The sequence below is a fragment of the Sphaeramia orbicularis genome, chromosome 14 (assembly GCF_902148855.1).
Source record: "Sphaeramia orbicularis chromosome 14, fSphaOr1.1, whole genome shotgun sequence".
Lineage (NCBI taxonomy): Eukaryota > Metazoa > Chordata > Actinopteri > Kurtiformes > Apogonidae > Sphaeramia > Sphaeramia orbicularis.
The window spans coordinates 28,268,319-28,377,782 of NC_043970.1; the positions used below are offsets into that span (position 1 = coordinate 28,268,319).

General features: G+C 37.7%; 4 protein-coding genes across 8 annotated transcripts; 2 read left to right on the plus strand and 2 right to left on the minus strand.

Moving 5' to 3' along the window:
* The first annotated feature begins 69,864 nt into the window (after positions 1-69,864).
* On the plus strand, positions 69,865-78,762 carry cdc23 (CDC23 (cell division cycle 23, yeast, homolog)). The gene is made up of 16 exons (XM_030155074.1): positions 69,865-69,981; positions 70,315-70,387; positions 71,052-71,189; positions 71,281-71,323; positions 71,415-71,520; positions 72,585-72,717; positions 72,896-73,073; positions 73,169-73,266; positions 73,814-73,895; positions 75,263-75,416; positions 75,562-75,681; positions 75,762-75,837; positions 75,941-76,002; positions 76,174-76,252; positions 77,574-77,693; positions 77,795-78,762. The coding sequence occupies exons 1-16, from the start codon at positions 69,869-69,871 to the stop codon at positions 77,942-77,944; spliced, it is 1,725 nt and encodes a 574-aa protein (XP_030010934.1). The 5' UTR covers positions 69,865-69,868; the 3' UTR covers positions 77,945-78,762.
* kif20a (kinesin family member 20A) lies at positions 78,759-89,234 on the minus strand. Of its 3 annotated transcripts, XM_030155071.1 has the most exons (20): positions 88,846-89,234; positions 87,779-87,949; positions 87,507-87,632; positions 86,922-87,041; positions 86,515-86,653; positions 86,246-86,421; positions 85,724-85,823; positions 85,306-85,518; positions 84,900-85,011; positions 84,720-84,794; positions 84,456-84,599; positions 83,510-83,678; positions 83,270-83,422; positions 82,449-82,588; positions 82,156-82,258; positions 81,362-81,554; positions 81,184-81,275; positions 80,952-81,089; positions 79,582-79,623; positions 79,371-79,500 (listed from the first exon to the last, which is right to left on the minus strand). In XM_030155071.1, the coding sequence occupies exons 2-19, from the start codon at positions 87,941-87,943 to the stop codon at positions 79,612-79,614; spliced, it is 2,370 nt and encodes a 789-aa protein (XP_030010931.1). In that variant the 5' UTR covers positions 87,944-87,949; positions 88,846-89,234; the 3' UTR covers positions 79,371-79,500; positions 79,582-79,611. The 3 variants fall into 3 exon arrangements, with proteins under 3 accessions (XP_030010929.1, XP_030010930.1, XP_030010931.1); XM_030155069.1 differs by lacking the exon at positions 79,582-79,623 and having other exon boundaries at positions 78,759-79,500; XM_030155070.1 differs by lacking the exons at positions 79,582-79,623; positions 88,846-89,234 and adding an exon at positions 88,317-88,323 and having other exon boundaries at positions 78,759-79,500.
* Positions 89,235-89,766: 532 nt separating this feature from the next.
* LOC115433591 (cationic amino acid transporter 2) lies at positions 89,767-97,139 on the minus strand. 3 transcript variants are annotated; one of them, XM_030155073.1, is made up of 12 exons: positions 96,172-97,139; positions 95,425-95,795; positions 95,151-95,306; positions 94,889-95,042; positions 94,180-94,313; positions 93,135-93,357; positions 92,794-92,930; positions 92,461-92,563; positions 90,570-90,703; positions 90,310-90,476; positions 90,022-90,130; positions 89,767-89,910 (listed from the first exon to the last, which is right to left on the minus strand). In XM_030155073.1, exons 2-12 carry the CDS (start codon positions 95,792-95,794, stop codon positions 89,768-89,770), a joined length of 1,830 nt encoding a protein of 609 aa, XP_030010933.1. In that variant the 5' UTR covers position 95,795; positions 96,172-97,139; the 3' UTR covers position 89,767. The 3 variants fall into 3 exon arrangements, 2 of the variants coding, with proteins under 2 accessions (XP_030010933.1, XP_030010932.1); XM_030155072.1 differs by having other exon boundaries at positions 95,425-97,139; XR_003937387.1 differs by lacking the exon at positions 89,767-89,910 and having other exon boundaries at positions 90,310-90,454; positions 95,425-97,139.
* A 4,027-nt stretch (positions 97,140-101,166) lies between these two features.
* On the plus strand, positions 101,167-105,597 carry casr (calcium-sensing receptor). Its single transcript, XM_030155068.1, has 6 exons — positions 101,167-101,351; positions 101,450-101,756; positions 102,308-103,147; positions 103,255-103,485; positions 104,034-104,157; positions 104,462-105,597. Exons 1-6 carry the CDS (start codon positions 101,167-101,169, stop codon positions 105,595-105,597), a joined length of 2,823 nt encoding a protein of 940 aa, XP_030010928.1.
* Positions 105,598-109,464: the final 3,867 nt, after the last annotated feature.

Consider the following 109,464-nt stretch of genomic DNA (forward strand, 5'->3'; position numbering starts at 1 on the left):
CATACCCCACCTTTACCAGTGGATATACTACTACTGCAGCTGTTTGTACAAATAATAGAAACCTCTACTATATAGCAGTGGTGATTTCTCATAGACTGCAAGGGAAGCCCGGCTTCCCTTAAAATTACGAAAATTAAATGGTCAAATATGTACAGTTGTGTTTACATTTCATTGACTACAAATGTGTTAGAACATGTTCATCTCACAGACGAGTTCGTTCAGAATTAGCTTTATCACGAATCAACAGACTCGATGTCGTTCACTTCTCATATATTCCCATTGCGCTGTTTTCTCATACGATCTCTGCTCAGTGCATTTGCCCGTAGACACCCGGCGTCCATGCACTTCAATGGGACTGAGTGGAACAGTTTTTTTTCATCAAAACTGGACGGTAATTGGATAAATGCCATGATGTTGTCCCACCCCCGGACGCCGGGTGTCTCCAGGGGGTAAATGGAGCTGTGGGCGGAGCTCGGCTGGGCGCCAGGATTCCACATGCTGATTGGAGGATCAGTCGAAAGGCTGAATCCCATTTGATTGACAGCTATTTTGAGATCTACTCCTTCACTTGACAGAGTTCAGTTTAATACCGTCACGCATTCTGCTGTGAAATCGAGAGAGAAAGCACTACGAAATTACTTGTTCATTTCTTGCACTGTAAATAAAACACACTCATTGTACTTCGTTGTTTCAATTTAACATAATTTCAATGTTTTCTTGTTTACTTGGTACAATAAGGTCACTGACCATTTTCTTGAAAAGGAACGGAGGGCCAAAGTTATGTTTAAATAACTTTACATTTTTTTGATGTAAGCCAACAATGAGCTTCCCCTCTCTGAAAGACGAGCAGCCACCACTGCTATATAAGTATGTAACTATATAATAAACACTATCACAACTATAAACTACATGTGTACAATTAATCCTGTGTGACCAGGCATTGTAAAATTACAAAATCTATTTGAAACCATCTACTCAATGGAAAGGAAAACTACAAATCCCAACAGCCCAGAGCCCAAACTATCTCAGGGCAATGTAACTGACCAGAAAATTTGTAAGATACAAGTTCTATGTTTTGCACTAATTTCAGCAATGTATTTGTATGTGTTTGACCTAGTTATTTAGTTTTAAAGATCTTCAGACATAGAAAACCAATTAAATGGAAAAGAATAGTTCCCATGATAGAACAGATTTGTTTGAGTGGTGCAAAGTGGTTTTCAATGCGCATCATTTACGCAGAAGCCCCTAGACTAGAGATAGCTTATTATTTAGCGGGAGAAGGTTGATGAAGATGCACAACAAAACCTCCATTTCATTTAAACAGTACGCCATGATGTGCATCTGTTTCGTTAATGTGTGCTCAACGAGGCCATGTCATTTTTATTGATTGATAACACACAATTAAAGTTTATTTTTGGGAGGGTGACACGGACACATTCAACACATTCAGTAAATTCTACACCTAATGAAACATGAATAATCTGTCTAAAGGGAAATTAACTTGGGCTAATGATGATTATACTGGGATCTGTTTAAATGTGTCCACTGTGCCCATTATGTTTAATACACAGAATATCATGAATGGTTTGCCAGAATGTCACATAAGTTGGCACAAACATTCACTATAACTCAAGAATGAACTGAAAACATTTTGGTGGCCAAAGGTCAGAGGTCAAGCCCACTGTGACCTCATGCATTTTCCATTCATATATTATGAAATCTCTGGGATGCTTTGGGCTATTTTTTTCTAATTTTGCATAAACTTCTGGTGGCCAAAAGCCAAAGATTATGGTTGTTGTCACTACATTTTGGCCATAATTGCTAAATAACTGTAACTGACAGAACAGTGTAGAAATATTATGATACAATGACAATTGGCAAACTGGAATAAAGTTTTGGTTCTTGCTTTAACCCATAAAGACCCAAACATCCACCATCGACCAAAAGTATCTACTGATCTAAAATGTTTAATACCTGTTGATCCACTAATCCTATCAATACATGTAAATAACTGATGTAAAATGCATTTGTCATCTTTTCATGGTCATCAGATATGACCCATTTGGACGTTGAGAGGCTTCATAGTGAACGTGGGAACACTGTCATCTTCTACAACATTGATTCACCAGTAAAACCTATGGATTTTGATCAATGATAGTGGATGAAGATACTTAGATTATGTTCAGTTAATGGTATCTTTGCCAAAAATGTCACTTTTTCTTCAGTTTTCTCAGTTTTGATATGATAACCTTTAAATTTACTCTGAGTTATCATGAACATCTAAATTAAATATCGGAAATTAAATATAGGAAAATATAGGATTTACAGTGAAAAATACAAAATACAGTGAATAATATGATAATGAATGGTCAAAAATTGCATAAAAAAGGGTAAATAGAGAGAATAATTCATTTGGGAACCAACAAAAAAGTAGCACTGGGTCTTTATGGGTTAAGGACAACATTCAGATGGCAGAAGAACTCTAATGTGTATCATTTTTCTTTAATTCACCTGAAACACCTTGTATCATTTATTTTCTGCTTCGATGACAGACTACTTCTCAAATCCAGAACGGTGGCTAATGATTTATTTATTTTTTTTCATTATTGCTTTATCTGTTGATATTTTCTCGATGAATTTCTTGGTCTGCAAAATGTCAGAAAATGGTGCAGAAGTGTTTCCCAAAGCCCCTCTTGACATTCTTAAATGTTACAACTGGTTTACAGGTGAAAGTTGTGTGGTTTACTGTCAGAGAGAAGAAAATAAGCCAGAAAATATTCACATTTAAGAAGCTTTACTTTTGTCTTTTTTTTTTTTCCTTGAAAAGTAATCAAAATTAATTAACAAAAGAGTTATTGACTGATTTAATGAATGAATGAGTTGTTGAAGTTATATGGAGGTGTGATGTAAACGTACAAATACTTCATAACTCTTAATGCAGTAGAGTTTTCAGGTATCTGTACTTTTTCCTTTTACTTCCTACAAAATGCATCGCTTTACTTGTTACATTCATGAAACAGACATATTATTTAGTGTGAATGCATTTGAAGTGAATGATTAATTATATTTTACTGAGCATCACTACACACCTTCCCAACATCAAGACTGATTTCAATCTTAAAGGACAGAACAAAAACACTATTCTGTGCCGTATCCATCACTGCATATCACACAGGATGACTGTGTCATGGTGAAAATGGCACTGAAGCGATGGAAACAAAGGACCAGTAGGCTGTGATTTTGTGATTTCATGCTTATTTTGTTCATTTTTGATGCAATGCTATTGCAGCATGAGGCTCTAACTTTTCTTTTTCAATGAAGGAAAGTTTTTTTTTTTATAATAAGTGATAAATGTACAAAGTAATTTTATGGTAATAAGTAGGAAAAAGAGAAGCTGTGAATAAAAGTCCTAAAAACCACAATAGCATATGACAGACAAAAAAAAGAAGAATTAAGTCACCGACAAAGTCATTACGACAAAGTAAGATAAGTCTAATGGCCTAAAGGTAACAGGCTGTAACAAAATGTTGATGTGTATTAAACAAAAGGGCAATTCAACATGGTAATAATGACATAAAAGCTGTTTCAAGAAAAAACTATGTACAAGATGTGAAAAAAATCTACTTTTTACTTTCATCCTTTAAACGTCAGCCTGTACATTCTCATTTTTACTTGGCTTAATGTGTTGAATCTGTACTTCTGCTTTTACTGCATCTCTTTTTACACAAGTGCCTAGAGTAACCACCTGTTCAAACAGACACAGACAGACATTTTTCTCATAGATATGAAAATAGAATACATGAGCAAATATGATACATAACAAATTAGAAGTATGAAAAAGATCTGGGTAAAAATGACTGGATCATTAACCGTAATGTGCAAAAATAACTGTAAGGTGCCAAGAAAATTGTATTATTTAGTGTGATGAAGCTGCAAAATGACATTTAAGTGCAAACAGGTTCATGACCAGAGTTTAAACATCAGACAGAGGTGAGTTATTATAAAGTGAAATGGCATGACATACAGCAGTCTATACCTATTTGGACGTACTCAGAGCCCTAAAAAGAGTCATAACACGCTTTGATCTCGCCGCTCCAGTGATCACATGGTTCACATAAGCCTGAATAGGTCAAACTAAGTGCTCCCATGTTATTTAATGGGAGAAACAGCAGCGAGCATGGTAAATCTCATAATAAATCACATACAACCATCGTGTCACTGCTTCATGTACTGTTGTTTGTTACACTTTTGAGTAGTGGGGTTGACCACTGAAGGACTGCATTTATTATTTTGAAAACGTAAATTTTTGGGGGAAAGGTTGGTGTTAGCTTGGATAGGCTACTTACGTGAGTGGTGCTAACTTTACAAATTCATTCATTCTGCAATTGTACGTACTCATAAGGAGATAGACAATTTACCATTTTTAAATTTTACTATTATAAGACTGGTACAAGCAGAAAACAGTGGTTAGCTGTGAACACTGTGTGTGCCAAGCTCTGCTCTGATGACACACACAATAAGGCATTAACCAGCGCAGAGCATAGCAGCTAACTTAGCACATTAGCATTAGCACAGATGCTACACTCATTAAAAACTCAACATTAGCAAACTCAAACTCAATAGTATCCTTATAGGATGAGTCGGATCTCACAAACACCAAGTGACAGAGGTTTCGCTTCCTTTAACTCATGAATAATTACTATAATGAACTTTTATTGGCAGAGCTCAGCTCTACAGCAACTCTCCTCCTAATGATCACATGACCTCAGCTGACAAAATGAACCAAACACCACCAGGTTCAGCCAAACAACTAAAATAAAACCCACTGACAACAACATTTGTACTAATGTTACCTTATCATCAAAACTCCATAATTTGTGCTTATAGTGGATAAATCTCAACAGCTGTCCAAGTCAGCTAGCAAACTATAGGGCTACAGCTGACAATCGAATGTAACAGGTGTTTAACATAAATTTGTTCAAACCCTAACCAAAGAAAACTGAATATACAACATTAATGTCTGCTAATACCTGAAATACACTCAATAATTTGAAAGATGACGATATCTTGTCAACCTACCACTGGAGTTGCTGGATCAGCTGCAATAGAGGGAATGCACATACGTCACTTCCCCCCTGGGCCACGCCCCTCTAAGTCAGATTGAGTGGCAAAAACAAACCGGCTCAACATGTCGGAGCATAGCAGTAACTACAGCGAGACCAGGAAAAATGTGGAATATAATATGAAATTAAAGACAATTGGACTGGACATGGATCCATACAAGCTACCAAACAACAAATGGTCTACGAACATTGATATGTGGATGGAAATCACGTATCCTGACATTTATATGAACCTGATTTCAACGCCGGGAAAATACCCAATGCAAAGGCTGAAAGCATACAAAAGCCAAAGAGGTGTTGACGTCCTCGTCATCGTTAATTAGAGGATTACAGCTGGTGAGTGCTTTCAGTTCAACATACTATTGTTTTTGAGGTTTTCTGTCAGTGCAGACGTATTTTCTTGGCGGTGATTGCCAAGGTAAAGGCCCAACAGTAGTGCTCACAGTTCACCACTGATTTACTGTGGTTTAACCCTTAGTATTGACCCAAGTGAGTGGATGATCTACTGGTACTGTGGAGATTTAAGTTGAGTTTACATCAAATACTTGATACAACACAGCTACAACAGCTTTGTGCTAGAGTACCCCCTTATTTGGAAAACTAGGTTAGCCTCAGTTTAAGCTAGTTTACAAATTATGTAGAGCACAAGGTTCAGAATCACACAACTGAAGACAAAAACGTTTCAGTTATGAAATATATGACAAAGAAATAAATGACAGATGCTAACATTAAGAGCTTTACTAAGAAATACCGTTAGCCAAAACGATATGTAATTTAAGGTATGATTTTACGCAAGAATACAGCATAAATTAACGTTACCTGACACGAATCCAGGTTTCGTTTCCTGGATTCCAGTTATTTCTACGAATTGCAGCGATCCATCTGCTTCTTCTGTCTTTGGCTTTAGGTTGCCGCTAAAACGATAGCTCCGAGTGCTTTTTAAACCTACTTGTGCAATCACTGGCACAACAGCTCTTCCCCATTTTTTTAGATTGTTCTAAAGTTTTCACAGTATTCAAGCCAAAGCCGCTACTCATCTCCCTCTTTCTGCCACTCAGTGGACATAACTGCGGTGACTTCCGCTAGCGGTGACGTCACGTGCGTACCCTCTATAGAAATGAATGCGTTCTGACAGCGTTACACTCAGTGTTTGGAACTATTGGCCCGTCCATGACCCAGAAGAAGGTGCATATTTCTTTGACAACGGGAGTCTATGTAAGTGTCATTACTCTGATAAATCGAGGTAAACTGATAAACCTTCTTCTCATTAGGTCTAATCACACTCCTGTCCTCTGTTGTCCTGATTGTTTTCATCTCCAGTCCACGAAACTGTGTATCTTCAGTTGGGAATGGCTTTGGACTTATATTTCTTCCAATCCTCAATGATGTAAGAGTGACTTTTTACAAAAATACAGACTTAAAGCGGATGGATATTCACATATACAATGAGTCAGTGTTAATGACTGCAAGAAACAACAACTAAAATAAGGTAAGTCTCGTTTTTCTGTCTTGTTTAGTACATTTGGTTCATAGAGATTCTGTTATGATCATAGCAACAGCCTGTGTTGATCAGCTTTTTTTTTTTTTTTTTTTTTTAAAGTCCAACAGCCATGGAAAATACAATTCGCTAACAAAATGATAATGACAGATTTCACATACTGGCAGAAATAAGTCCATAGACTGGTGGAATATGTCAAGTATAACTTTTATTTATCACCACAGGGGCAATTGATTATACAGCAGAAGTACTAACAAACACCACAAACACAGTTTATTAAATAGATACTAAAGCAACACGTGAAGTGGTCATTGATAGGCTGTGCACGGTGCAACAAAGCTTCAAGAACTGCTGTGTTAGTGCAGTGTTGGCAGTTTTTAGGTGTCAATAATTCTAGTGATTTGAGATGAAACAACAATTTTGACTCACTCCTTTGGTTTGTGTTCAGGCTGTAGAAAATCAAAACTATGATGCAGATTTTAGGAAATCAGAGGGGTTTTCAGCTAAGTGGAATAAACAGTGGTAAATACTGGATGTGATCTGCCAGGTGACAAAGACTTAATTGTGCCAAATACAGTTACGCAGATGAAAAAACAACATGTGAGATAGTGGTTTTGGCTCATATTGAAAATGTCTACAGTGGTGTGCAGAGTTAAACACACAGGATGCCCAAAAAACTCTCAAGGGTTAATTGTTCAATTAAGGAAAAGAGCAGATAGATGGATGAAACAAATCAAATGTTGAGTGCTGTCAATTTTGTAAAAAAAAAAAAAAAAATAGGCTTGCTTATTTGATGCATTCTCCGTACATATCCAAACATCCATCTATCCATTTTCTGAACTGCTTATTCCTTGTGGCGGTCACGGGGGGTCTGGAGTCTATCCCCTCTACCAAAAGATGAAGGTGGGGTACATCCTGGATGTGTCACCAGTTCATCACAAGGCTAGCATATACAGTTGAGTCCAAAATTTTTAGCCCCCCCCCCCTTATGAAATTAGACAAAACTCTTGACTTCTCCATGGAAAAGACCATTAACAGTAAGTGTTTATAGTGTATTTATTTCCAAAATAACAAAGACAAAATGTCCGCTAAGTCTGATGATGATATTTTATTTATTTTTAGAAAGGGCAAAAATGATGTCTGGGCTCTGTGCGGGCCACTCCAGGACCTTGGTTTTGGTGTCCTTGAGGAACTGTTGGACCAATTTTGATGTATGCTTTGGGTCATGGTCTTGTGGGAAGACCCAGCGATGACCTAAGGCTAGACTATGAGCAGATTTCTGCATATTATCCCTCAAAATTTCATTATAATTTTCTTTTTTCATGATGCCACACACCCAAACAAAGCTCCCTGTGCCTGAGGCTGCAAAACAGCCCCACAGCATGATACTCCCATTACCATGTTCGACTGTGGGAACTGTGTTCTTAGGGTTGACGACCTCTCCTTTTCTTCGCCAAACATAAGCAACATCCATGTGCCCAAGCAGTTCTAGTTTAGTCTCACCAGACCAAAGCACAGTCTTCCAAAACTCATCTTTACCTTTCAAATGTTCACAGGTACCTTTGAAAGGTAAAGATTAGTTTAATTATTAAATTATTTAAAGTTTTGGATGTCTCATTTTTGCCCTTTCTTGTTTCATCTCATTGTATCAATAAAGTATCGTAATCAAACTTAGTGGACATTTTGTCTTTATTTTGGAAACAAATACACTATAAACACTTGTTGATAATAGTCATTTCCATAGAGAAATTAAGAGTTTTGTCTAATTTCATAAGAGGGGCTAATAATTTTGGCTTCAACTGTAGGAGTCAGCCCTATGTTCCCCAGTCCTACATACATGATGGGAATGTATTTCCATAGGCCTACAAACCATAATTACAGGCAGTGGTGTTTAACTAGTTTCACTAAGGGTTAGGGGTTAGGGTAGGTACTGGGGAATATAGGTACGCTCCTGACATATACAGGTGAACAATCATTCACTCTCACATTCACACCATTGGGGCATTTCAGTTGAACCAATTCACCTATTAAGAGCTTGCAGTTAGAACGTTTCTTTCTACATTTCAGCAGGGGAGTTTCTTCATGTTCTTCTTTGGAGCAAAAGGGCTTTGGAGAAAAAGGGGCAGAGTTAGGTAATCTTGAACATGACTAAAGTCATATCTACATGTAGTTGGGCATTGATAGAAACAGATTTCTCCACCTCCGTTTTCAGTAATAACATCGTACCCACCAGACTGTTTTCAGAAAAGTTTACATCTACCTAAACAATATAAATACGCTGTAGTGTGCTATCATGGCAATAAACAAAGATCGATCACATGATGTTGATGCATTTCTTTGTTGTATAGTGTGACACTCGGAGTCTAAAACTCTGCTTTGCCCTGTACACACACAAGCATGGAAACTGTGCTTCCTAAAATCTCCACTTTGGCTGGAGTTTTCAGAAATAGCTGTTTTCAGTGACCTAAACTATAGTTTTCATGTGGATGAAAGGCCAAAACATATGAGAAAATATCTGTTTTCCCAGATAAATGTCTACTTGTCCACATGGCATAAGCAGAGGCAGAGGTGCGGCTAACAGGGTTGTAAACAGTGAGGGTACAGTATAATGACGTGTTCTGGATAGTTAGGTGTTTACTGATTACTGTAAAATACACTCTAATGATTTACATGCCTTCAACCAGAAAGGTGAACCCAATCAGTGAGAGCTAATTCTGTACTGAGTGCTAATTTTTTGTCAGTGATAACGAACTCATCTGAAACCTCCCTTTCACACAAACAATCACAGACATGGATAACGTCTGTGTATTGAGTGAGTTTTACCCATTTTGTGCGAGTGACCTGCTTTGGCCACTCTCAACAATGACATCCAACAAACAGACTATCAATTTTTAGACATTTCTACTAAAGAGGTACTGCACTGCTTTTACCCTGAGTTGAACTTTGGGATGTGTAGCCTGAGCGCAACAGCTGACCATTTTGTTTTTGAGAGCACCTTCTGGGTTCTTGGAAATGAACATTGACTACTCCTCAACCATGCATCAGCAGCAGCATTTTTTATGTTACTGGACAAGATTTTCCCCATGATTTGGATTAATTTTCTTAACTGGGAAGTCTTGCCAAGTTTTCAGCTCCCACTAACTCAGAGCTGCTTCACCTGCTGTTTCCTGGCTGCCTCATGCAGAGACTAATACAGCTGCTTATTCACATTTGCAAAGCTCTCAGGGGAGTCAGAGTTCTTTATGTGCTCCCTCAGGAAGCTGGGGAATGAGAGAAAATTACAGACATCATAGTGGCTTTGCATTAAATTCTTTAAAATATACACAGCCTGGTTCAGTGGTAGGGTGAAATATGCAATGTAAGAATTTATATAGGTATAGATTGATGTTGGATCATTGTTGGATTGACTTACAGTATGTGAAAAATAAAATAACATGAGAAAAAAGGGAGTGTGATCTGTTCGGCAGCCCCAAAACAAAGGGTCCACACCTGTACATACCTGGGGAGCAAATTTGTCAGACAAATAAAGAATGATGACATGCAATTATTTTCATCCATGTGCAAAAGCCTTTGATTGTAATGTGCTCTGACATTTTGCAGTGAAATTAAGCCTACTACAGCTCACTCTGATTGTAAGTGAGGCGAAGTTGATGTGAATCTTTAATGGGAGGTGATAAGAGTCTGTATGAGCTGAAAAATAACCATCCATTACCACCTCAAGATGCAGGGTGAAAATGTAAAGTAAGGACACCCCTAATGCTTTTAACAGTCTTATTCAGGATTCATACACATGTGAATATACCATGGTTACAGTGTGCTGCCCTTTGTAAAGATAGCAACCAAAGAAAGTATCACTTTAAAGGACTTGTATGTAGAATATTTTAACAGGTGGTCAAAAAAACACTGTTATACTCTTTATGTAAAGTACTGCGTCAGCCGATAGTTTACATTATAGCTCTGTTAGCTCAGCCACAGTAAAACCACAAATCACCTCTGTTCTGCATGTGGTTTGTGTTGTCAGTAGCTGAACTAAAGATCTGTTTGGAATCGTCCAAACAAGGTCAAAACTGTCACAGTTTAGTCTGAACTGCGAATCAACAAACACTGAAATTAGCAAAGATAATGTTACATAATAACTTATTAATAGGGATGTAAAAGTGCACTTGTTTGTACCAAAATGTTTTGGTTCGGGGCCTTCAATACAATACAGTCTGTTGCCCCTACTATCACAGCACCAATCACACATGTGATTAATGCTTCACTGACATCAGGAACATTTCCTACAGTATTTAAACAAGCGCAGGTAACACCACTACTCAAAAAACCTTCCCTCACCCCCACTCAAGTGGAGAATTATCGACCAGTCTCACTCCTCCCATACCTTTCTAAGACCATCGAAAGGGCGGTTTTCAAACAGGTCACAGAATTCCTCTCCCAAAATAACCTCCTTGACATCAACCAATCTGGCTTCAAAATCGGCCACTCCACTGAAACGGCTCTGTTGTCTGTGACAGAAGCCTTGAAAGAGGCTAGAGCAGCAGCCAAGTCTTCAGTACTCATTCTACTGGACTTATCAGCAGCATTTGACACTGTCAGTCATGATATCCTGTTATCCATACTCTGGAACATGGGCATCACAGGCCACGCACACTCCTGGTTTCAATCTTACCTTACTAGTCGGTCCTTCAGTGTGTCCTGGCTAGGGCACACATCAGCAGTTCACCGCGTCACCACGGGGGTCCCCCAAGGCTCTGTGTTGGGCCCCCTCCTTTTTGCCATATACACCACCTCACTCGGTCAGATCATCCACTCACACGGCTTCTCATATCATTGCTATGCTGATGATACCCAGCTCTATCTGTCATTCCCACCTGATGACTCCACAGTCTCAGTGCGGATCTCAGATTGTCTCTCTGACATATCTGCATGGATGAAAGCCCATCACCTTCAGCTGAACCTGTCCAAAACTGAACTGCTGGTCTTCCCAGCTAAGCCAACCATACAGCAGGACATCTCCATCACTACTGACTCCATACCTCTGGCTCCTACCAGTGTAGTACGTAACTTGGGAGTCATGATTGATAATCAGTTGACCTTCACGGATCACGTTGCCTCTGTCACCCGATCATGCCGTTTCACTCTGTTCAACCTAAGAAAGATCAGGCCATACCTAACCGAACAGGCCACCCAGCTCCTGGTGCAGACTATGGTTATCTCCCGTCTTGACTACTGCAATGCTCTTCTAACGGGCCTCCCAGCTTGTGTTGTCAAACCACAACAGATGGTCCAGAATGCAGCAGCGCATCTGGTCTTCAATCAGCCTAAAAGGGCACATGTCACCCCCTTACTCATTGAGTTACACTGGCTACCCATAGCTGCCCGCATCAAATTCAAATCTTTAATCCTAGCCTACAAAATTCTCCGTGGGTCTGCTCCTGTCTACTTAGGTGCACTAATAAAAGCTTATGTCGCCCCACGACCACTCCGCTCGTCTGGGGAACGTAGTCTGGTGGTCCCCAGACCTTGTACAAGACAATCCAAGCTCTTTTCATGGGTCGTTCCACGTTGGTGGAACGCTCTACCAAGTGCTACAAGAACAGAGTCATCCCTGCCTATCTTCAAGAAGCTCCTGAAGACCCAGCTCTTCCGAGAGCACCTCCTATCCTAGCACTTTCAAACATTCCATTTTAAATATTCTAATAAGGTTTTTCCCAGGATAACCACAGATTCTTTCACGATTATCTCTGGACCTGCTGCGGTGGTCCGGCCTCTTCCCTGCCCTCATCATCACCACTCACTTATCCTCAACCGCCTCCATGTGTCTCCCCCTACTCCCCCTCTCCCCCAGTCTCTATCTCTATCGCTCTCTCTTTTTCCCCTTCTCTACTCTCTCTCTGTAACCCCAACTGGTCAAGGCAGACGGCCATCCTCCAGGAGTCTGGGTCTGCTCGAGGTTTCTGCCTGTTAAAGGGAAGTTTTTCCTCGCCACTGTCACCAGTCACAAGTGTTTGCTCCTGGAGGATTCTGTTGGGTTTCTGTAAATTGACTTAGAGTCTGGTTTTGACCAACTCTATATATAAAATGTCAAGAGGTAACTTTTTTTGTGATCTGGCGCTATATAAATAAAATTTGATTGATTGAGTGATTTAATTGGTTTTCCCCTGTAAGTCGCTTTGGAAAAAAGCGTCTGCCAAATGCGTAAACATAAACATAAACATAAACAATACAGATGTGTATCGAACGAATACAAGTAGCCAATGTGAAGAACGCAAACACTCTGAAGGCAGGGTGGCTGCAAGCAGAACCCATGTGCAGGGTTTCCCTTCACAGAATTCTCAGCGCCACTGCAAAAAACAAACATTTCATTCTAGGACTGGGGTGCCAATAAGAGGGGGGGTAAACATCACAACGGAGTATAACAGAGGCACAGAAGCCAGGTCAGATGTTCGAAGCATGTTTCAATTTCAGTTTGCAATATTTGCAGAGTGCCCCCCCCCCCCCCCACTGGTGTCCTTCACTATACCAACAACATATTATAACATTCAGGTAAAAAGTTCAGACGTTCAAGAAATTTTACTGTTACTCAACTCAATAACCATTACAAAGCCTCATGAAACAAAGGAGGAACTTAGCTCACGGTGCAAGAAAATGAAATCAATAGAATTAATCTTTCCACAAGAAAACAACTAACAAAAAGGGTAAAACACACCATAACTCTGTTATCAAACAAGAACAACACTTCTTTTAAACTTAGAACACTGTAAATACATAAAACTATCCCAAATTACTTTGTCCCAATGCATGCTGGGAAACTTCCCCAGCTGCTCCTCCAACATGCCACAGTATCGAAAATGTATTGAACCGAAGACCCCAGTGCCGAAACTGAAATTTTTCTGTATCGTTACACCCCGTCTTCACAAGCCTCATAATCAGACTCACCCATGTAGAAGAAACACTATAATTTCAGCATCAAACTCTACTTTTTTTCATTTAGAGCGGTGTCCAATGGTGAAAACAACAACAGTGCTTCTAGCTTTTATCACTTTGTTCCTTTCTTTGACTCTAAAATTTGATTCGTATCGGTTCTCATCAGTTCACTTTCTCATACGTTTTCATCACCATGGTAGAGCAGCAGAGTGACTCACTACTCCCTCTAGTGGTCACCGAAATCTATTGGATCATTATTATGAATATTTATGAATATATTCAGTTCATATCTGGGCAATTCAATACATTGGTGTTTTTGCTGTAACTTATAGCTCTTTATTCTTAAGTCTTATGACAATTTGAGGTATTTTTTAAATATTTTAAAGTCGAAATAATAAACATAGCTCCTTTAATGTCTATGCTTAGGTTTGTTGCCCTTGTATTTGCAAATTAGATATGATTGGACTGCAAAAGTGACTAAAATCTGTCTGTTTTTTTTTCCCACTCTTACATTCTCATTTTCTCATGTTAATGTGAACACCATAAATCCCATTAAATCAAATTTGATCTTTATGATTCTGATAAGAGCCACTATAATATGTGGTCATTTTTCACAACATAACCTGAGACTTAAAAGGAATTTGTGGGACTCATTGTTTGACAACCACAATTTTTCTTTGATAGTGTGAAGAACTATGCCTCACTTTCTCTTCATCCTTATTGTCGTTATCATTTATGCACAAATTCTATGGCTTCCACTGCACATCAGCTAATAAATTAACCTGTCAACACTGACTTCACAGACTTCCATCTGTACTTCCATGCTGCATGTGATAACTATATTGTTTTTTTGTTTTTTTTTTGCAAATGTGGCAGAGTTCACACTGATATTCATCACATAGAAAAAGTAATTTGGGAGACCTTACCAAAAAAAAAAAAAAAGCTTTTAGACTGACATTGTGAATATGGTCCAACAAGTTCTCACCCTGTTTTTCTCTTTTTACTACACAGACTTCTCCCATATCTTCAGTTAACATTGGTGTTACTTTGTTGAAATCTTTTTACTTTTTGATAGTGTTTTTTTTTTCCATTGATTTGTATATACTAGATTTTTGCTCATCAGTATTTTTGTCCATATTTTGGTTTTGCACTTTTTTTATGAACATTTTTTGCATGTTTTTTAGAAGGTGGAAGAAATAAAACTCCAAGTCAGGCACCATTGTTGAGCCTTCAGGTACAAAGTGCTGGTCTGTTGGTCTGGACCTGGTCCCACAGCACCAGGAACTTGTGAGCTGCAGGTTAAACCCTGCTACCAGTGTTTTTGATGTTCCTTTGTTTTATTTTAGACCATAGCAGAAAGCTTCACTCGGCTTTCAGGTTCAGAAATGCTCAAGACAATGTATCTTAGGGGGAGGCTACAACACTACTTCACTGCTGAAAAGCTATTAAGCAGAAAGCAATTACAAACTACTATATGCCAAACTGTGCAACTACTAAAACCACTGCTAGTACAGGTAATTCTGATATAAAAAAAAAGTGGTCATAGGTTAAATTGCAATCTGAGGAAAATCTGCAATGTGTGACGTTATTCAGTGTTGCAATGTATAATGTTTCAGTAAGACTTTTGTGGTGCATTTATAACACATGTTCATGCCGTGATAACAAATCAGTTCCTTAGTTTTGTTTTAGTGTGTTGGTACATAGTAATAAATCCTATAATTTGAGAGTTTTGAGACATCTCACTATTAAATAATGAAGGTGAACAGTTGCCCTGCACCTCTTTTATCACTTCTCAACACATTTCATTATGTTGCTCCTGACCGTTTCTACCTAAACCAGTAACTATTTCTAAACTTTGTTAGAGCAAAACATTCTAAAATGTATCTTTCATTTTAGATAATTTGCTATTAATACCCTATCTGCAAATGTTGACTTGCTCATCCTGTCATGAATGTCAGACTTTGGGACTTGGCACTGATTTGTAATTTCTAAACATCACCTCTCAATTTGGCAATGTTTGCAAAAATGAACAATGTTTCTCTCTGCAAACACAAACATCTGTGAATGCTCATAAACCATAAACACAGTGTCTCATTGGATGCACCTCAGAATGCTGATTGGATAAATGTCAGCTTTTTCTACATGGACAATTATAACCGTCAGTGTTGTGGTAATGCATGTAAAAATTGCCCTTCAGTGTTGAATACCCGGTATGACAATGATGCAACTGCAGACCTGCCAGGCTGTAATACACTGCTGCTAAACTGCTAATGCATTTGGTGAAATTACATTTTCTGAGAACTCGGAATGCAGATTTTGTTTTGTGGGCATATATTTATGTGAGCAATGTGTTCACCTACCATGAAAGGATAATGTATAATGTCATAAATTGGACTTTGTGATAATAGTACATTTATAGGCTAAGGGCCAATCTGATTTTATTGACCATATAGACTTCTGCTGCAGCGGTACAGGTCATTGAGTCTGTGGCGTGCTGGATGGCTTTCAGTGATGTCAGCATGAAATTGGCTGCAATATGTGGGAGAATTGGCCAACGTTTCTCAACTTCTTCATTTAAAAAAGCGGACTTTTAGGCTCTATGTTCACCTTGCCAGCCTTAGTGCTCAATTTAGGTTTACTCCTCAGATCTGATTTTTAGGCAGTTCACATTTCTTAATGTGAGGCCAGTATCAGACTCCGGCGTGAACTGGTCATGGTCCTGAATTGGCCCACATGCACAAAAGCAGTGTTTTCAGATTATTTCCATCCATCCATGGGGTCGTGCGGGTGCCAGAGCCTATACTGGCTATCCTGGGCAGATTCCATAATTAACAATCAGCGGTGGGCTCTCCTAGGTCTTCAGAGGTGATCTACACCTTAATCCACCTTTTAATATTAAGACTACCATCAGTGCTGTATGAAAAAAATCAGTACAACAGGGCGTTGCATCACTGACAGGTATCTCATGTAGCATGAATGAATGTCATTACTAAAGCAAGAAACCCAATAAAAACCCAATAAAACTCAGCAGGTCTCCTTTCACTACAGCCACAGCCGCACTACATAGATCATCTCCAGAATCATCAATATTTATAAAACAAGTGGTGCCAGGTACAACAAACCCCGCCCCTCGCACGTATTGTAGCTTATTTTGGCATCAGTCCAGCTGATGTCGTCATGTCTATGCATGTGCTGATGTCAGCATATCATTTGCTTCTATATACTATATGTGCTAAGTCTGAAGTAAATTTAAACAAAATTTATGTCTTTATAGACATGTGAAATTTTCAGTCATTATAAGTAAATGGGAGAAGAAAAGAACTTTGACCTACTGTTCCCAAAATGTAGTCAGATCTATTCTGGGTCACTGGCAATCTATAAACTCAGTCTGGTATGAATTCAACCAATAGTTTAGCTGCTAGAGTGTCAACAAACACACAAACCAAGCCAAGAACAATACCCCTTGCCTCCCTTTTGTGTGTGTGTGTGTGTGTGTGTGTGTGTGTGTGTGTGTGTGTGTGTGAGAGGGGGTGTGTGGCAATAACAAAAACATAAAAATGTAAATAAATTACATTATACTCGCCAAAACTATGGCTTGTTTTTTAAGTAGGTCTGTGACCAAATCCATTTCTTCTTTCAGTCATTGTGGAAAAACAGCTAATAAATATAAACCAATGTATATTTCAGCTTATGCAGGTCCTTACAGATGTGATTACTCTTTGACCATCCAATCAGATGATGTGAAAATGCAAATGTTATTGTTCTCCTGCTAGATCACCTCCATGTGACCAACCTTATTTATTAAAGCAACAGGTTCATTGTCACTTATTTAAAGCTCCAGAGGCTGAACTGTTGATTGTGAAAGCTTCGGGGCAGATTCCTTTTACCCGGTAACACATGATGCCTGAACTATGATTGGACAAATGCTCTAACACACATACACTATTGGAAGCAGTAAAACCAAAAGAAAAAGCTATGAAATAAAGAGAGTAGACTATTGGGAATAATTTAATATGTCTTCGGGAACAAATATAAAAATGTAGGGTGTAAATGTATGTCAGCAGAGAAGGCCTCTGGTTCACCACTTTTAAAAAAAAACTAAGAGACACTGGAAAAAACAACAACATTGCACTATAAGTAATGATGTGCATTCCAAATCTTACTTTAACTATAAGTAAATATTATCATGTATTATCATGCATCAATGTGCAGTAAAATGGTACCTTTCAGTGTTTTATTGTTGTACCTTGTATTTTTGGATTCACATTCCCTCTGTATTTATGTGTATATTGTATTTTACTCCTGTGCATGCTTAAGGGTGAGCTCATTTGTGTAACTTTACAGTATCTGAATACTCTCACATAGCCAGACCCATCTTCACAGGTATGGCACCCTCCACTATCATTCTGGAATTGGAGTGAAAGTTGTATGGTTTGTTCAGCTGTCTCTCTGGTGGCACTGAGTTAAGGATGCTGTGAGGCTGCATCTGCAAAATCATGTCAGGAGTGAAGTTGTTTAGGGAACATGTGGGCATGAGGGAGCACTCCATGGTCTTAAAATGACGAAATCCTTAAATAAAATGGCACATAAAGACATACTTCTCTGTCAAAACTTTCCAGTTTCAGGATGTAGTTCCAAGTTGATGGTTGTTGCTCTTTCACAAACTGAGGGGACTTTCAAGGTGGTAACACACAGATAGCAGAGGGAAGGAAAAGGATAATCCTGCCATTGCTGCCTCTGAGTAACAGAAATATTCACCTTTACCAAAGTAGAATTTGACTCCTTCCAGCGCACAGTTGAGATGAATCTCGTAGTGATCTAAAAATCACAGAATTCTAATCTTCAAAGTGAAGTCACACTGATTTAGGACCTCATATGGAAGTGGCCTTTTGACTCTGGGGAGGTCTCTATGTGAAGGTAGTTCAAGCTGTGTCACAATAACAAGTAAAGCTGATAAAGAGATTGATTAAGTTGTCAAAGGTACAGGAGCCATAGTTGAGGTAGTCCCCTCACACAGCGGAATTTGAAAGTGCACACCTTACTTCTGTGGCTGTCTTCATCGGTCTAAAATCAGAAGACTAAATATGAGTTCAGATGGTTTGATGTTGTTTCAGACAACAGTGCAAAAGAGAAGATACTTTTCCAAGTTTAGCAGCAGGACAGTTGACCCACATCTGATCAATGATGGTATTAAAGTATCACATACTTGACCCCAGTGTCTGAAAATACCCGTGATCAACCAAAGTCTGCATCATGGTTAATGGACAGCACTTATATATATATATATATATATATATATATATATATATATATATATATATATATATATATATATATGTGTGTGTGTGTGTGTGTGTGTGTGTGTGTGTGAATAAAAAATAAATTAAAAAAAAAAAAAAAAAAAAAAAAAAAAAAATATATATATATATATATATATATATATATATATATATATATATATATATATATACACACACACACACACATATGTATTTTATACACCTTCATGGTGCCCAAAGCACTTTACAAAGCCTCACATTCACCCGTTGATGCACACACAGGTACTGCCAGGCGCAATTTCAGTGTCTTGCCCAAAGACACTTCGACACATGGAGAGTCGGAGCCAGGATACAACACGCTCTACCAACTGAGCCACAGCCGTCCCCATCATGAAGTACATTTTCTCCAGCATGCAAACACAGAGGTGGGTCCAGTTCTTATCATCTTAGACTACTTGAATTAATACTCCTCTTGGTAATTATGGATTTTTTTCCCCCAATGATGCCAAAAAGCCTTCTGTAGATTTTTGTCTCAGATTCAGCCAGGTGTTTCAGCCTCTGGAGCTGCATCCAGCTGAATTTCTTCATGTCTTTACAGTTCAGGCTGTGACCCTGCTTTACTTAAGAGCTGGCTTTAACAAGCCTGACTGCCTCCTCCTGTGTTTGTTTCATAACCATTTGTTTTCCCTGATGGCCCTGTGGCCCATGTTGCACCTGCCCTACATGATCCCATCAGTATGTCGAAGCGCTGACTGAGCCTTTTGGCTGCTGGCTGTGTCTCTTTGGTTCCATTTACATCCGACTGAAACAACCCTGTAGCTCTGACTATTTAATCTTTAAACTCTGATATGGCCGCCTTACACTCTGCCTCAGCACATGTAAACTTTTCAATTATACTGGATAATCTAATCTTATTTATCTCCCAAAAGCCACATTTAGAAGGTTTAAATTTATTAATCTGCCCTTCAAGGTTGCATTTTACCTCCACTAAAAATCTTGCCGACCTCCTGTAATTAAGAAATTAAGCCACTTTAAGGAATGAAAGTGAAAATCCAAGTCTGCTAAGACCTTCCCAATTACTTTAGGATTCAAGTATGTAGTCTATTCATCATAGTATTTCATTTTGATTAACAGTTAATTACTGTGAACTAGAACATGTCTTTAAAAATGTAAGAGATGGATCCGTCATGAACATGATATTTACCTTTATTAGTGTTTTCTTTTGAGGTCTTATCTGGGTTGATGTAGATGGGCTCTGATTCTTGCACCAATTAAATGTCAATAACATTTGAGTCATATTTTTATTATTATAATTTATTTTCAGATGTCTATAAAAATCTGTTCATGTACAGTCCTGGTGAAGCCAAAGTATCTTAAGAAAGGCCCATTACAATCATCACTTGTCTAATAATAGTATAGCAAATCCATAAGAAGAAATACATTATTTTTGGGAAGTACATTTGAATTACATCGCTATAATCATTACCCTCTTGTGACACTGTTAATATCACATATATGTTCTTCTTTTTTTTTTTTTTTTTATCACTGCACTGTGGATTGGATTTCTTATCAATACAGGTACATTTGACAGGCCTAAACTTTAACTTCTATTAGTAACTAGAAGGTGAACTTAAGGTTAAAAAACTGGAGTATGCCATTAATAAGATCCTGATTATATGTTGACCAAATAAGTCTTCAGCACATCTATCAAAAGTGATATCTTAGGTGACATCAGGGACACCAGTGCTTCGATTCTGATGAGGGGTGATTTGTCATTATATTGTATTCTGTCCTTGTCAGGCCGCTACAGATAAGGGAAGTGGCCGCTAAGCCCACGACAGACATGCAGTCATGCATACACAAACCAGCAACCTGTTCATTCACACAAGCCCCCTGTTGTGTACCGAAGTGTGTCTGTGCACTTAACAGTTTTCCACTTGATCAGCAATTGAACTGCTTTGACACAATGGTGTTAAAACCAAATAATTGGCATTGGAAACATGTGAGCCCATTGTACTTACCAAATTAGCATACATGTGTCTGTATTCATGCAGTAGCAATTAGTGATAACGCAAACTGAACAACAAATATTCAAATGACTCAAATGACAAAAGTCAAAGCCTATGAAAATAGAAGTTAGAATATGAATTAAAAACTGCATATTTTAGAGTCTCTGTGCTCGTTTTTGCTCGTGGTGTTGAACAGATAATATTCATCATATAATGTGTATCAGTATAATGTTTTGAAACATAAAGCATCTCCAACACTTACAATCACTCTAACCACTTACTCTCACTATCTGGTGTCCTTAAGAATAGTTCTGAAAAATAATTTAACATTTAAACAGGGTCCTGCTGTATTAATCATATAAATGCAAAACAGAGCTGAAATTATACAAAATCCCTGGTTATAACTAATACCCTAAGAGGGGAGGCATATGGGCTTTGCCCAAAACACAGCTGCTGGTTGAATAAGGAAAACAACTTAGAGGAGGAACAGAATGAAGAGATGAATGAAGGGAGAGAAGTCATTCCCACAGACTCCATCCAACAAAGACTGGACACAGGCATATTTTGTAATGAACAGTAAGGAACTGTGTGTAAAGAGAACAATACCATCAAAGTTCTTGTACTCAGTTTTGAGACAAACACTGGTAATATTGGAGAAAGATGTGGATCAGAGTGGCAGCTTTTGTAGGAGGTTTGTTGGTCGATGCTGTGGTGGTGGAGGATGAAGGAAATGTTTTTGTGAGAGCTCATAGTGAGAGACACGATGCAACAGATGGAGAGAAGAAACCCAGAGAGGCAGACAGCAGGGATACTTCAGAGAGAGAGGGAGGTGGGGGGTGAAGCCCTGTGTCCACTGAATAACTATCTGAACCTTACAAGAAGAAGCAACATTATGCGTTAGCCCTGAGATTACGCATCGATATGCATGAGGTTTATATTGGTAAATGTTAATGTGTGCCTGATGGTATAAAAAGTACAGTGTTGCTTTAATAACTTAACAGTACTGGTTGACTCTCAACAATGTGCAAGTTTAATATCTGCACTAAAAAAGAAAGAAGATAGAGTGAGGGAGGAAGACGGAAATGAAGATGAAGTGTTTGATGTATGTCTTCAGAACAAGAGTGGCCTTAATGATAAAACACTGGCGGTGAATAAGTCTGCCAGTGGACAGGGCAGGCCTGTCAGCGTAAGCATAAAAGGTGATGAGTGAGAGGTTTGCACTGTTAAACCTTCATGCTCCAGGATGCACAGCGTCGAAGGCGCCAAGAGGAGGCCCGTGAATATAAAACAGTACTATAATTAAGTGCTGTCATAAAAGTGGCAGCACCCACTCTGTTTAGCCACAAATGAAAAAAAAATATGATTTGTTTCTGAATGGGAAATATCAGTTGTTTTCAGAATACAGATTGTGTGGCCAGAGACACATAGATTTTCAGCCCAAAAAATCAGCATATTTAATTGATGTTAGATATTTTTTATGAAATTTATGAAATCAGAGTTATTTGGTGGAAGAGCAACTATAGCAGACTTAGTTTAAGTCATTAAGAAGTTGGATAAAATAGATGTTTTGTTTGGCCATACGTGAAATTGTTACCTTCCTTAAATAATAAAAACTCATTTTTTGACAAGAATTTTTGCCTAAATCATCAAATACTAAATTTCTGGCTAAGTTTTTTGTGTTTCCTGAAATCTGGAAAAAAAAAAAAAAAAAAAAAAGACATGGGCAATTATTTTAGGAAGGTGATTAAATGCAAACTTCATATTTTAATTTGTGATTATTAACATCTATTAGCAAAAATGTATCTTAAAATGGGTCTAGGAGGTGGATGATTAATGAAATAGTGGTATAAAAGTCAGTAAACACCAAAAAAAGGTTTAACTTATTCTTATACTAGGCTTCTTAACTGGAAGAACTGACATAATAGCTCAAAATTCAGTTAGTTTGGTATTCAGAACCACATGAATTTATTTATTTAGACATTCTGATTTTGTTGAATTGGATGTTTGTTTAAACATTCACCAGACTTTTATAATGAAGCTGAACAGCTACAGCTATTCACTGTCCATTAGCACAAGAAAAGGATGGAAACCAAAATAAAAATAAAGCAATCAATCTATGAATTATTTACAGAACACTCGTCAATGTTCAGTTTTGTCTCCAGTCTACCTTCTGTTGTCTAAGTTGTCGTACAGTCAGATGCAGGGGAGATGAAAGATCTTAAGTGGCGTCATGTAATGTGATCCAGGTTGTCCTTGATGTCCTTCATACATAGTCCACCACAGTCCTCAGAGAGTTCCACTTCTTCCAAAACAGAGAATAAGAAAAATTAAAATAAAAAGGTAGAATTATGGTTAAGTTTGACAGTGTTTAGTATTTTTCTAGAAAGGGGGTGGGGGTGGGGGGGTAGATAACAGCTGATTAATTGAATATGAGCTTTTCTTCACCAAACTTTCTTCACTCTACTGGCCATTAAAAATCCACTGTCATCCTCCATGTATTCACACACATAATCACATTTTGGAGACATGGTGTCCATTTGATGTCACTTACATTCATTTTCCGAATCAGGCTCATTTAAGAGTTACATTGTTCTCACAGTTATGGTTGATGTCGGTACACTGACATTTTAATTATTTGTCCTTTACCACGATGGTCTAGGCTGTATAGTCTGCATGTTTTCTGAAGCTGCAGTATTATTAACGGAGCTGGTCTGGTGTTGAATTGAGTATTTCATGCTTAAATTATACTTTATATTGTAGTGATGTTACACATTGGTAAAATAAGTTTTTATTTCAATCATTCTCATTAGAGACTCAAAAACCTGCCTTGAATAGCTGACCAGTGCTCAAACGTATGCATCTTTTTTTGCTTTTGAGTCATTGTATTAATTTACTTAACATCCCAGTATCATGTTTGAACTGTACAGTTGTCTACATGAAAAGCAGCATATAAGATTTTTTTTTTTCTTTTTTTTATGCAAATGCATCATTCCTTATGGCTGTATCATAGCATATGGATGCATTCCTTCATAGTCCTTGCTTTGTTTACAGAACATACTGTGCATTATGGTCATATTTAACAACACAATATACACTTTAATCTAATTAACCCAAAAATTTAGATGTAAACGTCACTGCCTGAAAAGTACCAAGACAATTAGATAGCAAAAAGGTCTGCCTTCAGCCAATGGAGATTTACCTCAACAGGTAGTGTTTTGGACTGCACTGCAGAGGGTTGGGGTTTGATTCCTGGTCAGAGCAGTAATTATTATTATTATTATTATTATTATGAGGTTTTTTGTGTTTTTTTTCAGCAGATTTTCAAATGGGGGTACACAGTGCAGAGGGCGCCAAAACTCTTCGGTAGCTTCACTTTTCTTTAACCTGGCCTTTACGGCTCCACCTGCCCTCCATCACCACTGACTGATGCTTCGTGCTATTCTGCTGCTATATTTAATTTTTCCACTCCAGAAAAGACGATGGGTAGGCCCAACCAACTTAAACATTTGGGAGGGAAGAATTCCCTCAGATGGTAGAACTCATCTAATCTACTGGAACGTAGGGGCTGCACTGTCAGATGAATGGAGAATGAATGCAAGAAGAAGATTAGAAAAGGGACAGATAAATGTCAAAATTATTTTTCCCATCCAACCGTTCCAAACTTGAAATTTGACATGACCCGACCCATCGGGAATCCTCCTGAATCTCCCGATTAGCCACTCCACCCTTGGATGCATTTGATATACACTTGTTTGAACTTTGTTTTATATCAGTCCACTTTCCAGCTGGTTGTATATCACCTTGAGTTTTAAAGTGCTTTCATAAAACACATGACACATGACAAACTGAATGCTACTCTTACTCTTGAATACACACAAAACACAAGTGTTATTATGACATTATAAATGTCAGCCAGACTGTGTCTCTGCTGATGTCACTGCACTTAATACTAGACCGACATGACAGCCTTTTGTTCTCTTAAATGGTACATTTACCCAGAGTTCCACAAACAGACACAATACAACAAACATCACATCTATCTACTGATTTAAATTCCAACAAGGTCAAATTTTGAGTCATAAAATCCATTTTTATGTTTAGCAGGTTGTGATTTTCTTCACTTTGAGTTCCAGTAAGCGTGAGCCCAGGGTCGATGTTGACTGGTTCAAAGCTGCCTTTTGACTCCTGCAGTAAACAGGGTCCAGTGGTCAGACATTAAAAGCCTACAGTCTGACGGGGTGAAGTTTACACAAAAGCACTTCCTCTCCATTGAAACATGCACAATGGTGGAGGCCCTATTTCAGACTTTTGCTTTGCGGGTAAATTATGCAACTTAATGGATTCATCTCTGCTCCTCTCTGCTGAGACAGATAGCAAGGAGAGAAAGCGGTGAAACGTCTGGGAATGTGGAGAATTATAGGGGATGAAGGGATAAGAATGGGAGTGAAAGTGAGGAAGGAGAAGAGGAGATGGGATATCTCAGAGGTAAAGATACAGCCAAGGGCTTTAAAGCTGTAAATCCTGCTTTCTTGAGGAGATGTTGGTTTTTCCCTCTTTCTTCTCTCTCCTCTCTTTGCGCCCTTCCTCGCTCATACGCACACAAACACACACACAGGCACAAACACACTCTGACAGCACTGCTCTACTCCATAAAATCCAACCATTCATATGGAATAGCCTGAAGTATTAGTACAGAAGAAATTATGCTCTCAACTTGACGACAGGCGAACAGTGTACTGTAGGAAGAAATCAGCTTTAATAACAGGAAATGTGTACCTGTGAACTAGCGCCTCTCAGCTTCTGCTTCATAATGCACGATTTCCACTTTATCGAACGCTTTACGCTGTAACGTGTGCTGCTGTGTAAGCTAATTTGAATTTTACTGGCCCTGCACAAAAGATTTCCTCAGCTGTAACTTCAATAAATAATGTAACCAGTGCACACATCTAATTTACTCCTGATGTTCTTAATTTACTCCTACAAATTAGCCTGAGAAATTTCTGTTTTACTTTCAGTTGCAATCGGCACCTCTCAGCTTGGACAAATAATATCGATCAATGCAACCTAAAATTCAGACTTGCACTATTTGCCCTCTTATAAAGCACATATCTGGTGGTTGTTTGTGTGTGAGAGGAGGCGAGTCATCTTTATGAGGAAGATTGCAATCATGGGAGTCCAACTGGGTTAAAATATTGTGATTGCATGCAGTATCGTGTTTTAATAATATGATGCTTGGTGGAGAAAGGCATAGAAGATCTGAAATAATTAAAATATTTACAAACTGTATTTCCAGAATAAAATGCCATCATTAAACTATCATCAACCATTTTTTAATATATAAAATCATTTGTAAACCACCTGAAAGGATGAGATCACATGACAGTTGTTAACGTTAACCAAAAAATGTAAAATCTCGCAATTGTTACTATGCCTGTGCAAAATTATGAATATCTCAAACCGACTCAAAGCATCCCGTTACCATGGTAATTAACTGTCACTCCTGTCCAGTGCTCTGTATCTCTCATGGATCCATTATGCGGTATCCATTTTTACCTCCGCCAAGGAGGTTATGTTTTTGCCAGGGTTTGTTTGTTTGTCTGTTTGTTTGTTTGTTTGTTTGTTTGTCTGTCCGTTAGTGTACAACATAACTCAAAAAGTTATGGACAGATTTGGATGAAATTTTCAGGGTTTGTTGGAAATGGGATGAGGAAGAAATGATTAAATTTTGGTGGTGATCGGGGGTGGGGGGGCCCACGGGGGGGGGGGGGGGGGGGGGGGCACTGATCAGCCTTGGCGGAGGTCTGCGCTCTCCGAGTGCTTCTAGTTTCCTTTATAAAGTAGTCAGTTATATATCTACAAAGCTGCAAACAGGGATAATTTTCATACAGAAACAGGAAATATTTCAAGTTATACAGTTGTGCTCATAAGTTTACATACGCTGGCAAAATTTGTTAAACGTGTACCATTCTTTAATGAAAATATGAGTGATCAGGCAAAACAAATTTCTTTTATGTTAAATGGGATTCAAACTAAACTACACGGCATCTAAAAAAGCACAATTATTAATTAAAAAAAAAAAATTAACAATAGAGAAGAATGGGGAATATTTCACACATTTTGCTGAGGTATTTAAATTCATGAGCACAACTGTATGTCATTTACAAAGTAATGAAAAAAAGAAAGAAAGAATGCACTTACATACAGTACAGTGTCAAATATTTAAGTGTTAGTTAAAGACTACATTAAAGAAATACACAACTGTTTTACTGAGCTACAGTATTTTAGTGTTCACATTTGGTTGTTAATGAGCAGCAACTTCTGCTGGCAACTGAAAGAACAGCAGGTTTTTGTTTCTTTGATGTGGACAGGTTTTTAAAAAAATCCATTCTCTGGATGTTGTTATTGAGTCTGTTGACTGGCTAAAACCTCCTCTTCTTAAGAATTGTGCGGTACGGTTCTTCTCTTAAAGCTCCTCTGGTTATTTGAGAACTGGATCTGTGTGGAGCAGCATTATGTACAATTTCATGAAAAATGTTTGTTTATCATATGTGAGGTATGAAAGTTATTTGGCTTCCAAGTCACTGTAACATCACCAGCATGTCCTAAATACATTCCAAAATTAAAATTCAACTGGCTAAGAGTGAGACTATGGTGCATAGAAATATATGATCACAGGCCACTGGTGTGAACTGTTACATTGTCTTGTAAATGGAAAGAATGGCCACTTGTAAAAGATAATTTTAGCATCTTCAGTTTGTGTATGATTGAAAAATGTTATTAAAAAAAGTTCATGCAACATACTGGTGAACATGCCTCTGTGACAACATTTTCTCAATATGTTGTAGGCCTGTGAAAGCACTGAAGTATTTGTCTTTGTGTGTTGTCATTTAAAGGTCCAAACAGATTATTTTTAATATATTTTAGAAAATGTCCCACCTTTTTTGAAAATGTGGTTTGTTCTTCTGATTGCAAAGTAAATTTTATCATAGAAGGGTCTTCCCACTGAGCCAAATGCAACATGCATACAAGAGTTAATATAACACTCAACATAACTTTCAGATTTAATGAAACTCTGTATTTGCTACACTTTTGTCTCTCTCTCACTTGATGGATTTAGTTGGTTTAGGATTCAGTTCCATCCTTGCCTTAAATGTTTGATTTGTGTGAAAATAAATATGATGATATAATTCATATGCAAATTTGCAAACAGTGTCATCTGGTGTCTGAGGAGCCACAGGCTTTGTATGTGTATTCTCAGATGACAGAGGCAACGTCGTGAAAAACGATGTCTTGACAGTCCAGATGTCCAAACAAATATTGGTAAATAAATGTAAAATTGTTCCAAGACAGACATAAGATGATTCATCTAAGTCTGAGTGTAGCAGTGACAAAAAAATGATGAAATAAAAGAAAAACTGATATGCTTGTAAGTCAACTGGCATTACTCAGTATGCAGTTTTGTTCCATGATGTTTTTTTTTTTTTTTTTTGTTCATAAAAGTATAATAAAGTATCGATGGCAGTGTGGAGATGAAATAAGTGCAGATCCTGCACTGGATAGGATAACTTCCTCAAAACACACAAGCAGGAAAGAAAAGTTGAAGTTAAGTAGTAGGTTAATAAGACTGGAGTGGAAGCAAAGAAAGAAAAATCTGATAAAGTCTTTAAAGGAACTGAAAGATGTTTAATGACTAGTTTTATCTAACTTGACACATATGGCGGTGAAAATATAAGACATACTTAGTCAAGCACCAATTAAATAAATCGAGGTAGGGTGAAGAACGTGAAGGACTGTGAGAAAAGCTGAAGAAATGAAACAGATAGAGCGGTCGGTCAACCCCTCTTCTGTTTATTAAATGAAACCAACGTTGAATCAAGACCCAGAGAAGGTGAGTGAGAGTATGTAGAGGGAGTTGGAGAGTAGAGAGTGTGCACAGATTAAGAGTGGTATTAATTCTGACCCGTAATCTTCCTGCCTCTGTAATTGAGGTCGCACACCAGGGGAGGCCGAGTTTGCAGAGAGACTGGCATCCTGTTTTACTAAGCTCTAAGGGGGGGGACGCAAACAGACGCTGACATTAACTGAAGGGATACAGTCCTCCCTAGACACCCGCTTTATGTTTAGAGACAAATTGAGGGGACACAGTGCAGGATGACTTCAGTAAAGACCAACAGACATAAAGTCAAACTAAACAAGAGTTAAAGTCTTTTGTGTCTTAGTTAAATCTTTCTTAAAGCATAAAGACCCGGTACTACTTCAGTGGCAGTTCCCAAAAGATTTTTCCTCCATATTTAACTTTTCTTAAATAATTTATCACCATTTATTGTAATATTCTCTTTATTTTGACTTTTATCAGTTTGAATCATGTATTTTTCTGTATTTACTTCACTTATCATGTAGACGTTCATTAAATCTCAGAGTAAATACAAAGGTTATTATATCAAAACTGAAGAAAAAGTGACGTTTTCAGTAAAATATATCATTAACTCAACATAAAACATGTCTGTCCATCCACTGTCATTGATCCAGCTCCATGGGTTTTTTTCTGGTGAATCAATGTTGTTGAAGACGACAGCGTTTCCATGTTCACTGTGGAGCCTCTGAGCATCCAAATGGGTCGTATCTGAGGACCATGAAAAGATGACAAACTGTATTTTACACCAATTATTTACATGTATTGACAGGATTAGCGGATCACCAGGTATTAAATATTTTAAATCAGTAGATGTTTTGGTCAATATTGGGTGTTTGGGTCTTTATGGGTTAAACTTGACTATTGTGTAAATGTTATAATAAAACTTGCTGCATATGTTGACAGCTGAATTCATGAAATTCATCCAGAATTACTCTTATTTGATGAACACTACATGATGCAGAAATCTCAACTTCTAGATGTCAACAGCCTTATCCCCTTACTGCCAACATTTCTTTACAGTTATATAAAAATAATGACGAATGATTAAGTTGAGATTGTTAGTGTGAATACAGCACATACAATATATGATGCAAATAAGTGACATTATGCATATGTAGCATAATATTAATTAAACACATTTTCCAGTCTCAGATATATAGATTATTTTATTGAAGCTGCTATTCATCAGTTCCTCTTGTCACCGATCCAAAATTAGAATGTCATGACATTAATTACAGAAACAGGCCGTTGATCAATGAACTGATCCATGAACCTCAGGGTTCATAAGTAACCAGGTAACATATGTACCTTCAGAAAAAGTGTTCAACAGCACCTCATTAGTCAGAACCAGACACAGAGAAGCTGCATTCAGCCTCTATGCTCCACATGTGTGGAACAAACTCCCAGAAAACCTCAGATCAGCTGAAACACTCAGTTTATTTAAATCCAGGTTAAAGACCCACCTGTTCTCAGCTGCATTTGAATAGAGTTTTTATTCATCAGTTCAGATCTGCACTATTCCTTTTAAGCTAAAAGTTTTTTATCTGTTTTATCTGCTTGTCTGTTTTATCTATTTATCTGATTTTTGTTTGCTTGTTTGTTTGTTTTTCTCGTGCCTTCTGCTGTAATACTTTTAATGTTTTATGTAAAGCACTTTGAATTGTCTTGTACATGAAGTGTGCTACAGAAATAAACCTGCCTTGCCTTGCCTCATTACAAAAACCGAATATGGAGGTGAATTCATGACAGTCGTCTACAAGGGGTTAATCAAGACCTCACATTCATAAAGGCATCCCAGGATCCTGTAATGGTCCACCTCCTTTACAGTAATCCTTAACTGGACCTGATAGTGAACTTGTTTGTGGTCCCATCCCACCCCATTATTTTGACTCTGCTTCTGCTTCTCAGCCTCCAAAACTTCACGCCTCTATTCTTTCTGTTCTTCTACATCTGTCTGAGATCGATATTGTAATAACTGGAGAGGAGTGAGCCTCATCATAATCAATAAGAGCAACGGCCAGGCAGAGGTAGACAGAGAGAAATCATTCTGGCCAACAGTGGAGCTGAATGATTCTGACACCTCATTCATTACGCTATTGAATAATCTATTGGCTCTGTCACCGCCACAGAGGAACGGAGTAAGTTCCGGTGGAAGCACATCTACAGCACTTAGAGCATGAGGAGAACCAACAGAGAGCTTCATATTCCCACTGATTAAATGAAAAACAAAGAAGAGTCGACAGTGTTTAAGAGCTGGTGATCTGACCCAAAATGACAGCTGTTTTTAACCCATAAAGACCCAAACATCCACCTGCACCCAAAATCATTCACTGATCTAAACTCTTTAATACCTGTTGATCCCATTAATCCTATCAATACAAGAAAATAATTGGTGTAAAGTGATGTTAGTCGTCTTTTCATGGTCATCAGATATGACCCATGTGGACATTCAGAGGTTCGGTAGTAAACATGGAAACACTGTCATCTTCTATAACATTGATTCACCAGTAAAACCCATGGAGTTGGATCAATGACAGTGGATGGACACACTTGGTTTATCTTCAGTTAATGATTTTACTGCAAACATCACTTTTTCTTCAATTTTCCCTATTTTTGACAGTAACCCTCAACTTTAATCTGAGCTTCTATGAAATCTACATGATTAGTAAATTAAAAATCGGAAAATACCTGTTTTTTATTTTAAAATGCAAATTACCAAGCATAATATCAGTATGAATGGTGAAAAAATCACTTAAGAAAGGTTAAAAATAGAGAAACATTTATTTGGAAACTTTATGGGTTTAGGAGCCCATGGTATTTTTTCTAACATGTCTACCTTAAAGCCCCTCAGTGTTAGATCTAATCACAGAAGTGGAACAAAATGTTCATGACAATGTTTTCATTTGTGTGTTATCACCTGAAAATAGGAATCATTGTGTTTTTGTGACCTCAGAATAAGATGAGTAGGTTCATACTACCATGTTAGTCCGTCATGTTTCTATCATAGCTTAGAATCAATTTACGGATTTACTCTTATTTGAATATTTTTTTTTTCAGAAGAAGTAGAATTATTCCTTCTGCCGTGAAGGTTATGTGATCGATGCTATTTTCATGGAACTTGGTGGAAGGGTCGGATACAAACCCATTTTATTTTGGTGTAGATCCATAAAAGAGGCAGAGGCTAGATTTAGTTTTCACTTTCCTAAACATTGGAGAGCCCTGGGCAAGTGTAGAACTTAAAATGGTAGCAATAGCCTATTAGTTTGCACTACAGGAGTTATATGTACTACTGATACAGGAGAAGTCCCATAACACAATGCACCCACAGCTACAAAAACCACCAACGAGTTGGCTCCACATATACACAGACTGTATCACTCACTGAATGAAGTATAAAGCTCATGGTTTACACATCTCTGCATTTTGGTTTCATCAAGTTTTCTTCATCATATAAAAACTCATAGGTGGTTACTTTGAAAGCAGGTAAAAATAACACGTTGTCGTACTTTACTGCATTAACCAGTAGTTTATAGTATAGCTCTGATTTCAGACAGAAAACACAAATCATCTCCATTTTTTTACATGTTTTGTGTTGTCAGTTGCTGCACTTAAGATCTGTTTGGAATTATCCAAACTGACACAATTTGGTTTGAACCATGGATCGACAAACAATGCACTTACCAAAGATAATACACTGAACAAAAATATAAACATAACACTTTTGTTTTCACTCCCATTTTTCATGAGCTGAGCTCAAAGATCTAAGACTTTTTCTATGTACACACTAGGCCTATTTCTCTCAGATACTGTTCACAAATCTGTCTAAATCTGTGTTAGTGAGCACTTCTCCTTTGCCCAGATAATCCATCCACCTCACAGGTGTGGCATATCAAGATGCTGATGAGACAGTTATTGCACAGGTGTGCCTTAGGCTGGCCGCAGTAAAAGAACACTCTAAAATGTGCAGTTTTACTATACTGGGGGGGTCTGGGGGGGTCAGAAAACCAGTCAGTATCTGATGTGACCACCATTTGCCTCATGCAGTGCAACACATCTCCTTGGCATGGAGTTGATCAGGTTGTTAAATGTGGCCTGTGGAATGTTGGTCCACTCCTCTTCAGTGGCTGTGTGAAGTTGCTGAATATTGGCAGGAACTGGAACAGGCTGTGGTATATGCTGATCCAGAACATCCTAAACATGTTCAATGGGTGACATGTTCAGTGAGTATGCTGGTCATGCAAGAACCGGGATGTTTTCAGCATCCAGGAATAATTGTGTCCAGATCCTTATGTCACATCTCTGTCTGTTCTGTGCTCTCTCTCTCTCTCTCTCTCTCTCTCTCTCTCTCTCTCTCTCTCTCTCTCTCTCTCTCTCTCTCTCTCTCTCTCTCTCTCTCTCTCTCTCTATCTCTCTCTCTCTCTCCTCTCTCTCTCTCTCTCTCTCTCTCTCTCTCTCTCTCTCTCTCTCCCCCAGCCACACCTCTTCATCAGCCAAACTCCACTCAAATGTGAGCCCAGCTGTGGCTCATCAGGCTGGGTGTATATATTCACCCCTCTGCTCTCTGTTCTCTGCTACATTGTTCTCTACCTTGTGTGTGACTATCCAGCGGTTTTCCTGCCTGAACCTTGATCCTGACCGTCTCTGATCTGCCCCACCTGCCGCCTGGTTATCTGCCTGCCGGTCTGTCTGACCATGTCTCTGACCACGTCTGCCTGTCTGCTCCCCGGTAACCCACCTGCCTTTGTCTGACCACGTCTCTCTGCCTGTTCCCCCGTTGACCTACCTGCCTTCTGTCCCTGACCACGTCTCCTGTCTTTGCCTCTTCGGCTTCGTCTGGCTTTCCCGGTTACCAACCCTTCGCCTGTCCCCGACTCCCCTGCTTCTTGCCCCTTGTCTGTTGCTTGTTTGCTGGATAATAATGACTGTTCATATTGAGCTCCTGGTTCTGCTCTTGGGTCCTCTGTTGTACTTGTTACACCTTATCATTATCATGGTGCAACATAAAGTGACGGTCCTGGATGAACGACACAACAATGGGTCTCAGGACCTGGTCACTGTATCTCTGTGTGTTCAAAATGCCGTCAATAAAACGCACCTGTGTTTGCTGTCCATAACATACGCCTGCCCATACCATAACCCTACCACCACCACGGGCCTTTCCATTTACAACGTTGGCGTCAGCAAACTGCTCACCCACATCACGCCATACACACTGTCTGCCATCTGCCATGGACAGAGAAACCCGGGATTCATCCACGAAGAGAACATGTCTCCAAAGTGTCAGATGCCATCGAATGTGAGCATTTGCCCACTCAAGTTGGTTACGACGAACTGCAGTCAGGTCGAGACCCCAATGAGGACGACAAGCATGCAGATGAGCTTCGATGAGATGGTTTCTGACAGTTTGTGCAGAAATTCTTCGGTTATGCAAACCAATTGTTGCAGCAGCTGTCCGGGTGACTGGTCTCGGTATGTGGTTGTGATGTACTGCCAAATTCTCTGAAACGCCTTTGGAGATGGCTTATGGTAGAGAAATGAACATTCAATTCACAGGCAACAGCTCTGGTGGACATTCCTGCAGTCAGCATGCCAATTGCACGCTCCCTCAAAACTTACGACATCTGTGGCATTGTACTGTGTGATAAAACTGCACATTTTAGAGGGTCCTTTTATTGTGGCCAGCCTAAGGCACACCTGTGCAATAATCATTCTGTCTAATCAGCATCTGGATATGCCTCACCTGTAAGGTGGATGGATTACCTTGGCAAAGAAGTGCTCACTAACACAGATTTGTGAACAATATTTGAGAGAAATAGGCCTTTTGTATTCATAGGAAAAGTCTTAGATCTTTGAGTTCAGCCCATGAAAAACGTGATCAAAAACAAAAGTGTTGCATTTATAATTTTGTTCAGTATAACATCACATAATAATGTTATACCCTCATAAGCCTTGTAAATTAAACTAATCCATGTACGAGAAATGCTGTGATTTCATCTGTGTCCAGAAGGGAAAACAACTACAGTGCTTGCAGCTTTTATCACGTTGTCCCTTTCTTTGACTCTAATAGTTGTTTCTTAGCAGTTTTTACCATGGGAGACTGACATAGTGACTGACTACTCCCTCTAGTGGTCACATAAATCATCAATATAAATATATTCATCACATATCTTTATAGTCCAGCACATTGTATCTAATTTGACAAGTCTTTATTGTCAACACTGAAATGATAATTTGAGGGTTTTTTTTAATACTTCAAAGTAGAAATTGTACGTGTCATCCCTTTAAACCATATAAAGGGAGGAAAAATAAGGTGGAACAAAATCTACAATTCTCTCTTCTTCTTTTCAGCTGTAACAATGTTTTGAGGTTTGTTAAACCTAGAGGGAAATGTGAATGACAGAGAAGGAATGATTGCAGTGACTATCCATCAATATTCTTATTTCATGTGAGTGGTCCAAATAAGGTATTTCTAAGCACAGTATAAATGGGTACAGATCTGTGAATGGAGATCATTAAACCACACTTGAACCTCGTCTATTCAGTGCACAGACATTATATTATTCATCTTGAAATATCTAAGGAGCGTGGATAGTTAGGGCTGTATTTTTACCATGTTTAAAGATTAAATGCTTTCTTTGAGGTTGCGACAAAGTTAGGTTTAATTTTTGTGATTCAGATGTCTAAAATCTAAGGATCTGAATAGTAGATAATCATACAGGGTGGGGAAGCAAAATTTACAATATTTTGAGGCAGGGATTGAAAGACAGTGTATGACCAATTAGTTTATTGAAAGTCATGAGAATTTATTTGCCACAGGAAAATTTACATAATAGAAAATGTTTTTATTCTATGTGTCCTCCTTCTTTCTCAATAACTGCCTTCACACGCTTCCTGAAACTTGCGCAAGTGTTCCTCAAATATTCGGGTGACAACTTCTCCCATTCTTCTTTAATAGTATCTTCCAGACTTGCTCGTAATAGTTTTGCTCATAGTCATTCTCTTCTTTACGTTATAAACAGTCTTTATGGACACTCCAAGTGTTTTTGAAATCTCCTTTGGTATGACGAGTGCATTCAGCAAATCACACACTCTTTGACGTTTGCTTTCCTGATTACTCATATGGGCAAAAGTTTGTGAAAAGGTATGGATAATAGTGTTAGGTATGATTATGACATCAATATATGTTTGGTTTCAAAACAATTGACGTAGTGCCTGCTGAGAAAAAACAACTAAATGTTCATTGTAAATTTTGCTTCCCCACCCTGTAGATAAAAGCAATATATTTGCATAGCTGATAATATAAGTACGCACTAGTAATATTCATATATAGATATTGAAATGGTTGTGAGTTTGTTAGGTCATAAATGTCGAGGATGTGTATACCAGTATGAACTCTTTAAGCCCTGTAATATCAACATCAACAGTATAAACCCATTAATATCTCATTAGTATTTTCTCCCATTAGTGCACTTTTTAGCTGACGCATCTTTCAGGGTTTCAGTGGTTGATCCAAACAAACAAAGTTTCTTTTAGTAACAGCTCTGCCACATCATTAGGGACACAACATGGAGAAAGTTTTGGATTTCAGCTTTAAAACGTATTATTTTTTCTGTACAACTTTGGCCATAACCCTAACGGACAGATAAAAATCAATGCACCTTATACTCTTATCACTGACTTTATGATTCTAGTTTCCTGGGGCTTTTGCTCAAGATGTGATATCTTGAAGACTCCTGGGAACATTTTTACTTGATATTTACCATCAGATTGAATTTTGCTGCACTTGATTCAGAATTATTACAGCTGTCATATCCACAGCTGATACCCACCAGTGAAGTCATTACACACTGAGTGCAGACGCTGAGGAGGGAGGAGGAACACTCAGACATAAGGTGCAAAGTCATCAGCTCAGATCCACATGTGTCTGGCAGACAGAGTGAAACACTTCTTAAGAATTGCTCTTGGAAGGCCTGCAGGGCCTGTCAGTTGACTTTGGTGCGCTTTAAACTCGAGGCTAATAAGGATGTGCTGTTGGGAATTTGTGTGCGTGACAGCTAAGCAGAAAGGGAGGCTTTGATTAGCCACGGGGCCCGTGCAAAGGGAATCACAGAGCAGAGACCAGTCGAAAACCTGAGCTGAAAAGGCAAAAAGGTTTAAATTCAGCAAAGGTTCAGCATGGTTTAAGAAAACTGAAGCATACATGTCTCAATCTCTGTGACTAGACAGTGCATTTAAAGGTCAACTGAGCAGAAAACAAACCACTTTTGGGAAAAACAGGCATATTTTGAATCTACCTTAGATTCTGCAAACATTACTAATGCATTGCTGATATGTCCGTGACATCTCTAGCAAGCATCGGTGATACAGCCTTATCAAGCCACACACAGACCTTTGTGGCATTTCAGCCAATCGCCTCATGTGAAATCGATTTAGGGAGGTCAAAGTGGTTCATGAGGCAGAACAAAGAACAAGCGATTATTGTCAGGATAACAGAGGATCAGCCTGTATTTGTACCTGTAAACTAATTTAAAGAGGAGAGTGTCTTCGCCTGGCCTATGAGAGGACATTAATACGTGAAATGTGACAGAAAATGATTTGGAAGCATCAGGGCAGCCTCTATAGGTGCTGTTTTCAGTCTATTTCACACTAAGAGGATCTCATTAAGATGTTGTGATTCATTTTGATTGAGAGCTTTAAAAAATTACACTGTGTGACCACTTTGGGAAATATGAAGAAATGGATGTCAAAATAAGAGATAACAGCAGTTCAGTGTTTGATTTAATCTATAACCGAATTGTGACCTGTACAAGATTACATTTTGGTAGTTATGATAGTCGCCTCACACATGTGACTCTGATGTTGTTATATGTGATGAAGTGAATGGTCGAAATATGGACATATACTATTAATGTGTTTATTGCTCACACAGCAATTAATATTTTATGAAGCCTTGTGGTGTTGTCTAAGTCCTTTATATTTCAGACTAGAATAAGCAATGAATAAAATAATGTGAAGGACACATTAAATACAATAATAACGAGTTTACTTTTCTTCCAGGGGAATAGTGCCCTTAGGTATTGTGTCATTTATTTTGGTGTTATACATCTATTATTTAGATATGCCCGTTTGTCCAGATTAAAAGTAAGATTTTCATATTAGTACCAAAATGCACAGTTTGGTGCATACGTATTTGAACAGTGACATGAATTTTGTAATTTTTCCTGGTTCTAATTCCAATATTTTTGTTAAACTGAAAGCCCACACTTCAGTCACATCTTGATTATTTCATATCAATTGTACTGAGTAGTTGAACAAATACTTGTGGATCTAATAATACGTTTTGTCAGTTTAAGTTATTATTATTATCGTTATCATTATTATTAGTAGTAGTAGTAGAAGTAGTAGTAGTAGTAGTCGTAGTCGTAGTAGTAGTAGTAGACTACTAAAAAGGTTAAATATATAGTCATATTTTGCTATACTATATAAAAACTAGAAGGAGGTACTTATAGTTAAATTAAATACACATTATTGTCATCTGTCCCACCATGAACACAAGTATAAAACACACATTCCAAAAAAGAAATAAATAAAATTAAAACCTTTAACTTAATTTCTGTATTAGGACAGGTGTGGTAGACATGTTTTTTTAAGATAATTTTTATTTGCAGTGTGGATGGAAATGCATGTATTATAGTTCTTGCAGATTTGGAGCCAATGTTTATGGAGCTGTTTCTACCCGTGTACTGCATATGTTATGTCTGCAAAAAGCATTTCAAGTATTTTAAAAAATGAAACAGTGCACATGTTGGTCAGTTTTTTAATTTTTTTTTTTTTTTTTTCATAGTTTTTCATTTGGAAAGAGAGCACATATTAGCAATGATGTCTCTACTTTCTCAATCATTCAACTTTTTAAAGTGACTAAAATGCTCATCTCCATTCTCTACTGTTACTGACATGAGTTCAGTGTACAGTAGAGATTGCACATCATGTCTCTAATTACTTTCAGATTTCAGACCTGATATAATATATCAATAAATATTACTAAAATGCAAGGCGAGTCCAGACGGTCTCCTCTGATTGCAGCAGAGAGCAGAAGCATGGTCTTCATCATGTCACACTCATCGGTGTGGAGCTCAGGGAATCTGGAGGATGTGATGACAAACTCACTGCAGCTGTTTTGACCAAAGTATGACATTGAAGGTCAGTGAGCAACCAATGTCACAGTGAAACCACAGTTTAGTATGAATGATTTTAAAAGAATATCTCTGAGGTTTCAGTTTAGTTTGACCAGCTTCTAATTCATATTGTGAAATTCTTGTTTGTTGTTTTAGATCTTAAAATGTTAAAAACATATGTACAGTACAAGAAGTTAACCCTTTCATGCATGGTGGTCACTACAGTGGACAGTTATTCTCCAGCTGTTCTCTTATACAGGGTGGGGAAGCAAAATTTACAATGAACATTTAGTTGTTTTTTCTCAGCAGGCACTACGTCAATTGTTTTGAAACCAAACATATACTGATGTCATAATCATACCCAATACTATTATCCATACCTTTTCAGAAACTTTTGCCCATATGAGTAATCAGGAAAGCAAACGTCAAAGAGTGTGTAATTTGCTGAATGCACTCGTCACACCAAAGGAGATTTCAAAAACAGTTGGAGTGTCCATAAAGACTGTTTATAATGGAAAGAACAGAATGACTATGAGCAAAACTATTACGAGCAAGTCTGGAAGATACTATTAAAGAAGAATGGGAGAAGTTGTCACCTGAATATTTGAGGAACACTTGCGCAAGTTTCAGGAAGCGTGTGAAGGCAGTTATTGAGAAAGAAGGAGGACACATAGAATAAAAACATTTTCTATTATGTAAATTTTCCTGTGGCAAATAAATTCTCATGACTTTCAATAAACTAATTGGTCATACACTGCCTTTCAATCCCTGCCTCAAAATATTGTAAATTTTGCTTCCCCACCCTGTATATTCATGGATTTTGTTGTTTTAGTTTCATATCAGCCAACACAGTGGACGCTTCTGCATCATCCCATACACTGCAATTCATACCATTACTGTAACTTTACTGTTCTTGATAAACCTGATCTAGAGTAACGCGTTCAAGTGTAAATCAGTTGTTGTTATTAGTCTGTAATTAACAGTTTTTGTAAAAATTTGTGGTTTTTTTTTTCATATTATCTCCATGAAGTGAGTAATGACTGGTATTAGAGTGTTAAAATGTGAGAAAACATCAGAGTAGCAGCATTAAAAATAAATGTCTGGTAAAGGTTCATACTGTCTTCCACATATAATTATTGTAGGTAATTCATTTATCAGACAAACTAGTAAAGAGAGTAAACAAACAAATACCCCTGTCTGATCAATGAATTACCTAAAATAAGCATTAAAAATGTTTTTATTTCATAGTTTTCACACAATATATCAGTAAATACATGTTTCCTTGCTTCAAAAATTAAACGTGCGGTGTCCAGCTCTGCGTACATTTTTTTCAACTCCATGAAAAATAGGTTCATAAGAAAATTTTCTTTAGGCATGTTTTTTTTTTCATGCCTAAAGAGGAATAAAAACACTGAGGAAAAAAAATCTTGATTAAGGGTCTCATAATTCATGCATGAAATGGTTAAAAGAAATAATATTTGCTTACAATACCTGATTTAGTGACATCTTTTGGTGAAGTTTTAGTTTGAAACAAAGACAGCAAAAAAAATAAAACAAGTGCCAAGCGCAACAAAACCCACCCCTCGCGCATATTGTAGTTTATTTTGGCATCGATCCAGCTGATGTCATCATGTCTATGTGTGTGCTGATGTCACCATATCAGTTGCCTCTACATATGTGCCAAGTATGAAGTAAATTGAAACAAAATTGATGTTTTTATAAACATTTGAAATTTCGCCCATTATGAGTAAATCGGAAAAAAAAAAAGATTTTAAAAATTCATAAAAAATGTGAACGTTGACCAACTATTCCCAAAATTTAACCAGATCTATTCTGGGTCACTGGCAATATATAAACCCAATTTGGTATGAATTCAACCAATAGTTTTGCCGCTAGAGTGTTAATAACAAAGAAACAAAAAAACCAAAACAAACCCAAAACAATACCCCTTGCCTCCTCTTCAGGGGCGGGATAATAAAATAAAAAAATGGAGGTCCTTGACTAGAGCAAGGAGTTTTTTGTTCATTCTGGACTTTTTTTTGTTGTAGGAATATTAATTCTGGTCTTAATTCAAATAGTAGGTGATGGTAATATATCTTATAATGGATAAAAATGGGGAGGAGGAAGAAGTTGATTTGGAGCTACTGTTGCAATATGACACAATATGATAACAAAAAGCACAACAGTTCTTATTTTCACATATGTGGTGATACAGTTCTGTAGAGATTAGTATGATACAATATTCCATTTCCTTTTAAAACTCTTTAACACAGCCTGAGAACTGTTTGTTTGTAGATGTTACTGGACTCCATGTCTTTCACACTTCCAGATGAGCAGAGGCATTGAAATGCTAATGACTGTAAAATATGTAACATTTATTGTTTAGAAACAGATGCTCAGACTTTGTCCCTCCTCAGTTCAACAAAAGCGGGAGAGAGCAAGCTAGACAGTGAATGAGGAAGAGGAGAGGTGTTAGTGAAAAAAACTATTGAAACAGAAATATTTCCAATCCTCTGAAGCACAAATAAACAAGCCCACACCTTTGCACAGCCCTGCTCCTGTGTTGTGAGTGAATGCAGCTGAAGTACAGGCTCCCCCCTGTCTGACTGAGAGTTCTTGCAGCTCACACTGTTTATTTCATCCCTGGGCGTTGTCTTGCAGACAGACACACCTGCTGAGTCTGGAGCAGAGATAGGACACAGCCATGGAACTGCAGCTACTTTGTTCTGCCTTGTACACCCTGTTCTGGACTGTTCTCAGATGGGGATACAAACTCACTGCCCAAAGGTCTACAACAAGATAGTTCACATACACAGAAAAATATAAAAGTTAGAAAGTACAGTGGGCGGCATCTCTGGAAGTCAATAACACCACCACACACATCCAGTGGGGTCGAAGTGATTGAGATGGATTATCACCTCTGACAGGAGGTATTGTGATGGCTTTGCTGTGTGTGTTTGCGTGCGTGTTTGTTTGTTTGCGTGTTTGTTTGTTTGTTTGTTAGCAAGATAACTCAAAAAGTTATGGATGGATTTTCATGAAATTTTCAGGAAACGTTGATACTGGCACAAGGAAGAAATGATTAAATTTTGTTGGTGATCAGGGGTGGGTGGGCAGGGGGTTGGGGCACGGGGGCCCACTGATCTGGCTTGGCGGAGGTCTGCGCTCTCCGAGTGCTTTTCTTGTTATTATATGAGATCACACATCTTCTTTCTCATTACCTCCGCCAGGAGGTATTGTGATTGCTTTGCTTTGTGTGTGTGCGTGTTTGTTTGTTTGTTTGTTAGCAAGATAACTGAAAAAGTTATGGATGGATTTTCATTAAATTTTCAGGAAATGTTGATACTGGCACAAGGAAGAAATGATTAAATTTTGGTGGTGGGGCTTGCCCCCCCCCCCCCGCCCCCTAGGTCTGATCACCACCAAAATTTAATCATTTCTTCCTTGTGCCAGTATCAACATTTCCTGAAAAATTCATGAAAATCCATCCATAACTTTTTCAGTTATCTTGCTAACAAACAAACAAACAAACAAACAAACAAACAAACACGCACGGGAGGCAGATCTGTCTTGGCGGAGGTCTGCGCTCTCCAAGTGCTTTCTCATTTTGTCTATGTTTTGTTTGTTTACCTTCAATTAAAAATTAACAGTTTCACTAATTTACAAAAACAGTAAGCTACCACTTAGCATTAGTTCATCTCTGACCCCTCAGGTTCAGTAGTTCCACCCCTTTGTTCAAATATAGTCACTTCTGGCTCCAAAAAGCCAGTATGGCAATGGCCAAATCGCAAACTACAAGCTTCAAAACATCAGTTCAGAAAACAGACTGACAGCACAGTACCCCCATCCACTGATGATACAGACAGAGTGTATGATGTGTACCTTTAACATTTACTGTGAGCCATGGGCTGTTTGATTAGAGGCAGGTACGACTGGTTGTTTCCACCACATGATCTATTTAAAGTAAAACTTTACCCCCATTTGGAGTCTAACTTCACCCGCTGCATGTTTCTGAAAATGACTAAAGCCAAAAAGAGGCTGAGAGTTTAGTGATCAGTAGCTGGGTTCCCATTACAGTTTTCCACAAAATAAAAGCGATATTTCTACAATTTCAACAAAGTATAATTGCTACTTGTAGGTGTTCCCATTGAAGAGCATTTGGCTTCTGATGTGTGATTCTAGTAAAGTCCTGTCTACTCGTCTCACGATATGTCGTAGTTCTCGCATCGGACTTGTCATGCCTAGTGAAAATGCGCAAAATGTGTTTCCATTACACTTTTGCACTATACTTCTATATCAAAACATCTCAAAAACTGCCTCATGAGAGTGTAAAACCTTTTTTGCAATCTTTGATGGGTTTTGCGACATTTCTGTGTTTCCATTACCAGTTTCCTATTGTGCAATTTACATTTTGCGCATTTCTGAGGGTAATGGAAACCCAGCTAGTGTCTGGATGTCCAGATGTGGATGTGAGACAGGAGTAGTTAAGGAACATCCATATGACAATCACAAGACACTTAAGAAGCTTTTGTATTGGTTTTACCACCTGAGAAAAGCTAATCCAAAAATTTAGATTTGTGCACTATTTAGAGTAATTTTTTCCCACTTTTTCTGAAGCTTCTTAACCCTACCAAATTTTTCTGACAGAAAAAGTAGTTCTACTCCTTGTGTTGTTGTGTCACTTTGGTACTTTAATTAATCGGTATTAAATTATTCCACCAAGCCAGTAAAATCACTGCTGGCGTATGTGTTCAGTGGTTCTGAAAAGAGTGATTTGAGCTTTCCTTTCAACCTGTCTGAAAATGAATGAGGTTTATGAGGCTCTGATTGAAGTACAGGTTGGAAAGGGCACCACTGATTAAAGACTTTTTTTTAACACTGACATTTTTTTTGTCTTATAAAAATTTCATAACGGTGTCATACTGAAGTACAACTCTGCGTCATCATCATGGTGGAAAGATGAGCAAACAAGTGATGAGTTGAGAGGATTTTACCGATAAAATTCACTTTTTTTAAATGCATTTATTGATTTTTATGTGCATTACCACCAGCATTGATGCTTTATATGATACTGGTTACACCTCAAAAACATGTTTTAGTGTTTAGTGTGACTTTAATGGTTGTCAAATAACCAACATGGCCCAGTCCAACCTTAACCTTTAGGCTGAATTCTGCATCTTGTAACTCCTCATTCCTGTCAGTTGTAACCTCAAGAAATATATGTTAATTTTAATATTTTATATAATCAACAAATTAAAATGTATATATTGTGTTACTTTTCAACTAATCATTTTGAATGCAACAGTAAAATTAGCTTCATCTCATGTTTACGTTGTGACAAGTGGGGGAAGGTGCAATAAAAGTCCTTTTTCTAATGGGAGTATCTGGGTGATCTCAACATTTTTTTTTCTCTTTTTATGCCTGTGTCAATTAGTGTTAGAAATGGAAAGGTAATTTTTTTTAAGTTATTCATGCTAGCATGACTTCAGAGCGCCTGACAGACCAAATGACAAGATGACAGTCTGTAGAAAGATTGGAAAGGGAGTGAGAGATTCGCCAGGACAGCTTCATATTACTTGTTATTCCTCTAATGCATAATGATTCCGCAAATGTTTACTCCCTGAACTTTAATTGGCACAGCTCATGTAAATGTGCAATGATTTACAATAAGGATCAAAAATGCAAATAAAGTATAACGGGGACATGTTTCAAAAGCCTCTGTGGTCCTCAGACTCCGCAACTAATGCTGAAATTTCATTACTGGTAAAAGCAGAGCATGCATTTTTGACCGGTTATAACACAGCTATCCTTACATAGCAGTCTCTCCTGACTCTGAAAATATTACATTTTCAAGCAGAAGTCAATCATAACATTTTAAGAAGTAAAGAGTCGAACGTGCGGTGCCTTAAAGACAGCTAAAAAACGTTAACACTTCACAGCACGGAATAAGGATGGAGAAAATTACTGACAGAGAGCAACTTTGATTTGGCCTTTGTAAAAATGTGGAAAAAGATGTACAAATAATGCAAGAGTAGCCAGGGCAGTGAGTGCAGACAGATGGCAACATCTCAAGGCGAAGTAAAATGAGAAGAAGAAATATGAGTGCAAGTAGACCAAAGAAAGATGATGCAATAAGACTCTGACACTACAGAGAAAGATGGGAGTCTGAGAAGGAGATGGATGGATGTAGGGTGAAATAAACTAGAAATCACTGGAAAAAATGTTTTGAAAAAAAAAAAAAAAGAACTGGATGGCAAGTACTTCTTCCTAACCATGCATTTACACAAGATAGAGGCGACATGAAATGACACGAGGCAATAGAAGAGAGGTGGCGGTACAGAAGTGGGTGGGTAGCCATCAGTGCACAAGCCCCAAGCAATGAAACATTACGGCGGGATAATGAAGATGGTTCTGCTCGGTCACACTCCGCATTAGCCCAGAGTCAGGCCGACCCCAAAGTGTCAACAAGTTAATAGACTGGGTATCACTGACTCTTTCACACTGCTGCTCTCCACCACAAACTCCAATTATTTACAGGAATTTTGTGGATAAATAAACATAAATAGGTCTACATGGAAATTAATAACACATCCAGAGCTCGCGGCACGGCCAAGAGTGTGTAGAATTGTTGATTGCTGGGCGGCGAGTGCGGCCACTGGTGTGATGAGTGACATTACACACCACTAATGTTTAATGACATTTTTCTGTAAGTGAAACAGAAAAGGTGAAGGCAGGATTCCTGCTGTGGATCTCAGTCTCAGTGGGAGATGAAGAAATAGGTAATGATTATTTGTTTAAAAATTGCACTTTGATTGGATTTTTTTTTTTTTTCATATGTGATGGATTTTATTGTTAGGACAAGACATAATATTATGGAGTGTTGGATCATAAACACATATGAGGGGGCAGAGCACTAAGGAAAGGCAGGCTGTTTTGATCTGAGGAAGCACTGCAGTGAAAATTTTGATGATTGAGAAGTTAAGGTGCCGGTCACGAACATCCCCGGCTGTGCAGTCATTCCTCAATTTTCTCCATTTATTCCCCTGAATCTCTGTACTGTTTGCTTTGTAGATATATATAAGACATTATAAATGATGGGCATCAAACTTTGTTTGTGCTTTGTGTTTGTGCCTACACCTTTTAATAAATGAGGAGGACATTACAGGATTTGTATATTAAAATTAGGACTTTGGTGCGAAACACACCCAAAGTCTCTGGCCATCATTAGTTTTCTTTCTTTACCAAGATTATAATAAACATACGTGTTTCTTTTGGTAGTGTTTATTGCATTACCCCTAAATTTGTGATTACTGCTGGTACTTGTGAATTTCCATCTAATCTAATCTAATCTAATCTCTCTCAGTCTCTGTATTATTATTTTTCAACAAGAGGCAGCTGCTCAAAAAATTAAAAGAAAAGCTATTTAAACATAAAATTAAACATACTAAATTAAGCAAAAATGTTCCTGATTAAAAAAAACAAAAAAAACTTGCCCTGTTTCTTGTAATTCATATGATTCTTGTTAGTATTTTTTTCTCTGCTTTTTTAACTGTCTTTACTTATGTCTGTGTGAAAATGTTCACTTCCTGTGTGAGGTTACTGGATAAATGAGGCCCTGTCCATATGAAAATGGTTTGGGTTGTATCCACAAAAGTTCTGTATGGGATAGGCATTTCGTCCACACGAAACCAACATTTTCAGTCACTGAAACCGCAACTTTTTGAAACTGGGTCCCAAAGTGGATAAATTTGAAAACGCCAGTCTCACATCTTCGTCTGTACGACCAAACCACAACTTTTCTAAAAGAATGATGTCATAGCCCCGCCTCTCTAACCTTTCACCCCAAAAGCAAGACGCCACTTCACAATTACAACAGTGGCAGATTACAGAATGGTGCTCGTGCTACAACAGCTATTGAGCTTATTGGAAATATTGAATCAAAATCTTCGGCTGCTCTTTCATTACAATGAGCAACAAACAACCATGGCTAACAATATTCACTACATGCTCCTGGATCTACTGCAGAGAGGGGCAACCAGGACAAAATACTGGATCAGACCCGGTAGAACCATGTAAGCTTTATGCGCATGTTCCACGTCTTCTTTTCCGTTTTTTTTTTCGATAGCATTGTAACGCCACATGCAGGCCTGGCATTTGTACTACATTGTTTTCAGTTTTGTGTGGAAGCAGATATTTCCTGAAAGGGCTCTGTGTTTATGGAACACTTTTTTGAAAACTACAATGAAAAAGACTGGAGAGGAAAAGATGTGATTTGGTGTGGACATGGCCTGAGTGTCCAGGTTGTGGCTCTGAACACTTTTAGTGAACAGTTGACATGAGTCTGTGCTCTCATTGCAGGACTTAAAGGTGCGGGAGACTTTTGTGACCAATTTTTCATCACATCTGTAAAACCTCAGTCACAGCCTAAGAATCACGAATCTGTAAGTCTTTCTGTGATTACTCACCTGGACCTCTTGCATTAGGGTGAACAATTTTGAAGTGCCATCCACCATAAACAAAATGTGTGTTAACATTCAGAGCCGGGAAGTCACTCGGGCATCTTCAGAATTTTGTCATGATGTGCATTGTGGGAAATGGAGGCTCGCGCAGCCACCTGACAGCAGCAGCTGCTAAAGACACGACATGGAAACGGCAGGAGCTCCCTTCCCTCTATGCATATACCTCCAGCTGTTTCCGTGTTTCGCGTGTTTGTTTCATCCATATAATATCATATGGTTGCGCTGCCACTGCAGGTGGCTGTGAGAACCTCCCTTTCCCACAATGCACGCTGTGACAAAATTCCGAAGCTGCCTGAGTTACCTCCCGGCTCTGAATATAAACACACGTTCTGTTTATGGTGGATGGCACATCGAAATTCTTCACTGTAATGCAAGAGATTCAGGTGAGTAATCACAGAAAGACTTACAGATTTGTGATACTTGGGCTATGACTGAGTTTTTACAGATTTGATGAAAAATTGGTCACGAAAGTTTCCCGCACCTTTAAGCATCACCTCAGAAGTGTTTTTATTTTCTTGTCCTCTTGAAATTGGATGATTTTCACTGGGTTGCTAAGACATTCTGAGTGAGATACAGATGTTTTAAGGACTAGAGTGAATGTGAAGAACATGATTAACCTGTTCTGAAATGTCACAAGTAACAAAGTTTTATCCTGTTCTGCCCCGTTTAGCCTCATCCACCTCTATACTGATGTACAATGGAGCAGTGATAAAATACTCCTATTAAAGTAGGTAAGTGTTGCTGCTAAAGAGTTAAATTTCTTTACAATTTCTTTGTTTCTTGCAAAAAACACAAAGTTGACTAAAACACTGAACTCATAGACTTATGGTATATCACCACAGTGTAATATACAGGATATAAACACCATTATAAACAAAAATACATATCAGAAAAAAAATAGTAATATTCTATAACCTACTGTATATGGGATCATATGGACAGAGAGAAAATAAAAAGGAAACTTGAGGGAAACTTGTTATGATATACAAGAATATTTTAGAAAACATCTAACCCCTTAGTTCTGATTTTTGTGTCTGTTTTAATATAGTGCACATGTTTCCTGCATTTCCTTGTCCTATCTTATCAAAGAAACAGAGAATTAACCCTTTCATGCATGGTGGTCACTACAGTGGACAGTTATTTTACAGCTGTTCCATTGTATATTCATGGGTTTTGTTGTTTTAGTTCCATATTAGCCAACACAGTGGACGCTTATGCATCATCCCATACACTGACATTCAGACCATTACTGAAACTTTGCTGTTTTTGATCAACCTGATCTGCAGAAACATGTTTGAGTGTAAATCAATTGTTATGTGTTAGACAAAATCAAATTTTTTTTGCATATTATCTCCATGAAGTGAGTAATAACTAGCATTAGAATATGTTAAAATGAGAGAAAACATCAGATTAGCAGCATTAAAAATGTTATTATTTCATTGTTTTTATATCACTTTCTGATATTGGGTTTTAAACATGTTTCTTTACTTCAAAAATTAAATGAATTAACATTTTTGTAACTCCATTAAAAAAAAAAAAAAAACTTGATCGCATTGTTTTTTCATGCCTAAGGAGGAATAAAAACACTCAAGAAAAAAAATCTTGACTAAGGTTCTCATAATTCATGCATGAAAGGGTTAAATATATCTGCTATTACAGGGCTTTAAAAATAACAAAGCCAAATTCAGTTTAAGACTTTTGTACAGTACTGAACAAAATAAAACTAATAAAGACAAAATGTTTTATTTCATTTATTTAAAATCAATACACATAGCCTACCTTGGATTCTTGCAGTTGGGAATGACAATAGATAAAATAACATTCCAAATCAGCAGTGTTGACAGGAGCCATGGAAGTTTCACTGTTGCAGAATTTATAAAAACACTGTGTGGAACCTGTTAGTGTGGTGTTATGAGCCTTACACCATCCACCCTTCATTCATAATGTAAGACGTAGGCATTAGGTTCTCTATACATTATCTAATATTAAATGTACTGTAAGTCCAGCCAGTATCATCTATGAAAACATCAGTCAACAACAAAATATGAAATTACATAGTTTTCAGCCTTGGCATTTTGGGATTAAATGGATTAAATGTGAAGTTGTGCATTTGAAATGTTGCAATTGGGCAAATTCCAACATAAGATTATTTTTTACCTAATTTAGATTCCAAATATATGATGCAGTCATTGATTTTCACAATTTAAAGTCATAAATCTCTGTCGTATTGTCACATTTAGCATTTCGAGGTGTTGGTAGACTCTCCTGAGAAGAGCTCAGAAGTAAATGAGTCTTTTTGTTTTGAGTCAAGACCAGAGTGAATAATACACAATTCTCCCAAGATTCATTGCTTGAATCTGTACACAATGAAAGCACTTCATTGGGATGCATTCCAATGACATTACGATAAAGACTGGCTGGTTGAATCTCGGTCGTTTTAGGCCCTTTTAACCCAAAGCCTTGAAGCCATGAATTTTAATTCACTGATGAAACAAATCATTCTTTTGGCTTGAATAAGTTTGGCTCTAACACATGAACAATGTAATATTTTTTATAGAGTTAAAAGCAATGGAACTGCTGTGTGACATCCGGAATTTGTGAGTGCTGAAGTTTCCTCTGAAGTAGTTTTTTTTTTTTTTTTTTTAATTTGTTATTGACCCAGTGTAACTAACAGTGTGCACTACAAGGCTAAGTTGCAGCACCCCAGCCTTTTTGTGTAACATGTGAGCCAAATTATATTACATTAGATCTTTTATTATTTTATTTTATTGTTTTATTATTGTTATAAGACAAATTTAGTGCCATTGATTTGCTTTTAAAAAAAAGCTATTAGAACTGTTCATAAAGCTCATGATAATGACCACACCAGCCCACTTTTTCTCCAATCAGTAGACTTAAAATTACTAGATTTGGTGGATTACAAAACAGCACAACTCATGTTTAAGGCATCAACAAAATGTCTTCCAGGTAATATTCAAAAATTACTTAAAGACAGAGATTCTCAACATAAATTCAATCTCCGAGGTATTAATAAATTGTACCAATTAAAGGTAAGAACTACTTTAAAATCAATGTGCATCTCAGTAAGGGGAGTAGTACTATGGAATGGTTTAGCAGATGAATTAAAAGAGTGTGCAAATATTTTTCAGTTTAAAAGAATGTTTAAAAAACAAATAATGAAGAAGTACTTGGAGGTGAGACAGCGACATTAATGCTCTAAACAGTGTGGGTGCCATTAGGGGGAGTGGGTATGGGGTCAGAGTGTGTCCGGACCTGTTTATGTTCCTGTCCTGTGAGGAGGTGTTATTGTAACGTTCTGTATTGTTCTATAATGTTCTGTTTTTTTCCGTAATGTTCTTTATTGTTCTGTTTGTTCTGTAATGTTCTGTATTGTTTTGTATTGGTGCAGTAAAATGTTGTGATGGGTTGTGTGGTGTGAGGGGTTGGAATTTTAAAAGCAACGCTTCTTCCGTCCCTTTTTCAAACCACGTGTGTATCGGCTGTCCAGTTGTTGTCTGTTAAGTGTTTAACTGTGGTAGCAGGTTTGAAATAAACATGTGAATGAATGAATGAATGATTTATTTATTTAACCTTTATTTACCCAGGCAAGCAATTAAGAACAGATTCTTATTTACAAATGCAGCCTTTTTATTGTTTGTTTGTCATCTGTCTTAGTTTTTTCCATTTTTGGTACATAGATATGGTAATTATGGTAGGTACAATTGTCTAATTATATATTTTCTGTTGAAAAATGTAACCCCCCCCCCCACATGTGTATCTATGTTGTCTACAAACTTGGGATGTAACCGTCAAAAATATGTAAGATAAATAAGACGATGCTTTTCTGCTCTAAATCTCATAACTCCAAACTGCAACTATAGCACCTAAGCCCTCCTGAAACCTGGAAAAAACATTGAATTTCTTTTCTTTTCTTTTTTTTTCTTTTTTTTTTTTTTTGGGGGGGGGGGGGGGGGGGGGGGGGCATTGTTTGTTTTTTCCAACTTTCATTCTGTTAAAGCTGCCGGAGCCAAAATAAAGAGGAAAAAAACACTAGAAAGTGAAAATACACACCTTCCTTTTGCAGCACTGTCCTCCAAATCAAGACTAAGTGTAAATACACATGACCCTGACATTATTTCACATCGTTGTGGAAAAATGAAGCCATTTTCACTAAGACAGTTCACTTCTACAGAGTAAAGTAGGAAGTCCTGGCCTTTCTGGAGTGCCTCATGGGACATAGTGACGGTCAATGATAAAAAAACAAATAATTTTTTTATCCAATTTGAATTGAACCATTATTTACACATGTGATGTTTATTGAGACATGGTGGTGCAGTGGATAGCACTGGTGCCTCACAACAAGGAGGTCCAAGGTTTGATTCCAACACCAGTCGATGGGGGTAGGACCTTCCTGTGTGCATGTTCTCCCTTTGTCTGTGTAGGTTCTCTCTGGGTACTCCAGCTTCCTCCCACCACTGATAGGTTAATCTAAATTGCCCATAGGTGTGAGAGTGATTGTTTGTTTGTCTCTGTATGTCAGCCCTGCGATGAACTGGTGACATGTCCAGGGTGTGCCCCACCTTCGCCCATAAATAATTGGGAGAGGCTCTAGCGACCCCCCCGCGACCCTAGTGAGGATAAAGCAGGTTCAGATAATGAATGAATGAATGTTTATTGATCTGTACATCCATTTTCTGAACTGCTTAATTGTTGTGAGGGTCACAGGGGTGTCAGAGCCTGTTACAGCTACAATTGGGTGAATACACATCACCAATGCCAAAACGTCTGCTGCCTAGACACATTTTACCTCAATCTTCTAGAGGAAGGTGAAAAAGAGTTAGAAGTGGAGAAAATCACTACAATCTAGTTGAAGCTGCAGAGACGTCTTCGGTGATTTGGGGCAGATGGTGGAGAGATACAGTTGCAATGACATCACCTCTGCAACTTTTATATTGTGTTTTCATAGTCTGATATTTCACTAGTTTTACCAAAAACTGTGATTGTTTTGACTTGTAAAATTACTTTTTAAAGTGGCAAACATAATTTCATTAGTGTCATAGCAGAATTGCCTAAGTCTTTTTTTTTTTTTTTCCCAAGTCACAGCCAATGATGCAAAATGAATCAGCAGAGTTAGGAGAGTAAAGTTATGCAGATTTCACAATTTGGCCACAAATATAACTTAGGTAATTATACTATGCACTGTAAAAAATGACTGTAGAATTAACACCAAAAAGTTGTAAAATTGCAACATAAAAAAACTGTAAGTGACAATACAATGCAAAGTTGTTTATTTGAAAAGATGTTTGTGTTAATGATTAAATCAAATATAGCTGTAGTTTTTACAGGAAGAGTATGTGAACAAAACCAGATTTGTATGTAGAAATGATGTATTTCTATTGTTTTTAGAAAATAAAACTGTAAATTGAAATACAGTGTGGTGCTGTTTAAATCGCAAAGACCTTAATGTTGAAATAACAGCATATTTGTTTTTTTTTTTAATATATATATATATATATATATATATATATATATATATATATATATATATATATATATATATATATATAAAGTTATAAAAAAGTAAACATTTAACAATGTAACATTTTAAATTTGTAAATTAATGGGTTGGTAGAATTGGTAGAGCGGCTCATCCAATAACCAAAGGGTTGGTGGTTCGAATGCTGGCTCTGACTGTCCATATATCAAAGTATCCATGGAAGACAACCCTAAATTGCTCCCAGTTGGACCTGGTGGTTTTGGAAAGTGCTTTGGACACCATGAAGGTGGAGAAAATATGCTAAATAAGTGCAGTCCATTTACCATTTAAATCCAGTGTTAAAGCTACATGTTTAAAATGTTAAATCTATATGTTGCTCTGTAAATATGTTTACAGTTGGATGTGTTTTTTACAGTATTGTTCTGGAAACCACAGCTGCCAGTTTTTTCCCGTAAAAACAGGATTTTTTATATAGTGTGAGGCTAACAATATGTGTAATAAATTCAAACCGTATCGAAATGTAACTTGTCTCTCTTCATTGGCTGCAATTTGATTTTCTTTTCTATAGAGGTAAGGTCCTGTTGAGCACGACAGGAAGGGGCGGGACTTTGGCTCAACCTAAATGTATCTGATTATTGATTTGTAATTACACCTGTCAATCAAATATTTAACCCTCATACCTGTTTAAAAACACTTGAGATTAGATGAAACAGGATGAACAGAATGGCATGGAGTATATACAGAAGTCTCACATCCTCTCAGACCACTTGAATTACTATTTGGTGAATGTATTTATGGATTTTTTCCTCCAGTGATGCTTAGAAACACTAACTTTACACCTTTGTATGTATGAGAACAGTCTCTAAATCAAAATGAACTCATGACATAGAAAACATGTTAGTGACACTAAATCTCACAGTTGATTGTTTTTATTTTTACTTCAGTAAACATTTAAAGGAGACGCTGACAGTCGTGAGCAACTGAAGCATTTCAAGTTTTTATTTGAGCCAAATTAAAATGAGATGGGGCTCTTTAAAAAGCGACTTGTAACCCTCTATCTCTGTAATTAGCAGAGGATGAGACTGACAGCAGATGCTCACATGTGACAGGCAGCCAGACTCTCCTGTGAGCTACACCCAGTGCTCTTAATGCTCCGGCTTGTAGATAACTTTACAGATCAGCTATGATTATGTCGCTTATTAATTCAGTCAGTCAGCTCCGGATGGCTGCTCTTTTATTAGTGCAGTCTTTTACTAATTCAGCCGACAAAGGCAGATGTGAGTAACACTAGCAAAGGGAAAAGCAAAAGAGGGAGAGCAGAGGAAGAGGAGACCTTTGGCAAACTCCTCAGTAATTGCAGCGAGTCATTTAAAAAAGGGTTTTGAGGATGAAAAATTGATCCATAGATCTATTTAATCAAGAGCTGACTCGAGAGTTGTCCTTTAGACTACCTCTGCTGCAGACAAGACTGAAATATAAAATGTGATGCTACGTTTTGCATTTTTGACATTAAAAGCTGTGCCACATTAATTGACCATTTCAGAGGTCTGTGCTTCTCTCAGCAGGTTTCTGAGGATTCGGTATCGGTGTCATGGGCAGAGCAAACATGTCCTCTGAAAGCCATTACGCCCCAAGCTGAGGAATTCCCTTTTCTGCCTGCCCTTTGATTTTTATAAGAGATTATATTGACATTCAATATGAACAAAGTGCAGGATCATACTCTAAGCCAACCTAAATCTTAAAAAAAAACTAAATTATATTCTAATTGCATCACGTAGTAAATTCTTTATGAGGCTGTTATGATGAATACGGCTCACAGCTTTCAAGAAGATGAATGTGTTTTTATCTCTGGTGGTTGTATAGTTCTTTCTTCTGACACATCAGAAAGACATCATAATCATATCTGAGTTGCATCAGACAGATGACTTAATACACAGTGTTCGTAGTCTCTTACTTTGAGTGTGTTTGTGTATTACTCCATAGAAATCCAGATGTTTCTGTCTCTTTGATCGTAAAATTAAAACATGAATTTCAGGAACAGTTCTTAAAATACACTGCATGCATGAAAAACGGCTTTCTTCCCCTTTAAATCCTTGTTCTGTTACTTATTGTGTGTGTGTGTGTGTGTGTGTGTGTGTGTGTGTGTGTGTGTGTGTGTGTGTGTGTGTGTGTGTGTGTATACTTTGGATATCTGAAGACCACCGGCACTGTGGAGTGCTTTACAAATCATTAAAAATAAATTATTAATATTATTGAAGTCAAGATAACATAAGACATTCTGTTTAGGGTTGTCAAACTAATTCTATAATAAATAAAGCATCACAAACACAGATTAATGATGCTTTGTGATGCCTCTGGGCATGTCACGTCCACAGTAGATTTAATGGAGGCAGATGATGAAAGGTTATTTGGTGCAGTGAAGGTAAGCTCTACACTAACTACTAACATCCCAATTTGCATGTACTAATTTTGCAATTTAGAGTTTTATGTGTAGGGTTGAACTGTGGTTTGTGGGTGATTTACTAAGAGTGATTGTGTAAATGATAAAAGGTGCAAGCGTGTTGGAGACACACCTTTTTAAATGAGAGTTTTGCGTGTTTTATGTTGGTTTGCAGCATGGCGAGTTTGGAGAGACGAAAGCGCAAAGCTAAATTTGACCCTATAGAATAGAATTAGAGGTGTTGGTAGATGAAGCAAATAAACACTTACATGAGCTACAGCAAAGAAATCTGACAACCGCACGAAGGAACGCTATATGGGAGAAAATCTGTGAAAAAGTAAATGTTGGTAAAACGATGCAAACAGTGGATGAAGTGAAAAGAAGATATCAAGACATCAGAAGACAAACAAAAGAAAAACTGGCATGTAATAGAACATCAGCAAATAAAACAGGTGGCTGAGAAGCCTTTGAACAGCACTGAGGAGCAGGTGCAGTTGACTGGTTCCAAACCTGCTCTGACTTCCTCCAACAGCTCCAAAATGACAAGGCTGGGTAGGCCATATGTTTTAATGAGTGCTTCATCATTCAACCCAAAAATGTTCACATGAGGGTGACAAATATGTTCTCTCAGTCTTATTTCATCGTTTTGATGTCTCCTTCTTGCTACAATAACTGCAGTTATGTGTGCGCAATTACGCGTACAAACCGTTTGCTCCTCCCTTTGAGACGTGTTAAATATGGACACAGTTTCTAAGAGCAAAATTGCTTTCAGGTTTGATGAATCCCTTTGTGTGTACTAAATTAATATATTTACATTTTCTCCTCCCACCACACGTACAATTGTGTGTAAATGCTCCATATTGCATATTCAATGCAGCAAACGTACTAACTGGATGCAGACGCACTATTTTGCACCTTTGAAAGACGCAACCCTTAGTGCGCACTATTAGTAAATCAGTTTGTACATTTTTTTGCATGTGCAATGAGTTTTCACACATTTTTATACACGCAAACCTTTAGTCGATCCGGCCCTGAATGTTTGGCAAGAGAGTCAGAGTAACCCTGGACTGACAGCTAGACTGATGTTTCACAAATAACAGAGAAACAAATGAGACGTTGTTAAATTCTAAAATCTGGAATGCAATATGTTCAGAGTACCTGCAGTATGATCAAATGCACTTGAACATATTTACAAAACAATAGTTACTTACAATGACATAATTGATTCCAATATGAAATACTAAGTGCTGCTCATGGTAAAGATGGATATTGATGTATACTGTTAGTTTAGATTAAAGGAGACATACTGTAAATATGTGTATTATGTTTTGATATAATAACCTTTGAATTTACTTTGTATTTTCATGAGCATCTACATTAAATATTGGAAATGCAATAAAAGAAAATACATGATTTACTGTGAAAAGTGAAAAATTCAGAGGATAATATTAAAATAAATGTTGATAAATCACTAAAGAATGGTTAGATAGAGAGAAAAAATCATCTTGGACCTGACACAAAATTAGCACTGGGTCGTTATGGGTTAAAACACCTTTGGCCAATTTGTCATTGTTTCAGTACTTTGAGAAGATCGTGGATGTACGTAGTGTTGGTTTATTTTTACATCTACAGTTTCAACAACACTGAAGTTAGCAGGCAGCTGACATCCCTTCCCCCCCGTAGATCCACCTCTGATTTGTTGGTTGCTTTGCCTTCACTATGCAGTCAAACACATCCCAAAACCATCTCAGTTCGGTTTTGCTTAAAGCTTCAAAAGTCAAAATCAGGGGAAAAATTGTAAAGCTTCAAAATACAGACCTTTCCTTTGCAGCTCTCTCCTCTGGGCCCAAACACTAAATATAAATACAGATAACCTGATGCTACTTAATACTACTGTAGCAGTGAAGCCACTTTTTCCAGCTTCTGTTTGGAAACACAGAGTAGAGAAGAATTCTGTTCTGGTCAAATCTGAGAAAATCTGATCAGCATTCAGTAATTACAGCTGTCCATCACATCTTCAACCTCCCTGCCTGTCTGAGAATTATCCAGAAACCTGAATAGTAGATTTTCTACTGCCCAAAAACTCCGGTAAGGAGTAGATGCAGAATTCATGTGTCTTGAATTCAATTTGCTGAAAGGAAATTATGGATTTTTTTTTTTTGCCCAGAGACACTAAAACTATCAAACACTGCAGCTGTGAATACTGTAGCGGTAAAAACAATTCATTTGGAAGTGAAAACTAGAAGTAAACAGACATGGTTCAATGAATAATCTGTGCACTATTTTGAGCTGAGACTTAAAATACACATTCTGATGACATGTGAGACTTCAATTAACTTATTATAAGTGGATTCAATTAATTATAACATCAGACATGATGCACAGTTGAATATAAGCAGTAGATGATGCTGGATTTCTCAAACTTGTATGGTTCTGGCACATTCTGTTTTTTTTTTTTTTTTTTAAATCAAATTCTGAAAAAATAAAATAAAATCTTTGAAGCTTTTGTTTTTATTCCTGAGAGTCTGTTTTTAATAATTTGTTTTTTCTGAATACTGAAATAATCATGTGTGCATTTTAAGTAATGATGTAAAAGAAAATCATTACAGAATCGGTTTGTTGTTGCATTTGCTTTTCTTTTGTTGATTCATCCTCTCTAATGAGCCTCTGGGTCACTGTGTTGACTGACAGGTGCTCTATAAATAAATTCAGATATTAAATTCAACACTTCTCTGGTAGTTCACCGCCAGAGGCTCTCTGTCATTAATGCAAAATAATTAAAACAGAATTTGAAACAAAAGCCCAGTTGCATGCTCTCAGTTGAGCTTCATTAAATGCAACACATCACACAAAAAATATTCACATCGCAGAAGAAAAGATGTTAGTCTTATTAAATGAAGGCTACCTGTTAGTTCGTGGTAAATATGTAGTTTAGAAACACATGTCACACACTGGTCGTTAAATTGAAAAGGAATCTTCTCTTAATAAAGACAAAGTGCCGTCTTTTTCAGATAAGCTGTCTAGTTATCTTAATGATTCTTTTGTCCTTGTTCAACATCAGGTTTTAATTATTGCTCTCAGTTTTAATTAATTTTGTTTCAAGGCCTATGTGTGTTTTTTAAAACTGAGAATGAAGGCATGAGAGAGAAGAGGAAAGAACAATTTTGTTTTCAACTGAATGTGGTTTCCTCAACGTCTGAGAGCTCAAAGTGGTACAAGCATGAAAAACGCCAAAAACAGTCTGAATCTGAGGGATAAAACAGTGGCATAATGGGGACTCAGTGATGTTTCTCCTCTTTTTGTGGTTTGATGAAGTCTCCATCATGCCGCTTCTTTTGGGCCTTGATCTACAAGGGACCGTTCACTGTCGGGGTTTATGTTGATGTACTTTGTTCACACACAGCCATGTACTGTATGATGTCTGCATGTCACGTCATTAAGTGTCCTGAGCTGCAGTGAACACAACCCAGTTTGTACACATGAAACACTCCATAAGAGGCCCAGCTTGACAGGGTCACACTGTCCCTGCAGAGCCTTTAGTAGCAGGCGGTAAGCATCACTGTTTGACACGAATCTGAGCACAAGTGTTGTGTTTTGTCCACAGGGACTTGTCATCTGTTGCATGTCGTTAGGGAGCTCAAAAGGCAGTTTCGTGCGGTTAACGTTACCCAACACTATAACATAGCTTAGCGTGGGAATCTGTACTGAGCAGACGAGGTGAGTAGATTCACAAAAGAAGGCAAGGACTTCTAGCAGGATGTAAACATCGGTCACAACAATAGTAATCTCCACAAAGGAAGAATGGACTGTGTTTGATTTAAAAGGAGTTCCACATGAAGGAGAACACAACTCATCGGTGTAGGTGTGGAAGCACCAATGCATAAAGATGAAGCAAATAAGCTCACATTTAGATTTAAAGGGTATTACAGCTCACCTGTCAGCATGAAAAATAGTGTGGTCTGTAAGGGGTCATTTCCAGCTCTGCTACAGATTAGTGCCTTTGGTCTAAATAGTTTGCAAGAGCTCATTTTATACCTCAGCAGGTAGACATTTAAAGCACAGTTTTCTCTTTTTCCTGTAGATTAGAAATATCATCTTATTTTGCACAGCCTGATGTATCACTTTCTCTTGTATATTCTGAATAGGCTTGTTCCAACTTTTCATTCACATTATATCAGTGAAATATTAACATTTATGGCAGCACTGTTCCATAAAATTAAACTTTTCAGGATGCCTTGTGCATCATTGTGTGCATATTTCATCCCGATTCTGCCTGAAAAACATGGTGTTTTAAGAGATCTTGAATCTCTAAAAGAAATTGTAATGGACTCATGTTGGTTTGAACAGTCTGCATGAGTTTATAATGTCTGTCACGCTGGTGTGACCTCTAGCCTTTGCAGTGAGGCTGCAGAGTGTGACCCTAAATATGATACACATTGTTTAGCAGTTTAAATTCCTCATTATAACCATCATCAGAGTCTGTTCTTGCAGTGGCTAAAGTTACTGGTCAAACTTTTTGTCTTTTCATTGTTGGAGATATCCTGACAACACAGTGACTAGTGTTCTGGTATTACACATTGTTGATCTCTTAATCTGTAGATTGTTGATCTAACTAGGACCTTTGTCACCATGGTAACAGTCAATTAAACCAAAGATGAGTAAATGAAATGGATAGAATCTAAAGTGAATAGAATTAATCTGTGAAAAAAGTGACAGTATGAGTGATGAGACAGACAAGATCCATTCACAGCAGCTCTACAGTCATGTAGCTGACTACAAGTGTACTTTTATTTATCTTTTTTTCTGTTTTCTGTTTGTTTAGTCATTGAAGCCAAAGTTAAAAATAGGACCAATGGCCCTGTAATTTACCGGCCAAACTAAAAGCTTTGGGAAATATATCCAGATGCCATGTATTATCACCCAGTTCTGTGTATTTATTATATGACAGAAATAGCCCATGTTTTAGTCATATTCCAATCAGATCTGTAAAAAATTCAATTTCCAACTTGATATCATTGATACTTACTGATTTATTGGATCAATCCACTTCCTATCTGTTATAATGGGAAAATTTTTCAAAGTCGCACCAAATCCAGAATCAGATCTGGATCGAAATAATTTCAATACCTTGTGTTGACATCATCATACAGAAGCTGTATACCAAGTTTGAAGTCAATTGGAATTGTAGTTTCGGAGAAGAAGACGATTGAAATTTTTCCCCCATAAGAGCCCATGTTAAATTTTCCGTAAGTTCCCGGATCCAGAAGAAGATCCTGATCAGCATGTGGACATTATGTTTTGGTCATCTCCCCATCAGGTCTGGACTGTAGAAATTTCCACTGGATATCATTTATATTTACTGAGTTATTGCATCGATCCACTTCTTATCGCTTATAATGGGGAAATTTTTCAAAGTTGCACTAAATCCAGAATCAGATCCGGATCCAAATAATTTCACTAACTTTTGTTGACATGATCATAAAGAAGCTGTATACCAAGTTTTAAGTCAATCGGATTTGTAGTTTCAGAGAAGAAGACGACTGAAAGTTTTGCAACAGACAACAGACGCCGACAGACGCCACATGATGACAATAGCTTACGGCCTGTCAGCTGGTAAGCTAATAAAAAGTAGTCAAACTCATTAAGCCTGTTGGAATCTCTCTGAGAAGTGTGTTCCGCTGTACCAAAAGACTGCTGCCGTCTCCACACTCCCAACATGCAGTGTTACCAGAGTTAGGCCGCGGTCGGCACAGACACATTAGGAGATGGATATACTGTATACCTGCGTTATGATCAGTCTGTATCTGTATAATAGGATATATGCTTCAACAACACAAACACTAAAGCTAAAATTCAGTTCAAAACTCAACTTGTTATTGCTGCTCAACTTCCTGACAGCCTACAGCTTCTGCATCTGCTGTGTCCAATATTATGAGAAAGTCCTCAGTGTCCACAGTTTAGTGTCCAACAGAAACATTATGGTTTGCCAGAGGGTTTGGAATGGTTGTAGGCAGCATCGTACTGACTACAAAGATATTTTGCATAATGGTCATAAAGGCAGCATTTTCTTTTTCTTTTTTTTTAACTAAGGGGAAAATATCCATTTAGAAAAAAATGTGTGAACAGAGCATTAGTATCTGTAAACAATAGGGAAGACGTGTGAGATTGGAGAATTGATACCAGTGGTTCATGGTTTTACAGGTAAACAAAGTCTGAACTAATTGACTGTAGATTATCTTTCATATTTTCATGAGTGATAAAATGAAAGAGAGTGGAATCTTCCCCCTTTAGTTAAATCTCCTTTGGTTTAACTAACCACTGACACCAACTGTCAAAAAGTACAGAAATATATATATAAATAGTGTGGAATGAGAAGAGGAGTGGACGGTTGGCCTTGGCAGATGCTGTCTGAGTACAGTCCTACTTTTTTATTTCTAAGTTAACTTGGGGCTCTGCTTTGTTAAAGAAAGTGAAAAACACTTCCAGCCTCCATCCTATTATATGGGGCTCATTTTGAAGGAAAAAACACTCCTCTAGTTAGAAGTCAGAGTAGAGGCTGCTATCATGGATGTAGGCAACCAAGAGAGTCATTATCTCAGATACAGAGTTAACTAAGACCAACAAACAGCCAGCTCCCAGCTCAGAAACGCTCCAGCACAAATCTCATGTCACCACATAACCTCCTTGATGGAGGTAATTACCTGTGAACTGACACCATTTGGTTGCTAGAACAGAGGACGAGTAGTCCTTTTATAAATTAATAATATCAGTGGGTTTCATGCTGCGAAGAGAATTTATATCAGAATTCATGTATAAAGTCATGAATCATAAAATATTAAATAATGTATTTACATAGCCTTGGGTGCTGCAACTCATCATCTCCATCCTCAGTCTGTGCTGCCATTTCTGACCTGGGTGGATGAGTTACATCTGTAGATAATTATGTTTGACTGGCATATTACATGACGAAATTCATCCATGCACTGTAACACTTGCAGCTGACCACAGACCCGGTGATAGGAAATGATTATAAACCTGCACTCAGAGCTACATGAGGGCTGATTTCTTTTCTCTTCACTGTTTCGGTTTGATTATGATGTATTGCCTGGTTTAAATCTCAGCCTTTCTCAGACTGACTTGGTATAATTTGTTGTCACCAGCTGGCTACATGACTGCTACCAGCTCAATAAAGCACTGAGCCAAAATCCATATTCCTCAAAGAAGTTGAGCCATAAGAGGGGTATTACATTACAGGAAATAATAACAGTGGTGTAAAAGCATATCGCTGACAGAGACTTTCCATATGAATTAGTCTGTTACGTGTTCTCAGTGTCCCATGGAGTTGGATGGGGGTTGAACGTAACATTAGATTTATTGTGTCTGCTCCCGCTCCTCTCAGCACCTGTCCCTAAAGGCAAATTAATCCCATGCCCAAAACGTCTCCTGCTCTCTCCCATGTGTGCACAGACATGACACATCTGTCTCAGCCATTACCCACCGCTTGACATGTTTCTAGGACACATCACATGCCACCCTGACTTGGAGGACGAGGTTACTGCAGCGCTGCGCCTGACTGACACAGAAAGCAACTTACATGTGAAGGGGTTTTTTGTTTTTTTCTTCATGCACTCCTTTCCTTGCCTTTCTCCTCACATAACCTCCATCAAAACAGCCCCTGTGAGGTAAAGAGCAGACAACAGATGAGCAAAAAAATGTCAGACTACCCTGTGGGAGATGAAAAAAGCCAACACATGATAGGAAGGAAACAGAAATGTACATTTTTCTGAGCATTTCCACCATGAGCAGAATGTGTGTATTTTTAGTCCTTCACAATGAAAATTCCCACCAATATCATTAATGTGATCCGGTGTAGTCATTCCTTGTGACTGTGCGGTATCCAGTGCTCAGGTGGTGGCTGCCCTGATGAGACATGGCTGTTGGCTGTTTCCAGTCCAGCTTAACAACATCATCAGTGGCCAATCATAGGGTCCTGCGCCGGGCCCTGAAGATCAAAACCACAGGGACCGGGCATGCCTGTAAAGCCACTTTTTTACGCTTACTTACACAAATGTAGCAGATGTACAGAAATGTTTTGCTTTAAGGGCAAAATATCACTGCACTTCTTGAAAATATATATTTTTATTGCCCTCAGACATTTTGGTTCATATTGCTTCTTCTCTAGCCATACAAGTAGAAGCAAAATCACACCATCTACAACCAGTGTGATAAAGCTGAGAGGAGAAATAAGAAAAACAATATAAATGGTATCCTCTTAAAGTATCGAAGTGACTCAGGTGTTTTTAGTGATTTTCAACTGATAACACATTGTCAGCATAAAGTTCATCTGATGTTCTTTCTTCATTATCCACCACTGAAGATATAAACTGAGCAGTTTTCATTTCTGTTATTTATGGTCACATATTGAGAATATCTGCTCAGTTCCAGACTTACATGCACAAAACCCTATTGGAGTATTTTGATTTAAAAAAAAAAAAAGAAAAGACTTTTGTAATAAATAAATCAGTATATCAAAATGACATTTCTAGATTAAATAATTCTGTGTTATGGGAAATTTTAACTTTAGGTCCCAGGGTGCAGATGTAACACAAAAACACACACATACACCATGGAATAAAAATAAAAAAAATAAAAGCACAGGCACATTGTTTGGCTTATTTCCCTTTCAATTACACAGCTGTCTCAAAATTCTGTCTCAGCAGCTCCATCATGCACTTCACAGCTCCATACCTGCAGGATATGTGTGTGGAATTGTTTAAGTTAAGTGCTGTGAAGGCAAGGAGAGAGGGAAAAAAAAAGGCTACTGAAATGTATGTGTGCAGGAAAGACAGACATTAGATGAAAACAAGTAAGTGAGGAAGGGCTGGACTATATGGCCTGTCTCTGCCCCTCTTTCAACCTGCTCAGTGAGCCATGTGCCTGGCCTTGTAAACTGCACTGCTACTTGATTACTTTGTCAGTCTTCTTAAGTGGCTTTTGTGCCGTGAAGAAAATAGGGAGACATGTCCAACTGAAGATGTCCAACAGACGCAAGGGAGGGGACCGAACGCCTTGCATGTAAATGAAGGGAAATTATACACCCACTAGGCTGAAAGTGAATAACAGTGTTTAATGAAGTATCATCAGACATATCTTCTTTTTGACATGTTGGTTTTGTGTTGGATCAAACCAAACAACTAGAACCATAGTGTCATTCAACACTTCAGTGGCCCGCCTGTGTGTGTGCGTATAGCTAAAAAAAAACACTGTGTCATCTGCATGGTTATTTAAAGAGGCCTAAGGGACCGGAGACAATTAATGTCTCATATCAGAGTCCCAGTTCTGTACTTGGGACAAAATTCAAGCAATTAAGAAAGACAGTTAAACCACCGCAGCTGAGAGGGAGAGCTTAGAATTGTCACAAATTTTCCTGGATGTGGATTTTTTATGTCAGGTTTGTGGTTTTGTGCATTTCTTCCAGGGAAGCGTTTAAAACCTACAGTCATCTACTTTTGCTCATCAGAATATGATCTACTCTGTGAAAGTTAAAAAGACAGTTTGGAGACACTGGTAATGAAAGACAGTTGCTCCTATCTGAGGTGAATCCAGTTAGACAGTGCCACCCATTGGTTAAATTAGGAACCAGTTCAACAAATAACCGCACGCCACATATGGAATATTCTCTTCATGGTCATCTAAACAGGTTACCTACAGCCAACACTAGGTTAAGATGCCAAATCAAAATCTTATATTTTCCGTCTTATATCTCTGCTATAAGTCTCAGTGTTTGTCTTACTTTTTTTTTGTATGTTTGAAAGATTTAATAAAAATACATTGATAAAAAAAAAAAAAAAATCTTATATTTTCCAATTCAACTTAGTTTTTCAAGAGAAGAGTATGAGTTATGGATTAATTTATTGCATGAGGGTGATGACAGGTTTCCAGTTGATGTTTAATTATCTTTGTCGATGAAAAACTGAAACAGCAGTAAAAAAAAAAAAATCTCATTCTCTGAAAATAAACACTCCAGTGAACAATATGACACCAACTATAATACTAACTAAATACTACTCTGCAGGTAAAATCAGCCTCATCTTTGTTTTTAGTTTTAATGGTTCATACTACCCTGGGTGCCAAAAGGTGTGGGAGTTACATAAATGGATCCTTAACTTAAATGTGATTTATTTGTCACTGAATGTCTTTGAAACAACATAATTCTTATAATTATTGTTCAATGTACCTCAGAAACATGTGGAATTTAAAATAAGAATTAGCAACAAATTTTGCAGAAACAAAACTTGCATCATTCACAAGGTTTTTGACCGTGAGTATATACAGGAGAAACTGGCTTTCCACAACCTTTAATAAACAGTTTTTGCATGTCATATGTGATGTCCCCTTACCTCCTCTCCTCTCCTTTTTCAGCCTCATTCAGTCCTCTTCTGAACCTGCTTTATTCTCACTAGGGTCTTTTTAAAATGACTGCTGCAACCAGGAATCAATCCTGGGTCTTTTACATTGGAATCCGATGTGTTACCTACTGAGCTGAACAGCCCCTAACCAATAAACAAAACTAACCAATAGCCTCAAATTAAAAAATAAAACTACTTATCCATGCCTAGAACTAATGCTGAATAAAAACTGATTTCAAAATTCTATTTCTGGTCAAAGCTTAACACTTGCATCTTAAGTCGAGAGGAATGAGTGCTCTCCGTGGTCCAAGTGTGTGCAGCTGTCCAGGGGGTTTTAGTGGAAACCCAGTACATAAACACCTGTCGGTCTATTGTTTCATGGCCACGTGCTGGTCATGGGTTAATTGTCATTGCCATTAAGTACATTTGAGCCTTTGGTAGGAGTGGATTTTTAACCTTTAACATAGTCTAAAAGCACGTATGGGTCGACTATAATTGCATTGCTGTTGAAGTTCTGAGTAAAAAAAGTCAACCTCACACCTCCATGTTTTCTTACTCGAAGTATAATTTGAATAATTTAAGTGTCAAACCCAGAGGATGAAAAAATCTGAATATAATACATAGTGGAAAAGACGCTGAGCTCTTATTTCTGTGCAGTGAAGTGGAAATCCTAAAGCCAGTGATGCTGCTGATTTTGACAGACAGGAACATGATGAGCATTGTCAGCTCTGCACCAATGAAGCAGAGGCAAGAACAGAGGCCAGTGACAGGAACCGAGCAGGCAATCAAACACAGCAAATTATTCAGACAAGAACGAGGCATAATGTTCCTCTTCTTTCAAAACTATATATATATAAATATATAGAGAGATGGAATATAAAAGCAAATGTTTCTATGCTTTAGTTGATTATGTGGGCAAGACAAGAGCAGCATTTAACAGAGCATAAAACTCTTCTGGAGATTTTGATACTTTAACAAATTGTCATATTTTCAGTCACATTTACAGTTCTTCTCCGTGTAATTGGTATGTGAAATACTTCAACTGGATAAGATAATGCGAACTGTGTTGCCCTGTTTTTACTTCATTTCACACCAGTTATTTTAACCCTTTAATCCTTTGGGGGTTAACCTTGAAAAGCAGAGTAAAATCCAGCTCTTCAACCAGGTTAAACCCAGGCTAACAGCACAGATCTACAACATGTTTGAAGTTCTGAGTGTGAACTGACTAAAAGGTCATGTTTGATGGAGATGTAAGCCCTGCAGCAGGAGAAGACTCAGCCAAAGGATATATAGGCAGAATGCATGAATGATGTTTGATGTCTTTATAGCATCTCATAAAAGTAGAACTCACTTAGCTCACTAATATAGCACATATCATGGTTTAACTGTTGTTGAAATATTACAGAAAACTCATCTGAGAAACAACACATCCTTCTTTTTACTGACCTCTAACATAGATTTAGTTTTTGTCATAACTTACAGGTGCTTTATTTTGTCATTCCTGTTTTTTGTGAATTGATCTCTTCAACTTCATGTTATTATTTTAAATAGACTAATGTATTTTGGTCCTCAGAGAGCTTGTCAATATATTTTTAGAACCATACACGTTTGCCATTTGTCACAGAATCACATACAATAATGTAACAGCCTGTGCGCCATAACTGTGTAGAGTGCATATTCATACATTAATGTATTGACTGAAAAATCTGTATTTGAATTACATTTATTCACCATTTACCAACCTTTACCCTGACATTTTTGGAATTTTTCCCAGATGATAATCTCAGCTAGAATGACAAAATTGAATAACTAATACCCAGTGTCATCAGAAATTCACACACACAGAAAGTGAATCAAGAGCTGTGATCATTATTCTGATAATAAATATCAGTATAAACATAACCTTGTGGGTTCAAAAACAAACAAACAGACAAACAAACAAACAAACAAACAAAAAAGAACTTTAAAGGTCAAGTGTGTACAACTTACAGATGTTTAGTAGGGTCTAATTACAAAAATCACTTATAATCATAATGCTAATTTTGTCTTCATCAGTCTGTCACAGTAAATTCTCATTTGTACTGCTCTTGTAACCTTACAATGGGTTGCTTATTTATTTATTTTACAAACGTAACTTGGGAGTCATGATTGATAATCAGTTGACCTTCACGGATCACGTTGCCTCTGTCACCCGATCATGCCGTTTCACTCTGTTCAACCTAAGAAAGATCAGGCCATACCTAACCGAACAGGCCACCCAGCTCCTGGTGCAGACTATGGTTATCTCCCGTCTTGACTACTGCAATGCTCTTCTAACGGGCCTCCCAGCTTGTGTTGTCAAACCACTACAGATGGTCCAGAATGCAGCAGCGCGTCTGGTCTTCAATCAGCCTAAAAGGGCACATGTCACCCCCTTACTCATTGAGTTACACTGGCTACCCATAGCTGCCCGCATCAAATTCAAATCTTTAATCCTAGCCTACAAAATTCTCAGTGGGTCTGCTCCTGTCTACTTAGGTGCACTAATAAAAGCTTATGTCGCCCCACGACCACTCCGCTCGTCTGGGGAACGTAGTCTGGTGGTCCCCAGACCTTGTACAAGACAATCCAGGCTCTTTTCATGGGTCGTTCCACGTTGGTGGAACGCTCTACCAAGTGCTGCAAGAACAGAGTCATCCCTGCCTATCTTCAAGAAGCTCCTGAAGACCCAGCTCTTCCGAGAGCACCTCCTATCCTAGCACTTTCAAACATTCCATTTTAAATATTCTAATAAGGTTTTTCCCAGGACAACCACAGATTCTTTCACGATTATCTCTGGACCTGCTGCGGTGGTCCGGCCTCTTCCCTGCCCTCATCATCACCACTCACTTATCCTCAACCGCCTCCATGTGTCTCCCCCTACTCCCCCCTTCTCCCCCTCTCCCCCAGTCCCTATCTCTATCGCTCTCTCTTTTTCCCCTTCTCTACTCTCTCTCTTTAACCCCAACTGGTCAAGGCAGACGGCCATCCTCCAGGAGTCTGGGTCTGCTCCAGGTTTCTGCTGTTAAAGGGAAGTTTTTCCTCGCCACTGTCACCAGTCACAAGTGTTTGCTCCAGGAGGATTCTGTTGGGTTTCTGTAGAATTGACTTAGAGTCTGGTTTTGACCAACTCTATATATAAAATGTCAAGAGATAACTTTTTTGTGATCTGGCGCTATATAAATAAAATTTGATTGATTGAGTGATTTAATTGGTTTTCCCCTGTAAGTCGCTTTGGAAAAAAGCGTCTGCCAAATGCGTAAACATAAACATAAACATAAACAAAGGGAGCAGATGTACCACCAATTAAATAGATGTGTAAAAAAATTAAAAAATAAATAAAAAATTGTTCTCACTACACATTCATGAGTCCACCATGTTATTATAGTTGCTCACACTGGAATTCCTCCTCTTTTTCTTGCCCGTTCTTTGCTTTTTAGTCCTCTTTAGTGAAACAGTAATGTAAGACAGTAGGTGACAGTAATGTTCCTGGTAAAGTGACAAAAAAAAGAAAGAAGAGAAAGTCAATTTAGAAATACTTAAGAAACACAGGACTATCCCAGGTGACCTTGGTAGGTGCTAAAGATGTTCACTGTAGTAAAACCCATTTCTTATTTTCATGTGATAATAAAGGAATGAAAAATGAACATTGTACACAGCCTACATATAAGCTGTATTTTAGTTCTTAGTTAATCTGCATTTTATTGCATGTCTTCTCAGATTAATTACATAATAACATCTTGCTTGTTTTATTTGTTTTATTTTACTTTTTTCTTCTCAGTTGGTAGGAAGGTTAAGTAATCTACTGGATATATGGCTAAACAGACAAATACGTCAGTTAATTTTTTTTGCATCTTATATTTATTTAATATGCAATGCCATATTTCTCCATTCATCTGAATGTTTTCTTCTTCAAATAAAACAATATTCATAGTAAATGGCTGTGTTTACTTACCCTTATGAGGTGGACAGGAGGGAAGCGGAAGTGGCGAAAGTAATATGGGCAGGACTTCCGTTATAAATTCCTCACCCACCAATCACAAACCCGTTCAGTAAAATATGAAAATGGCGGCTCTGTGCAGTGAGTTTGGAGATCTGGTGCAAATTAAAAAACAGCTAATATCGGTCATTTTGCTGTGTAAAGAACGGGGACTTTTGCACAGTGCGAAGTGGTAAGACTAATTGTGTTTAATGCTCCAATTATCCTTCTCCTCTGTTATTTCTGCCAATATGTATTAACGCCAAGCTGTGAATCTGTTAGCTACGTTAGCTATTGACAGATCCTATATCAAAATGAATACAGTGTTAGCTTTTTACTGAATACATGGTGCATATACGACTATTAGCAGATTATTTTTATTAGTAAAAGTCTGATTACTTGTATGTAAAAAATAATTAGTGCGACAGTATTAATAATACGTGCTGCTGAAGCCTGTTTCTCTTAAACTTTGCTTTTGTTGTTTTACCGTGAAGTTTTTTTGTTTTGTTTTTGTTTTATGTTCCAGGGCTTCTGAACTGGCCTTTGCTTTAGATCCACTTCCCAAGGATGAATTACCTCCACAACCTGCCTTCACCGAGGTTTGTACACCTTTTCTCGCCTTCATTGTTGGTTTAATGCTCTCATTTCATATTATGATCGTTATCTACAGGTTTCGATCACCAGTGTTATTTATCACATTCTTTATCTGCTGTTTGTCATTTCCACTGTATTCATTTCATAGTGTGAGAACTAGACTCAAGAAAAGAGTTTTCATAAATGCATCATCCATCAGATGGAAATGTAGATGTCCTGCTTACCATTCTATTTTTATCGTGCGTAATATATTTCTAGTACAAATGCATAGATTATAAAAAAATAAATAAATAATTGCACTTTTTTAAAAAAATTCAGTTATTGAAAACATTAATTTGCCTGGACTATTTTCACACCCAGAATGCCTCAAAGTTAAAAAAAAAAATAAAAAAATACTCCTTTGATGTATTTCATACAAAAGTAAAGAAGTTAATTTGAGCATTAGTGAAATGAGACAATAACTTAAGCAAGTAAAACCCAAGACAATTGATGCAAAATGTTTCACAGATAGTGTGACTGTGAGTTGTTGTGTAGTAGTGCCCCCTGCTGACAGATTGTATCTTGAAAAGGAGTATTAAAGTGACATGAACAGGTCCCATTTATTACAGTTATATTATAATGAAGGTGAAGATTATTAGGATTATTTCTTTCTTTCTCTGCCTACTACAGGAAGATGCACAGGATCTTGATGCTCTTACTCTGGCTAAATCCTACTTTGACCTGAAAGAGTATGACCGTGCAGCTTACTTTTTGAAAGGCTGCTGCAGCAAGAAGGCTTATTTCCTCTATATGTATTCTCGCTACCTGGTGAGATTGTGTAGATATATCTAGCATATCTTCATTACTTATTTCGTAACATATCAGCTTTCCCTCTCACAGTTCCTATGTTTGTCTTCAGTCAGGTGAAAAGAAGAAAGATGATGAGACTGTGGATAGCCTGGGTGAGCACTTGTGTATTTAGATCATTGTATTGATAAAAGAGAAATAATTTTGTTTACCTCTTTGATACTCAACTTTTCTATACGGTTATAGGTCCTTTGGAGAAGGGTCAGGTACGAAATGAAGCATTGCGAGAGCTGAGGGTTGAGCTGAGTAAGAAACACACTGCAGGAGAGTTGGATGGCTTCACCCTGTACCTGTAAGTACCTTCCTCCAAAATGTACAAACCATTTTTAATCTTTTTTTTCTTTCAGGACTGCTACTGACTATTAGTAATGAAAACATCAATAACTGAACCAATACACATTTGCTGTAAAAATTTGAATCTATGTGTTAAAATGTAGAATAAAGTGACAGTGTCTTTAAGAATATGTTAAACTAATAGAATGAAATGTTCAGGTAGCCACTAGCAGCATTTGTTTTAAAGTTAACAGACAATTCTAATAAGTAAACTAAACAGATAATTTAGAAGGTTTTAATCGCAGAAAACGTACTTCATTTTAAAATGGATTTATTGTTTTTATAGAGGAAATGTAATTATTGTAAAAATGCTGAATATTGGATCCAACAATTAGCCAGGCTGATCATTATAATGAAAAATAAAAGATGTACAAGGACATATAGTCAGTTCTTTTGGTTTTCTTTTAAAGCATTTTCCGTGTACAGTGCCGTTCAAAGGTTTAGAGACATCTAGTCTGTCATAGATTTTAAGAGACACATGCATGTTTCTATTGTTCATATGCAACAGTAAAAAAAACAAAACGGCTGTCACAAAGAGGCTCAGAAATACTGGACGGAGGGGTGAAAGTTCCTGCAAAAAAGAAAGAAGAAAGAATGACCTTCTAAAAGCTACAAGTAAAGCAAAGTATTTTCCAATATAGATGGGGTTCTTTCTTGGAAACTACAAATCTGACACCAAATGGGTAAATGTATGATAAAGTGACCTGCATCAGTGTTAAACCATCAAACTGTTTTTCATTGTTTTTCATGCATCAGTGCACTCAGTCATGGTCTACAGGATATTTAAGCTACATGTGTATAATGAGCCTGTTCTCCAGATCAGTTGAAAACAGAAACTTATGAAGTGGAACCTGACACAGCTGCAGACTTTTGTACTAAATAATGAACATTGTAATTATGTGGGTCAGGTGACGAGGTGGTGTTTTCTAAAACTCATTGTGAACTATACTTTTAGTGAAGAAGAAGTTAAAGGTGTGGCGTGGACACTGTTCTTTATCTGTATGTGTTTGTGTTAAAACACAGGTATGGGGTTGTGCTACGGAAGCTGGATTTGCTGAAGGAAGCCGTGGATGTGTTTGTTGAGGCGATCCATGCACTCCCTCTGCACTGGGGAGCGTGGCTGGAGCTCAGCAATCTTGTCACCAATACTGAAATGGTACCTACCTTTATGTTTACCCACATATAAAAATGGTGAATGGTTCTGTGTCCTCAGCTTAATGTACCAAAGAAATCAGTGGGCCATTTTATGTTAAAAATCAATCCTCAAAATACAGCCCAGTAGTACTGAAATGTTCTCAAATGGCTCCATCTAACTTAGCCTTTCTTTCTCCCAGTTAAAGTCACTGTCTCTGCCCGACTGCTGGATCAGAGACTTCTTCATGGCCCATATGTACACAGAGCTGCAGATGATCAAAGAGGCCTTACAGAAGTACCAGAACCTCATCGAGGCTGGCTTTTCTAAGAGCACTTACATCATCTCTCAGATTGCTGTTGCCTATCACAACATCAGAGGTTTCACCTTATCACATTTTCCCCTGAAATTTGTCAGTTTGGATAATGACCTGAGGATGAACAGAGTCTTATAGTGCTGTCTCTATTCATTTCAGATATTGATCAAGCTTTGGCACTATTCTACGAGCTCAGGGATCAGGATCCATTTCGCATCGACAACATGGACACATTCTCCAACCTGCTCTACGTAAAAGTGAGACAAGTCTAAAGTTGAACAATCCTAACCTTAGCCCTTGAATGACATTTAAAGAGGTCATTAAATTGATTGAATCATGACATTCACAGTATGTTCAGTTCAGTTTTGGGGAAAAATTGTATTGATTGTATTAAAACTAGAAAATGGAACAAACAGAACCAGCAGGTAAAGGTAAACTGTACAACCAGCTAGTGTGTGAACTAACATGACATGTCTTGTAAAATTAGGCTCCAGGTAGAAAGTAACATATTAAAATTGTTTACCTGACTCGTATGTTTAGTACAGCTTCAACAGGTTCAAGCTTGAAAAATACATTGAGTAAACCTGATGAAAATCATGAAATTGAAGCCTCCTGCAATAAATAAATGCTGAATTTAGTAATAAATTAAGCTGTGGAAACCTGCAGAAACTCCGCCTTCAAAAAATGTAAATTTTTTGATTCAAGTGAAGGCTTTAAATGAACATTTTAGTTGTTTATTTCACAAATAAGAATTTATAAAATGAGCTGTGCCTTGGTTGCTAATGGTAACTGCTCTTTTCACAGGGCATGAAGCCAGAGCTGAGTTACCTGGCCCACAACCTGGTGGAGATTGACAAGTACCGAGTGGAGACCTGCTGTGTGATCGGTGAGACGATGACACTAATGTGACTTGTTTACAGAAGCACTGAGACACCATTTATAGCATGTTTTTCTGGATGCAATAGAGGCTGAGTCTGTTTTTTAAAGTCAAGTGTCCTTTCATGATGGTCACTTCTGTCGTAGACTCCTTCCTCATGATCAATACACTCATTCAGTAACACATTGACACACGACAATGGTATCTAATAGAAAACTAATTACATTTACAAGAGCAGGTATAATGGTAAAGCATCATATATCTTATCTGGTGTAACATGGAACATACTTATCTTCACCTCAAGTATAGATATTATTTTAAAATTCATGTTAAAAATAATGCTGTTTTCATTTGCCTGTGATTGAACTGATGAATTCCTGTTGCGCTGTATGACATAGTGTTCCATAATTCAGGAGTATTGTAATATTACGCCAATGTATTATAATTTCATGTATTTTGTGATTTCTTTTCTCAATCTCTCTCAATTTTTTTCTGGAAGTTCCATCTGTTTATTTATAAGCTCATTAAATTGGCTTTTTCAGTGCGCTGTGCTATATAACTTGAATACATCTGCCTCATCTCGACTAATAAGAAGAAGCAGATGTAAAAATGAATGAAGATGAGTCCAGCAGCTCTTTATTCGTTTTAGCTGAAGCTTTATTTTTAGTTGTCGTCGGCTCTTTTTCCTCTAACTGCATATTTATGGAGAGATTATCGGGGCTCATACATTGCTGGGAATCCACAGTAGAGTCCTTAAATTCTCCAAAGGAAAGATATTGCAGCAGTTCTTTGACAAAATCTGATGACGTTGCTTTATGTATATTAATCCTTGAAAGATCCTTGACTTTATGAAACACACCTTGGCTTCAGGGATCACAGTGACAGTGGGTCAGTCTGTAGCTTTGGTCCAAAGTAAAATATCTAAGCAACTATTACCAGTTAACTGTAAATGCTGAACAAAATACATATTCGTGGGTGCTTCACTTGGACATCAATATAAAATCTAGATGTGTATGAGGGAATTGTTCATCATGGACAGGGGTGGAGTATATGGAAAAACAGGATAAGCATAAACCAAAAAAATAAGCAATATAAAAAACATCAGTAAAATGTTAGAGGCACCAGGATTCAAAACTGAAAACCCTTTATTACCTTTTTATTGCTTATTTTTCGGAACAATTTATGAACTCTTATTTTCTCACCTGAATTCCCGTAAATATGATTCCCTGCTGATTTCAGGCAAGTGTCCTTTTTTTTTTTTCCCCACACCACTTATCGTCTTTCTCTCCCGTACATTTTTTTTGGCGTCTCAGATGACTGGGGTCTGAAATCTTAAATGTGTTTTGTGTCAAAAGCTCATGTCATGTGATCCACAGGTAACTATTACAGCTTACGCTCTCAGCATGAAAAGGCAGCCCTGTACTTCCAGCGAGCCCTTAAACTGAACCCTCGCTGTCTGGGAGCCTGGACTCTCATGGGCCATGAATATATGGAAATGAAGAACACGTCGGCTGCCATCCAGGCCTACAGGTCAGACTGGGTGTAGGGGACAAAACAATAATATCGGATTTCAACATTGTGCTATGAATGGAGTTTCAATTTGTTAGACCTTAGAAATGAGGAAGAAGTGGTGCATGCATTGTTCTGTATTTTATTAATTTACATTTCCTGTTAGACATGCCATCGAGGTGAACAAGCGGGACTACAGAGCCTGGTATGGCTTGGGCCAGACGTACGAGATCCTCAAGATGCCCTTTTACTGTTTGTACTATTATCGAAAGGCTCATCAGCTCAGGTATAGGGCTTTGACACTGGTGTGATAGAATCAAAATTGCATTTACTTTACTTTAAAACCTACAAATACTATTTTTTCAGGCCCAATGATTCACGCATGTTAGTCGCACTGGGTGAAAGTTACGAAAGACTGTCCCAGCAAGTGGAAGCCAAGAAGGTAGAAATATTAATCTGAAATGATCGGTTTTGTGCTAAATGCCACAAGCGTTCCAGTGTGTTATCGATTAGCCTGTGACATATTCTCCTCTTTATTTTCTTAGTGTTACTGGAGGGCATACTCTGTGGGAGATGTCGAGAAAATGGCTTTACTCAAACTGGCCAAGTAAGTGTCTGTCGTCAAAGGCCATAAATATATTTAAGAAAAATCAATAAAACAGCTCAGGTGGTCTAAAAAAGATTTATATTTGAAGGCATTTCTTGTTGCTGTCATATCAAAAAAATGAATTCCAGTCAGAAAACCTTCACTACTAATTCATCTGGTTCCTTACGTCAGGCTCCATGAACAGCTGAATGAGTCCGATGATGCTGCTCAGTGTTACATGCTTTACATTCAAGACATTTTCTCATGTGGGGTGAGTGCTTCAAGAATATATCTGTAATTACAGTGGACAAAGTTTATATTTCTTTTTGGAGAAAAGTAGATATTCATTTTGATGTTTTCTTAATTTCAAATTCTCATAATGTTACTTACAGCTGTACAGTACTGGAACAGTTTTTATACATCCTTCAAATTTTACACAATCTCAAATATTATCATTCAGTTTTTGTGTTTCAAAAGGTGTGGCTACATCAGATGGACACAAACGAATAAAAATGATTTGTTTTTGTTTACAAGGAAAAAAAAACAAGTGGTGCCAGACACAATAAACCCCACCCCTCGGACGTATTGTAGCTTATTTTGGCATCGATCCAGCTGATGTCATCATGTCTATGCGTCTGTAGTATGAATTCAACCAATAGTTTTGCTGCTACAGACATTTAAAATTTTTCCCATTATAAGTAAATGGGGAGAAAAAAAGGTTTTAAAAATTCATTAAAAATTTAAACTTTGACCTGCTGTTCCCAAAATGTGATCAGATCTATTCTGGGTCACTGGCAATCTACAAACCAAATTTGGTATGAATTCAACCAATAGTTTTGCTGTTAGTGTTAACAAACAAACCAAAACAAAAACAATACCCCTTTCCTGCCCTTTGGGGGGGGCGGGGTAATAAAACTAAATTCTTGACAGTTTCAACATTTCATGCCCTGGATGCATTTCATTATCTTACAAATATAGATAGACTTTATTTCGAACACAAGTAAGAAAAAGAAACTCCAGAATTAAAAGGACACCCTAATATGTAGAAATAAATCAACCAAAAAAGAAAACAAATGTCACACAATTGTTTAACTATTTCATTGTGGCTCTTTAACAATACTTTATGTCCGAAAAAGAGTAGGAAGAAGCCGAGCTTATATTGTCCTATTTCAATTTTACATGACTTGGCTAATCAGCTAATGAATACAGTCCATAACAAAGAATAGGTCAGCCATTAAATTATAGAAAGAGAACAAATGGTTACATACCATCAGTAACTATTATTGTTGTACTCCCATTCATTACTATATCTCTAGAAAATAAGGTTCTTGTACATCTTACTAAAACATCCAGTTTTGACCTTGATGGAACAGAGCATGTACAGAAGAGAATGTGTGGGTTTGGAGAATGGAACAATACTTGGCAGAGTTAAACGACTTCAAGAGTGATTCTTAATGCATTGTATCACAAATGCATGGGATGTCCAAAAACTTCTTTCCACCACTTTGTCTTTTATTGGAATACCATTATTTTCCCATTGGTAGAGATGTCAAATACCCTCAGTGTAATTTGGGATGAACTTGTACTTGCAGGAACAACTGGAGCATGCCGAGGTGAGCACAGCCCTGCGTTACCTGGGTCAGTACTATTTCAAGAACAAGCTGTACGACGAGGCATCCCTGTGTGCCCAACGCTGCTGCGACTACAACGATGTAAGTGTCAATACAGACTCTGATTAGATGGCCTCGAGTACTTTTTTTTTCCTAGTTGCAGTTGCACAAAGACACTAACTGCTGGTGACTTTTATCTGCAGGCTCGCGAGGAGGGAAAGGCTCTGCTGAGGCAAATCTCACAGGTTCGAGATCAGATCGAGACGCCGTCAGCAGAGCTGTTCGCGCCACTGTCCAATAACACCCCGGTCAGGAGGGTTTCCCCATTGAACCTCATCTCCTTCACACCCTGACCCTCCACCTCTGTTCAGTGACACTTTAAAGGACTACTAGTGATTTCTGCAGCATGAAACAGAGGCTCTGCAAGACTTTACCCAACACTTGCCAGTGTTACAGAAGTCGACTGGTTGGTGTATAAAGGACGCCTATTAAAAGTGCAGGTGGGGAAGACTTCGTGGCATCTAACACCGAAGTTGCACATTGCATCTAAATATCATAAAATGCCCTCACTGGAGCCTGTTATTACTTTTTTTTTCCTGGACTTTTTGGGTTAAGTGGGTATCGGCTCAGTCCACATTCAACTTTAACACTCCCTCTGTGGATAAATACCTTATTTTGAAGGCAAAACAATTTTATGCCAAAAATAGAAATTCAGATTATATTGCATTGCTGTCGAATTCAGGTTTGCTAGTCTTATAATTTGATATAAAGGTTCAGTCTGTGCAATTTAGGAAAATCTAACTATAGAAGTTAAATATACCTTATTTTTGGCATTTAAAAATCAGTTACCTTCAGAATGAAGTGTTTATCCAGTGTTAAAAATCTTCCTAAATTATGCATACTCTACCTTGACATTGGATTATATGATTGGCAAACTTCAGTTCTTTCTTAAAGATGAATACTATAGTGTAAGAAATGAAAGGCTTGATGTCTTTATACAGGTTTTAAATACATGAGCAGTGTTTGTGTGAACTGCAAAGAATACTTACATTTGCAGTTGGGTCTCATCCTATCCATGCTGTTTATATGTAAATAGTACCTGTTGTGCAAGGACTCTTCTTGGTAAATTCAAGGAGAATTGTTTTGTAATATGAATAAAACATTGAATCTGTGCAAAGGACTTTAATTACTGCAAACAGTGTATTTAAAGAACATTAAAAAAAAATCACTTGCAGAGGCAGTTGAATAAACACGTGTGCATTTCTGGAGCTGTACAGTTTTACATTACTTGCTGATCTAAGCGAGTATCGCACACCCTAGTTTTATATATATAAAGCATTATATAAGCAAACTGATTTACTGGCTTGAAAGTCATAACTGTATTTGGCTTAACAGCAGATGAGTTACACTGTAAAAAGTGAATATACACAAATAGAAATAGTGTATATAATGCTATAAAGTTTCAAGCATTTATAACCATGTTTGAAAGATAAAAATATAAAAACAAATTAAAGCGTTTAAGAAAAACAGTTCAGTATTTCCCCCTGAGGCTGCGAGGGGTGAGGACCGGGCTGGGAGGTGGAGAATGCTGCCGAGACCGTAAGATTTGCGAGTAAGGGGTAACGTTTGCCTCTTCAGCAGTGCGTGTGTTGTATTTCCGTGTCGGAGTGCGCGTTGGGAACAGAGACTGGAAGAAGGGCCGTTTTTGTGGAGGCCGGTTTTCATTGTCACTTGCAGCTGCAGCCGCGCAGCCTCTCTTTTTGCAGGAGTGCAGTGTTGCTGAGGAGGGGTATTCAGAGGGGGGCAGCAGGGGCCGGGCGGACTGGGTCTGGGCCAGGGTCTCTGCTTTTCGCCTCAAGTCAGCCTTGACCAGCGTCAGGCTGTTCTGGAGCTCCACCAGGACCTGGTCCTAAGAAGACGTGAGTGGACAGGGTTAGACAGAGCAGGAGGTGAAGGATGAGGAACAGTCACATGCTCACACACAAATCACCTGGTGCAGAGGTTAGAAACCTTGATTATGTTAAAAAGCTTGCTGTGCATCAATATTGTTAGGAAGGAGAAAAAGAGGGGGAAAAAGTAAAGAGAAAGGTTAAATTAGATTTTCAATGTTTCCTAAAAATGACTGTATACCAATGTAGTGAGTCTCAAAAAGGTACGATACAATGAAAACTGATGGAACAGTGACAGGAGGCTGGGATTGTTCTGTACCATTTATCTACTTTAATTATATAATTGATTATTTAAGTAAGATTAGTGGATGACACGGTGAAATGTTAAGCACTGTCGCCTCACAGCAAGAAGGTCCTGGGTTCAATTCCAACATCAGCTGGTGGGGGAGCGGGCACTAATAGGATGATCTAAATCAGGGGTGTCAAACTCATTTTAGTTCAGGGTCCACATACAACCTAATATGATATATAGTGGGCCAGACCAGTAAAATAATAGGATAAGAATTTATAAATAATATCAACTCCAACGTTTTTTCTATGTTTTTGAGTGAAAAAAGTAAAATTCCGTAATGAAAATGTTTGCATTTATGAACTGTACTTGAACATAACAAAAATATATGAACCTGAAAATTCTCAAGAAACATAAGTGCAATTTTAACAATATTGCACCATAGTTTATCATTTATACATGTTCACCACAACTTTCAGATCACAGTGGATCTAAAAATACACAAAACATCTAGTAACAGACAGAATATTGGTAAAATTCCACAAACTTCTCTTAAGACATTTCAGGCTGTTCTTATTTGTTCAGGTTATTCACTTTTTGTAAAAGGTTAGTCTGTAAATGTAAACATTTTTGTGTAATTTTACTTTGTTTACACTAAAACAAAGAGAAAAAATATTATTAATCATTATTTATAGGTAATTATTATAGTATTTTACTAGTCTTACCCACTTTAGATTGAATTGACCTAAAATGATTTTAACATCCTTGACTGTTAATATCTTCGGTTTAATTTTTGCATTTCACAAATTTATCCCACAGGCCAAATTGGATCCTTTGGCGGGCCGGATTTGGCCCCCAGGCCACATGTTTGACACCTGTGATCTAAATAGTGAGCATGAATTGTCACATTCAGGGTGTACCCTACCTTTGCACAATAGTAGCCCACAAGGATGGAGCAGTTCAGAAAATGAATGAAATATCAGTTTATTTACCTAATCTTGTTGATACTGCATTAATTAGTAATTAGTTAATTATGGGTTGGGACCATTGTGTATTTAGCGCTCATATTGTGGACATTTCCATAAGAAGATAAATCCAGTGTCTGTTTATTGTCCATCATTACAATAATGAGCTCAGACACAGAAACATAAGCCTGATGCATCTGTTGAGTTCAGTCTGTACCTGTTTGGCCAGTGTCTCGTCTGCAGCCGTCAGCGCCTGGCGTAGCCGTTCCCCTCCCGTGTTGCGGCAACAGGCCCTTTCCCCAGACTGCAGATCCACCCCCAGCCTCTGCAGATCCAGACGCAGCTGACGCAGGTTCTGATGCAAAGATACACTCAGAAACTTAGTCTTTCTGCAGATAAAAAGGGGTTTGTATGTTTGTACAGTTTGTTTTAGTGCAGCAGTCACTCACCCGCTGACCCTCCTGCAGTTTGCGGTCGGCAGCACCAGTCAGTGCTCCTGTTGGACCTGGGATCTCCAGCTGCATCTTTAACTTTGTCAGCTCTGTAGAAACACACAAGGTCAACTACTTTACGAATCAGGTATTTTAGAAAAGCTTCACAAAGACCAGTTTTTCAGCACGTCTATACCTTGTGTCTTGGCAAGCAGCTCAGCTCGACACTGGTCCAGTTCAGCTCGCAGCCTGCCGACTTCCGCCTGAGGGTTAAGGCGGTGAGAGCGTCGAGGCCCTTCACAGTCAACCTCTGACACTGAGGAGTTCTGCTCAGCGGCTTTCTTTTTTTCTAACGCTGCAGTCAAAGCCTCAATCTCCTGATCACGCTCCTGAGAAAAAGGATGAAAAGGAAAATAAGCAATCACTATGGTACAGCAGCAGAAATCTACAGTGTAAGTATGGACACATATCAGACTGTTTGGGGAGTTTATGACTGTCTTGTTCAGGGTTCCTACAGGTTTCTACAAGGTAAATTTAAGACTTTTTAAGACTACGTAGAAAAGCAACACTAGCAAAAACTCATGACTCTAAGAATGTGTGTATTCTAATGTATTTATTTATTCCAACGCCTTCATTCTTATCGTTCCAAGTTGAACTAACGGTTGTGCATGTGTTGAACTGAATGTTCTGTGATCATTTCTCACTGAGGGCTGTAAAGTTATCAATAATTGGTTCCTAATTTCAATATAAATCGTCGGGTTGGAACGGGTGGAACTGAGTTGACTCATGTTACTGTCTTTGCAGCTTTGACATTTAACGGACACATTTAAACACAATAAAGTGAACAAGTTTATGGCAACATAACTTAAGATCTACCATATCAAATTTAATACCTTTTAAAGACTTTTTTTAAGGCATTAAATGCAGATTTGTAAATTCAAGACTTTTAAGACCCCGTGGGAACCCTGCTTGTTGTCTCTTAGTTCTCACCTTCAGCTCCTGGCTGTAAAAGAGCTTCAAATGTTTCTGCAGGCTGGAGATTTTGTCCTCGTATCTCTCTTCAATCAGAGCTCTCTCTGCCTCCAGAGTCTCACTGCATGGGTAGAAGGTATGTACACGTACATTTTGAAGCCTTTTCCAATTTTAATGGGATGGTAGATGGATGGACATGATGTATCACTTTAAAAAGACTGACCACAAATTCATAACCCACTGCAGCCTGGATACAGTACATTAAAACCCAGACTTTTTATTTTTATACAGTATACACTCAACACACTCACCTGAAACCATCTTGCATTCCAGAGATGATCTCCATCATCTCAGAGACCACTTGCTCCCTCACATTTGCCTCCAGAACCTCTTTCTCCTCCCACTGGCGCTGCACCTCTCTTTTCAGAATATCTATGGCCCGAAGCAAAGCCTGGATAAAGAACAGCAAGTTATTACACATGATGGACAAATATTTACCACGCTTTACTGAACTGTTTTTTTTTTTAAAAGGTAAGAAACACTTGTGAGGGCAAAAAGATGCTGACTGGTTGAACATGAAGTAATTTAATTTAAAATAAAAAAGCAGGGTGTTGTTCACTTAAATCCTTCTTTGGCTACTTTCAGACTGCGGGCAAATGTGGCCTAAATTAAATTTTTTGCCCACATGTGACCAGTATCTGATCTGTTAAGACAGTTTGAACAGCACAAATCCGATTTTTTTCAAATCTGACCCAGGCCACTTTCATACGTGGTCCTAAATCTGATACGTATCCAATATTTTGCAATGCGACTTCAGTCTGGTTGCATTTATCTGATCTTTACTTTGTTGAAATGCGACAAACATCACAATTCTGCATCCCAGGAGTGTTACTTTCATAAACACAGTGTGTGCCTGCGTGGTCACGTATTACGTCAGGACCTCTTTTGTGCATGCGGGTCACTTTAGGGTTGCATCCTGTTCATACTCAAAACTGACAGAAGTTGCATTTAATGTGTAATATGAACGAGCACACAAAAAAATCGGATTTCACCAAAAAATCCGAATTGTGCATCAAGACCTGCTGTCTGAACGTAGTCTTTGATTGTGTTACATACATGGATTGGATGTTACCTCATTATTTAACATGGTCATATCTCCCTCTTCACCATCGCTGTCTTCCTCATCCTCCTCAATCACAGTGCTTTCGTTGCCATGCGCTGCTGGTTCTCGCAGCAGAGACAGGATGTAGGCCACTCGAGTCTTTGTGGATGGGCCGTGCACCAACTGAAATGACATGAGAGTCAATATTAAACTAGAAGAACAAAGGCTGGATGAGACTGATCTGGTTGAAACAAAGCAAAAATATTTTACTTGAGTCGCAATTGCAGAGAATTTGAGGGCTTGGAGGGTCTCGTCGTAGATGGAGGCACACGGGTTGATGTTGACCACCATGCTGGAGATGCCTCGGCCACAGAAGAAGCCCTGCAGTACCCGGGTTAATTTACTGTCCCTGAAAGGCACTACTTGAGGAGGACGTGACCTGTGAAGACATGATTCAAATTCTCAGAATGAGCTTCTCTCTCAAAGGGGTCATATTTTGCTAAACCCACTTTTATTAGTCTTTGGTACATTTATTTGTGTATTTGGACCCTAATAGTTGAAAAAGTTTGAATTTGAACCCTCCAGGTGCTGCAAAGCTATCTTTATATTTATTCCGGCAGAAATCAAGTGGATTTCTACAACCTGTTTAAATTGCTATTTAATTTGTTATGTTTAATTACTAGTTACATCATGACATTTGCACATATAAGGTCAAGACTTACGATGGACATTTCTCAGAGTACGCCTTAATTGTTTATCAGCAGCAGCAGTTGTAGTAAAAACTGAAAATATGTCCAAACTTCGAGCCAAATACCTAAAATGTTCAGTTGTTGGTTGTATTACTGAACACAAATGGCTGAATAGGACAGAGCAGCACGGTCAACAACCTGGAGGGGGTGGGGCGTGAAGTGGCTCACTTGTAATTTAAAGGGCCAGAGCTCAAAACAACCTTTCTGGTGTCATTACTCAGAAATAGGGTTGAAGATGGACCTGTGGAGGTGAATTAATGAAGAATTCAGACCCAAGCATAACATTTACAGTTTATGTAGACCACAGGGAAATCTTTTAAAATGCATAATTCCATTTAAAAAAGCTAAATATCACTCCTGTAAATAGCTTGAGCCAGGTTTTAATATTCCAATAAAAATATAAATGTATAGGTTTGTGTATGCAGTGTGTATTTCTTTTGTCACTGATGTGAAGATGGAGCACACACTTGTTGTTCTGATTGTGCCTCAGAGCAGCAATACAGCGTCCCAGTGTTAGAAGGGAGGTGTTGATGTTGTTGGCCTCCTTCATCCTTTCACCGTTGCGTTGCTCTTTACACCGTTCTGACCCAGCCAGATCACACACAGTCAGTCTATGAAGAACAAAATGAAGCCCAAGGTAAATGAGATTAAGGAATATGTGCACCTAAACTGAAATAAACCACAATCAAAACTAAGCTGAAGGGAAATGTGTGCATGTAAAAATATCTTACTCGCTGATGTGCATGGGTTGGCCTGAATCTGCCTCTGGGCGGATGTGTAGGACTCGGACAGAGAAAATGCAATGGCTGAAGAGATAAAAAATTTAAATATGAAAGATTAATAAAACCAGTCAAATGTATTATATAAAAACATTTGAAGCCTTGAGGGGAAATAGTTGTATGTGCTCTCACCTGCGGCTAGAGTTCTGGTTAAGATGAGTGCTGGCGAAGCTCTGGTTACGGCGTCCAGCTCTCAAAATCCTCCACGCTTCCTCAGCACTGCGGACCTGAATCCAGGTCAGGTCTGTCAACAACCGGGAAACATGCACAAAATGAGACTGCGGCTACACTTTAAAAGTCGAAACAAATCATTATCTATTCTATCCATTTCATTGTTTTCTATAATGTGGCCCAAATGAAGTGTGACGGGACTGCAGGCTAAGTGCACTTCAAATGAAAGAAACTAGTTTCTCACACCATTTCTTGCTTCATGAAGTGTGACATATCAGATGGGTGTAGTTACAATAGTAATAAAACAAAAGTGTTTGTGTGCTACTCAGTGCATTCAAAATATTGTGTCTGAATTAATCAGTGCTACCTTTCACGTAGGGATTGCCCTGCTTGTCGTCACTCAGCCGCAGAGTGGCCCTTTTTCTGGGCTGCAGCGATGGTGAAGCATCCAGTAAGTCATAAAGGAACTCATTGTAGATCTCATAGAAGGATACCCAGATAGAAAACTGCACCCCCTCCTCCAGGTCATCCCCTCCACTGTGGGAGAGGCTGTCAGGCTCCAGGCACACACTGTCAGTATCTACAAAAGTGGCAAAAATCAGTGTGTGACTGAAACACATGCATGGCATAACATAGCATATCAACTAAATAAACTGCCAATACCAATGTAATAGAGCTATACAAGTTCACAGGAAGTAATTAATCGCCATTTCACAACCTTTAAACCTATGGCTGCAGTCAAGGCGCACAAGTGCCCGTTGTAATATTCTAATCATCAGGCTCACCTTCAAGTTGGGTGGCAATATGAGTAGTAGAGGACAATCCTGCAATGCCACTGTCCCAGACTGAAGTGGTTCCACCTCGGCGAGAAGTCTGGTGTTCATCCTATGACACATAAGAAGAAAACACACACTGTGCTTAGGATTCCAGCAGTTTTATCCATATTTACTGTAACATGAAAAATTACTTTTGGGTCACATGGGAATTGTTGTTGTCTGCAGCATTTAAAAAAAAAAAAAAAAAAAAAAAAAATATATATATATATATATATATATATATATATAATATAAGTACTTAGTATGTATTGGCATTGTAAAAACTTTAAAGAAAGATCAATTTAAGACATTTAACATGAATTAAAGCATAGGAAAGAGGAAAAAATTCGATGCCTTTTAATGATCCATGTAAACCCAGTATCTACAAGTAACATTCTCAACTATAAATAAGAGGAGCATGCCATGGGATTAAACACTGCTAGAGTAAGAATTATCCATTTTTCTGAACATACAGTTTGTTTCTGTTTTTACCTCCTTGAGCAGAGAGTTTCTGCGGATTTCCTCTGCCCTGACCTCACCAGGCTCCAAATGTCGTACATCCTGATACATGACAGGCTTCAGGTCCATGGCACCGTACAGGCGACCCTGCAGTTTCCTGAACATAGACACCAAAGCCCGAGGCACCAGGCCAGCTTCACGACCGCTGCCTGTAGATCAGAGGAGATGCAAACATGAGTATCACCAAACCTATTTATAATGCAGCATCCCATTATCTCTGCCAAAAAGAAAAAGATGCATACCCTGAACAGTGTAAGTCTTTCCAGAGTTGGTGACACCGTAAGTGTAGAGGAGTCTGTTTTCTCCTTGAAGCACATCTTTTACCATAGTTTTCATCGTACACTCATAAAACTGCTGCTGTGTGGTTTCAGGCCCAAATATCTACAAAAGAACAATTGTACTATTTTACAAAAGTAAAAATATCAGTGAGGATTAAATTGAGAAATATTATCAAGAAGTTAATACATGTCTGTCTAAGAAAAGACAGTTGTGTGTTGAATGCAGAATATGTGTAATAATGAGCTATAAAAGGAGGATGAGAAGGTGCTTAAGTCTGGGTCACACTTCCAAACAGCCAAATACTTACAGACACAAAATGGTTCAAGGTAAAGCAGTTTATTATATTTACTGCAGGAAAACACTTTCCTACCTTTGAGAAACTAAACTTGTGCAAGCTCTGGGTAATTCCCCTCTCTGCATTCTTCATGTTCTGAGAGTCCTTTGGAGCTTTGAGGAGTAGTGTCTCTTCATCTTGAACAGCAACAGAGCCCTAAAATAAAAATGACTAAACTTTGAGCACATTTAAAGGGTCAAACCAATAAACTCACTTCACTTTACTCAGTAAATGTTTCCTGTTTAATAGCCATGGATTCCAAATACCTAAAAGTGAAAAAGTAAGCAGAGCTTATTAATACCCCTGCTTGGTTGCACAACACTTTGCCCCTCCTGCTTACTTATACCCTGCCTATACCCTGGGATTCATTTTGAGTCTTAATTTCAAAAATTTGTTGAAGAAAAAAAAAAAAAAAAAAGTAAAAATTCAGAGAAAGGCAAATGTAATGAACATGTGTGTGAACTTTGAAAAGAATCAGGTGAACAGTGTCTGACAAATTGGTTGGATGGGCAGCGGTATAAAGAAAAAATTTTCATCTGATTTGGGATTAAGCCTTGAGGAAACTGAGAAAATGAAGTCAAATCCCACAAGGGAAGCAAGGTAAATAAAGCAGAGTCTTACTTGTTCTTCTCCTCTCTCTTTCTCCACTTCAGTCAGTGGACGAATCCGCAGATAAACCTTCACCTTTTCACTGTTCCCCTGATCATGGCTTCCTTGTCTCACCACTGAGGGTTTCACGGCCAGTTTCTATAAGAATAAATTAAAAAACACTTTAATTGATCAGTTATTAAAAGGGTTAAAAGTAGGACTGTAATCAGAAATAATCGAGAAAAGTTCAGTGTAGATACATTTTGTTTAAAATAAATGCAAACCAAACTTCGATCAACTCTCACCGGTTCTGTAATCGATGGCCTGGGTTCCAGGCCAGGGGAAATCACAGAGATTTCAGGTAGACGTGGTCTGGTGAAACCATGCTCTGCTGCAGTGGACTCAAACACAGCCATATCCTCGTCCTCATCTGAGCGGAATCCACACGGGGAGGACAACAATAGTGCCATGTTCACCTGACACAAGAGCAGAAATTAATCATCTTGGAATTTAAAACCTCACTGAGTCTGAAGTTGCATTTGAGGTTCACCATGTCACTTTTACATTCAGTCATCAGATTACACACAAATGTGCACTTTTGGAGCCAAAACAACACTTTCAGCAAACAAAAAAAACATTGATAAACTTTTTGCCAAATGGCAAAAATTGACTAATGTGTATGATTATTTTAGTGATTTTGAATGGGTCACTGCACAAGTGGATTAGTTTGGTGCTGAAAAAAGGCGAGTCATGAGACAAGCTGAGAAAACACAAAAACTGGTTGAAGCCTTGTTTGCTCTTGCAAGAGTTGTCAAACAGGAACTGGTTTCCAAAGCTAATCACCTGTCTGAACAAGTTTACTGCTGAGGGATTATATTAAATGCAGCAAATGTTGAAAACAAAGCCCCTGCAGATGAAAATAAACTAACACAGAACAAGGAATAAAGTTTAAAACACTAAGACGATACTGCAGAACACTTTCAGTTTTCAAGAAAATAACATTATCTTTTAATTTACGAGTTATAGTAAAATTGAAACATGTGCAAAGTGTCTGGAGATCAGGTTTGACTGTTGGATCTGAGTGTTTGTCCCAAAAATAGGTAACAAGAGCAGATCCATGTAATTTTGTTGATATTATTAGATTACCTGTGGTCTGACTTTACAACACAAGGTGTTTGCGTGACTGACCTAGATAAAGAAATTTGAAATTTTGAAAATGCTTTGGTCTCTCCCACCGCATAAACAAACCCAGTAACAATTGACAAGTTTGGTAAAAGTTACTATTAGCCAGTGTACAATATTACAGATTTATTTACAGGTTTGTTGTTTTGTATATGAGAACCTTAGGCAGCTTAGCGTTGATTCAACTTACCCCGAGTGTCGAAACTGACGATGAACGACTGATTTCTGTAGCTAAATGTTATTCTTGTGGTGCCACAGTAAATCTAAATATCTGTAGTCTGACTAAAATCATAAATATTAAGTTAAATCTCGACTAAATCGCTTGTAACTGAGTAGCTAACAGAGGTCTACAGCCCGTTGCTGGTTGTGAGTCTGAGACTCTCAGCTGAGATATTTTTACCGACTCAGTCTGGTTTTTGAACAACGCGCTTCCCCTCCAGGCGCAGCCTCTGATTGGCCGATACTCTGCGCTGTCTGCCTTCTGATTGGCTGTCGTAGACTCACATGGTCCGCTGTGTAAATGGTGCCTCCTCAAACAAAGATGGCTTTCAGTTCCTACCATGTGTTGAAAATATGGGAATTTGTTTGACCAAAACAAGAGAAAGAGGAAACATCAAGTACTTTAATAATACATCAAATGGATTCTTACAGCATGATACACAGACAGCAGACATAAGTATTGACCTCAGCTTCATCCAAAATAGCATGAGACATAAAAGCTTGAATATTTTTTTTATTTTATGTATATGTCAAAATTAAATTGTTACAATACAATAAGACAGAGTATGAAGTATGTAAGTATGTAAGAAATCAGTTATGTTACATTAATTAATCACAAATAAAAGATGAATTCAGTTATAATAGGAGTGACGACAAATAAACCCACACCCTTATACCTATCTTGTAAAATGCAATATAGAGTAAATTCCCATAATACAAATACACAATCAACATATTTCTCATATTATTTTCAGCTGTGACTGAAACTCTGTGAACCCAGGAAACAAACACTATAGATTGTATTTGGCACTTTGGTACTAATATTGTGTGTTTCTGTATTGTTGTTTAATCTTACTCTTCAAAATTTTCAGGAAATCTATAATTTGTTTTATTTATCCATTAAAATCTTGTCCAGGGTCCAAATTTTGCTCCCTGTTTAAGGTGATGTTATGAATATTGACTTGATTGCATGATCGTTGAAGTCTTTGTTTCTGCACACTGTGCCGAACCCCATAACAGAAGTAGATGATTAAACCTGTTGAAAGAAAAGTTATTTCTCCTTCATGAACACATTCACATTTATAAATATTTTTGTATATTTGGCTTAAATAAAAATGTATATTATATGATGATACTAATTACATACCTACTGCCATCCACACAACATAACGGATCCATGTGTCTGATCCGAGCTGGACCATAAGATAGACATTGACAAAGGTGCTGAAAATGGGGAGTGCAGGAACAAATGGAACCTGTGCAAATGAAAGAGGAAAAACAAAGTCAAAGTAAGAAAAGTACACAATTTCTTTTTCTAGAGGTTCAAAGTTGACAGAAATCTATGCAACATTTCTCCTGACTGTGAGGCTGTTGAAATGTTATCGTATAGTGTATGTGTTTTAAAAGGTCAGCACTCTGAATATATGAAACATACCATGAAAGCAGCTTTGGTTGTACTCTGCGGTTGTCTCCAAATGATCAGAAAAATGGTAAACAGTATTAATGCATTCACAGTAACACAGAGAAGACTCCACCACTTCAAGGCTGGCAGGGACTCAGCAGCCAAAGAAATGAAGAGGCTGAGGGATACAGCTAAAAAGACTGAGAGGATCAAATGGCGTCAGTTTAAGTTCAAAGGACAAACTAATGCACAAAGAATTCTATTTAAGGATGATAAAAAAAGAGATCACCTACTCATCAAAATCGTTAAAACAGAAACATTTTTTGATGTTCTTGTGGTGGTTTGTGGAGGAGGACATAATACCCCACGAACTGTGAACATTTCTGTTTTATTGGAACTTGAATCCTCTCCGTGCTCTGGTTGGTACCTGTAAAATGACTTCAATTCAAGTTTAGCCATTAAAATTTCCTCTGCAATTATTGGCTATCGCACAATCGGTTGTAAGGCAGTAACTGTGGATGTAAATGCAGTGAAGTATTAGATTTTTAATGACTAATTTATTGACAATGACAGTTAGTTGTAGACCACAGGTGTCAAACGTGCGGCCCGGGGGCCAAATCCGGCCCGCCAAAGGGTCCAATTTGGCCTGTAGGATGAATTTGTGACATGCAAAATTTCACTGAAGATATTAACAATCAATAGTGTAAAAATCATGAAATTTAAGGTTCCATACATACACATATAAACCAAATAGATCTCAATTGGGTCAGACCAGAAAAATACTGTCATAATAACCTATAAATAATGACAACTGCAGATTTTATCTTTGTTTTAGTGTAAAAAAGTTAAATTACATGAAAATGGTTACATTAATAAACTACCCTTTTTCAAAAAATGCGAATAACCTGAAGAAATATGAACAATGGGAAATGTCTTGAGAAAAGTAAATGTAATTTTATCACTATTATACCTGTTACTAAATGTTTTGTGTATTTGTAATTGTAATGTAAGTTGTAATGCACATGTGTAAATGATAAACTGATGCAGAATATTGTTAAAACTGCACTTGTTTTTCTTAAGACATTTCAAGTTGTTCACGTTATTTGGATTTTTAAGGAAACGATGTAGATATAAACCTTATCATAATGTAATTTTACTTTTTTCACTGGTATTATTTTACTGGTCCGGCCCACTTGAGATCATATTGAGGTGAATGTGGCCCCTGAACTAAAATGACTTTGATACCCCTGTTGTAGACTACTATTTTTTATACCACCAATTAATTCTTATTCTATTATTTCTATATAATGAATTACTTTAGTTAATTATTTTGATACAGAAAGTGAAAATTATCTGATCCCGGCTTCTTAAATAATTTTCTGGTGCATTTCAAAGATTTTTATTTTGTCAATTCACCAGATGCACAGGATATACAGAGAATTGAGATAATATTTCTCTCTCACCTTGTGATTAAAAAGCCATGCAATTTAAAAAAAAAAAAAGAAAGAAAGAAAAGAGGTAAAATAGAATAAGAATAAGTAAGTGGTGTATAGACTACAATAGAATATAAAGTGTATATGCAAGTCTATTTATAATAGCAGTGGTAGTGCAATCAGTTATGGTTATGAGGTGAATAATGGATCAGAATAACATCAGATATGACAGTAACAGCAGCAGGTACAACAATAGTGCAATATTTTTATGATAGTCAACTGAATATATCTGTGTTGAGGACCAATCTAGAAAATTAAGGATGTCATCTTTCATACTGAGAAACAAATTTTTCAGTATTTTTGCATTTTGACCAAACAATTAGTCAGGTAATAAAGGAAAAAAACTGACCGATTAATCAACAGTGAACATAATCGTACTGCACTGCCAATTATCTTGAGTAAAATAATTCTACAACTTTTCAAAGCAGAGAGAAAAATATGATCATGTTTTCTGCATTTTGTGGGAATTTGTTGTTCATAAAGTCACTATAGTTGAGTTCTTCTGAATACCACTGACTATAAAATATATCAGACCTTTACTTAAATCCACTGAATTACAGATCTTAGGTTCAATCATGGTGGAAACTTTTGTCACCCATACCAGTCCCAAAATATACTGTCATTGTAAATAATCAGACTATTAATGCTGCCAAATTCAACTTAAATTAGTATGAGTATTAATTAGTCATACCTTAATATGAGAATACATATTGCAACAAGTGTGTAGGCAAAGAGAGTTCCAATGGACATCATGTCAACCAGCGCCTTCAGGTCAAACACTAACGCCATGATGGCTGCAAAGACAAACAAACAAAAAAAAAAAAACAGCTGATATTAATTTGAGATAACTTTAGATTTTAGAGAATATGTATTAAACTTTTGGAAACAGAAGAAATATCTCAAGGAAGTAATCTAAACTTCTTCAAAGTTTAAGAATATGCATCAGTAATGACACATGGGAGTGTTCATCTGCACTGGTCAACAGAATTTTGTATATAGAGAGAGTATACAGAGAACGCCGTACCTGCTACAGCCCCTGAAACCAGCGTCGCTATTACAGGACTTTGTCTGTCACTCATTTTACTGAGTGGTTTGAAGAGAAGTCCGTCTCTGGCCATTGCAAAGAGGACACGGGGCATCGGGAACATCGATCCAAGTAGACTGTTGTAAAAAAAAAACAAAAAAAACTGTCATGTGACTTTGTGGTAATTTATCATGTCTTTATGTAGATTTCACACAGAAGCATTGACATGAACCTTCTTTAAATGCTTCCAGAAACAGATACTTAATATTAGGTTATATAAACATATTTTGTTGCTGGTTTGTGCAGTTACTTCAGTAAATAAAAGGGCCACTGTTTTATACCTTGTTGACAGTGCACAGAGGGACCCTACAGCCACTGCATACTTGGCAGGGCCCCAACCAATGTATGTAAAGGCCACAGGCAGTGGGCTGTGAACACTGAGTAAATAGTACGGCATCATAAGAGTCAAGGCTGCAGACACGCCAAAATACGCCAGGAAGCAAATGAGGAGGGATGCCACGATGCCAAGTGGGATTGACTTCTGGGGGTTTTGGACCTCCTCTCCTGAAGAAAAACACACAGTTTACTTTGCTTAAAGCAGCATATGACTTTCATCACATCTTTTTTTAAATTTGTAAAACCCTAGTGATAACCTAATTATCACTAATCTATTAGTCTCTCTGTGCTTACACACCTGAATCACTTCCCTCACGGTGAACAAGTTTGAAGATGACTCCATCATAAACACAGTCCATTTGTTTACATAACAAACCAAAACGTCACCCCGGCATTTTTGCAAATTTTGTCACAACGTGCATTGTGGGAAAGGGAATTCCACACAGCAGCAATTTCACTGTCTCATCGTGAGTGTTGAACCCAAATGTCGCCTTTACCTCCATCCACCAACTATACTCATTCTTTAAAACAACCTTTGTGGACTGGTGAATTTTACGTTGTAGTGATCTGGCGCGTTTTCTTGCTGAATCTGTGACAAACCACTTTTGCTTGGCCACCATTCCCACAATGCACTTTGCGAAAAAATTTCCAAAAAGGCCAGACTGACGTTTCGGTTTGTTATGTAAACAAACGGACTGTGTTTATGATGGAGTCATCTTCAAATTTGTTCACCATGAGGGAAGTGATTCAGGTGTGTAAGCATGGAAAGACTAATGGATTAGTGATAATTAGGCTATCACTGGAGTTTACAAATTTGAAAAAAAAAAAAAAAAAATTGTGACGAAAGTCATACACTGCTTTAATGACAACATACTCATTTTTAATATTTTGGAGTCTACAGCACAACATGAAGGCACAAACTACATTTCACATTTTCAGTCAGTCTCTAAGAGATTGAAGCTATGATAGATAACTCTTAATTTTATTTACCTGTTGTGGCAATGCAGTCAAATCCTACAAATGCATAAAAACAAGTTGCTGCTCCTGCTAACGTCCCCTCAAGGCCAAAAGGAAAGAAACCCCCACTGCCATAGCTGGTAGTTACATTGACTGATGTGTGGTTTCTGCAAAGAATAAGCAATGTTACTACTTGGTCGATTTATTTTTGACAAATTATGCTGTATGAACTTTAAGCCACATTCAAACAGAAATATCAGTTTTCATCATTACTTTTACATTACTTTTACTTATACGAAACCATATGCAATACTATATCAACTACTAAAGGTTCAGTGTGTGATAATTAGTGACATCTAGTGGTGACTGCTAAAAACAACCAAAAAAAAGGCAAAAGCCCCTTGACAGAGATAGTATTTGTTTCGTCTGTTTAATAAGTCTGGAGTAAGTGACGTTACTGCACGTCAACACTGGATGCCACCAGCCATTAAATACTAAAAAAAGGGGATAAAGAAGAAATCAGTGTTTTGTTTTGGGTTTTTTTTTTCAGGTGATTATAGGATCATGAAAGTATATTTCTGAATATCATATTTCTATAATTAGAGCCTCCTAAACCCCCAAGATCTTACATACTGAACCTTTAAAGACAGCTCATCCTATCAATAAAGAATATTTTATTTTATTTCTATTGATACAGTAAATATACAGTATATATAGATATGTATAAAAGAGGAGTCCATACTCATATGCATCTATGGCATCTTTTCCAATGTACCAGTTGTTAAGGTCCCCTTTTATGAATCCAGAGAAGACAACAAACAGCAGCACCAGGATGTTGATTGCTGTAAAAATCTTATTTACGATGGCTGACTCTTTCACACCAAATGCAAGAATACCTAGAAAGGAAACACATGATCTGCACTGGGATCCAAAATATATTTGCAAATGTAGAGCCACACTGACTACGCCCAAACTGTCATAGATGTTACATGTGATAAACTTGCCTGCCAAGAGCATAATGAGACCGGCTGCAAAGAAGTCTGGGTAGGGAGCTAGTCCAGGTAGATCCATTGCAGCTTGTTTCCCCAGGGAGTTAGCAATGACATTTCCAATAAGGTCATCAAAGGTTCCACTCCAAGCTCTGGCTACACTTGATGTCCCTTAAGAACATAAACCAAGCAGAAGATACAACATGAACAGACTCAGTGAAACTTATAATGACCCTTAAGAATTCAACAGCACAAACTGTACACGTTTTCATAGTGACATTATTTTTACCGATGACATAAGACAGCAGCAAGTTCCAGCCAGTAATAAAAGCCCAAATCTCTCCCACAGTCACGTAGCTGTAGAGATAAGCAGACCCCGTTTTGGGAACACGAGCTCCAAATTCAGCATAGCACAATCCTGCAAAGATGGAAGCTATAGCTGCAATCAGGAAGGAGATGATGATACTCGGCCCAGCCACGGCTCTGGCCACTTCTCCAGACAGAACGTAAACTCCGGCTCCAAGTGTGCTGCCCACCCCCAGAGCCACCAGGTCCAGGGTGGTCAGGCACCGCTTGAAGTTAGACACCTCACCCTCAGGCTCCAGAGGCTTCCTACGCGAAAGGCTCTGAAGGAATGACACTATCATTGCACCAGACATCCTGTTAATAAAGATATATATTTATTGGAATGATTGTTTAAGATAAAGCAACATTAACAGATACATATAAAAAAGGAAAACAGAATATACCATCAAAGGATACTGTCAACATAACGGAATTTATCTAATCTTAGCAGATGTTTTTATTGTCAAATTATTAACAATATCTAAAATAAGTGCTTCAGAGCTAGTATCTAAAAACTACACATACTCCTGTCTCATTCACAAATAACCCTAAAGTGCAGCAATGGTATAATATGTACAAACAAAATAAAGTCTTAAGTATTAAGATAGGTTTCACAAATTTGTAAACAAAGAATTTTCGGTCCATTCAACTACTTCCATTATTATTAGTAGATACAGAACCACAGTCATACCTGTGTAGCTGAATACTGCAGTGTGTCCAAGCGTGTTTTGATCCGTGTCCGACCACACTATTTGTGAGGATAAATCCATTCACTGTGAAGTCTTCTCAGCTCAACATTTTTTACACATTATGTTACATTTCAGAGGTATGTGTCATTTCTGAAAAAGCGGGGATCCAAATGATTTGTTGGAGGGGGTGCTGGACAAAACTATGTGATTTTTATAAAGACATGTATGAAACACTGAATGTGAGAAATGCAGGACAAATAGAAAATCTTGAGGCTTATTTCTCATAGACGAGTCCTTTTCATTTTTCAAATGAATAAAGAAAAATGCTTCTGATTCATACGTTGCTATTTTCTGAGGAATTTAAAAATTTTTTCCTTGATGGGTCAGTTGTGGTCTGACCCATGAAGACAACTAAACTGACCTTGACCATCAGTGTTCTTTCTGTATTTTCAGTATTCTTTCCTGAAGCATGCTGACACATTGATTAAATCAATCAAACTCATTCAATCAGTGATAAAGTGGCTAAACATACAAAATGTGCATTTTCAGTTTCATTTAGTTAGCCTTCAAACTTGAATCTATCCAGACATACTCTGTGTTTTTCTCTTCTGATAACAGCTCCATTGGCAGGTTCTATAATAATACAAGTTTCAGACAGAAGAAATTGACCTTGAGACTTCTGTGAAATGAACATGTAGGTGGACCCATTCATCCTGTTTCATTTGAAACCTTTTTCACACATATTTTTCCAGTGTCATTCTTTGTTTTCTGTTTGGCTGAAAACAACTGGTCTCCTGGCCTGAGATGTCTAATATGTATTTAAATAGTTATGTAGACATTTATATTTATATATTTATGTTACCCCATTTCCTGAATGCATGTTGTGCAAAATGTAAACAAAAATAGAATGCGATGATTTTGAAATTTCATATACCCCTATTTTATTCATAATACAACATAAAAAAAAACCCAAAAACATATCAAATGTTTAAAGACTAGACTAACTAGAAAAGTAAGTGGCATTGAAAGTAAACAGCCAGAGGAACAGTTTGCAACTATTTGGGTGAAATGACAACAGGTCAATAACATGACAGGGTATTAAAATAATATCCCTAAGAAACAGAGTCTCTCAGGAGTAAAAATAGGCAGAGGGTTGCCAGTCTGCAAAAAACACTATCTACAAATTGTGGAACAATTCCAAAATAATGTTCTTCAAAGTAAAATTGCAAAGACTTTGAATATTTCACCATCTAAAACATATAATATAATCAACAGAATGTGGGGAAATTTCTGTGTGCTGTGGACACATCAATATTGGATGCCCATGATCTTCAGGTCCTCAGGCAGCACTGCATTAAAATCAGGCATAACTCTATGATGGAAATCATTTCATGGGCTCAGGAACATTTCCAGATATCACTGTCTGGAAACATAGTTCACCGAGCTGTCCACAAATACAGGTTAAAGGTCTATCATCAAGAGGAGGAAATATGTGAACATGATCCACAAACACCACCATCTCGTCTGGGTCAAAGCTCATTTAAAATGGACTGAGGCAGAGTTGAAAATTGATCCGAGGTCAGACAAACTGAAATGTTTAATTCTTCTGGTAAACCATGAACACCGTATCCTCCATACTAAAGAGGAGTGGGATCATCAGTGGTCAGTCAGTGAAGGTGCATTAGTATCTATGGCATGGGCAGCTTACATATCTCAAAAGCCACCATCAATGCTGAAAGGATAGACAGGTTTTAGAGTGACGTATGCTCCTGTTTTTCAGAGAATGTTTTGCATATTTCAGGAAGTCATTGCTAGAACACATATGGTATCTCTCACAACAGCATGTCTTTAGATTAGAAGAGTCCAGGCGCTGAATTACTTGGTCTACCTGCAGTCCAGACTTTTCAGCGATTGACAACATTTGCCACATTATGAAATGAAAAATATGGCAAAGAAAACCAAGGACTCGTGAGCAGCTTCAATCATATATCAGACAGGAATAGGAAAACATTCTTTTCTCAAAACTTTAGCAAATGGTCTCCTTGATACCTAAATGTTTACGGACTGTTGTTAAAGGAAGCAGAGATTCTACATAGTGGTAAATATGGCCCTGTCCCAACTTTTTATAGACACATTACTACGTCAAATTTAAAACTGTTCAGGTTACATTTATAATATATCTTCTATGTTCTATTTGTAATCAAATATGAGTTTGTTAAGTTTGCAAATGATCACATTTTGTTTTTATTTACACATTATCCCAACACAATATTTGGGATTGGTGTTATCTATCAAACTTTTCTTTATTTGTACTACTTTTGTGTCCTGTTACCATTTTCACTTCAGATGTGACACCAAACTGCATTTTGTTGTTGAGTACTTGTATCTGGGAGTACTATAATAGAGGTGTAATTGTACAAATAAAGAATAAAAAATAAAGAAAGTTTTCCTTCTTTTTTTCCACATTCACGTCAAAGAAGATGGAGAAGGTCCAAGTATAAAACATAACTCCTGTCAAACATTTTGACAGAAATACTCCAATTAAATCTTGAATCTTGATCTTTTTGTTGGATTGAACAAACATCAAAGAGGAACGCTTCATGGACCTCCAGGCAGTAATGAAAAATAGTACTGAAAAATGGTGAAAGAGGTGCTCTTTGGTGAAGGGACTGTCAGTGCACAAAAAATTCAAAAAACCAAGGCATTCTTTTATATTTTTAAAAATGCCTTCATTAATTTTGGCATGTCTCAATGGACCTCACTGAGCCCCAACGTGTTTCAGCCTAATGGCCTTCATCAGGGGGGATGAAGGGGGGATGAAGGCTAGCAGGCTGAAATGCGTTGGGGCTCAGTGAGGTCCATTGAGACATGCCAAAATTAATAAAGGCATTTTTAAAAATATAAAAGAATGCCTTGGTTTTTTGTATTTTTTGTGCAATTTTATTGGATTGTTTGGCACATCCTCCACATGAGGGCAGTGTCTTCAATCGTTCCTCAACACTCTCAAGCTCATTTTGCACCTGATCAAACAATAGCTAACATATAGAGGTCTGCATTTCACATTATGAATTCACTGTATAATAATTTTCCCTTTCGAGTTAACTCTTTAACGGCTAAAGAGGAAGGATTTATTTTCACAACTGTGCAGACACTGAATGAAACAAAGAAGAATGAGACACCTGCTGTCCCACAGCGCCGAGTTTGGACACAGATAAGTCAACATGTTGTAAAGTGTAATTGTTTTCACTGCAGACATCTGCTCAGCAACCGACTGAAGACTGGCTCATCAGTGCATAAGAAGGTATCTAATTGTTTGAGGAACATAATGGTGCGATCCACTGCTTCCAGGGGTTCCTGGAATTATGCTGGACATTTCTGGCAAAGTTTAAAGACAGATTAAATCTGTGTAGAGACCTGATCTGGGGATGCCAAGTCCATGAAAACACAGGCAGGAAAAACAACCGAATGGAGACAATTTAGCCACAATAATTCCCCTTAAAATAGGCTGGTTGTATATTTATATTACAGACACCAGTGAATTACATCCATGAAAGCAAAAACAAACCTGTCTCTTTATCTCATATTGTAGTGATTAACTAGAATAACTAAAGTAGTGGGTGAGTATTATTATATTCCTGTAATACTACAATCAGAGCAGATGATGTTCTTAAAACTACTTCCCCAACTCTTTTCTGGTAGCAGTGTTTGGGTGAACTGTGAGTAGGCTTCATTAGCTGAAGGAAATGGACCACCCTTCTCTCTGTTAATGATTCATCTGCAGGTGGACGGTCAGAAGCTCACACCATTGTCCAGTGAGTCCATTTAGCACCCAGGATATTTGGAAAAAAAGGCTTAAAATTAGGTAGAAAAACTAGATTAAGTTTTAAGATGATTACATCTGATTCACGACTTAATGCGGTAAGTTACAACTTTTTTTTATTATTATTTTGTTTATTTTGTGAATGTATTTATTCAGTAATCTGCTTATGTTATTGCTTATGCCGACTCTGGTTTAAAGAGATCATTTACTTTGTTTGAAAACCAGATGTTATCATGTTATTAATGCAAATGGAGAAGATTCCTAGAAGAATATTGGTGTTAGACACACAAAAAAATAATAAGTAGTTTTGGGTTATTTATCTCAAAGATGTTTCTGTTGGAAATGGTCTTGATGCAAAATGTGGCCCCAAATAATCCTGTTAAGAACAATTTAGACAAAGACAAAGACAACGATTCAGACACTGGTATTTGCCTAATACTGTTCTACAGTGGTTTCTATGACATGGCAGGCCTTACTTCATTATCACAGTTCTGCCCCAGCATTTTTCCAGCAGTATTAGCCAGATGCAGCACACGGCTGCTATGGTGACTGGGTTCACTGGCCACAGCGTGAGACCAGCCATTTGCAGGAAGGAGGGTCAGTAGAGTGTGACTTCACTTTCCTGCATCTATTTCAGTTCACAAGGATATTTACAGCAAAAGAACAACTCTGTTAACTTAAGCCTTTTTAGGGACATTCAAGTCATCCATACCAGAGAAATGAGCTCATGTAAAATCCAGTTCTTAAAAGGTTTAACTGGTCTGAGGTCTAGCCTGAGGTCATGTTGCCCTCTCTGTTTTTACGGTAAAATGAGCTCAGTCATTTGGGTCTCGTGAATGGCACACAATTTGGCGACAGTGCAGCATGTTTGTTTTGTTTTATCATCATCGATTTTTAAGAGAATTAAAAAAAAAAAAAATCCCAACTGCTTATTATTTTTTGCTAAATAAAATGTGAACATTGCAGTATACTCAGGAGACAGCCTAATTTAATCTAAAGTCTAACATATGTACAGCATGTTTTTATCCTTTTTTTCTGTCTTCTTTCTACAGTCATAACTTCCAACCAGGATAAACATGAATCAGACAAAACAACACAACAGGCAATTTGATGAGGGAAGAAAATACTGAAAATATCTTGAGTTGTAAAGACATACACCATCAAAAAACAAGAAAAAATGAGACTTGTTCTGTATTATCTGATACTCTTTGGGTCTACTTATGTCACCTCAACCTATGGGCCTCGTCAAAGAGCACAGATGACGGGTGATATTTTGCTCGGAGGACTTTTTCCGATACACTTTGGTGTTGCATCCAAAGACCAAGACCTTGCAGCCAGGCCAGAATCCACACAGTGTGTCAGGTAAAATAAATGTGACAGATTACATTTACACAAAATGTAATATCTAAAAGTATACTTCTCATCTGTTCATGTAAATCCATGCCGTGTTGTTGTTTCAGGTTCAATTTCCGTGGTTTCCGCTGGCTTCAGGCCATGATTTTTGCAATTGATGAGATTAACAACAGTAGCAGTCTGCTGCCCAACATCACCCTGGGCTACAGGATATTTGACACGTGCAACACAGTGTCAAAAGCCCTGGAAGCTACTCTAAGTTTTGTTGCCCAGAACAAGATTGACTCATTGAATTTAGATGAATTCTGTAACTGTACTGATCACATCCCATCAACCATTGCAGTCGTGGGAGCAGCTGGATCGGCAGTTTCCACAGCAGTTGCAAACCTACTGGGGCTTTTTTATATTCCTCAGGTGAGTTACTGAACCGTGGATGCATTTATACTGTGAAAAAACAATATTTAACTTGTGCAAACAAATGGTGTAATTTTGATTTTATCTGACGTTTGTTACGAATTTCCATTTAATGCTACTTTTCAATTAATCCATCACATATAAACTGGTAGTATCACTTATTTTGTAATTGGTTGTTCTATCTTTGCAAAATATGACTCACAACTCACCTTAATCCAATTACAGTATTAAAATCTAACTCAGAAATAACATTCAACCTGTCTCACAATAGAAAAAACAAATTCTAACATACTTGTAGTTTTTTAATGTGGTGTTGCTGCTTTTACATCAGAGATGAGTCTGAATACTTCTCCCACTATTGTTGTTACATAGCAAATGGCACATGCACTTTAACATTTACACCGTTAACATTGGCCGTCACCTTTTATAGGAAACATGTTTTTTTTTTTAATTAGTACAATGAAAAAGCCCTGCATCATAAACAAGGATTAGTGTCTGCAAAGAGGATGCAAAATTCACCAACACATTGCTTGAAATCCTCTGTGTTTCAGATCAGCTATGCTTCTTCTAGTCGCTTACTGAGTAACAAGAATCAGTACAAGTCCTTTATGAGAACCATTCCTACAGATGAGTACCAGGCCACAGCCATGGCAGACATCATCGAACACTTTGAATGGAACTGGGTCATTGCTGTGGCCTCAGATGACGATTATGGACGACCAGGGATTGAGAAGTTTGAAAAGGAAATGGAAGAGCGAGACATCTGCATTCATTTGAATGAACTTATCTCTCAGTACTTTGAAGAGCATGAAATCAGAGCTCTGGCTGATAGGATTGAGAACTCGACAGCTAAAGTAATTGTTGTGTTCGCCAGCGGCCCAGACATTGAGCCTCTAATCAAAGAGATGGTGAGGCGAAACATCACAGACCGAATCTGGTTAGCTAGTGAAGCTTGGGCGAGCTCGTCTCTTATTGCTAAACAAGAGTATCTTGATGTTGTGGTAGGGACTATTGGCTTTGCTCTGAAGGCGGGGAGCATACCCGGCTTTAAAGAGTTTTTACAACATGTCCAACCAAAAAAAGACAGTCACAATGAGTTTGTTAGGGAATTCTGGGAAGAAACGTTCAACTGTTATCTGGAGGACAGCCCCAGACTCTCAGAAAGTGAGAATGGCAGCACTAGTTTCAGGCCTTTGTGTACTGGTGAGGAAGATATTACAAGTGTGGAGACTCCATACTTGGACTACACTCACCTTCGGATCTCCTACAATGTATATGTGGCAGTTTACGCCATTGCACAGGCACTGCAGGACATACTCACTTGTACGCCTGGACGTGGACTTTTTGCCAACAATACTTGTGCAGATATAAAGAAGATGGAAGCATGGCAGGTAAAATACTATTCATTCACCCAAAACAATCAAAGCAGTTCAATTCTTAGTCATGTACTCCATTGATCAATCTATGAATCATCTCAAAGTGCACTTGTGCTTCACAGGTCCTGAAACAGCTCAGACATTTGAATTACACCAACAGTATGGGGATAAAGATAAACTTTGCTGAAAATGCAGACTTGGCTGCAAACTACACTATCATAAACTGGCAGAGATCTGCTGAAGACAGCTCTGTGCTGTTTGAGGAGGTCGGATACTACAATATGCATAGTAAAAGAGGAGCCAAACTGTTCATTGACAAGACAAAGATTTTGTGGAATGGCTACAGTGCTGAGGTACTTCACCCAGTCTGTTTGTAGAGATTTTAACATTAATGTGCTTTGGTCTTTGTTCACATTGAGCCTTATTTTCCAAATGTGTGGTATTCACAGGCATTAAAACAATGAGTAAAACTTTCTTCAACTTCAGGGTCTGTTGAAAATTAGGCAAGCACATTATTACAGTTAATCAGAGCCTTATTTCCAAAATGTGATGAAAAAGTACAATGGCCTTTGTCTAAGTATCTTCTGATTCATTGTCATCTTAACATGTGATATTCCCCACAGATATATTAAAACTAGTTTGTAATTCATTATTATGTTTTCTTTAGTGTATAGACATCTTAAAAAAAGTGTAATGAGTGTAAATCCAAGTCAATATCCACTTAACAAGCAAATCCAGAATGGACAAACCAAATTCAGTACAAAAATAATCACTACAGTGGCAGCATGATCATGAAAATCTGTTAATTGTTTGTTTTTTATGTAAGAGCAAAGGCATTAACAGTTTTCTGCTCTTTTTTTGTACACCTTCTCCATATATTGTATACGATATGCCACACCAGGTGCCATTCTCAAACTGCAGTGAAGACTGTGAACCTGGCACAAGGAAGGGGATCATCGACAGCATGCCCACATGCTGCTTTGAATGCACCGAGTGCTCAGATGGAGAGTACAGTAATCACAAAGGTATGGAATAGAAAAGTTTACAATCTAGTGTCATATCTGCTAATGCTACTTTTAAATGAAGTATGTTACCCATCAGGTCAGGTTTCAGCAAATTCCTGTAGTTTACACGTACAATAAATTATACTTCTACGCAATTTACACTATATGGAATACTGACTAAGTATTTTCTACATTTTATAGCTAGATCTATTTGTTTAGTATTGTTTCATATCATAGTGTAATCATTCCTATTAAAAGTGATCCATTATTGGTAAATATTACTAATGTTGGAAATGCACTTTTTTTTCTCTTTTTATTCAAATAGATGCCAGTGTTTGCACCAAGTGCCCGAATAACTCCTGGTCGACTGGAAACCATACATTCTGTTTCCTGAAAGAAATTGAGTTTCTGTCATGGACGGAGCCATTTGGGATTGCTTTGGCCATATGTGCAGTACTGGGTGTCATCTTCACAGCCTTTGTCATGGGAGTCTTTGTCAAATTTCGCAATACTCCAATAGTAAAGGCTACAAACCGAGAACTGTCCTACGTCCTCCTTTTCTCTCTGATGTGCTGCTTCTCCAGCAGTCTCATCTTTATCGGTGAACCGCAGGACTGGATGTGTCGTTTACGCCAACCTGCCTTTGGGATCAGTTTTGTTCTCTGCATCTCCTGCATCCTGGTGAAAACTAACAGAGTGCTGTTGGTTTTTGAGGCAAAGATCCCCACGAGTCTCCATCGTAAATGGTGGGGATTAAACCTACAGTTTCTGTTGGTGTTTCTGTTCACGTTTGTCCAGGTGATGATATGTGTGGTGTGGCTTTACAACGCGCCTCCTTCCAGCTACAGGAATCATGACATAGATGAAATTATTTTCATCACCTGTAATGAGGGCTCTGTGATGGCTCTTGGTTTTCTCATTGGTTATACATGCCTCTTAGCTGCTATATGTTTCTTCTTTGCATTTAAATCACGGAAACTTCCAGAAAACTTCACAGAGGCCAAGTTCATCACCTTCAGCATGCTCATATTCTTCATTGTTTGGATCTCTTTCATCCCTGCATACTTCAGCACTTATGGCAAGTTCGTGTCAGCGGTGGAAGTCATTGCTATTCTGGCCTCCAGCTTTGGGCTACTGGCCTGCATTTTCTTCAATAAGGTCTACATCATCCTCTTCAAACCCTCCAGAAACACCATCGAGGAAGTCAGATGCAGGACTGCAGCCCACGCCTTCAAAGTAGCTGCCAAAGCTACACTAAAACATGGCACAGTTTCAAGGAAGAAGTCGAACAGCATCGGTGGGTCTTCGGCCTCTACGCCCTCCTCATCCATCAGCCTCAAGACCAACGGCAACGACTGTGACCCGACCTCAGGAAAGCACATGCCAAGGGTGAGCTTTGGCAGTGGAACTGTCACTCTGTCTTTGAGCTTTGAGGAGTCGAGAAGGAGTTCTTTAATGTGATAAAAGGTCTATGTACATGTGTTGAACTCAAGCAATAATGACCCAGACACATTTGACTTGGAATTTACTCATGTAGCTCTTTCCTCTTCCCATTAATCCCTTTAGAGTTTTGTATGACAGATTACATTTTATGTGTTGGAAAGGATTATTGTGTCATGTCATGCTTTCATTCTTTGACCATAATAAATGACTGTCAGCGTAACTATGTTCTCTAAACCTGCAAATGATAATAAAAAACAACTTTTGTATAATAAAAACTCATTATGCTAAATTATTAAGGCGTTGTTTTGTTGTTCTTTTGGAGATGCTGTAATCTACAACAGTGTTTCCCAAACTTTTTTCCGACCATTAAACTGTTACTGAAAAGGAGAGTAAATTTATGCAGAAATAAACTTCTTTGACAATTTTTTCACGGTATTATTTTGCTGACATTTCAGACATTTTAAAAAGAGAGACACTTCTGATAAATCAGTGTTTATACTATACAGAAAGAGAATAACTTGCACTGTGGGATTTCATATGTAAAGAACTATATTAAAAAACTATAATCAAACAAATAATTAAATAATTAAAAGTAGAAGCACTTGGAGAGCGCAGACCTCCGCCAAGGCAGATCAGTGGGCCCCCCCAGGGTCCCCTCTCCCCGATCACCACCAAACTTTAATCATTTGTTCCTTGTGCCAGTATCAACATTTCCTGAAATTTTCAACCAAATCCATCCATAACTTTTTGAGTTGTCTTGCACATGGACAGACGGACAGACAGACAGACAGACAGACAAACCAACGCTGGCAAAAACCTAACCTCCTTGGCGGAATTAACAAAAAAATCAATGAAATACTAATGGAATATTCAGTCTGTGTTCTTTTCAGTCTCTATCTGCTGTTGACTAATGTGTTGAACAATCTGATGGCAGTGGGAATATGTGTTATTCAAAACATAGGGTACATATTTTAAAATGTTGAATATATTAAATTATAAATTTATTAAACACAGAAAAGAGAAGAGAAGAAAAGAGAAGAGAAGATATTAGTAGCACAAGAGGAAATTCCAGGTTTACAGCAGCAAAGTACAAAAGCACACAAGCAAAAAAAAAAACGAAGTGCAAAATCAAAAATAAAGACAAATCAAAAATCAAAAAAGCTACAGTATATATAGAATAAAATAAGTGCATTTAAGCAGAATTTACAGGTCTTTTTTCCCTCTCATCAATAAAAATACCCTTTAATTCTACCTTTACTAATAATGGAACACTATAAACATTCAGGACAATCTAAAACAGGCTTCTTCTTGATCGTTATTTTAAATGCTTAAAAAGCATATTTAGATGGTAAAATAAAATCTTCTGCAACTAGCCTCGGTTATGACCCACTGTTTGGGAATGGATGACCGTGGTTCATTGGTAGCACTTACAGATAGAGTTTAAAAATGATGGATAATTCTTATAAGTGTAGATAATGTTCATCATGTTAAATCTATACAGTATATGTGGCAATTCATCTACAGACAAAATGTGATAGATGAACTGTGGATGAATAATATTCTCTGTAAGAAGACTAATAAAAGGTATTAGTGTAACTTATAACTATAAATCCACTACAGGTATAGAATAAATAGAAATAAAATGACAGTCAGTAGCTGCAAGTAAAATCTGCATCTAATTTTTTTTACAGACAGTGTAGGTTTAGTTACACATATAGCACAAAATACACAATGTGAGCCTGGTGCTTCTTTCAGAAAGCATTGCAGGCTGTTTTATTTGATGAGAAAGGCACAAACGGTTCAAGTAACAATGTAAACACGCAAAAAACACAGGATGTAGACAAAGTGCTCCGGTCACGCTCCGAGAGTCAACCACAGAGAACTTAAGTGCCTTAAAACAGGCTTCCTGACAAATTCACTGTCATATTTGAGGAGGCTAAAGGTAGTGCTTTAAGCATATGTAATCATTTACTCTAGACATTTCAACCAGTTTCCGCACATACGGCTATATAACATTATTATCTTAACAACAATTGCTCTATAATAGTGTAGAACATGAAATAGTGCCAAAATGTATTTATTTTACTCATTGTAAAATCACTAGTTTCAGTGATTTTGAATTTGCAACTGATTTTTTTCCTCCTTTTTTTTTTTATTTATTTATTTATTTTTACATATTTTTATTTCTTTACATTTGTCTGTCTTCATTCGATGACATTTTGATAAGTTAAAGTTGTGTTTGTTGTTCTTGAAAAATGAATAATTGAGAATTGAGAAATAAATAGTAGAATATGTTATTATAATGTTATGTTACTATGTTACTGTACCACTAGTTACTTTGTTGCTATAATATTTTTAAGTAACAACTGGTCACATTTTTGATGGTGTAAAAAAAAAACTATAAGATGAAATGCAAACTAGCTGCGGAGAAAAATAATAATAATACTAAACAAGATACTCATGCTTGACTCAGTAAAAAAGAAAAAAAAGAAAAAACTCCAAATGCATCTCAAAATAACAGTGAACACACTGATGCCAACGTGTAAAGCCTGAGCAGGTCGTAGTCTGCTTACTTATCACAGCTCTTTGCCAACAGCAAACAGTGCAGGCCTGTCTCACATGTTAATGCTATTCTCACTATAGACCTACGTTCCACAGTCATGTCATCACACTACACAGGATGTATATAGAGGTGGTTGACGCAGCTTGAAGAGGATGCTATTTATTCCAACCTCCTTTTCTCGACAGTCAGCTGTGAAGACTATTTAGGACCAAAGTTAGTTAGTTACCAGTCACAGTGAAACCTGACCTGACCTGCTGCTCACACATTAAGGCCTCAGTAATACTTCAATTTCAAGTAAACTACCAAGAGATTAGTAATTAATAAGGGATAAGAAGAGAAAAAAAGTGCCAAAAGACATTTTAAAACCTTGGAAGTGAACTATAGGTATATTATGACTGAAGTCCAGCTTTATTTATAGCCAGCAATGACATCAGAGAAAATATTAAAAAAAAACAAAAAAAAAACCAAAACGAAAATCTACTAAAGGAAAGTGTAGGGCATTTGTTTCAGTCACAAAACTACATAAGAGTAGGAGTAGAAAATAAAATGAAAAATTCAATCAAAAGCAAATCAATCATTTCACACCATAGAAATAAGTCAAACTAAAATCTAACAGAGTTACTGCAAAAAGCTCTTATTCTAAATTCACCCGGTTATTTCTCTTTTCCTGAATAATGACCAATAAAGTGTTTCTCTCTCCCAAGGCAAAGCTCTGTTGAAGGAAATTCTGGAGAAAAAAAAAAAAATAGAAAAAGAGGGCCAGAAGCCATGTGAGGAGTGCAGGCCCCCCACATCACTCAACAGGAGGCTGAGACCTGAAAGAGGCTCAGGAGCAGCTGGATAATCGCAAACCATAACGGGGTCCAACACAGAGACCAGCATGTGGTCTCTGTCTGATCCAGACATGTAATGAGACAGACAGACTTCTCCTTCTCTTTGGACCTGGACTGTCACTTACAGATGTATTTAGTTGGTCAAGGAAGCTAGACTGTATAGTAAACATAGCTGCAATTAATGTAGTAGAGGATACCCAGCTCTGTATATTACTGAACCTTTAAGAGTGAACAAATTAATCATTAGGGAACACTGGCATACTTTTTTAAAAATAAATTATCTCCCTCAGTGATTAAATGTGCTAAATCTGACATACTTTAATAAGATGAATTGGAAAAGAAATGACAAATGTGCTGTTTAACTGATGTTTTCAATGTATATGATAAAGTGTTATTACACATATATAGGTTTATGTACATTTATACAATAGATTTATAAATGTTTCACTAGAAAGAACCTGAAAAGTGTATGTATTGTGGTGTTCAGAC

Coding starts and splice junctions, on each gene's coding strand:
- cdc23 (XM_030155074.1), top strand. CDS start 69,869: ATGAAAATGGCGGCTCTGTGCAGTGAGTTTGGAGATCTGGTGCAAATT. Junction 70,388..71,051: donor CACAACCTGCCTTCACCGAG/GTTTGTACACCT, acceptor TGCCTACTACAG/GAAGATGCACAGGATCTTGA. Junction 75,682..75,761: donor CGAAAGGCTCATCAGCTCAG/GTATAGGGCTTT, acceptor CTATTTTTTCAG/GCCCAATGATTCACGCATGT.
- LOC115433591 (XM_030155073.1), bottom strand. CDS start 95,794: ATGTCTGGTGCAATGATAGTGTCATTCCTTCAGAGCCTTTCGCGTAGG. Junction 95,307..95,424: donor GCTGCTGTCTTATGTCATCG/GTAAAAATAATG, acceptor TATGTTCTTAAG/GGACATCAAGTGTAGCCAGA. Junction 92,564..92,793: donor GGTTTCAGGGGCTGTAGCAG/GTACGGCGTTCT, acceptor TTGTCTTTGCAG/CCATCATGGCGTTAGTGTTT.
- kif20a (XM_030155069.1), bottom strand. CDS start 87,943: ATGGCACTATTGTTGTCCTCCCCGTGTGGATTCCGCTCAGATGAGGAC. Junction 84,600..84,719: donor CAACCCATGCACATCAGCGA/GTAAGATATTTT, acceptor TGTTCTTCATAG/ACTGACTGTGTGTGATCTGG. Junction 81,555..82,155: donor TTTACAGCCAGGAGCTGAAG/GTGAGAACTAAG, acceptor CCTTTTTCTCAG/GAGCGTGATCAGGAGATTGA.
- casr (XM_030155068.1), top strand. CDS start 101,167: ATGAGACTTGTTCTGTATTATCTGATACTCTTTGGGTCTACTTATGTC. Junction 103,148..103,254: donor AGAAGATGGAAGCATGGCAG/GTAAAATACTAT, acceptor TGTGCTTCACAG/GTCCTGAAACAGCTCAGACA. Junction 104,158..104,461: donor AGAGTACAGTAATCACAAAG/GTATGGAATAGA, acceptor TTATTCAAATAG/ATGCCAGTGTTTGCACCAAG.